The sequence below is a fragment of the Melopsittacus undulatus genome, chromosome 10, assembly GCF_012275295.1.
Source record: "Melopsittacus undulatus isolate bMelUnd1 chromosome 10, bMelUnd1.mat.Z, whole genome shotgun sequence".
Taxonomy (NCBI): Eukaryota; Metazoa; Chordata; class Aves; order Psittaciformes; family Psittaculidae; genus Melopsittacus; species Melopsittacus undulatus.
Genome location: NC_047536.1, coordinates 27,802,846 through 27,943,021, shown reverse-complemented (window position 1 = coordinate 27,943,021; position 140,176 = coordinate 27,802,846). Strand labels below are relative to the sequence as shown.

Genomic DNA, 140,176 nt, shown 5'->3' with positions numbered 1-140,176 from the left:
CTTTGGGAGTGAAGGAGTAAAGGGACTGCAAAAACCACTGTTGCAGCTGCATGAAGGCAGATGCAGAACTCTCAGACCAGAATGAGGCCTTTAGAGCATTAATTTGTTGCTGGTAAGTGCCAAGGGATAAGGAAGCCTGTCTTTCAGAAAGGGGATGTGACTCTGCAGATGGGATGTGCCAGGAAATAGCATGAGCCCTACTGTATAGAGTATATTTACTCTATACATTTCCAACCAAAGAGAAATGCAATTTAAATGGAGAGGAAAAAGCCTCTATTCCATATTCATAGCCACTGATTTAATAGCATAGCACTGCAATTGATGCCATGCTTTAACTTGGCAGAAACTTTTAGGCATTTTTTTTCTCATTAATGCATAATATACATAGTAACACAATAGCTTCCTTGGGCCAAAGTGTTTGAATTTTCTCTTGCAAACACTGCAAAAACAGCCATGAGTGGCGCTTTGCTGGGTTTCCACATGGGCAGCACACAACCCTGTGTGCATGTGCACACACACACATGTAAGCGGCATGAGAAGGTCATGGGCTTTTCAGAGATGCTCAGATGATGCTCTTCCTCGCAGAGAATCATCTCTCAGAGATGCTGCTTCCAGACCTGATGTGGCAACGGTGCAGGGACTGCTGAAGCCTGTTTTGAAAAGTTTCGAGTGCTCGCTCTGTGAGCTGGAGACCACAGTTAAAGCCTATCTCATCTGCTGCAGCAATTCTTAATACTACACAAGGCACTTGCTCTCTGTAGTTTCGTAGTGTCTGGTTCAGCCAGAGACAGGGCTCTGCTGCCAACAGGCACAGATGAGGAAGTCAGAGCACCCAGTGAGTAGCGGTCTTGGCTACCAGCATTCAGAAATAAGGCCACCCCAGAAAGCTGCAGATGGGGTTGAGCTCTTACCCTCAGGAGTGTGAGTGGGGAATGGAGGCTGCTTGCCCCTTGGAGAGCACATCCTGCTCCGTCTAAGAGCTTGACTCCTTCTGAATTGTTTAAATGTGAAGAAAATTTATATTAAATCAGCCTATTTTTATATCTGTTCTAAAATTATGCTTACCGTTTGCCGGAGCACTAGCCTTTTATCATTGGCCCGTCTATTTAAAATTCATTAGAAAAACCAAATACACTTGCTGATCTTGGCTTAGCACTAAAGAGAGCTGTCATCCTTGCAGCTAACAACACATGGAGCACGATTGGGTAGCATCATTTGTATTAGGCAGAAAAAGAAAAGACATGAACAATAACATTGGCCTTTTTAAGTAAGAAATGGGTGACTGGCAGGAAAGCATGGGGAAACGACCCCAACTTCTGCTAAATCTTTATCCAATCCTTTACTTCCTAGCTCGCCTGCAATCCATTAAGCATGTGAAGTTTCAAACTTATCCTCAGCTACTCCTAGAATTAGTAATACTCCACAAATGGAAAATGTACCTTTTGCTTTCCAAGATGACCATGTCATCTGAAATAGTTTCACTGCTAATACATATAATCATAAATTCTGACACTGGTGAGGAATTAGGTTGACAAGACAGCAATGAGAAAAGTGTTAGAGAAATGTAGGAATTAGCTCAGCTTATAGGATTCAACACTTTTGCCCAGCAACAACTTGACAGACGCAAGCAGCAATAGCCGCCAGGCATACCATCCACTGGGTTCCCCCTGCTCCCTTCTGCAGCTCTCAGGGCACATAAGGACATCGGTCCCTTATGACCACTATGGCATAATGTATAGGCATAACCATTTCCACATGCTTTGAGTGCACAGAGGTGTGAGTTATAATGCACCGTGGGCGGTGTTGGAATCTACCAGTGTGTTATGTCAAGCAGAAATGCTTCAAATTCACAAAATATGGACCTGGCCTAAATAGCAGAGATGCATGAACCCATTACTGGTTGCAAGCAGCTGCAGAATTCATCTGAAGTGACAGCTGTAGATTTTGGAGCTCTCCAAGGGCTGAGCATAGTTTAGACCCAAAACATGCTCTTGAGCCCACAATGAGAATGGAACATTATAAATGGTTCAAGTTTAAGCTGTTATAACTACATAACTGAGAAATACTGCCCACAGTTTGTCATTAATAATTAGCGATGAAGAAAAGGCAGGGAAGCTACTTAGACTTGAACAGACTGTGGACTCTTCAGCTCAATACATACACTCAGAAAAAGCATCAAGCCACTCCAAGTCAAAGGAGAACCCGAATAATGTGATAAACACTTTCAATGCTCATTTTCCATTAGGGCTCAAGTGAAAGGCTGGAATATAGTGTCCACAGACTAGAAATACTAGCTACTTTCTCTAAATCTCAATCTTTTTCATATCAGAAACACTTCCTTTCTACAAGGATCTCCCATTTGTTTCTTGTTATCACTATCAAAAGGCTAACAGGACCACAACCCCAGCAACTGGTCACAGCTTCACTTGGACTCACAGCACCCACCCAAGAAATCTGGGAGTCAGCATTAACTCCTTTTTTTTTTTCCTCTAAAGCTGTTTTTATGAGCCAAAAAGGTGTTTCAAAAACTTAAGCAAAGTCTGTCCTTGGCAGCATTAACAAAAATTGCAGCCACGTATACTTGCAGCAGGCTCTACACAGAGCAGAACTGGAAATACATTGTGCTGCCATTTCAGAGAACTGGAGAATGGAAGGACTCCTTTTCCACATGGTTGGATCAGTGCTTGCATTTGGCAGGGCTTTGCTTTAATAAACTTTAAAAGTATGTGAATACTGGGCTACCTAGGTACTAGGGGACAAGGAATCCAAAAACAAAGCAAAGAAAGAGTAGTTTCCAGTGTAATCCAAACTATGATTTTAAAAGCACTTAACATAGTTCTCAGTGTTTAAACTTACTGCAAATGTAATCTATCATTTACTATTTTCAGTTCCTGCTTAGACTATCCCATTGTATTCCCTGTACCAACAACTTCACTAAGGCAAGGGATCAGATGATGCTCTGAGCTGAAGGCAGTTTTGGATGATCTTCTCGGTGACTTTGCTAATTATTATGTGGCCTACATGACATGTAATTTACACTGCATCTGTAATACTATAATACCCCCATATTAAACTTTTTTAAATAAAGAGAGGTAGAGAAAAGTGGATTAAAAACTAAGAAGCTGAAACCCAAAGAAAATACAAGTCAATGAAAAAACTAAGTGTTCTAAGGGTGTATGTGGCAGGCATTAGAAATTTAACAGGCAACTAAAACTTGCACATGGACTCAATCCAAGCTCTTTAAAATGAGCTCAGACTGTGAGTGACTAGTTGCTTGGTCTGGCGTGTGGGGAGTGCTATTAGAGAGAAGAAAAAAAAAGGAGCAAGGGGGGAAAGAAATATCCTGGTACTTCCTTTGAGAGGCACACATACTACTATTCAATTTTGGGGTCAGGTTGAGTCAGAGATATTACCCCCCAATTTCAGGCTCAAAGCGGTTTGGCAAGAAAGGACAATGGAAAAATTGCTCATATCGCCATGTTCCCATTAAGTACTGAAGTCTGTTTTGCAAACCAAAGGAATGCACATATCATAGTTTAAAAAAATAGATTAAGCCAGTAGTGGAAAAGAAGTTCTAGGATATTATTATCCTTGGCTATTTTCAGAAAAATGAATGATGAAACATTTCAGTTAGAATAGCTACTGGGCTGTTACAGAAGAGTGCTCCAATTATGTCACCATCTCATCTGTGAATGCAATTCCTGCCCTGTATGAAAGGCTCCGAAATCATCTGCTGACTGTCAGCTGGTGTGACAGGGGAGGCTCACAGATAGAGAGGGGCTACCTCAAGTAACAGAGCAGTAACAGATGTGGGACAACAAGATGACACAGGGACTCATAAAAATCTCTGATGGGAAAGACCCGATGAATATCTCTGCCGTGGTTTGTCTTGCAGGAACCTGCAAAAGCACAGCTCAGGAAGCAAAGCTCCTGAAGCATCTTTTTGCTAGCAGGGTGTTAGGCTATACAAAGTCTTCCCTCCACATTCTGAGCCTGCTCTAATCATAAAAGGGGGGCTAGGACCTAAAATTATTAACACATCATTTTCACACCCTACATTAATGAGACTCTTGCACTTTGTTGTGCAAGGGTGCAGAAATCCTCCCAAAGCCAGGAGCTATTAACTCCTAGCAGCTTCATGCCGAATTGGTGCCAGGGTCTGCTCCCATTCCCCCTATGCCACTGACAGAAGCATGTATTTCATGTAAGGGAAAAAGACATCCGGGACACCAGGAACATATTCTTTGTGAAGCATCTCTGGGCTCTGCTGTGCAGCTGACTGCCCTGCTCATCTGGCTGTTGTGGTCTCCAACATTTGATCTGAAAAATAATAAATCAGTGCCTTTCACTTTGGTGTGTGATTGCACAGCTCTGGGGAAAGCAGAGCTGCAGAGCAAGCAAAGGAGTTGTGGCAGCTGGCACTGGAGCACTGCCTTGTGCTTTGATCCACCGCTATCCTACAGCAGGTGAGAGTGGTACCTTGCCGGCACTGAGAAAGAAATCTCCTATCTTTCCCTTTCCTGCTTTCTCTGCAGAAAAAATAGCTTATCCGGAGTGTTATGAGAGTGACTGAAAGCATCTGAAGCACTCAGGAAAGAGGGAGTTCTGTCTAGAGAAAGCCGCGATACAGAGAAGCACGGCAATGGCCTGATCCTGAGCCGCTCAGAGGCTTTCCATTGGCTTGTCCTAGAATCGGAGCTCTCGGGTATTTTCTCTGGGTGTGCGTGTTAACGAGTGTGTTTTGGCAGGTGCCTGGGGAGCCTGCCACGGTGGGAGAAAACACAGCCGCTAAGAAGGGCCGGTCAGACGGAGCCCTGAAGATACTCGCCCCCGAGTCCGCCGCCCCCCCCTCCGCTAGCACCGGGGTGGTTCTGACTCAACGGCGGGGCCAGCGCTGGCGGCGGGGACCTGGAGGGCGGGGGGGGGGGGGAACTCTGAGATGGAGCGAATCGATGGAAAAGCGCTTCCCGGCTCCTCCTCCTGCCCCCCCGCACCGGTAGCCCTGTCAAACTCGCGACTCACCTGCGGTTACCGCCCGGGCTGCGGGGTGCAGCACCGGGCACCCTGGGGGAGCAGGCAGGGCCCGGCGGGAGCAGCCGGGATCGTTGGTCCACGGGTGCTTTACAAGCGCCGGGCTGTGGGAGGCGAGGGGGGCTCCTCCCGCGGAGCATCCTCCGCTAGGACCCGCCGCTGGCGGCCACACCGACCCCGGGAGCTCCAGGCACGGCTGTGCCAGGAGCCCCCAGCCCCGTCTGCCAGCATCTCACGGGGGATACCCCTTCCCCCGTCTCCGCTCCGGTATCGCACAGTCGCTACCGTGCCTGCAGCCCCTCCGCGTCCCCACGCGGGGCCGCTCCCGGCGCCGCGCCCTCCCCCGGGGCCCGCAGCCTCGCTCGCAGCGGCTAGGGAGGACGGGGGATGCCGCGGCCCCTCCTAGACGGCTGCCACCCGCCTCGGTGGAGCCGTGCTGGCAACGGGGAGACCTCCGCTGCAGAGGCGGGGGGTGGTTTTGGTCGAAGCGGACCTGGGGAGCTGGGCGCCGGGGGTGCGCACCGACCGCTGACAGCGGGACAGACTCCTCCTCTCGCTGCGCTTAACTCTTGCCGGCACCAGCACACCGCGGCGGGAAGGGAACGAGTTCCCCCCAAGCCCTCCACGGTTTGCCTTGCCCGCACCCCCTGCGACTGTGCCAGCCTTAGCGGGAGCCTCCGGTATCCCCGCGGGTAGCTCAGCCGCGGAGCCGCCTGCCTCAGCCCAGCGGGGCCGCAGAGCGGCCGGGCCCGGCCGGGGAAGCCGCCTGCAAGGCTCCGAGCCCCCCGCCCAGGCGGGCGGCGGAAGGGTTAAGCTGTCGGTCAGCGAGACCCCGGGGTGTCGGCGTGGAAGAGGATAGTCTCTGCAGCTGGAGTTCAAAGGTTTCTCCAGACGGATTTGTACCCGCCGTCGCGGAGCACTTCAAAACCAAGCCTAAAGCCAGTCCCTTCCCGAGGGACCTTCTAGCCATGAACGTTTTCTGCCTCCCCGGGAAGCCGGCGGGGTAACCAGGGAAGCGACCCAGAGGGACCCCCGGAGCAGGGGAGTGCACGGGGGATACGCACACAGACACACAGCGCGGGGGGAAGATCCTACCTTGATCCATAGACCTCATGATGTGGTGGTAGTGTACCAGCCTGCAGGCAGCTTCTCTCTGCATCAGGAATTTAATATATATATATATGTATATATATATATAAAATCAGTAGCAGGGAAAAAAAAAAGAGCAAAAAAATCTCCTTTAAACCATGTTCAACCAGTGCCGCCTGGACAGAGGGAACCCCTCTTGCTCGCCTCCTCCGTAAGTGTTTGGAGGTGCAAAGAGGGATCCGAACTGGGCTGAGCTTGTTCCTGAAGTGAAGTCAGTTCTCTGCTCTGAGATGAGGGTTACTAGAGAGGGAAAGGCCACTTCCTTCCCTGCTCCGAGTGTTTATAGTCTTTGAATGCTGTAAAATAACGGGATTCCCTCACTGTTTCCTCCTGTTTATCCCAGTGCCATGGAAACCCCTGGATCGCCTCCATATCCCAAACTGAGGGCTTTCCTGCAAACTTCACACTCAGGAATCCATGACGTCTCCCAGCTCCGGGCCAAGGCAGCTCTGCGGCTTTCTCAGTCTGCAGCACAAGCACTTAATTGTTGAGCAGAAAGTTAGAGAGCGAGAAAGAAAGAAATATGGATGATGTTAAAAATCCCAGTGTGTGCTTTTTAAACAAAACTTGCAGGAACTGCAAAGCCTTTCAAAGCAACGGGGCTTCTGTGCAGAAGTTTTCCTTCTTCCCAGTAGAGACAAGCTCGGGCTGCTGCTGCCTTTACCTTTGAATAAATCATTCAGAAAACCGAAGTCCCCGGCTTATATTTATGTCTTTTAAAATCGCCAGCACCCTATTAATACCCATCTTGTTACTGGCAGAGGTTTTGGCTTCTAATTGCCACTGGCTCAATTCTTCATACAGAAGACGAAAAGAAAGAAAAAAAAACCAAAACCGGTTAATTTGTTTAGTAGTATTTCACAGACCTCTCTCTGTTTCTATTTTTAGATCCATTTAGAAGAGAGAGGAGTAACCCCATGGATTTCCATTGATACACGTGGAGCTTAGCAAGAATGAAATAGCCAAGGAAGCCTCCGAAACCAAGACAACCCGTGTGTGTTTATACGTCCTATGTATAAACAGGAAAATAAAGCAAAAGAAAACAGGAAAATAAAGTCGGAGATGTCATGAACCGTGTGCTGCTTTGCAATGTATAGCTTTACCAGCGTGCCAGTGATGCCCCGCTGGGCTCAGCACCTCTGTGCGAGAGAGCTTGCACGGAGTTATTGTGGAGAGGTGAGGAATTCACGTGTAGAAAACACGGGGGTGCCGCAGTCCCGCGGCCCCCGGGGGCCGATCTGAGCCCCCAAAGGCGGCGGCCCCGGGGTCAGCGGGAGCCCCGGGCAGGAGCGGGGTGAGTCACGGCGGCGGGACTTGGCCCGCCCAGCGCGGAGGGCCGGCTGGCACCAGCACCGGCGTTTCCATTTTTCACTCCCTGAGTCCCAAAATCGACTCGAAGGAGGTATCGCAATCAAACTTTCTGCTTCTCGAGTTTGTTGTCCTGCAGGCTAGCAACTGCAGGCAGGCCAGGGAAACTCAGCGCACCTCACTTTCCTAACCCTTGTCATTTTTGGACGTGCCGAGGCGGAAATACCTTCCGTGGGCCCATTATGCAACCGACCTCCACCGGCCCCCCAAAGCCCCTCCCGGCAACCCCGCAGCTCCCCCCAGCCCCCGGCAGCGAGCATCCCTCCACCGGAGCTCGGGGGGAGCCGGTTCCTCCCGGCCACCGTGCACACTGAGCACCGGGTCCCCGCAACCCCAGCCAAGATGCCGCTTGAGAACATCGCCCCGCCGGGGCGGGGGGAAGCTCCTTGCGAGCCGCAGGCGGGCAGCACATGACATCGACCCCCAACCCGGGGCTTCACCCTGTAACAGCTCTTATCATGGGGTGCTTTGAAGCTACAACCTTTATGAGAGAGATTATGCAAAAAAACCCTGTCCCAAGCGGGATGGAGCCCAGCAGCTCTCCTGGAACAATATCCCGTCCAGGCTAATTGGGGTGCTTGATTGCACCCACTATTGACATCAGGTGAAATGAAGTCAGAACAAACTGATTTCTATTTAGAATCATTAAAGAGAAACCAATGTTGCTGCTTTGCTTGCAGAGCAAAGGAATTATTATTTAATCATGAGAGAGCAATTAGTAATCTCACCCGACTTTCAGCTCCACCGCCCAACCTCCTCACTGGGGCACTGCCTGGTCACCCCAGCACCAATTGTATTGAGAGATGCAGAGAGGAGGAACTAGGGAAGAGGCTTAGAGGAGCGGGTGCACCAAAGCGGAGCTGGGAATTGCGGGCTTATGGTGAGGAGCTGGGTGCAGGGGAGGGACACGGACACACACACACACGACTTGGGGGGCCCCAAGGCACGGGGTCCTGCCAAAGGGCATCCCCGAGCGAGCGGAGAATGGGCGACCCCGACGGAAAGCTTCGCCTCCTCCCACGGCCGGGGGAGCAGCCCCAGCTCGGCGGTTATGGCACACAGGTTGGCTGCCCTAGTCTGGACCGTTTAAAAATACAATATCTTTCTTTTAATAGCTCGGTTTGATCGGCTCCCGCTAGTTCACATGACAGGGTTTTCCTAAAATATCTTCTTCCACCAAGTTTTTTCCAACTTAAAAATGCTGAATCCTGCTACCCAAATTAAACTCAGTGCAAAGCGAAGAGAAAAAAAATAAATAAAGAAGTGAAAGAGGGCTGGCTGCTGCCTCCGGACTGCTCGCATTCCCCAAACCAGCATATGACACAACTGTAAGATTTCCAAGGCTTTTGGAGAGTTCAGCGAGAGAATCGTGTCCTCCACTGGCTGCAGCTTCCCCGCTGAGTTAAATTTTCCTGACGGAACCTTCCTCCATCTGGCTCCGGCCCCCAGCGCGTTGTGAGCGGCCGCGGAGGAGCGGGGGATGCGGTTCAAGTCTTATATAACTGTGCAGGCTGGATGCGGGGGCAGAGACTTTCCCTAGAAACGAGAGATTTTTATATATATATAGTTATTTTTAGCGTCCTTTTTCAAAGGAAGGCCAAATACCTCCGACTTTCCTTTGCTTTCTTATTTTGGTATCACTAGGGGATTTTATTTTTGGAGGTACGGAGCTATTAATAGCTAATATTTTTAGCTATTTATTCCCTCTTTAGGAGAATACTTCCTCTTCCTTTCAGGGGCACATTCTGGACCGCATCCCTGCCCCCCAACACGGACCCACCTCTCCCCTCCATGCCCATGGCACCCTCAGGTATTTGCCAGCGAGGTGCCCAGATTTCGGGGACAGAGGAGGGGGCGCATGGCCCGGCCCTGGGCGGGGAAGTTTTGGGGACCGGCCTTGTCCTCCGGAGCAGCTCAGCCCGTCCCCAGCGCCGGGCTCCAGGGGCAGAAGAGCTCCGGGCGGCCAGGGACAGCGGGGCCTCCGGGACAGAGCCCGGGGATCCAGCTCAGGGGGGTGCCGGCTTCCTCCCGCAGCATCACCCCGCCGCCGGGCAGGACCGCTGCCCTTCCCGCTGGAGAACGAGAACAGCGCGGGAGGCTCCGCGCTGTCAATTGGCAATAAACCTGATTTTTAAATACTACTTTTAATTTTTCATGGTCTTCAGGAGATAAGGCATCGAGGCTTCCTGAGGATGTGCTCTCAGGCCATTGAGGCAGCTGGCGAGGTTTATCATAATAGACTTTATGGAGACATCTCTGTTTTCCACTTGCAAAAGGTATTTCAGACTCACAGTAACAATAAGTAGTTCTGACAAAAGCTCCTCACCCTTCCAAAGTAAATACTGTTCTCCCCCAGTTTGCCACCGCGTACAATGCACTCCCAGGCGCAACCTCGGAGCGTTAAAGCCGTTGAGCAGATCGATGCTCAGACACCAGGTTTACACACCCGGCTGCACTTATACATCCACAGAACTCCCGACCAGAACCCAGCAAGGACCCTCCCCAGCTGCAGCTCGGCCTCTTGGAGTCCCGCGAGCCGGCACCTCCCTCCATCCCATGAACAGTGCTGGAGCATCCCGACTCCATGTCACCAACCCAGGCTTAGTTCTGACGATGCACTTGTCTAAATAACATATTCACTCCCCTAATTAAGTTACAAACGGAGTTTCTGATCTTGTAATGAGCTCCACGTGGCCAGGGGAATCCACCCACATAGAGCTCGCCGAGATTGGAACTGGGACTGCTTGATTTTTTCCCATCAAAACATTTTTTCCAAATGAGAAATAGCTTTTCATCTACAATGAAAATTGGTCGAAATTCTCTCTTTTTTTTCCTTCCCTCCCTCCCCAACAAAACTCTATAAAGGCTATTTTTTTTTAGTTAAAGTAATTTTGCTGTTGAGGTTTGTTGGGTTGTGTGTGTTTGCTGGGTGGTTTTGGTTTTTTTTTTCCCCCTTTGTTTTTTCTTTTTCTTCCCCCTCCCCCCCAAGAATTGGCTTTTAAAAACGGATTCTATTTGTGAACATGAAAAGTGTTTTTTGTAATTGAAGAGCAATTAATTTTTTTTTATTTTACCTTTTTCTCAACAAGGCAACCTCAGAAAACAAAACTACAAATACAAGAAGATACTGGAGAAAGCGCAGAAAATATTCTTTCTCTTCCCTCTCCCCTCGAAAGTTTCCTGTAAAGGAAAAAATAAACTTATTTCAGCTCTCTCACAGAACAATAGGACCCCGCTCTCGCTGTTTTCAGTAAGGCAGCTCCTGAATTAGAGTCCTCATATGGGATGAGGGGATGTAATTAATTCAGCTGGGATGATATGATACTATCCTAGGCTGCAGTTTCCCGGTTTACCTATGGCAGGAACCTGGGGCACTGCCGGCAGTGAAGCACATTCCCAAGGGAGTCACCCAAATTCATCACCACTCGTGTATGAAATTCCAACACTCTCATGTCGTGTTACGTGTGAAAGGGTTACTGGGGCTACATCTGCGGCAGGAGGAAAACCTGTTCTGAGCCTCAGCCACCTGAAAAGCCCGACCTGGTTGGGGCTTATCCAGGGAAAAGCCAAGAGGCTCCACCTGCCCCGGACACGCTGCATCCTCTGGCTCCTCTGCATCCCGACCGGTCCTGGCCCCGCCGCATCCTCCGGCCTCTCTGCATCCCGACCCACCCCGGCCCGGCCTCCGCCGCGACATCCGCCTCCGGCACCTTCACGCAGCTCCACTCTGCCCTGGCCCCGTCATTGCACCAAGAGCCGCGCTGATTCTCGGATCGGGAATTTTAGAGGCACGAAATTCATTTGCACTAGAGGGAAAACGAGAATTCCGGGCAGAAGGCAAACCCGAGCTTCCGGCTGAAAACCTGTAAATTTACATGTATTCCCATAATCACAGGGAAAAGGGGAATGAAGAGGGACTTTTGACAAGGGCACAAAGGAAACAGCTTTAAAGTGACAGAGAACACAGAGGCACAGAGAAGCTATGGCTGCCCCATCCCTGCCAGTGTTCAAAGCCAGGTTGGATGGGGTTTGGAGCAACTTGGTCTAGTGGAAGGTGTCCCTGCCTGTGGCAGGGCGTTGGAACTGGATGAGCTTTAAGGCCCCTTCTAATCCTACCCATTCTAGGATAATTTACTATCTGTGGGACAGTGCTACGTACTCCAGTTAGTTTCTTGCCAAAGATATTTTCTCCTTAAGATTGTAAACCCATATGTGTTTGGGTTGTTTTATTTCATTATCCAAGATTTTAAGATATGGTTCAGAAAGAAGATAAAAGTCAAATAGAGCAATTACTTACTCAAATAATTAGGAACAATTAAGTCACATTGGGAGTTGGAGAGGTGCTTCCCCATGTGGGCAAGGCAAGTAAACAGCATGTTTCCATTTACCTCTGTGCTGTAGAGCTTAGGCGGTAGTAAGTGCAGTCACCAGGCCACACTTGGGGAAGAGATTGCCAGCAAATAGCCATACATGAGAAGTGCCAATTCTTCTCCTTCTTAACACTGGGGGTTTAGCCCCATAAAAAGTTGCTACCTGGAAAATTCCCATTAATGGTCATATCAGGATTAGAAATGGCTGATGAAGCTCACTCCCTTTGCTTAGCACAGGAAAAAAAGGGAGAAGAAGAAACTAGACTTGCTGGTCAAGACCTGGTGGTGCATGCAGTCAGCTCAGCCTACAGCAGCCCTCAAGCTGCTCCCTCCAGTGCCCTTCCCAGGGCAGATAAGCACCAGGAATCCTTTCTGGCCTGCTGTGTTCTGGGAAGCTGGGTATAACTGTTCCCTAAATTTTAGTTGTTACAACAGTACAAGGGGGGGGTGCAGCTGCGGGGGTGTTTGCAAAGCTTTTGGAAAGGGAAAGCATTGACGACTGGTTGAAAGCTTGTTCAGGAAGCACTTTGCAAACCTGGACCAAGAAGACAGCTATGAAACCCATCACTGGACTCAAATGCCCACACCTATTGACTCCTGGCTCAGATGGAGGATACAGCAAAGTGATTATTGCACGGAAGTTCAGAGTGAACTGCAGCTTAGAGTGATATTGTATCTAAAGGTAGACTATCACCCGCTATGAGGGCACTGGCAAAAATGCATGTATAAGTAAATGGCATTTGTTTCTGTTATATTATGACATAAGATGGTTTATTAATAATAAACCCACAAACTAATCCAGTTGGACACCTGTACATTAGGTTCAGGATGGAAACACTGATGCAGTCACCCACTACATCATACGATGGCAAATCTAAAGAAAGAGAATAAAGAAAGGTTATGACTGTTTTGAAAAGGTGGTTTTATCCCTTTAATATCACCGCCAGAGCAAGGGAAACTGATACTGTATCCTGAACACAATTTACAATTCATTACTGGGGCTCTGGCCACACCCGGCAGCTAATCTGGAATTTCACACATTTAATGAACTTCTGACTTGAAATACATGGTCTGTAAAATCTGATTTACACTGTTGTTAAAAGAGTTGGCATTTGAAAGAAAATATAGTTTAAAGTTATGTATTTGTGCACAAAGTTTGTTGTTCCTAAACCCCCAAACCTGGTCATTAATTTGCCCTAAAGCATATAAAGCGCTCCCTACAGTGTAATTCCTAGTGCAATAATTCTTTCAGCACCTCAGATTTACTTGCTACATTTCTTCAGGAGCAACTGCATTCAGTTACACAAAGGAGTAGAAAACCCCACAATGTAATTGTAGGTACTTCAGTCAGTAAGTTAACTTGACAAGTCAGTTCATGATGGAGTCCAGGGTCTATAATTAGTCCTTACCTGCCACCATCATAAAATCTCTTCATTAGGTCAGTCCTTGCTTGGGCCGTACAAGAGGTACATTGCAATCCCGGTTCATTCAAGCGTGTTAGTTTTTTATTAGATGTTAACACCTGATATTTCCTCCAGGCTCTGGTTTTACTGAAGGCTTTGTGGCATTATGTTCTTCAGAGATGGAATGGCAACAGGAGCTGAAAGAAAGAAGAGTGGGAACCTGTATAAATCACTGCCCTGCACAGCATCCTGATGGTGAAAGATCACAAAAGACACCTAGGCTGTGGAAGGAAATAGCTGTCATTCACATGTGAAATACAAGATGTTTCTTTCTGTTGAAGGCTATTTATGGTGAACACTGCACCTGCAAAAATTAGTTCCACACTTCAGTTAACAAGGACTCACAAGAATTCAACTTGGACTTGAAAAAAACCCAGGAGTTGGGTGAGGGTGTGGATGAATGTAACCTGTTTACACCAGCCATGGGTATTCCACAAAGACACTTAACATAATGCACTTCTTCCCACCTGATTTAGGAAAGACTTTCTCCTTACAGGTTAGTGTCACAAATAGTGATTTCACTTAGAAAGTTTGTTTTCTTCACCATTTCTCCTCGTATATAAGAAAGTTCAGATATCGAAATCTGATTAGCAGGAGGCTTGGGACTTCCTAGAAGCAAAACTGGGCAGCTTCAAATCAAGCTTTAGCCTATAGGCAGTTGCTTGAGAAATTCTGGCACTAGCTTCAGCCTAAAATGTAAACTGCCACTTTGGTTAGTTTACCTGGATCCAGCGAAAAGGCAGCAATGCATCTTGACAAATAAAGAAATGGATAATAAAGACTGTAAAGAGGAATACCTGCAGAAAGCAAGGTAGAAGAATTGATAACATTTATCCTTGGTCTTTTAGGAACTTCATTCACTTTGCACCACAGCTGACAGGGTCCAAGTCCCTGTGCCACACTGGAAAAAACAGTTCATAAAGGCTTCTCTGGAGTAGCTCACAGCAATGATCGTGTAGATCCTTTTTAAAACTTGCCTTCCCCTTCTCCAGGAATTTCACTTACCTTGGACTCAGAAAGAGTTAAGGAGAAGAACCAGTGTTATTTTCCAGTTAAAACTTTCGGTGAAAAGATCTCAATGCTCTTGTTTAATTTTATTCACTATCAATGTTAAAATCATTGTTTCTGTTTGTCATTGGGCTTGAAATAACTGTTCCAGGCTAGAAAACAGCCAAGATGACATACTACATAATTAAAGCTACATTAATAAACAGCAGGATGTAACTGCTCCAGTTTGTGTTAAAAATCCAATTAAGAAAAGGATCTTATGTGCAAATCAAGTGATTTGCAACTACATCTACATGAACAGAGAACATGCACACACACAGGGAAATCAGGCACGATGCTGCTCAGGGGGAATTCAGGAGGTGAACCTTGGCTGGGCAGGGTGGTACTTGGGTTTCCTGGGGCTTGGTAAGCACCAGCACAGCTCCAACAGCATAGAGCTCTCCTCACATTGCAGGCTCATGCCAAGGACGCCTTGGCAAGGGAGTGGTTAAAACACTGGCTGCTCTTCACTTAGGGCTCTGATATTTTACAGTGCATGGTGTGCTGGTTGTCAAACATAAGGAGAACAGGATGGAGCCTAATAGAGGTGCAGCTGGAGAGCAATAAACATTTCCAGTAACATCTTCAGGGCAAAGATCTTGCCTCGCAGGGCTGAGAGGATGGCTGGCAGAGCTCCTGCCCTTGCAGCAAGATGACATGCTGCTCCACCATCTGCTGCGGTCCAGAGGTCTCCCCTAAAAGGTCCTATCCATTAACTCCTGGAAGAGAATGAAAGCCAAAGGTAATAAAACCATGACACATTGGAGCTCCCAGCACCCTGTCTGGCCCAGGAGTGCCAACTTCCATGTGGGACCTTCCTGTCTAGTGACAGTGATGGCTCTGCTGGTCCAAGACAGTCACACCAACAACACGATGTAATGATTCACTGGAAACTGCTGCACTGGAGCAGAGATGCTGTCTGACCGAGGCAACACTGATCCTTATAAATGTGCCTTTTATTCAAAACCTTAATCTCAAATTTACAAACAACGCAGAGAAATTCTGTGCCTGTGGGCAGTATCCCCTGCCTTTCTTATAGGCTCATGCTGAGCAGCATTTCTTTCTATGGCAGAAGCAGGTAACATGCTTCATGTAGACCATTACATGGCATTTCATGTAATGGTATCACTGACAAATGGGTTGTTCTCATTTTAAGTAAGAATCCACATCATTCTCAATTTGCACCATTTTTTGACAAGTCATACATTGGTGAAATCTGGCACTGCACAAAATGAATCTGAAGTGACATATCTTAAAAAGAGAGGAGCCAGCACAGGACAGATCTGTTCTAACAGCACAGAAATACGCCTACAGCAGAGCTACAATATAAGCTTTGCTCAAGCAGATGTGAAACACATGAGTAAATATGCTGCCTGATGAAATCTCAAGCACAGGAGACACCCACTTCCCATGTGCCCAAGGTGAGCTTCAGGAGTACTTCTGAGCTGACTAAGCAGAATCACACAGTACAATTAATTTACCTCTACTCATGCTATTAATTTATACTGTGGGTAATTCTACTTTTACCCTGGTAAACAAGTTTCTGGTTATGGTTAAGCTACTCAGAGTGTACATTTAAAATAAAATCTGTTTCACATAAAAGGACAAATGAGAATGACTATTGCCCCCATCTTTAATGCGCTAAATTCTTTTGCACAGATTGTTCTTGTTACTACTTCTTTCTGTGAGAGAATCTGAACAGCACAAAATATTCCTCCTTACGTGCACAATTGCAGCAAGCCAAGAGAGGGAGGCTTTAAAGTGGGAATGCCATAATTTTACAGCCCTTTTTTGTAACCCTCTCACCCAGTAATAGTTAGGTCTTAGGCCACAAAGGGAGGAAGAGCAGCAGAGGGAAGGCCAGATCCTGCAAGATCTTCATCATCCATAAACTTAATTACAAGCAGCAAAAATTCAGATATTCACCATGTAGCCTAGAAAGCCCCACACTACGCAGAGAGTTTTAGGGTCTGGAAACACTAGCTTGTGGCCCAAAGAAACCACAGCATCAGTTTTGATACTGACCTTAAATAGGTGCTGGACCAAGACTTAGTGCTGTTAGTAACTGCTGTTACACTCGGCAAAGTTTTTCCTTGTGTTACCTTTTTGCAGTTGCAGCAATGCTGTTCCTGCAGTCAGCTCTGCCTGATCCAAGGACCATGCCTGTTTTATGAGGAAAGGCTGAGAACTGGGTTTGTTCAGCCTTGAGAAAAGGTGGCTCAGGGGAGACCTTATCACCATATTCCAGTATTTAAAGGGTGGCTACAAAGAAGATGGAGACTCCCTTTTTACAAGGAGTCACATAGGAAAGAAGAGGGATGATGAGTATAGGTTACTCCTGGTGACATTCCAATTGGACACAAGAAAATTTTTCAGAATGAGAACAATCAGCCATTAGAATAATGTCCCCAGAGAAGTGGTGGATCCCCCAATGCTGGATACAATTCAGCTGGACAGGGTGCTGGGATACCTGTGCTTTGCCAAGAAAGGTTGGACTAGATGCTTCTTGAGGTCCCTTCCAACCTGGCATTCTGTGATATGATTCAACAAACAGGCAGGTCATGCTCAGGGTCATGTGTAAGATACCCAATTAACAGACCTCACCTATTCTTTCTGGGGGCTTTATTTTAGACAAAAAAAAAAAAGGAAAAGAAAAGGCACACTAGTGTATAAAACAACCACAATTCGAAAAATAAGGCCACTGGCATTCTTTGGTAAAGCCTAGGCTGAAAACTTATCCCAGGATGATCTTCCAAAAATCTGCCAACCCCTGCAGTGTTCAAACTTCTTGTATGACCACAGCCACATGAAGAATGAAATTAAACCCCATGGAAATCTTTGACATTTCTACTATTAGGCAATGTTTGGGTGAAAAATATTGCAGAAATTCTCCTTCCCTTTCCAGAGTGAGTTCAGAAAAAACTATTTCTAGCTTTTTTTAATTACACATTTCACCATTAAAAAGAAACCATCCATAAATTAAAAGAACCACTAACTAAGGCTTATGTAACCTATTTAGAGTGGGAAATTGGTACCACTTGGGAGTGAAGTCTGTTACTGTAATTTCTGGAGTCTACACCATCCATTTGATGTGTGCAAACATCACAAAAGTTGTTTACTTAAATATTTGCATTAAGTATTTTATACAAAAGAAGTTAATAATGGGAGAAGTTAAGATGCAGCATCCTATAATAGATGTTTAATGATCCAACTGAGAGCTTATCACTGCTTTAGTAATAGATTTAGTTACAGATTTTATAGATTTATTTTATCAAATTTTGGTTTTGTTCTGTTTATGGTAGAGAAGTGTTGTACTGTGCTCTCAGCCAATGTTACTGCAGTGTCCCCTGTGGAGAATACTGAAGTGTTAAAACTCTTCCTGTTTCTGACCCAGAAGCAGGACAGCCAACCCCAGCCGTGGGACTGCTGTTGTGCTGAGCTAGTTGATTAAATCAAACATTCAAAGTGATGAGAACATTCCAAAAATAGTTGTTCCTAATACTACTGCATCATGGCTTTTCCAAGAGCAGCTTATATATGTTTCATACAAAAGACTGTCTCCCAGTTCCCAGCAGCAGGGACCAGCAGAATGACCATCTTCTCCCTACACTGGGTTGCACCAAAAATTGCAAGGATGATTTGACCTGAATCTTCCTGAATGAGATGAGTCTTTTCAAACAGAGTCTACAAATTACAGGGCTTACAATCCTGGGACAGTCAGGTACTCTGGGACTAACTTGCTGTAGAAAAGGCAGGAGCAAAGCAGCAGCCTGGGGCTCATTCCACCCATGGACCACAACAGCCATGTCCTCTCACTGGGTTGAGCTGGGGCAGCAGCAGAATGACAGGGGGGCCAGCAGCAGCCTCTGCTCCACACAGAGCTAATCCACACCATTAAATTGCAATGATGATGTGCAAAATAATATCTTGCAAGAAGCCACTAATAAAGTCAAGGGCAGCAAAAGATTACAACAATACTTAATAAAATAAAAATCAATCAATCCCTCCCAAAAGAAACCCTCAAACCCTTCCTGCAGAGACTCTTAGGAAACTATTTATAGCAAAGAATTTAATGAAGCAGGTCTACACTGATCAGCAGAAAGCACTGATCATTTCCCAGATACCCATTCCCCACATAGAGAAGTTAATGGGCCACAGTGCAACCTGACCTATGTACTTACAATTCTGTCTACAGACAGCTTGGACTGATCATGCCAGGACTAACTCAGGTGCGTCATACATGGTGCATATGGATGAAGTAAAGAAGTTGCATAAAATTTATTTTACCACCTTGTTTTACAACATTCCCTTTTAAGATCTTACACATCTGCAACATATAACTCCACAGAACAATAAATAATTGGCATTCATATTTCTCTTGAATCAAGAGTATATACACATTGTTTAACTAGATGACAGGTACAAAACATTGGCATCACAGTAAATATAATTTTGACACCATAATCCATTTCCCCAATTAAAAATGAAATTAACTTAATATTTTTTAACAGTTGTAACAATTAAAAATGTTCTCAAAGGCATATAAGTACACGGGTTGTAGTAGGCAGTAGTAATGGACCATATTGGCAAAGCTGTAGAACCCAGGATCTCATGCAAATCAGAGTTTATTAATTATGAAATAACTAATAATAAACGAAAGCTCATTCAGCTCACACTGAAGATTTTAATGGGCACTGGACTGGCACTAGCAACTGCGGAGATGAGTCGAATCCCATCCAAACAGTTGTGTCCAAAGAACTTGTGATGGTGAGCTGCAGGCAGTAGCAGCTCACATACCTGGTTTAGAGCACTGCTTCTGCAAACCAAGGATTTACGATGCATCATATGGTGCAGCAGCTTTCTTTAAAAGACAAACCCAGAAGACAAGCTTTAGGGTTTCACAAATCTAATGTTCTGGGCCTCCCTGACGAACAGCTCAACTATAGCAAATTCTTCCTCAGCAATTGCAGAGGATGAGGTTGTCATAGTGTTGGTTGTGACAGTTCAGTAGACCACATTAAAACAACATCTTTGGTGCTACTTTGGTTTGGTCCAGCCACAGCTGTAGTTCTACACATCATGTAGTTCTCAACACCAAGGGGACACCAGAGATGTCACTTATCACTCCTCAGCCCAGTTCTGGTAAGACCCTGCAGAGATTTAAGCTGCTGCTGTTGAACAAAGAATGTTGCGTTTCAGTTGCACTATAAGCTGAGCAAAATGAATGTTTGCAAGATAGACAGAACAAGCTCTATGGAGGAAATAAATAAAAGTTAAAGGAAAAAAAATCAAGAGGGTTACAACACATCTGAATTACTGCTGAGATGCAAGAAGAAAACAGTGCATGTCACAAAACCTCCACGATAGCTAACCACTGCAGCAGCACAGCACGGAGTGTGGGCTTCCCTAAGCATCCATGGGAAGCAAGAGAGCCATACACTGCTATCCTATAGCATCACTTGGAGCATAGTTCCAAAGCACATAGGTTACATGAACTTTTACAGTACATAAACCAGAACAAAAAAAGGAATAGGAAGAATACTAAGTAAGTCTACAAACAAGATACTACATAGAAGAAAGCAATGTTTCACTCCCAAAAAGCACAAATTAGGAGCTTACTATAAGAAAAAGATTACACTTCCAGCAGAGAATCCATTTATTCAAATGTACAGTAAGTATGAACATATGTATTAAACTTTACTTTTAAAAACATTTCTTAAATAACTTAAGAGAAATAGATTGCAGACATAAAGTGCTAAACTTGAAAAATACACCAACCATTCCTCTTTCCTGCTGTTTGTTAAATGGCAGTTTCAATTTTCCAATTGCTTTAAAAAGATGCAGTGTACACCCAGACAGAAATTACCTCCTGGATTTACAACCTTGTGCAAAAAACTACCTGCAAAGGAACATTCGCACCCCAGAACACAGCTATACATTACTACTAATTCACTAAATATGAGTTCCTTTTTAAAGTTATGATTCAATAAATATGTGAAATCACAATTCTCTCCCTTTCTTGGTGTAAGCTAATGTTTTGCAAATATGGTCCACTCAGTGTAAACTGTATTGACTTCAGGAAACAGTGAATTCTACCATATATACGTCTCAAATATTTACATACAGTAGCATGGCACTGTTATTCTTGCAGGACATTTAACTCCTAATACACACTGGATAGGGACAGGGCTTTACAAAGATGTGTACTGCAATGTGTCTGCCAACAGTCAAGGAATTGACTTCTTAGCCACAAGGAGTGGCCAAAAGAAATTCTTGATTCTTGTATTTAAATCTGCTTAAACCAAATGCTGACTGAGGAACTCCAGAACACCTGCATGGCTGACACTATCCTGGAGCTGGAGCAAGTCATACTAAAGACAACATTAAGTATCTTTTTGGCAAAGTGGCATAATTCACAAAAGGCTGCTAGCCCAGCTCCCCAAGCAAATGGGCTGTCCAGGCACGGCTTTTCCTCTGTGAGACAAAGCACTGGGAATATTGGACTTCTGGGGCCCACATGAACATGTGTATCAAGTAGAAATGCTTGTTGTCATTTTTAGGAGTGGGAAGAAGACAAAAGGCAAAATTTATACAAAAGTCAATACTAAGAATTAGCTTTCCTTAGCCTATAAGTTGTTTCTGAAGGTGGTTGCTATGTATCAGGACTTCAGACAAGCACCTATCAGAAGAGTGGCACAAAAGAAAAACCAGTGAGTTAAGATTACAGAGCATTTGCTGTTCTTACTCCTGAAGGATTTTGAAACAATTTTCTGAATTAGGAGGGCTTCCACTACATGAAACAACAACAAGGTCATACGGACTTGTACCTTCCTCTAACCCTGAGCCACGCACATTAAGAAGCACATCTAATTTGTCTCTAAACCTTCTGGAACTCGCTTCCCCTCCTCTTTGATATTTACTCACAGGATCCAAGATCAAGGAAGGCAGGTCAGGTTCTGCAAAACATCCCCTGGAGCAATTACCACACATTGACCACATAAACCACGGCTATCTTAGATCTGAAAATTCAAGCCATACACACTCTGGGTCAACATAGACTCCAGCTCTTTTAAAACAACAATCCCATTTTCCACAGATTTTCACATCAGGCTTTTTAATGCAGCATTGTGCTGCTTGCGACAGTGGAGTGCCTGTAGCAATAGCAATGGAAGCTGGCAGCCCATTAAAGGGTTCAGCATGGCACACAGACGACCATGGAGCTTCGGCTCCTCACCCCAGCGTGACTGTCCTGGCCTGGAAGAGCTGCCTTGAGAAAGGAGAGGAGAGATCAGGCCCTGGGCTCTGCCATCCCTGGTCCCTCCATGCAGTCAACCAACAACGGTGCCAAACAGTGCCAGCTCCAACAGTGTTTTTTATGATGTGGGAATGAGACGGCAAGCAACTAATTTAGCACAGACTAAACAGCCCTTAGATGAGGATGTCTGCCACTAAGAGCTCATACATGTTTGATGCATGGGACCAACTGCAAAAGGCTCCCATATCTCTGTCCTCCTGAGCAGCCTACATACGTGTTGCTCTCCTTATGGTATTATAGTGTGGACCAAAGCTTATTATAAACAGAACTCACCGAGTTTAATTTTGAAAATGAACAATAAATTCATAAAATTGCTCTGTACATGAGCTTAATACCTATGTATGAATCTCACTTCTGTGATTCAAGTTCAGTTTTTAGAGCAAAGCAAGTGCAAAACTGCAAAGCAAGTAAAAACCTGCCTCTCTGCAGGGAGTATGTCATGAACAACATCCACCTAGGAGTGCCTCAGCTTATTTGCAGCTCATCTTTGCAGCTTCACCCTAACAGGAAACAGATTTCATGTAGCTGTGAGGAGTAGCAGCTCTGTGACCTCTCCTTTCAGTCTCCAAGGATTCAAGACACGACTGCCACATTGTCTGCAGAACAGTACAAGTCTCTTCTCACGTTGTCAACACATTTCAAGTCTGATCAACTGCAAGTTTCTTTCCCAAAGAGGATTTGTCTTAGTTTAGATAATTTTCTCCTATACAAATAAACACCAAGTAAAGCTATTATGTCACCAGCTCCTTTTAACAGGAAGCACAAAAACTAAACAAAACTGAGTTTCTTCATTTTGGACTATCATTTCTCTGTATTTATTAATGCATGTATACCTCCAGAATCACTAGGGTGACCACATTTCAACTGAAGGAAGATCCCAAACACGCTCAGATTCTCAAGTGTGTGTAGATCCGACATGCTGGAGCCCCATTATGGAAACAGCATGCCATAAATTAGGAATCAGCTGTCAGCAGTATAGTGTGGCACCTACATTAAGGGATTTCCAAGATGTAAGAAGAATGTAACTACTTGAACCAAAAAGATAAATAATATAAAATAACACAATGCAAGGAACAGCACAGATACTTAAAAAAGGAACAAGTTTCTCAAATGTGAATTCCGAGGTCAGATAGCAGCTTTCAGATACTTTTAACCATGCATGAGAAGCTCATCATCATCACAGTTACATGCATTTGACCCCAGTTAGGTTGAACAAAAGCAGTAAGGACTGGATGAACTAACAAGTGCCTCCACCCTCAGAAAACTCCCTTTTATCATTAGGTTTCCGTTCACAGCAGTTGTGAAGTCTTTTTCAATAAAGCAGCATGTAATAGAGATTACCACATGATCCTTATGCAAATATCAGACGTATTCATTATAGTAACAACTACATGATTTTGTCTCTCAGCCATGTGCAATATTTGTCTCTGGTGTGCAAGGAGAGCAGCCCTAAGACGTGAGCTTCGAATAGCTGGGGGGAGAAAACCTTCGTCTCAGGTACTTGAGGACGTAGAGGGGAAGACAGCTCACCAGAGTGATGACTGTGACTTTCCACAAGAATGACAAAGTCGCAATGAAGTAAACATCTGCATAAAGAAAAGAGCACAAAGTCAAGGAAGATGGGAAGTACATCCTGGGAATAGGTTATAATACTTCAGAATCTTTGCAAAGATAGTTGAAGCATTGTTCAAAATGAAGCTGGTATACCCACATGCAAAAGATGCAGATCTAGCCCATTGCAAGATTATCCTCATTGTCCTCAGTGTTAGCAAAGAGCTTTATGGAGGAAGCAGTGACATCTTGTGGTTCCTGCATGAACACTGGAAGAAACCCTATGGATCTGGTATTTGCAACTAGACAGCTACTGGGGGAAGCTGGAATTTGTCACCCTTTGCTTTTAGCCAGGGAAAAGGATTAGCTCTATTTCAGGCAACTAAAAAAGCCCCACCAACCAACAACTGAACCCACAAGAGAGGGGCTCCAATGAAGGAAACAAAATAAGTTTTAGAAGGCAGTTCCTTCACCCAGTTAAAAGATGAGATCTTTCAAACCAGCAACAGAGGTTTCAATCTGTAGTCCCATAACTAAAGAACACTGTCATATATGACAGCTGATATGTGGTGGAGCTCTGAAAGTACAGATGATATTCACTGGGCAGCACATACTCTACTGACCACCTTTACCTCCTGCAGCATTTTGCTGTGAGAAAAAAACATAAAATGCCTTTAAAGAGCATTCAAATAATGCAGCTTACTCAGGTCCAAAATACTGTCATTGTAATTATTTTTGGCTTCATAATCAGCCTTAAAGGTCAATTCAGCTCCTTACAGTCCTGTTACTAGTCAAGTTATAAACTAACTGATTAAAGAAAATGCATTTAACCTTACCAATAAACTCATGTAGGAAGACCAGAGAAGCTATGTAGCAGGAGAGACTAAGCAGCTCAGCCACTATCATGAGCCAGTGCCATGTTTGGATCGTCAATGCCACCATCAATAACTCGGTGAGAATCAAGGAAGTGAAGGAAATAGCAACAATATGGACAAATTCAGATTCAAAGAGAAGGAGTGCTCCATACATGATGATGCTGCCTGCAAGGGAATGGAACATTTGGGTATTTTATTCAAACACCAGCTTAAGCTCTAAAGCCCTCTGTAAAACCCTTAGGTCTTGGAAAGGCTGAAACATAGACATGTTTTGGGACTGTTTTTCATGAAATCTGATTAATGTAATGACAACAAATCAGTTACTATTTAGGAGACAGAACTGATGAGAAGACAGGGAAAAGTTACAGCAGAGGTACCCAGACTTTTATAACAGTCTATCATATTCACAGACACATGGAGATAGGAAATTAATACACACTTATTTTGGCAGCTGCAGATTTCGAACATCCCAAAACTCTATCTTTCTCCCAGAAAAGGAGTTGGTCACTACCCAGAAGCTAAAAGATATTAAATACTTCTAAAACCTACTGCATTGCCTCAGCGTCCAGATGGAAGCAAGGTGTTGAAAAGCTCAGTGGATACAAGTTAGCCTCTCTTTGTACTACTTTGGCCAAGATCTCTCCTCTTTACACCTCCCCCTAAAAGGAGCACATATTAAAGCACTGTTAATGATGCATTGTTTCATGCTCCTATTCTGGCTGGCCAGGGAATGCTCACAACACTCCGCACGGCCACCTGCACAAATAACTCATGTTAGCAGCATGAGTAATCCGCACCAACATCCATCACACTAGGCTCGTTTCGGAAGGGAAAACCTGCAAGTGACCAGAGCTTGAGCCACAAGGTTCAAATCCAGCTGTGAACTTTCCAAAGTTTAGGACTGCTCAAGTTTTTGGTCAGGCTCATCTCTGCTAGCAACTAGCCCAATTGTTTGGCCTGCTGTTTTCTAGTTATTTAGCACATCAGATATGAAGTCACTTTAACCAAATATTGTAACCAGATAGTGGTCTCAGGTCTAGAAGAAATCTTTCCCTCAATGCATCACCCTCTGGCTTTAGCTTTCCACCGCTTGTGAGTTTTCTATAAATGCCTTGGCTTTGCCATCATATTTATACAGCACCAGAAGACCATTATCCCTGTTCTAGGGTTCTACCACATTAGGTTTCAGAAAATAATACTAACAGAGGTTTCATATTCTTGGATTCACTCCCTACTGAGCATGGTTGTATCCATTAAATCAGTAAGAATTATCTGCTTATTTTGGCACACTTATTCTGACTCTTTTTCATAAAGAAGTTTTGGAAAACATGAAATATTGTTACAGAATCATATTGCCATTTCAGTTTTATAGCTCCATGTTATTTACATGCTTTCCATAATTCCCTGATTAATACTTATAGGAAGTATTTGACTTCGACGTTACCTGATTAAAAAAAAAGACAAAAGACCTGCTAGAGCTATTGCTACTTCTATTACACAGGGTTTAGATAAAAATACACAAAGCTATACATTCTGTACTTTGCATGCTGACTTAACCTGTATCATCTACAGGTTTGCAAGCCTTTTCCAAAAGAAAACAAAAGTCACAGGCTGTACTCTACTGATGGAGCAATTAAAGCACCAAAGGGAATGTGCACAGAATTAAAAAAGATGGTCCTAATGAAGAGGCACAATGCTCTGAACTTCTACATCGTTGCCTATGATAGGGTAGATCAGTTGCTGCCAATATTTAGTTTTAGATAATTCCTTCCTTTGGTAAAGCTACCACAATTTTCTGAGACAAAAACATATATTCATTAACTCAAGGATGAATTGCTAAACACACTTCATGCCTTACATCACTTCCTGCAATATAAAGAAATCAGATATTCTGTACTCATTAAAACATCCGAAGGCACAAGCAGAAGTTAATTTCTTACCTTGATAGATGCTTATTAAGACCCATATTAAAAAAGTTTTGTACGATAATGGTCGCCCCTGGGGGAGAAAGAAGAAAAAAAAAGACAAAGCTCCATTGGGGTTTTCTTCTATGAACATTCACTGACAGATTAACTCAGCAATTGACAAAAGAGAACCAACCAGCCCTGAGGTACTGTGTCTTTACTCTCATTTTTCATGATGGATGAAGGAGACCTGGGACTGTGGAAGCTCACTGCTTGCACAGTACAGTACAATCTCGTCCTTACTGCACACATGATTAATTCAATGCCAAGAGTCTTGTGAGTTTAGTCATTGTACTATGAAATATAGGATGTGTGTATACACATATATATGAATATATTAATATTATATTTCTAGACACACACACACAAATCACCATCATCTTGAAGGCAGATAGGTTTTTTCCTTAAAAAAAAAGCATCTCCAGCCAACACAGCTATACCAGCACAAAACCCCCCTATGTTTAGACCAGGCCTAAGGATGGTTGGAGAATTAGTGGTTTATGACATAAGAGACAACATACAAGTGAAACCAGATGGAGACTTATTCAGGCTGTTGGAAAAACAGGCTTTGCTTTTGAGAGTATCTGTTTAACAAAAATCCTTGAGGGAAAGGATCTGTTGAAGACTCAGTCCACCCTTCTGTTAAGAAGGATGTTGCCAGTCTGCATACCCCAGTTATTCACAGTTTTCCAGGAGAGAAAAAAAACCCCAGAACTTAAAGAAAACAAAAGGAACCTAAGCCAAGATTTACCTTCCTGATATTTCCATGGTAAATATCAAATTAAGTTTTCTTTCCTTAATGAGAAGGACCCAACTTTCATGCTAAAGCTACAAAAATGGCACAGCAACCAAACTTTTAGGTCCCTTTAGATGATCCACAAGACAAATTTCTATTCAAAAAACTATGTGATAACCTCCTCCCCTCCATCAAGTGAGCATATCCCTCCTCCCCACCCCCTTCTCTGGCTTCAGGATAGTGCCAAATCCCCAACAATTTCTCTTTCCCCTTTATTTTGGAACAAATCAGTAATATTAAATCCTTAGAATTTCCCACAGAATGGAAATTCTGTTTCCCCAGCCGTTTTTAATAAATTGCATTTCATGTAGCATTCAATAACAAACTGCCAGGAAATCTGGTTATATCTCTTGATTCAAATTTGCCTTTAAAACAAGTTTGCTTGAAAACACATAAGGTTCCTTATCTATATTTAATACATTTGACTTTACACATCTAAAGAGTTTCAAATCAAGATTAAGATCTTGCCTTAAACTAAAACAGACAAACAGAAGTCTCCCACACCTTAAGAAGATCTTTGTAGAGCTCTGGGTACAACATTGCAACTTCAGATTTAACATCCTTGTCCAGGACTAGAGAAAACACTGGAAACATTGTGTAAATTGTGGAGTACCTGGCAAGAAGGTAGAAGACCAGTAAATTATCTAAGGCGCAGATGAGCAAACAGAAATGCAAATCTTCAGAAAGGAAATACGATATTCTTGAAGTGCTAAATGACATACACGTTATAACAACTTGCAAATGGAGTTTTGCATGTAGGAAAGACCTGCAGGATTTACTTTTTGAATGGCTTTTGATTAGAAACCCTCATACACAGATGACTGGTTCAAACATTGCAATTGGTGTTAATGGAGCCAAGAACAGGCCTGTCCAAACCCCAGAGTTTGCTCTATACTTCAGGCTGGATACTGTTTACATCAGGGGAAATGGAGATGAATTTGCTGTTTGTTTTTTTAATTATGTACTCAAAAATGTAAAGTCATAGGATTACAAGTGTAATCCTGGTATATCTTAGACAGGAACTCATTCCTCCTGTTGAAAAGTTTGGGCTGTTCCCTGCTTCTGACACTGTGAGGATTTGGGCACTGGCTCTCACTGCTGTGCAGGCACCAAAGCACAATGACTGTCCCTCTGCTTTTTAGTAGGATCAAGGCAACAGCTCAGGGAGTAGGGCTCGCTTCTCATGTTCTGAATGTGACAAACTGTCTTTGCCAAAAGCCTTCTGTAACTGGCTCAGTGACTTTGCTCAGTGCAGAGGAGCAGAAGGGGGGCAAGGATCATGTACATCCTCTAATGCAATGCTGTGAAACATGCAGAGTGGAGATGTGCATGCTCTGTGTATTAATTAGCCCAAATCTATTAATTGTGCACAAGTTTTACACACTAGTAGTAAAAAGTGAGCTCTTACCCAATGATGAGAAAGCCTTGATAGAGAGGAACTGAAGCAAAGTAAAATACTGATGAGAAAACAGCCTAGAAAATAAAAGAAATAAGGTTTTCGGATGTTAAGATATTGCAGTAACAGCTTAAAAATATACTCTGCTCAAACTTGAACATACAGAGGCTCTTCAAATTCCTGAAATGAAGACAGAAGAATGTAGTATCAACCCTTTTTATTCCTACACAAATCTTGCATGAAAGTGATGTTTAATAGGAAACACTGGAGAGCTGGACTCGAAAACATTTTTGTAATGTAACAAAGAGTTTCCTTCACATGGCCACTGGTTTGATCCAGATGTTGTAAAGAACAGGTGTGTACTTATTTATGCTTGGATAATGCCTTCACAACATAAAAAGAGTGAACGCTCACCAATAGAAACTCCAAAGAGTTCAAGGTGACTTCTTTTTTGTCAGAAGTTATGGGTTTGTTTTCTGTTCTTGCTTTCAGCTACAGAGTAAACTAAACTGCCCCTTGAACCTGAACCTTCTGTCTCTATGCATCCCTCTCCAACATGTTTATTCCAAAGAGGTGAGTGGGCAGAAGCAGCCTTCTCAAAAATATGAAGCATTTTACTCAAAAAGCATGTAGTATTTTTCAGAAATGTATCAGTACTTTCTGGCATGAAAATGCAACTCCTGAAGAGTAATCTCTGTCCTTCACCGTAACTCTCACTCAAGTCACACAGCTAAGAGTGAAATCTGGCTCATAAACTCTTAAAGTGTCTTTCAATTCTCCCTGCCAACTGACAATTGTCCATTTGTAAATTTTGTTAATAACAAATCTGTTTCTAACGTTCCCTTTGAAATGGAGAGCAAGAGAATGCCTCCACACTGCTGCAGTGAGCTGCTGAGTACTTGGGAACGTTAATATAGGTTTCAGCAGCCTTTGGAGCACAGCTCCGATGAACACTTCACAGTGCATGAGATTGAGCTGTTGGTAACCTCATCAGGGTCTGGGCCAGATCCTCCTCAGATGCTTAAATAAGGGCTTCAAATAGTGCAACTGAAGTTAAAACACACCTGAAAATAAGTGCACTTACTCAGTAGAGGCCTTGAGAGTATTGCCCTGCTTCAGATTTTCAGTATTTCCCAGCATTACTAAACAACAGCGATGACATGCTGCATGAAAGCAGTGTTTTCTAACGTAGAATACTGTTTTCCCAATACCATTAACTTTCTTGTGTGTTTTCAATAAAAGTAACAACCTTAAGTTCCAAACCATGAAAATTTGCAGGAAAATAAATAGTTGCATCCAGAATGAAACACAGAACCTTTACTTTCGATTTGGCTTTTTCACCTCTCCATTGGAAAAACCCTCATGACAGTCCATTTACCTGCATTGTACTGATGCACAGGCTCCTGTGGATGACAAACTGACTGAGAGCTGCAGACCGTTTGTAACTGTTCCTTCCATGCACCATTAACAAACGACCCAGATGTTTAAACTGAGTGATAGAGAAATCAGCTGCAAGTGATGCCTGTTTTCCTTCCTGTGTACAACAGCAAGTAAAAGCAGAGGGAGATAATTTCATTATTGGAAACAAAGAAATACCATATTATTTAGTTATTGCTGACACAATTTCCAAGAAAATTTGCAATACATTAGGTGGAGGAGAGTATTACCTCAGCACTTCTGCTTTCAACCATGGCTTATAAGCAGAGAGCAAAAATGAGGAGAATTCCCATTTGAACCTTGGGCTCCAATTCTAAGCAATCTTCTGGATTATGATTCACAATGTGCATGCTAACGTGACACTCATATAAATTCAGTATTGAATGCAAATTTTCAGTCTCAAAAGTTCAATCAATTTGAATGTTTTGGCTCACTCCAATCAGAGTCCTTCCACTGCCTCCAACTCCAGTCTCGTCACTCCAAGCAGCTCTACATGCAGGAGCCAAAGCTCTAACCTAGAGTTTGCTTTCTAAACAAATATAACAGCTTTTAATTGTGAATGTGGAGTAGATGGTGTCAGGGTAAATGTAACTCTAGCACCTGGAACACCTACGTGTGATTAAAAGCTCCAAAACTAATTATGATGGGCAGATTCCCTGAATTTGGACAAGAAGCAAATAACAAACTTGAACTCTGTCAAGCAGTAGCTTCCTTTGCAGCCAAGTTATTTTTCATAAGGCTATGGATCTGATGATTATTCTCATGGAAACTTCTCATATTCTTGCACAAATTTACAAGGATTCATTTGTTACTGGTGAACTAGCTCCTGAATTGCCATTGGAAGTCTTTTTAAACACGAGGTAATCTCACCTTTCCTTCAACTCCAACACCACAGTCAGCCTCTTGAATCATGCTAACATCATTTCCTCCATCTCCTGCAGGTCAGACAAACGACATCAGTAGTTAAGCAACAAGGGCAACTTGCAAATCCACTGAAGACATCTGCACCAGACTGTCATAATAGAAGAAACATTTAACCCTATCAACATAAGCAGGATTTTAAAGAACAAAAGCAAGATTGTAAATAGAAATAATGAATTTTGAATTTGACATTTCTTATCTTTGCTGGATGCCTTAGCAGTACAAGGGCAGCTGGATGACAGCCTCCACCCCTTATTGGGTGAAAATCAGACTTCTGGTTGCCTATCACCAAGCACTTGCATTCATTTTTAGGATGTTTAGTTTTTAATAGATACAGAGGTCTGATCACTTTATCTGTGGTGTAAGTGCACCTACAAGTAAGCACTTATTTTAAGTACCTACAGTGCTGAAATAAAGCTCACAACTTAACAACACTTTACCTGATCAAGTTTAAGCTCTGTTTTGCAAAGATATCACCCTAAATATTTATGAGTGTTTTCTCACTGAAATTCCCATATGCAAAACTTCATCTTCTTCACCATCTCACAAAAAACTGCTTCCTAACTCAGCACTTCAGGGTATCGTGAGATAACATGGGACTGTTCACTCAAATGTAGTAGTAGTAAAGCCACCACCCTGCAGGGTTTCTCCTCCCTTACCTACTGCACAGGTGAGCTTTCCAGTCCTTTCCTGGAGCAATCGCACAATCTGGGCCTTCTGTGTTGGAGCACATCTGCAGCACACAACGGCAGGGCACTGGCAAGCCAGCTCCATGAACTCATACTCATAGTATTTCAGACACACCTAATTTACAGAGATCAGAAGCGTCACCGATGTTTGTACTAGGAAAGTTTCTTTAAAATAACATAACCCAAATTCAGCCACAGTGATCTGGGGCCATTCCTGAGCAGCCTGAGGTGTTTGGAGCCTACCTCCAACGAGTCACCAGAAATAACAAGAGCACAGTCGTGCTTCCGGCGGAAGGCATTCAGCTCGAGATGGGCTTCTCCACGGTTAGTCACCTGGGGAAAAAGATGGCAACTGAGGAAGGGTTTGCTTCATTGGGGTGAAACCCAAACAAACAAGTCTCAGAGGGAGCCAAAGCAATATGGACAGGCAACACACGGAATTATTCAGAGCACACAGTCAGATAAACAAAAACTCAGGGAACAGAAAGCTGTGTCAAAAGGATAACGTTCTGAGTCTACTGCTAGAAAACAGTTGTGATCTCAGCACCCCTCCTGTCCCAGAATTTGGGGTCACAAATAAGTCCTGAGGGGTATGTGGGTGTTACTCACAAGCCTGAATATATGGATGTCCTGTGTCCGTGTCACCAAATGTGCATTCTTGGCCGTACACGTGGCTGTCTCCAACTTATCCCCTGTCAGCATCCACACCTAAAATGCAAATATTTAATGTCTTAAATACAAAACTTAAAAACCGCATCTGCAGAACACCTAGAAGTACCACCTGCCAGTTCAGGCATACAACAAGATTGTTAGAATACATGTACAAACTATTCCACTAAACAGAAAGCCCTATTTTAAACATACAAGAAAAATCTCACAGATGAAAGAAAGCAAAGCTTTTAAAGAGGCTGAAATGCAGAAGAAATCACAAACTATGTGCAACGTTTTTTCCCACCTGCAATATTTCAAGATTCTGCTGATAAACCCACAAAACTCAAGCTAAAGAATGTGTATGTGTGTGCTAATGTGTCCCACCCCAGCTATTTCTCATACGCTGAAACAAACGGGCCCTGCTGCAGAAAGATCCCTCGTGGCCCTGCCTGAAATATGGATGATGCAACTGGGGTTAGCTCACTGCTGATGTGTGCGTCTGGAACAGACTCAGTTGGTTGTTGCCTTTCTATTTTTTTTTTGTTAAATATACACTGCTCCTTTTATTTTGTGCTGGTGAGGGGGGGGTGTTAGAAAGCAATGTCAGCAGCTATACCCAGCAGCAATACCCGGTTATAATCTGACAGGAAATTCTCTCAACAGTGTAAATATACCAGAGTTTTGGGGTTGGATTTTTGTTTTTCCACTGATGTATTATTCTTTCAAGGCACCACCCAAGAGTATTTCATTAAACTTTAAAAATATATATATACTTATACCTAACACAAAGAGAAAAACAAACCAAACAAACCAAACCACACAAAGACTCGCTTATTTGTTTAATAATCTGAGGTTGGAAAGAGATTTGATCTTAACAAGATGGTCCCTGTAATGAATAACAAGACTGCCTTCCCTCTCGATTTAGTTCTTGCATGCAATACCCTAATGAACATACCATTGCAAGGAGTGCTCTGAAGTACCGGCTTGGCTGTGTGATGACACAGTCCACACCCTGACACTGACTCCAGCCAAGGTGGAGAGAAAGTGAAAACAGCTTTAGAATAACTGGCCAAGGCTATGCTGCAGGGGGAAAAAGCCACAGTGCTGCTAAGGAGCTGTCTGATTCCACTCATCTCACTTTTCTGCTCAAGTCCTTGCTGTTCACAGGGATGGTTCCAAACAGAAAACACTTCTGGAAGCTTGTCCCAAGCCTTGAATTCCACTTCCTATCTAAATCCCAAACATACAGCCCTGCTTTGGATTCACAGCATGGCTCAAGATTTTTGCTCCCATTGCTGCTTACAGCAGAGAAACCAGAACCAGAACCTTTTACCCACTTTTTTCCCCAAAATCTGAGTATTTACTCAATTTATATATTTTTTTTAATTCCTTTTTGCAAGTTCGGCCTCTGACTGGCAGGTTTTCCTAGATGGGAACTAAGCAGCACCACCGGTTCCCCGACCGCTGAGCACAGCTCAGTCCATAGCTGCCTGAATCTTACATACCCAAGCCCAGAAAACTAAAGCCAGTTCAGTCCCCGATTCTCTTGGCTCACACCCCCTCTAGTGGTTACTGAAAAGCTATATATTCACAGCTTCAACCCCCGCACAGGAGTTGGTGCACCAGGGACCCAACACACCCAAACCAGGCTCGTTTCATACAACATCTGAAACAAACAATTGCCCAAAAGTCTCTGCCTACACACTCAGCTTCTCTGCAGATGGAGCCAAAGCATATTATGGGAAGATATCCTGTTTTCAGCTGGAACAGAGTTAGTTTTCTTCCTAGTAGCTGGTGCAGTGCTGTGTTTTGGCTTTAGTCTGAGAATAATGCTGATAACACACCAATGTTTTAGTTGTTGCTAAGTAGCACTTGCCCTGATCAAGGACTTTACAATTTCCCATGCTCTGCCAGCGAGGAGCACAGCCAGGACCTGAACTAACCAAAGGCATATTCCATACCATAGAACATTATGAACAGTATATAAAGTGGGGGGAGTTAGGCAGGAGGGGCTGATCATTGCTCAGGGACTGGCTGGGCATCAGTCAATGGGTGGTGAGTACATCGCTTGTGTTTTCTCAGTTTTCATTTCTCTTTTTTTTTGTTGTTCCCTATTATTGTAAGCAATATTATTATTGTTATTATTTCTATTATCACTATATTTTACTTTATTTCAATTATTAAACTGTTCTCATCTCAACCTGTGGGTTTTACATACCTTTGATTCTCCTCCCCATCCTGTCCAGGAAGGGGAAAAGGGGAGAGTGAGCAAGTGGCTGTTGTGGTCCTTAGTTACCAGCAGGGTTTAAACATCAGAAGAAAAGCACAAAAGATTACATGCTTGCATGTGTTCAGTTAACATTTACTGTTTCCAGCATGTTCTGTTCCCAAAGTGATGTTTAAAACGCATTGGCCAGCCCTACTGTTCCCACTTAGAAATGACACCTGGTGAGCATGCAGCTCGACAGGGCCTCCACATTGCCATGACTCACTGGCTGCAGGACAGTGTCACATACTCCAGAGGGTCTAAGTGTTCCAGCTAGGAATAACACTATGTTGGACAGACCTTAATGCCAGCATTCCTCAGTGTCTCCAGAGTGGGTCTGACATCCGTCTGGAGCTGATCCTCCACTCCGGTGAGACACAGCAGCTCCATCTCCATTTCCAGGCTCTCAATGACTGTGGCTACCTTCAAGGAGCGGTCATGCACACTTAGCTTCGCCTGGACGTAGCGTGCCTGAGGACAGAGCAGACACAACCACTCACTCACACAGACTGCCTGCAGGTTAACCATTTAACCTCCTGCTGTTAGCTCTCATTCGGGGATGCCACCTGTAATGGCTGGTGAACACAAGGTGTGTGTTACAGAATAAGGTGGAAATTATTCAGGAAGTTTCTGTCATTTTGTCCCTGTCCTGTTACAGCTGGGCAGCACAGTGCACATCACACCTATGTGCACACCAATGCACAACAGCTGCAGAAACACTGGAAACCACTCCCTTGTACCACAGGTCTAACCATGGTTTTCACAACTAAAACATCCACAAACAATGGCAACGGAGAATCCTAAGCATTTCCACTATCTCCTCTCTGCATTTAACTTAATAGTTCTGCTTCACATTTTGCCTGTCTGGGATAAGCAACATAGTGCTGTGTATAGAGACCCATCTAATAAACCTCACATGTGAAGCCTGTGTTTCCATGAAGCTCGGCTGGGTTGTATTGTGGCTGTTTGTAGTTTCCATGGATGTCAGAATGCAGCAACGAAAACTGAAAGCTAACATGTTTCCCCACACAAACACTACTTGTCTAACAAATGATGAAGATTTGCAGAATTTATTACTGCAAAAGATTATAAAGCAGGATTCAGGAACTGTTTTAGAGGGTCCTGGCTGGGATCCAATTTCATACGTATCACTTAAAAAGCAACTTTGACATTGAAGGATGACAATGCTAGCAGGAGGAGGGAGATGAGAGGCAGCATTATCAGCAGAGGTCTGTCAGAATCACTTCAGTGATTGTTTGTTTAAAACCAAAGAAAAGTAAACAAACAAAAACTTACTTCAAAGTCCTGATACTGCTCTTCTGTCAGAGACTTCTTGGCTACGACAAGAACCCTCAGGCCTTCCCGAGCCATGTTACCACACTGGAAAAGAAATATCACATTGTAGATCGTAAAATCCATCACAAGTAAGATGATTTATGCACAGCACTGCAGAGATGGCAGTGTAAGATAGCAAGTTAAGAAAATAACCATCCTATTTGAGCAACCCTAGTGAGTCTGTAGCATCTGATAAAGTGCATGATAAACCTAAGAGGAAAAAAGGAGACCTGCAATAGTTTGCAATCTATACCAGTGATCAGAAACAAAAAATGTTCTCTCTGCTGTGCCAGTGTGACAAAACCAACCCCACTGATTTTATTTCCTCTATGTGTAAGTAAATGGACACAAGCCTTTGATTTGTAGACTTCACATCTTTGGCCATCAACTCTTTAAAATAAGACCAAGGTAATACTATTTCTTTGAACACCATGGTTTGGAGGTGAGGAGAATCAGTAATAGAAGGTACTGCTGTGAACATCAGCATTACTACTAACCTAACAGAGATATCCCAGTATAAAGCTGCCCAATGTAGTTTTGAAACTAGACCTTTCAGTCTACAATAAATACAAACACAGGATCAAGCCCAGGACAAATGTGGTGACCTTGAGTGGCAATCCATTCTGAGCAAAATCAATTTTACTTACAGGACTTTCTGCACTAAGTATGTTGAACTCATCACCTGACTTTTTTGTTCCTACTTATATATTTGGCTGAAGTCTAATTCAATGAACTGCGAAGACATCAGTGACCTTCTGACTCACAGATGTTTTAGCAGTTATGAACACCCTGCCACGCTGACAAACTTTGTCATGCATTGCCCTGGAAGGAGAAAAGCACTTGCATGAGAAACCCTGCATACATAGGGGAGACAGCCCCATACCTCCTCCTCCAGCCAGTCGTTGTATTGCACGATCCCAGCCATCACTACATCAGCCCCCTTCATATAGAAGGTGATCTCTCCTGTTGATTCATCCTGCAGATAAGAAACAGAGGAGTCTAAGTTGGGCCACTATTAGCATACTTGGAGTGGCCTCAGCAAGCTAAGTGATGAGTTTTCTGCACACCAGTCACAAAAATGCCTGCACTAATTCAGGCTGAAGGTCCATCTGTTTGGGGGCCAAAAGCAGATGCCTATTCAACTGCAATGTGGTTAATTCAGAGTAGAAATTAATGGTTTGGACAAGGATGATGAGCTTTTTAATCTGCAACATGGCATTTCCACGCAGTCACTTCTCAATCCTGATTGTGTGTGCCTTTGGAATAACCTCTGGTCCTCACCTTGGAAATCTATTTCATACTTACCTGAAGCAATAAAACAGATGCATGAAGCCTAACAGAGTAAAGCCCACTCTAATTTACCCCCTCTGTTACATTATACAGAATAAACATAATTAAAGTTTACACTTGCCACAGAAAGGTTAGACTGCTGCCTGCCTTACCCAATACAAGTAATTTGTAGGCTGCAAGCAAAGCATATTTACATTACCACAAATTAAAAAATCCCTTCTAACCAGGCAGCTATCTAAGGAGGTCACAGCTATTAGTATGACAAGCTAATGGAAACCCTGGCAATTTCCTCAAAGGAGACAAAACAATGAGTAAGGGACAAACTGCTCTGTAAACCAAGATAGCCACCAGGGATAAGAAGAAAATAAACTTAACACAGAAAAACAAAGAGCCCAGGAAGGTCTGGAAATACACAGCTGCAAATGAAGGGGGAAAATACTTGAGGAAAAAAAGTTAGTAAGGAAAAGCACAGTGGACACTTTCTTTCTTACACTATTAATATAAATGGCAATCTCTTCCACTATTACAGAAAATAGAGGTGAAGGTTCGCATACACTAAGAGTTTGAGTTGGTAGGTAAAAGTCTAACACCCTGTGGCAACAGCAAAACAGTTTATAACCATAGCTTAAAAGAAAAGCAGCAGCTAATGTGGATAAAAAAGCAAAGATGAGAAGCAAGTGTCTTTTCTAGGGAAATTAGGAGTAGCCAAAGATAAAGAAGCTACTTTACTGAATATGTTTGCCAAGCTCATAGAGATATTCACAAGGAAGATTCTTATAATTCAGCTTAAGTACAGTTTTCAGTGTCCTGAAACATCCAACATGAAACCTTCATATACTGATACCCCCACATCCCCAAAGCAAAGTGCGTGTCAGCCTCCCAAAACAACCAGAATCCGCTTAAATAAAACAACACTTTTGGCAGTAGCTAAAGGTAAAGGTTTATCTATTAAATTATTTGATTAAAAAGTGTCTAACAACATCTCTGTAGGAAACTGAATAAAGACTCCACTTCCCGTGCTGCAGAACTGGCTTAAGATAGTTTAGATTTTTTGTCCAATATAAATACTGTATCAGCTATCTCCTTGCATTAGTCATTTCCTCTCACCGAGTTCAATAGGAGGTTAGTGCGTTCTCATATTATGGTAAGATCACACTATAAATCTACACAGAGATTTGCCAGTTATATTGTTTTGGAGAGGCATCTTTTTCCACCGTGATCTGACTTGGGCCACGGTTCAAAGGCTTCTTTCAATTCCAGATATGACAATAGCACTATCTTTGCTTTACAACAAAGATCATTCCACATGGGTAAGGGGAAAAAAATGCAAAGAAAAAGAAGAATGGAAAATATTGTGGTCAAAAAAACAGGCCTTCTTTCAAGAAGATAAGTCAGTAAACAGGACGGTGAAGAGTGGCTGCTTTGGTAGAAACAAGACTTCTCAGAACTAAAATAATCAGCTACAGAAACGACAGTTGATAACTAGCAAACAAGGAGATATTACAAAAATATCCCAAACAAGGCAACATCTGCTGCTTGTTTCCAGCATTAACTACAACTTTATTTACTAAAAGTTATATGTTGAAGGAGATCTTTTTATAGGAGCCAGAGCGGACAGGACCAGCAGCGAGGTGGGTGTCTCTGCCAAAGGTTCAGTAACAGCACTGTAGGGGTGGGCACATGAATCACTCACTGAAACTCCATATCCAGACTGTACAGGAAGCCTGGCAGGATGATCCCACTGGCTCCTGCCAGCTGAAAAAGATGCAGTTTACAAGAACGAGCAATATCCGTGTGGTTGAGCAGAAAATACTGCCATTTGAATTCTACTCACTACAGTTCTGAGTGCAGTCTCAGTCAGCAGTTCTCCCTCCCTCTCCTTCCTGGTTGCTCACTCTGCTGTCTTCTGGATACTTCAAGCTACTTTCCTTCCTTTTATTTCTGTTTTTCAAATAAGTTTTAAAAGATACAAATTTTTAACCAAGTTTTAAACTGTTTTTTAAACAGGTTTAGAAGATACACTGAAAAGGTAAACACCTTGCAAGCTGTGGATCAAAACCAAATGGCGTGCCTACACATGCATACATGTATATTTAATCAAAGAAAAATTTAACTTGACAACTACCTGTTTGTAAACCTTTTATTCCCCCTTTTTCTTTTTAATAGAAATGAAAACCCTGCTTAAAATAGTATTTTGAGAGCACACCGGCACATAGCAAAGCAATACCTAAGCACCCAACATGTGCTACTCACACCCTACTTCCACATAGTGTACACAGGAACCTGATCTTAGTGGCTTAACAGCAACTCAATGGCTGCAAAATAGGTATTCAATTAACAAGCACAACAGGGAGGAGCCAGTGCTTCTATTAACAGTATTTACAGTCAAGATCTGTGCCTGATGTTGCTTCCTCTGACCACAAGTGGGAGTTTTGCTGGTTTTGGTAGCATTAATAGTCTAAATACAAAAATGCAAAATAGAAATCTTTATCTTCCTAATGGTGGAGAATGTAGATAATAGATAACTTATTCATTTTAAGCTTCAAATCAAAGTGGGGGAGGAGAAAAAATACTCTCATCCACTTAGATGGGAAATTTCAGAGCAGGCACTTCTCTGCTGAGCACATGAACATGATTTAATGAAGCGCACCCCAGTTTCGATGGTCAGCCCATTTCTTACAATTTCGATAAAACAGCATCTCATTTGAAGTTTTCACTTTCAATAAGCAGTGTGGAGGGAGATGGTTTAATCCTCCATCTTTTATTGCTAAGGTTCTTATTCCAGGTCTTGAAAAGGTTACCTGAAGTGTCCAGATAATTTTCGCTATAAAAATAAATACCCTGAAGGAACGGCACTTGCTCTATTTAGATGGATATGCACTATACTTGCTGCAGCTACCCCACGTAGCACGAGACATTTGTGAGAACACTAACATTGCTGGCTACGTACTTTCAATGGCATTTGGTTGAACTCTAGATTGATAGATTTAACACACTGATTACTTTGTACAAGCTCAGCCTATCAACTAACATTCCTGCCCTTGGGCATGTTTTAATATTCCAAAGCCTGGAACAACTCGAAATACAAATTTGTGCCCCATACACTGTAGCATGTTGTGTGATCCAGAACTCAAAATCAGTTCCTTGAACAACGGTAGATTCACATCCAAAAATATTCAGACAGGATAACACAAATACTGCCACTTACGTGAGCTTTAACAATGTTTAAGCCGCATTAAAAACATCTTGTCCTTCATGTGTTTGTGGAAATAACTGTATGCACTTATTACAGTTCCATCTTTATCACCAGATATCTTGGTAGCAGCAATACTGAAGTTCTCCAATATTTGTTGTTGTTGAACGTAGCCACTGCATTGCTCCATTTTACGTCATCCCTTCAAGATGCCCTTCATTTCTGACAGTGGCTGTACTCTCCAGGGAAGCTGAGATTTGTGAAGCTACCAAATATCAGCCAGTAAAGCAGACTACATTAATCTGCTGTCGATGAGAGCCATGCATGCAATGCTGATCCTGACTGCTTCTAAATAAAAGCAAAGGCAGCTTCTCCTATTGCAACTTAAAATACATGAGAGGCAGAAGATATTTTTACACCCTATTTCCAGACACCCCAAAACAAACATCCAGTTTTACCACAGAGTAAATGAAGGGGGGGAGGGGGGGAATGGTTACAAACCCACCAATCTTACCTATCCTTTCCACTCTAACAAACATATAACAAACTTGCACTTCCCAAGAAATGATACAACAAATTATATCTTGCCCTGGATTACAGATTTCATATTCATGTTTTAGATTCCTGGTACCACTTATGTATCTGCACTCTCAGTAGAAAATAACAAGGATGTTGTAATTACCTCCAAAAGTAATACTCAGACTGCTTCACCTTGTTTGCTTCGCAGGCAAATGGAAGTGTCTTACCATAGCTGGCCTTGTTTACCTTGCTAACACAGACTCTCTAGCACTACCTTGAAAACTAATGATGATAACAGAGAACTGATCTCCAATGGTTTCAACACCCAGACTTTCTTCTTTCTTTTAAAGTACTTTTTTTCTGAAAGTCTAATCTTTTATTGTATTTGTATATAGAACCATAAAGTTACACATACAATTTCAACTGGGCATGTATTTAGTGTGCGCAGTCCCTGCAGCTGCTGATAAAGGTACTTACACAAATGCACCCTTTTACCTTTAGTCAGCTATTTTCAAAGCCTGCTCATGACACTATGTTCTCAGCATGGCTGCAGGCTCTGGTATATAGCTCAGAAAATGTTCCCTGCAGCTGTAAGTGCTTCCTGCAGCCATGCTGTACTTCCATGGGATGTGAAAGGGCTTTCAGTGCCTGGCAGAGATCTGGGGAGCATTTCCAGAAAAAACACTAACTATAAGAGAGTTATTTGTTGTGGCATCAGTCAGGATCACCTTCCTCCTTCCCACTTGCTGTCATCTCCATAACCCCCTGATGTACCACCACAACTGCTCTGGAGATGCAGTGTAAGCTGGACCTGTGAACTTGAGTTCCTGCTCCTGGCTGACCCTCAAGATGGGAAAGCACTTGTGACCTGGGTCACCTCACAGCCCCAGACCATCATACAGTCCCCCCAGCTCTGTCAGCACAACTGTGGCATGGACAGGACAGGTAGAAGCTTTTGGACAGATGAAAAGACAACCCCAGGGTCACAGACTGAGGCTTCAAAGCCATTCCCCCTTGTCCTCTCCCTACCTGCCCTTGTAAAAAGTCCCTCTCCAGCTCTCTTGTAGGCCCCTTTAGGTATGGGAAGGCTGCTATAAGGACTGGAAGGCTGATGCAAGATCAATACACTAAAAATATTCTAGGGCATTACAGCACTTACTACCAAATACAGACAAGGAAAAGGATGTATCACCCAGCAGTGAGATGCCATTAGCTCAAAACAGAGAACTAACCTAGAGCCTGAGCTAGAAAAAAAACTGCAAAACCCAGCCAGTAAGAGCAGCACAGGTGAGAACAAGTAGTTTACGAGTTCCCCACTGCATCAGCAGGAGATTCAGAGACATAAGAGCTTACCCGAAGCCACTTACCCGAACGATTATCCCCATGCGCTTGCTCTCATAAGTGAAGGGGAAGATCTGCAGGATGGTGAAGTTCAGGATGTGGCCACCCGGTGTCCTCAGCTGCACAGAGGACTGGTCTCTACCCACCAATGTTAAGCCCACACTCTCGGTCCACTGTACCAGGGCCACCTGAAAGGAGAAGGCCACAGTGAGGGGGTAGCCTCTACTGAGAAGCACCAGAGGGGACTTGGTAGTGGGTGGGGGCTGCAGAGAAGCTCATTAGTCATTAATGGCACTACAGAACAGATCAGTTCATACGTGCTTCTATATGGCTCTTTCTAGCAGGCTCTTCCTGAGGTTAGAAGCTTACTACCAGTGTTTTTGGGGTTTGGGCAGCCCAGCTCCTGCCTGATTCAGCTGATGGACTGTGAGCAGGAGGTGGACAGATCCCTGCCTTTGACTACCACATCCCAAAGGACAACTCTTCAGCCATGGCAGGCACCGGCATCCTTTGCCCAGACCTGAGGTGCTTGGACACATCAGGCACATCTCTTTATAAACACTTCTTGAATATGCTATTTCCCAGTTTGCTGTTTATGAAATCAAGAATCCAAAACAGTGCATTCACCCTGGATTTACAGTATCAAAGCAGAAACACTAATGCAGAGCACATTAACAATTCATATTAAAGGCAAACAAAATGAGCTCTGTGTTATATACTCTAGTAGTAACAGTTCATCAACAGCTTTCAACCTCTGCACTGCAAGACAGCTGAAGGCTGGCTCAGACACCTATTAGTAGAGAATCACTTCTTCACAAACATTAAAAACACCCCACCAAATTAAAAAACCCAAAACAGACCCCAGAGTGCTCAAGGCACACAACAGAACTAATTGAAATGAACTTATGTGGGTAACATTTTGATTGCAGCTCCTAGAATTTAAGGACCTACAACAATAAATCCATCATAAGCTTTCACTTAGATTACAACTAGTCATGACAGATGACCCAAGCCTTTATTTTGCTTCCCTGACAATTCCACCAGAATCCTCACCTCAGCTGACACATCCATCTAAGATCCAGCCTGCTGAGATATGGGGGTTTAACTCTAGAAGCTGTCTTGGCAGTAACAGATGGGAGCAGCAGCTGACATGAGCCCATATATCACTGGCCTCTAGAAAGGATCAAGGGATACTTTCTCCAAACAGACATGAAATACTGGAAGTATTTTACAGTGACATTTTCAAAGGCATGGGAGTGCTGGGCACATGGTTGCTGCTGACTTGAAGGTTTACTATCCCTTGTGCCTTTCAGGTTCTGCCTTTAATACCTTAAGTGACCACAAATGCCTTAGATGAAAACAGACTTTATTTGGGAAATGATTTATAAGATCCAGATAAAAATGGAAATATTTATAATTAAGACCTTTAAATCAATTTGAATCAATATTTAACATTAGCAAGTTTTTGCAAGCTTATTCACAAAGATTACAACAAATCAAAGGCTCTTTCAAGCTTATCTTTTCCAAAAGTTTCTTCAAGTCATCCTTGGTGCATTAAGGTGTGCAGTCAGATAATCCTCTTAACAGTCTCCCAGAGCAGATGGGGCTTGGGTCTCTAATACTCTGGTTAATAAATAATTACCAGGAATTTTTCACAGCATGAAGTTATGTGATGCTCCGTGTAGGCAGCACTGTTGATTTGCCCATGGTGGTAAGCCGCAAATCATTGGAGACAGCAGTCTCTGCTCCCAGCTCAGCCCCTTAAAGCATCTCCTTTGCTACTTTCTTTCACAAGCACCTCCTCCCCTGACAGAGTCTCATTTAAATCCTATGTCAGGAAGTATTAAAGCCTTGTGCAGAGGAACAAATGGATGAGCAGCACATCAGAGGTGCTACGTCATGCTCATGACATGCTTCAAACTGTGCTGCACTGAAAAACACCAGCCACTCCCAATGGCCCTGAAACCGCAGAAAGATACATCAACAAAAAGGGATGAATAATGAAAGATAACCCCCTTTTCCATTCTGCTCCTGAGAAGGCATGGGTCCTGCCAACCCTTAATGGCCTTCCAGGTGAACTGCATTCAGCACCACAGGGAAAGTGGGGCTGACCCTTTTGAAGATGCCACTTCCCAGCCTCTATAATGCTTAATGAATAAATTACTGGGAGAGAAAGTGATATAATTTTGAAGTGTTCCCATCAGATGTACAAAAAGCATTGAAATTACCATCCCCATTCAACAGGCAGCACAATGGGCCCAGGCTCTGGGAAGTGCTGATGGCTCTTCTGCAGGGTCTGGGCACCCCAAGACAGGGAGCACACTTCAGCTTGGTTGTGAGACAGAAGAGTTTTGCTCTGTGCTGTGCAAACAGATAACCAGAGGTGCTCTCATTCATGGCAAAAAGAAACATTCAAAATGCAAAAATACATTTACAGCTTAAATCAAGGAGATTTAAAAGCAGGCTTGAAACCCCTCAAACACCTTCAAGAGAGCCCACGCTCACTGATGAGGGGAAATGAATAAAGTCCCTAACCACACTCCAGGATTCTGCAGCTCCATCCAGGCCAAGTCAGATACAGATCTGAGCATTACAAAGCAGAGCAGCTACACACTATCCCCCAAACTTTGCTCTTTCTGACAATTGAATTACCCAAGCCACCACTGAAGTGGATATCGACTAATAAATTTCATTCTAAAGAGACAAATTGATCCTTCTTTGCCATGAGTTGCTCTACAAATATCCCATTTAGGGTTGCCTAGGCAGACAGACAGCAAGCAGAAACCAATTGATCGGTGCACCCTTTCATGTCCTGGCAGCTGCAGTGGGTTGTCAGGGTTAAAGACTGTTTGCCCAGGAATCCCAGGCACTCTTATCTCTGATCAGATTATATCTATTTCATTTCCCCTGTTAGTTACTGTATGGCTACAACTGACAACTGGCTTGCAGAGCCCCAAGGCTGTAACTGATATCTGAATAAAGATACTTCAAGACTTCTAAATGGCAGCGTGCACAGGAAACAAATTTAGGAAATCCTGCTTTCTGTTACAGGAAATGAATCCTATGCCAACTGGTAGAAATTACCCTTGCTGTTAAAGTAAAGAGAATACAAGTTTTTGTACTCAATTTCATAAACTGACCTTCCCTGCCATGGCAATATTTTATTGATATAGGATTTCAAAGGCTGGCTTTAACAGGAGTCCAAAGCCATTCCTCTACAGGGAATGCTATTTAACAGCATTGCTCTCTTCTAAAGGACTCAATTGGTGCTGATCCTGCATTTTGTACCATCTAGTATGACATACAAATACTGTTTAGACATGCTCTGTGTATATCTAAGACCTACAGACAAGATTTCCTCAGTGCAGCAAAACATACTTGATTTCTGAACCCACTGTAATTCACCACTTAAGACACCACAAGAAAGGAAAAAAGAATTTAAACAATAAACATGGGTTAGTTATCATGCTATAGTAAAGCAAACAAACAATAATCTCTTGGGTATCTGAGACAAATTGCTGCATAAATATTTTAAAGACAGAACAGTATAAAGCAAAAAAGGAGAAGAAAAATAACCGACTTCACTATATGCCACTGCATACATGTAAATAAACAGAGAATCTGGGCAAAAAATAGCCAGTAAATGCCTTGGAAAAAAAAAAAAGCCAAAAAAACCCACTTAAATGGAGAGCACAAAAAAAATACCATCTGGAAATCATTCAAAACTCATTTCAATCCAAAGGCAGTTGCTTTCTGTAAGCTGTACAGGGGACAGCAACACATTAGAGGAGAAAAGCAGGTAAGCAAAATACTGTCCCAGTTTGTGATGGGAAAGGACATAGATGCACACTGCTCACCAGCTCCAAAGCCATGGAGGAGTAAGCGCTTGTCACTATAGGCACACTAATAGAAGTGGGAGATAATAAAGTAAGGATGCAGCTTTGTATAGTACAGACAAGAACACACTGTGTGAAATGAATGAACTGTCCGCTTTGGAAGAAACACCACACAAAGTATTTTGAATGCACATGAAATGTGGAAGCTAACTCTGTGTGCCAGTCCTTCAGTAATACATGCGACAATCTCTAAACTCTCACACAGCTGGGCTTCTAATGAATAAATTTATTTCTATGCAAACAATTTCTCACCTCTAAGAATGAGGAAAGCCAGCTTCCTTTCTGATGTCAAAGGTGAAAAGGTTATTACAGGGGGCAAACCTGTTTTATCTGGGGCAATAGACGGAAGAACCCTCCAAATGTAGTCAAATGGATGATAAGATCTCATGCTGCCACTAGGATTCCTATGGGAAGTTTCAAACTTCAGTCTTTCAAATGGCACAAAGCAAGTGTAATTGTACAAATTAACAAAAAAAAAGTTGTTTTACCTCGGTTGCACTAAAGAAGTATCCAAGAAGTACAACTGATACAGGAAACCCTATTTTATTCCTCCTGTTTTCACCACAGAAGGAAACAACACACTAATTAGATTTTCCAAACTTTGCAGAGGGTGGCAAAGAATACTTCAGCCCTAAATCCTGTAGTGAATTTGATCTCTCAAGTGTTCAGTAAGTCTCCAGTGAGTCTCCAGAGAGCTGTAAAGTTCATCCCTACTGTACATTCCTGCATAGCCCTGGCTGGACTGGGTGCCAGCAGAGAACTGTCAGGGCCCAGCTTTGCCCTGAGACAAACTGATGCGCTTAACTCACTGTACAGAGTTAACCAGGGCTCTAGGTCTGTCCATCTCCATGGGAAGGGATACATCCTGGATTAGTAGTGCTACCCTGTGTGATTTACAACTCTTCATTTGGTCCAGAAATCTGAACCTTGAAGGTCAGGGGACAAGCTGACTTGCGGGAGTGCTCTAACCCCCTTCCACAAGTCATTATCCCCCAAATAAGACAAGATTATCTATAATTTAACAAACATTGTCAAAGCATTGAACTGCATTCGCAGCACTGAACTGCAGAATATACCCTGTACAAAATGTGCAGAAACACAAGCAAAACTGTGATGCAGAAAAGCCAGATCATAGTCATTATGTAGCTCTGTAGCTTCAGGCAGAGAGTCAGATTTGGCTTAAGTGTATCAGCTGAGAGGGCACTCATGGTCTATCAGTTATCAGTGCAATAAATGCATTAAAATATTATCCCCTTCACTAGACAGGAATACTTTCACCAAATAGTTTTTTTCCCAGCGGCCAGCAAGGTCATATTTATATTTTTATACAGCCAAATGGATACTGACCTCATCAGGACTGGAGGCCTGGTACACCCTGCAGGAGTCCTCATAGTGTCTCTCAGCTTCAGCCTGGTCTGTCACCCCGTTGGACTCATACACTGGTGTCACGTTGTGGCACAGCGCAATTGCCTTCACTGCCTCGTGTACTCGGCTGCTCATGGTTTTACGCACCTTGGTGGCCAAGGTAAGGCCCTTCACGGCAGGTGGGTCCTGAGATTGCTTATAAAAAAGGAAAGTGGAATAAAGTCTTATTGCAGGAAGAAAAGTAAAGAAGATAATTTAAATTAAGTTTTCACTTCAGTGAAAATCATATATGTATCATCTGCACAGGTTCATGTCTCCAGCAATGAGATGCACTCTTCATACACCTTAACTCAGACCATTGCTGAGAACACATCCCAGTGTAATGCAGCCATTAGTACTGGTAAAGTGCCCCACAAGATGCACCTAAGGTTTTGGAACTGTACCCTGTGAAGATGACCCTTTGTTGCAGATCCAAACACCAACTAGCAAGAGACCAGTCAGAAGACTCAGTGAAACCACATTTAGCTCCATAAAAGACTGGTGACTCTGAAAATTCAGAGTCAATTGCATTTCATGTACAAGAGAATATAATTGCCAAAACCAGAAAACAGATGACTTGTGTGGACCTAGAATTAATTACATACATTTAATTTTTAATACTATTTTTAGTATCAGAATGGGAGTCTTCAGATAATTACACAATTACTAAATTATCCTGGTTGAAGAAGGGACACACAGTGATCTAGTTTCCTGCTCTGTTAACCTTTAGTGTCAAAAGGACAAAAGTTTCACTTCCAGGTCAAAGGCCACAACATGGTAAAAATAAGAGCAAAGAATAAGAACTACAGTTCAAAATTAATCACTGCCAGCAAATGCTTCTCATTATAGGAAATCTCACTTGGTAATTATAAACATTTTATGAGACATAACCTTTACCAGTGTAATTCCACATGCTATTTTCCAGCTCTAGTGATTACAACATGTAAGAGCTGAAAATTTAATATTGCTGCTTATCAGCACTTTTGCAACAGGCTTCGACCAAATCAAACAACAGCAAACCTTCAGCTGAGGTGCATTTAAATTGATATAAAGCACTGGTCACATACTGGACTTGTCAGTCACCCAAACATTCTTGACAAATATTGAATACTTTGGCAAATAATTAACAAGTAATCAAATTTTCTCTGGAGATTGAGTAAAAAATGAGAGTAAATAGATCTGAAATCTGTTTTTTGTTGTTGTTTAAATACAGTTCAGTCATTTAAGGATCTCAACACCAAGGGAAGAACCAGATGCTAAGGCGGCTGTGAAAACAGAGGAGGAGGGAGAGATGAATAGCAAGGAGTTACAAGTTACCTGAGACACATGACAGTGAAGAAGATAATTACTCAAAATACCAGGTACTTTATCAACTATCATATGCTTAGTTAAAAGCACATTGCAGCTCAAGAGCATGCCCAGTAAAGAGCTATGCCACCAAACAGATCACTGAGGTCAAGAAAACCTGTTGTGTCTTTACCACCATGAACAAAAGCCAAAAATAAGAAACCCATTTACACTACATGGTCCCTTTTTTCCAGGCAAGAATGCTGGCTTCATGTTTCAGTTCTTGGGAGGTATAGAAAGTGTACTTGAGTCTAAAAATCTCTAAAGCAAATAAAAAAAAATCAATGTGATGTGAAAAACCCAGTTCACTGCATTGGGTGCGCATCATCAAGGCACAGACACTCCAAAAACTACTTCTGCAGTTTCCATAGGAAGGAAGCTATTCCACAACTCTTAAGAAATGAAAATGCTTGACATATGACATGGGAATAGTAACTCATCACTAATGTCTAAAGACTGCATCTCTGGAATCACGTTTTACAACAGAAAAAAAACCCTCTAATGGCAAGTCACAAGATAAATGTTTCTTTGTTCTTGAAGTTGAGAGAATGGTTATTAACAGAACATGGGAAATAATGCTTCCATGATTACATTATTAGTGACCATTCTTATGCGTTTTGTAAGTACCACACAGAGAGGCAGCTGGAACTTCAGTCACTGACAGCTGAATATTTTTTCCTTAAGGTAGTAATATTCTTAAGTAAAACCTCATCCCTTGTTTTACAAAGGAAGTACATGCACCTATGTGAAGTTCTGATTGTCCATTGTAACATGCTAAGGAATACGGTTTGTAGACACAGACAAGTCACATGGCATCACCTGGTTATCATAAAAACCAAATTGAGAATAGAGACAAAGGCTTTGTAGATGCTGGCTCATCTGTGATACTGGAAGAGGAATGCTAAAGAGAGACTTCCCAAAACAGAATTTTCCTGTTCTGTGCCTTACCTGTTGACTTTGCTGCCTTCTTTAAGCACAGACACTTCTCAAATCAGATGTCAGCTATGTACCACAGAAGATCATTAGTGTATTAGTGAAAGAATTCCACTTCTACCATTTTCTTTTTTAACCATTGGGCCTAAAGAAGTGATACTGATACACTGGTCTACTGTTCTCTGTTACTGCTCACTGAGTCCTTCAGACTTTTCCAAGAAGTATTAGCTAATAAGCAGATCCATGCTATATTAACTCACCATTAGACCACTGACCTGGAAAACTTGTGAACAATTAAATAATTAACGCAATTTCATTCTACCTGTGTGTATATACTGAATATGTGGCTCTGCACTTCATCCATGGAGTCCAGGCCATAAGCTACTGTTCCCAGGTGAAGTCGCTTGAAGACCATCTCGTTCTGTGTAAGAGTTCCTGCAACAGAAACAGCACCAGGCATGGAGTGAGAACCAACACACCTGTTCCACAGCATACGTTCTCATCTTTGCTGCACCCTAAATTCAAGAGAAAATAAGCCAGAAGCTGAATCAGTCACTGCACCAGATTGTCAGCAAAGGCTGAGGCCACGAAGAAAGACAATATTAACAAGCCTGAGGGCTGATTCTCCCTACAAGTAGCGGTGAGCATCACTGTGCCAGTAAATAAGAATGAGATTCACCCCAAAGTCAATGCCAGCAAAGGCTGCAGGCATAATTATGGTTCTGTTGGAACCAAAGACAACTAGAAACAGCTTCAATGGACCATGATTTTATGTCAGACTGAGCTTTTCATTACAACTTAGGTCTTGAAGCAGATAGATGGATGGTATGTTTCTGCCTACACATGTAAACTATCTTCATCTGGCTTTGAAAACTAACTCTAAAAAGTTACTTTTATTCATACCCTGAGCTTCTGGTTTAATAGCAAACTTCAAGTGATCTTTGAAGTAGCATAATATTTCTGCCCTATCCTACTTACAATGCATTCAGAACAGCAAAAAAATGAATTTTTTTTCAAAGACTGATTAAATCACACTGTTGAAGTGACAGGAAATGCATATTTCTTCTAGTCCAAGGAAATCTTACATTATACTCTCTGGCTGGCCAAACCCATAACAAAATCCAAACAACATACCATAAACCTCAGATGAAATACCTGTTTTGTCTGTAAGCAAATAGGATATCCTCCCCAGCTGCTCAGGAATAGTGCTGGACCGAACCACAGTCCCAGGGATTTTGGAATCTCTGCGGATCACCCAGCTGTAGACAATCTTCCCCATGTCCAGATTCACACGTAAACTATGCAGAAAGAAGAGGGGAAAAAGGAAATGTATTGCCAGTTAAATTTTGGAAAAAGTCATTGGGAACTGCCACAGGAAAATTGAAGGACACTTCTTCCATGATGAATTTGAGCTAGCAAAGAGGGTGTCTCTGGAGAATTATATTCAAAGTCAGTGATTGGGTGGCAAATGGGGAGGAGGACTGTGCACTGCTGCAATGGTACTGTAATTCAAAAATAGCTGATAGAATTGAGAAGAACAGATATCATTTGAGTGGAAGATGGACACATACAAGTATGGACACCATGACTGATACACAGACAGCAGGTTAAAAATGGAACTGGAAATGAATTCCCAGACCTACAGTGAAAGTAACTGTCTACTTGTTAATATAGTACAATTAAACTCTAAAGTTTTAATCTTCTCTAAAAGGCAATTGTATCTTATTATGCTATGTGCTGTGTAAATAGCACTTTTCCACTTTTTTTGCTCTGCTCTTATCAAAGTACCAGGTAGCCCAAACACTGAAAGACGGGGCCTGAAATGACTGATCCACAGACTGAATTAGTCAGTGAACAGGTGAATATGCTGAACACATTCAGCAGAAACAACAAAGCAATTCTTATGTTTGAACAGGAACTTGATTTCTATTTTTAGGTTTGCTTAGTTCTCAAACATCCCCCCCTTGATGGGTTCCTGATCATCGATGGGTACCCACCCCCTGACATTTACATGCTTGTTCACAACAGAAGTATGGAGGAGGACACAGAGCAGTAAGTATTTTGCTGGGTAGAATTAGAGAACACCTTACCTAATGGGAATGATGTTTGAGAATAGAAGGAGAAATCTTATGATCTGAAGATACCAGCGGCCAGCAAAGTGCTGAAGGGCCACCATGACGAGTGAGACAACCACAAGGGCCCCAAATAGGATCTTGGTAAGACAGTTCACTTCCAAATCAAAAAGACCAATCTAAAGAAATGAGAGAGACATTTCAAGGACACAAATGAGGATGGCAGCTCAATGCAGTATTCACAAAGGGAATCAACTGCCAAAGAGCCATTCCCCACTGGCCAAGATCTCTTTTAAGACACTACAAACATTTAAATTTACAAACAATACTGTTGCCAGCTTCTTAAACAAGATTCCCAGTCTTAGAAGGCAAAGCAATGCATAAAGAGGTGCGAGAGGACTCTTGCTGCCAAAACCTGCTGTCTATGTAAACATCCCTGCACCTTGTCTTAGCTTTGCTATAATAGAAGAACGCAGCAAAATAAGCTTTCCTATTCTAACTGGGACTATTCCATTATAACCGTGCAAAACAATGGTTTTACCAATCTTGAAGTGGTAAGACACATGTATAACAGACCAAAAAAATAAGCAGAAATAGGTTCTGCTATGGTGACTATCTTAAATCACAAGCTGGACGATACGAATCATTATTCCTGTGTAGTTGTCCCTATAGCATGTACATACAGCATTTGGAAAGATTTCCTTTAAAATATTACAAGTTTCTCTCTCTTTTTATGTATTGTGACTCTTTCCTCACCATACCTTACTTCTTGGGTTTGAAGTATTCATCACACTGCGCAGTTCCCTTCCAGTGTAGAGGACAACTCCCACAACAGTACCTAAACAAAGCAGAGCATGCATCAGCAGAAGAAAAACAACCTCCACTAGTTTTCATTATAAAATACCTGATGGATCCAAAGGCTTGACAGTTAGAAAGGATTTTTAGCAGGTTAATTTCAGAAGCAATAGCAACCAGAAATTAAAAATGGTACCTAAACTACAAAACCTATGAAAACACAGACTTTGAACAGAAGATACCCTACAAACAGTCAGTTAAGTCTTCAACCACACTGCCCATGTGGCTGGACCTGATGCAGCATCACAGACTGCATCAACTAATGTGCATGGAAAGAGAAGTCAACTGCTTTGCTCTTTCCACTTTCCCTGATCCCCTTTGATGTCACTTGTCTTGCTATAAATAGCAATTGCTAAGGGTGGAGAATTTCTTGGTTTTCCTCCCACAAGCAAGAATCACACTTGGGTGTGGGTAAGTTTGCCTTACACTAGATAGCGGACCTTCAAAATTAAATCAGTGCTTTGGGCTACAGTTCTTTACTGGTGAAAGTTGCCACAGTCACAGTAAAATCAATTCATTCCAACAGCTTTCAAAGACAGAACTATCTTATTTAAAAATCTACAACTTACTTAGTATTTGTTTAATTGCTGCTCATACTGAAAGGCGAATCATGTCAACTCCTACCTTACTGTAACAGATGGAGCTGCTAGGAGTTTACCAGTGTATTTTAATGCTATGTCCTACAGTTGCTAAACAACTGAGAGCAAAGTTCTTCCTTTTCTCAAAGAAACAATACAGTTTAGTACCATAAATTACTGGGTTTCTACTGACTTCTCTTACAGACTTTGCAAAAAGCCATAAAGAAAAAGATATCTAGCACCAAGAGTTTAAAAGCTCCTATTGCCAAAGCCTGATTCTAGTGTTCCACTAGAAATTTTTAGGAGTCATTAAAAATGGAGAAAAACACCACTGAACAAAGCATTCCTGCAAATACAGGGCTATTTTATGCTCTGCTATTCCCCTGCTCCCAAAGTTTCAACAAGCTTCAAGTGAATTATTTTAAAATAAGACTGATTCAAAAGAGGTGGTTTCTAATAATACACTGGGAAGCATTCCTTTAGAAAAATAAATCACCGGAGCCAGATGGCAGGTGGTGGTAAGATCATCAGAATTCAAATCAGCAGATGGCACAGCTACTCCAAAGCAACTGCAAACAGTCAGAGTCAGACCCATTCCTACTACAGCAGATGGAGAAAGCCACATACCTCTGCTTCGTCTTACTAGCAAAGGCTGACCCAGCGAGATGGCATCACCACAAGTTGACAGCTTTCACTTAAAGAAAAATAATATCCATGTTTTTTTTCCTAACTAGAATAACCTATAACATGCTATTTATTATTACCATAGGAGAAACAAAACTGAGTATTGTATTGATCAAGTCAGTCAAAATGAGAGGAAAAACCTGCCAGGGCTAGAAAACAGCTTGAAGACAGGCTGGTATGTATATAAAGAATGTTTCTAGTTGTTTTATGGCCACTCAGAACAGACTCAATTGCAGAAAGCATTTGAAATTATGAAAATATTTGCAAGCATTATTCCTATTAACTGAAATCAAAGATGTCTATCTACAAAGAACATTATTCATATTCAGAAGGAAGGACTGGATTCCAACAGGAAGTTCATCTGGGCAAAGAGAAGGTTGTTGCATGCCCTGATACAGACACAAAGACCACCCAGGACTTCTACACAACACTGAAGTAGTGACCAGGTGAGGCAGAGTGTGCACTGTACCCTCCTTTGGGGAAAAGCACCTGCACCCACTTGTATAATACACTCAGCTGAGTGTAGAGGAAGAGCTTGAACAGCATTTCCCTCTGAATTCAGTAGGGCTCTTCACTGTAATACATTTCTATGTTAAACTTGGTCATTGCAGTTTAATATCTGCAACAGTTCAAGGGCTGGTACAAATTAAAGCTTTGATACAAGAGGCAAGAAAGCATCCCTGGGAAAGGGTGCTGTGGGGAGGGGAGCCATACAGCACACAGTCACAACACAAATGGCTTTCCACTTCTCCATCTATTTTGTTCAAAAGCAGGATGAGCTGAGACTCATGTATTAAGCAGTCTGATGGGTATCAAAAACTGCCAGGCTTACTGGATGTGTCTGCACTCAGGCAAAAGGAAGTTAAGGTACCTAGTGCACGGCAATTACTAATCTATAAACGGAATTTACTTGGTTAAATCTTATTTGGACCTTGATTAAATTGTATTTGGACAATTAGCTTTTTTAGCAATCCCTTGCTCACAGCACTGTGACAACACTGTAACAGACTTCAAAGAAGAGTCAGAGCAGGATTAGATAGAAACATACAGGAACAAAATTTATTCACTGTTTTCTGCTTTTAAGAAAGCAAATCAAAACCTTTTCGGTGCATCAAAAACATCTTCTGAAGTTCAAATTCCTTCCTATTATTATCAATTCTATATATACCGTGGTACTGCCTGTCAAGTCTCTCCATCCAACAACTTGAATTCCAGAACCATACTACAGAATTTCACTCTCCTCCAGCTATTTCCCTGCAAACTCTGCAACATGCTGGACAGGGGAGGAACAAGGCTTTTACTTTGACAAGCCTCTACAAAAGGGCATTGATTAATCTCAAGCTTCGGGAGCTTATCGTACATATAAGCCAAAATCTGTCAAAGAATTTATTTTTTTTTCCTTTTTAAAAGTATGTAAGACAAACTCAATGGAAGCACTTACCTGGAAATCTTTCATGTTAGCTTCTGTTACCAGAATCTATTTGACACCATTTCTGTTACAGATTAGGATGTCAATGTGGAGAGCAATTAAGTGCTATTCTGGTCCTAGATGCTAAAGTGCCCAAAGGCCACTCCAATTCTTTCTCATCTCGGAATGTCCAAGAGGCAATTAGATGTCAGCTCAGCTCCCCAGAGGTGTTAGGACAAGTGGGAAACCTCATTCCAACTGCTAATTTCTCCAACTGACAGAGATTATTATTCCATTACAAAAAGACCTTTAAAAATTGTTAACATATTCCCTTAAAACAGATTTACACATGCCTCCATCTTACCTGATGCAATCACTGTGCTGGCCCACAGGGTGTTTTCTATACTTAAACTTTCATTTACTGGAGGGTCACTGTCTTCCTACACCAGGATAAAAGGAAAAATAACAGATTTGTCAGTAGTGCAAAAGATCAGTGTATGACAGCGTGTTTGAGAGGGCTACTGGGAGGATTGGGAGAGGGCTTCTTGATAGGATGGAGGACTCTGATAAACCCAGGTAAATCTCTGGTTGGGTTAAACACACGACCACTTTCTTGCAGTGGAACAGGACTGGGAAACTAAAACCAATCAACAAAAAAAAACCCTTCATCTATTAAGATACCTCTGCCTGCTGAATGTCCCCATAAATGAGAAAAGCATTTGTCAGCAGCTCTCCAGGGACTACAGGAAGCCATTCCCACAAGAAAGCACAACTGCTCTTAGGCACCAAAAGACTGTGCCACATAAAGAGAAAAGGCCAAAATCTACAATTTTGAACTAAAATACCAGCAAACAACTTCTCTAAAGCTTCAATTTGTTACAAAATTATTTGTCCTCTGAAAGCTCCCGAGGGGAAATCCTTGAATTGAGATGCATTTTAAAATTTTCATAATCCCACCGAGAGGAATAAAACCCAACCTTTTGCCCCAGGAAGCCAATGCAACTTCCCAGCAAGACAAGAGATATGTATTTTAATAGTGATACTTCAGAGTGGCTGAGCTGCTGCCCTCTGAAACAGGGGACAGATACATAACTGAGTTCACATAGCTTGCATGCAATTGAGGGCAAAGACCCGACTGATTCAGAATTAAGACTGCTATCGCCTGACCTAGTTAAGATTCTCTGTCTTTTCACAGTGAAAGGATTTTAATCCTACAGAGTCCATGGTGGTCCAGGTTTCCTTCTGAACAGGCACCACTAATACATAACTACTAATCTCTGTCAGAGTGTTCAGGTCTAATACCTTCAGAGTAAGGTCCTCAATTCCAAACAGCCTATGACATTGTTTCCAAGTCAAAGCTTCAATAATTGTATTTTTCTTTCAGATTTGATGGATTTTATGAAGGAAAAGTTAAAAGAAATAAGATAAAAAGACAAAAAAAAACCCAACAAAAACAATGAGGAATGGGAATACAGATGATTTCAAGCATGTCAACAAGACTCACCCTTGTGAAGGTCCCCACGAAGTTATGTATATCAATATTGGGTTCTTCCGCATATATGTAGGATCGGATTTGGAGTAGTTCCTATAAAAGCCATGTTTTGGCAGACAGGCAGCCATATCTTAATAATGTTCAAATGCTTCTACCAAAACACTTTGAGCAAGAGTTATTTATCAAGTTAAGATAATCACTAAATCATGTTACTTACTGGAACCCAGCTGTTTAAGAGAACATACAATTGGTGTACCAGCTTCACTGAAGAACATTTCTTGAACTGATACCTGAGAGACTCCCGAGAGTTATTTAAATGTCAGTGCTCTCATAACAGAAATTTCAGCCTGAATACTCAAGACAGCCTAGGACACTTATTACTTCATAGCAAAGAAGGTTTGGACTAGTCTTCTAAAGCAACCGAGGAACAGTTATCACTAGGAACAGTTCTGTGATGACAAGAAGATGCACCAGTTCTTCAGTGTTTTTCACTGCTGACTCCTACACATGCACAAATTCCATGGAGAGGATGCCTTGCTTCAAAGCCTTTGCATGAAATAACCCTGCACAGATAGAATGCCAGTAATGCAGGTACTCTGAGTCCCCCTTTTTCTTGTTTTCTTTTTTAAAAACCCAAATGAAACAGTAACACACAACTACTTTAGCAAGAGATTTTGGGGAACAGCATGATTGATAGAGATGCTTATTTCAGATCATACACTAGGGCTTCCATGGTGACACTACTCCTTTCATAAAGGCAAGCAACGAAAACTTAACAGCCTCTGAAGCCATTCCATGAACTGTGCCTCTGAACATCCTCCTGTGCGAGGAATGAAATAGAGCATCTGAGAAGTACCACCACTAAGGATGCCTAATCTACAAGACCAGCAGTAAGTTACCACAATGGTCTCTAAAGAGGAGAAGAAAACAGGAGCATTCTACCATTAGCCACCTTCTGCTGCTAGGTCATTCTCTAGCTGCCAGCCCTGGTGCCTATCTGCAGAGCTCTGTGGCCACAGCCATGCAGCACAGAGACACCCAGCTTCACCTTACCTGAAATCTTGCCTGGAGCTTGGGAATGGCTTGCTCACCCTTATGTTTGTTGCCAAAGCTAATATTAGTGTAGCATGCACTGAGTCCTGTGCAGAACAATGCTGCATTAACCCATTTTGCAAAACAGCCCATTAAGTGAAACACCCAAATATTTTTCAGGTCAAACAGATACACTTGTTTACCAAGTATAGTGTTTTGTATGAAGGCAGCTTACAGAAGCAGTTGGCAGCCTCTGAGTACAGGTAACAGGCAGCCGTAGTTTCCAGTCTGTCTCACCATCCAGCTGGTCAGTGCGAAGGAAGCAAGACCCTGCGGATTTTCAACACCAGTCAGTGCTCTTTCCAGTTCTGTCTCAGGTACATCTATATTAAATGGCTTTATATCTATGACATCCTTCTTTCTTTGCCAACAGTACCTGATTTCAAGTAATATCTATTTATAATGTAAGATACTCTCACATCACACATTCACTTCCTTCCACTGGTCCAGAATTCAGTGAGACTCTGCACTGTATCTTTAAGACATTTCAAATGTTCTCATTGGTCTTTGTGTTTTCCAATCCTTTTGATCAAACATTTCCTTACCCCACAATTAACAAAACAAACCTGAAGGGCAAGTAAAATTATTTACATCTAAAATGCAAACTGTTATGCAACCAGATTAATTTACCCTGGATTCAACCACCTACAATCTTTGACAAGCAAACAAAACCAGAGTTTTTGTTTGTCGAGAAGCGGTGGCCCATAAAACCATTTGAATTCTCTGCCTCTCTAAAATTTTACTATTATCTATTTCTTTCACGTTTCCAGAAGATAATTTTCTCTAAACAACCAGTGAAAGGTTAATAGCTATTTTGACAATTGGTTCCAGATGTTTACCATTCTTCTCCGATGTCCTCAGGAAGATCATGTCAGCAGGGACTCGCTGGTTCTGTTAGGAGAAGAAAAGCCATTATTGTGTATACAGCCCTCCACGCATGTGCAGCCGCCTTCCACAGCCCCACTGTGACAAGCAAAAAGGATATGGAAGAAAAAGAGAATTTCTTTGTCAAACTGAAGCTTGGTATTCATTTCATTTTGAATCCTAAAATCACTTCCCTGAAGAATTCCAAGTACAAAATAATAACTGGTGCCAGCTCCTACTGACCAGACCAATCAGCTATTAGGTTTACAAAAGGGCCAGTGAGTAATTCTAGAAGTATGAAGACATTTTAAACTAATGCTGGTTTCCTTTCAAGAAGTCCCATGCTAGAAGAAAGCATGTATCTCCAATCTATAGCTATTGTTCTCCTCTTCTTTGTACTGAATATTTTCATATTGATGGTTTTCGAGGTCATAGCTGCTTCCACAGAGTGTGAAAACAAAAATCAGTGGCTAAAAAAGCCCACACAAACTTATAGAAAGGAGGAAATATACCTGTACAAGCCACTGTATCTCCCAATACTTCTGTTGTTTTCACCCAAAGCAAAATCTGGACCTTGCATTGGTATCAAGTGTTTAACCTGTGTCCCACAATCAGAGATAGAATCAGGAAGGCTTTTTGTCTTGATATAGTGTAAGTGGAAAAATTAGGTTATTGGTGCATATCTACAGGTTTGCACTCATTTGTAAAGATGACAAGGCTGTATTGGTGGGGGAGCAGAAACCCTGCAAGGTTATTAAATATTTTAACTAGTGCTCATTACTTGATGGTCTAAGCCTATATAAAACAAATACGACTTCAAAACATCTCATTTTCCATGGTCTTGCAAAAAAGTACACAGAAACAATACACATAAAGGCTAACCTTTTCAACAATGATGAGGTCGCCTACTTGTATATTAGAGCTCTTCACCTTCACAGTACCTGCAAAGGAAAGGTATCAGTGCATTAGAGCAGCAGTAGCACAGGGTTTGTGGGTGCTGTGCAGTGCTCCTTACCTCCCCTTCTTCCACCTCACTATTCTGGAGAAAACAGGTAATGTTTCTACTACAAGAATTAAGCAACACTGCCCTGTGAAGACCCACCAAGCCCATAGCTCCCACTGAGTAGAGCACTGGGTCTCAGTCTGTGAAAAGGGGTGAAAGCTCTCATCTATCAGCTCCAGATCTCACCTCTGGCTATAGGAATCCCCAGTCACTCTCTGGCAACAACTCTGAAGCAAGCGCTTGATGTTGTACTGCTTAACCCAAGAATTCAAACACCTTCAGCATCAGGTGGAAAACAGAGCAACCATAGGAAAATTACAGTAGGGAACCACCAACTCCCAACTTCTTTTCTTTAAGTAGCTGAAAATTTAAAGCTCAACACTCAAGCCAAGACCTAGAAGGCATAAGGTATAATGGGCCCATCTTAAAGAATAGGCTCATTTCCTTCCGCATCACAGCTCTTGTATCTGGCTCAGCTCTATCACCTCTCCATTGTCTCTCAATAGACACAGCCTTAACAAGCCCTGTAGAGTACAGGTCCTACAGAAAACACATAAATATTTATTTCTTTGCAGCTGTCAAACATTTCCCAGTTGCTTTAAACAGGGGATTAATTTAACAATTGGCTAGTAATTTCAAATCATTAGCCAGCTCGAGATTTGGCTTCTCAGAGTAACTAGTGATTTATAATCAGTTAATTTGAACCCTGCCTCTATGTGTCTGCCTGTTACATTTCAACAAAAGCCTCTTTAATCTGCTGTGATTTGAGTGGAAGTGGGGGAGGCACGTGGAGCTCACCCCAGCATGGACAACACCCCTACTGTACCTCGAAATTCACGGGCTAACTGGCCAGATAGCAGCTCAGGGGGAAAGGAGAAGGGGGAAGGGAGGGGGAATAGAAATTAGCACAAAGCACAAAGGTCACTAGGATTTTACTACTGGCAGTCCCTTCATTAGCATCCTTCTCAGGATATGCTTCAGTGTTTCTGCTCCAAATTAACAATGAAAGCCATTCTGGGCTCCTAGCAGCCTGCTGCTTTGGTGACACACTGTGTGCTTAACAACATGCTTCATCACTGCTGCTAATAAATGCAGACTTCCTTACATGCTGTAATTATTCCTACAAATTATAAGCAGTCATGGCCCATTTCACAAATATCTCATAGGTCTTCCATGGATTCTAGGTTTTGCTTTGTGAGATTTTTAGTTCAGAAAAAAGGTAAACAAAATGAATGCTGGGCTAAAGACATCTCTGCCGGGGCAGGAAGCATACCGGGGATTAAGAGTCCATTACGCAGAGGCTTGAAAAGAAAAGCCGCACTCCAAGAGGATCAAAAAAAGCATCCCTGGCAGTCTTCTGTATGGGCTACACAAAGTTAGGTACTATGACACTAAAAGGGTCTGACAGATAACATCTCTTCCTCCCCTTTTAATACGGTTATTCACAAAACAACAAAAAGTGCTTTTGAATATTCTCCTGTGCAAAGAAGGCAAAAAGCCCCCATGTATTCTCCCCACACAGGAATAGCAATTCCTAAACCACTGGGCATAAAAGCTCTTGGAAGGAAAGGTGGATTTGTTTAACCATGTTTTATGTATTTCACTTAAAGAGAAAGGATTTATTTGGTGACTGTCAATATAGGAAGCAGTATCTGCAGGGTTCAGGAACAGAAACTTATTTTTGTAGTGCTTTCCTTAATGATGTAAATTAATGCTGGAAAAAAAAAATAACACCTGGGCAAAGCTACAACATGATGATTTCCTATCATTACACACATAAAAGGCTTTTTGGATCATTATTCCTAAAGCAATTATCATCTGCTTTTAAATATTTCTAATTTGAGAAAAATCAAAGCAGCTGGAGCAGATTTGTCTTGCTCAATAACCCTCCCAACCTCAGCTGTTTTAAGGTAAAAGAGAGGACCTTTCTAACCAATGCACATTTTTATAACTCCTGTATAAATGAGATGCCCTATTTGGGTAGCAAAGCTAATTTTGCTTTTCCAGCCATACTCCTGGCCTCTCATGGATGACATCTCTGCAGTATGTACCACATGTCCTGCTAAGAAGGCACAGGACCAGATGTTTCCTTTGACTCAGGACTCCCATAAAGCAACTTACTCAAATTAGTTTTATTTTGATCTTGGGAATTCTGTAATTCCTTTTTCTTTCTAGGGGGAAACTCCCTCCTAAACATTAGATGTTCTCATGCATGTTTAAGAAATTAGGTAATAACACAACTGCTTCATTTCACAGTATTGCTCTAATTAAGTACTTTTGGAGTAATAAATTACTGCTTTTATAAATGCACCTAAAGAGCTTCCTCTAAATACACACAGGTTTATTTAGCACTTACAATGCTTTCAGTTTATATTTTCTGAAGTTAATCAGAATACAAGTTGGTAATTGAAACAGTTTTAAAAAGCAACTAGTCTTGATCTCTTATTTGAAAAGAAAAAACCCCTCTGTTCTTCAAATGGGATTGGTATTTGCTTCATTCTTTGCTGTATCCTGACAGTGAAAACAAAAAAGTAAACATAACAGAATGCAAACAGTTTGTTCCAACTTAAGCTCTGGCCTTTGAAATGATTACAAAATCTGCTGTGTGATGGATGTACCATAAAGCAGATTACTTAAATACAGCCAGAAGGGATGCCTTTTTCTACTACGTGAACACAAGATTTCACAACAGCTCTGCAGAGCTTCACTAAGGTACAGATCAAAACACTTAATTTGGAATTAAAGATGAAGCCAGAGGTTTGTTAGAACAAATTAAATGCATCTTTAAAAACCAAAAAAGGTTGTTTGGATGTGCTGCACCAAACTTCTGGCTTTTGCAGCCTTATGCTGTATAAACTGTAGAGCAGGACTCAGAGGGTTTGGGAAAATATTGTTTTTATATGGCTGGTAAATGCCAATGATCTGTATCTTAAGTAGCACCCCTCAGTAGGAGGTCTCTTCCCATTTCTTTCTGTAGAGTTGCTCTCTATTATGCAGTGTTACCCGGGGAGGGGGGGCTGCAAGAAAAGAAAAACAAACCAGGAATTCGCAAGCACGGTTCTAGCTTTCTATCAAGCAGAAAGTCAGCACAGACTTCTGCACACAAGGAGGCTTGTGGGTTTATGAATAGGGGATTGAAATCTGATTATTTTTTATTACAATCCAAACAACTGTCCTGTAAATGGAGAACTTTCCATTTTAGAAATGCTTTCCAGAAGTCTGCTGGTTTCATCATTTTGAACATAAAAGGCTCATATCACTAGAAAAAGAGGCTCATGGTGGAGGTTCTTTGATGTTACATGAAATAAAGGAACACAAAAAATACAATCCTGTCTACTCAGCCTCATGCTACCCTCCAAAAAAGATTAGTCCCCAGAATTTAGCAACTATATGAGATGTGACCCAAAGAGGATTCTTCCTTTTTCTCTACAAAGCAAGCACTTAGTGAATCTTAAAAAGCTTAACAAGAAGAGTGTGTGAAAAAGGTTTATACACAGAAGCAAAACTGCAAATCCAAACTACCCGCCAGAGGAGGGGACCAGGCTGGTGGGAGTGCTGGAGCTGTTGTGCTCCTGACTGGAGGCAGGAGCTATGCCCAGCCAATCCAGCCCTGCCTCTGTTCAGGGCACAAGGAACTGCACACAAAGGGGACAAGAGGATCTGTTTGGGAAAGCACTTAAACCTCTGCTTGCTTCTATCCCTATTCAAAACCACGTATAAGCAAGTGCTTAAGTCTGCCTGACTTCATTCAGAGCTAAGTATGTATTTACATCTGTGGGGTTGCACTGGGAGGCCAGGGTTAGAGATGGAGGAAGCTATTCTCCATTCACCTTAACTGCAGCTTAGTGCAAATACTCAGGAGAAATAAAAAATAGCTTGGAAGAAGGTGCTCCATTAGATCCATTATAGCCAATCTTCAAGACACCAGTGCTCAGTGTCAAGCCTCACCTAACCTCCCTCTCCTGAAGAACTGGCTTTAGAGGTGAAACCATTGTGAAGTTTTAAAAAAATACATATAGCAACACTTCAGATGGCTTTTGTGCATCTGTAGCCTTCTGCCCCTACTCAGTACAGGGCTATGCCAATATCCTGAAGCATGAGCTGTGCTATTTAACAAAAAAAGAAAAAAGTCTGTAAAAGTCCAAGGCAAAACCTGGAATTTTATCACTCGCATTGAAAACTACTGGTTAAGGTGAACTGTTCTCAACTTATTCTGATATTTGCTGCTTCTGACCTGATGAAGGGCTTCTTTCAAAGCTTACCTACTTCCCCTAGCTGTATTAATAGGTACAATAAACCAAAGCCAATACTCTTCCATCCCCCTTGTGGTGGCTGCACAAGGTACTTTCCTGCTTCTAGGTTTTTAATCAGTGGCAAAGCAGATGCTCAGGTCTCCTGAAAAGCTTGAATACTGAGATTCAGAGAAAGACAGAAAATTACTTTTCTCCCCAAACCACAAGACAATCACAAATAACTTTCTGTGGTTTTCCTAATCAAAATTATACTGCTGGAGAGTCTCGCTCCTGTTTCTGCACCAAATTCATATTAAATAAAGTGGCTTAAGATTTTTGGCTAGTGCCCAGCTGCCCATCCTCCTTGGTTTCTTTCAGAAAATTAGAAAAGTTAAAGGACTGGGGGGAGGGAAATCATTCATGGGAAACGTAATAGCAATATGAAAAGAACTAAAGGAGAGGTCAGGCCCCTTATAGATCATTGAATAGAATCCAGAAGGCAACTCTTTTATATCTTTAAATAGATCTAGTACACCCCTCTCGGATGAAGCTTTTGTTGGTTGCCAAGCATTTTAAGTGTTGTAGTAAGAACACATTATTAAAAGGGGATTTAATATTCAGAAACTCAAACTCCCTAGTTCGGAGTTGCCTCATAATTCCCGGCATGTGAAATACATACAGCCTTAAGCAATTATGTTTTAAAAGCAGCCTTATTCCTAAAAGTGCAAGTGTTGAAAGCAGCATATTTTTACTACACCCAGTTCACTGCATCTTAATTCAGGGCTATAAACTTTCATAACAAAGGAACTGGAAATGAAAAAAAGAAGTTGCTTAACTTCAGTTCATTCCCTTGTTAAAAACAAAGCCCTGACCTCACCATCATTGTCACGGTATTAGGAGTAACTCCATAGTAAGGCAGCATTTTATTTTTCAAATGAGAATTTAAATGTCTTTGTTAGGTATTGCACAGCTATAAACAATGGCCAGAGCCAGGGATCAGATACAGCTGAGGCGCAGCCTGGGCTCACTCACAAGTGAGGTCTCAAACTCCTCACAGTTTGAAGAAGGGGCTAAAGATAATATACAAAAAATATAAGAGAAGATATCACCAATATTGAGGAACTACGCCAACTACTGCTAACAGAAGCACAAACGATGTGGTAACATATCACATAGTCTCTTTTAGCAAAGGGCTTGCATGATGTAAGTCCCTGTCTGGTACAACAGAGAAAAAAATATGAAACTCAACAGGTACTGCGTGTTCAGTAAGTGATGGAACATGTCATTACATCTAGCAATTCACTTTAACACATGCACTCACAAGCTCCTTCAGTACACAGAGTACTTAACCATGACTCGTGATACCTGTGCTCAGAGGGTCCCCAGTCTTAAGACACTAGAACACAGGCTACCTTCACCCTCATTAGTTGAACCTCCTTCTGTATAACCATCGCCTGACAGTTTCACAGACCTAGAAGTTTAATTCTTCTAGTAAACTGCTTTGGCAAATTATCTGCCCATGTGGATCCTCCTCCCTTTTTTAAGCACACATCTGTTGTTTCCATTAAAGAATATGAATTGGTACCTTTTACCAACAGGGCAAGCAAGAAAAAACACAGGAGAAGACAGATACACTGTTACCAAAACCAGAAGAACACAACCAAACAAGCAGAACCCAAACATCATATCACATCTACTATAGCTCCATTCTTGTTTTCTTCCTACTATGCTGATTGCTTTATTTGCCTATCCCTCCATCTATACAGCTTTACGGAGTGCCTCTCTCACGTCACAGCTTTGCAGGAAGGAAAACACACTTCCCTTCTGGAAACATCCTAGAGCAATTCAGATCCAGTTTCATTTTCTTTGGTGACTCCAATCACGAAGAAGGGACAATAACTGGGATGATATTTTGGCCTACACTAAAGTTAGAAGCAAGCAGGGTTTAGAACTATCTCACCAGCAGCTTGGAAGTTCACCCCTGCCTGGTGCTGGCTGCAGTGACCTCCCAGCCCACTGAGCAGTCTCCAGCGCATGTAAACGCAAGGGGCTGCCCTCTCCCCGTGCCTTGAAGCTGCCAAGATGATGCTCTGCAGTTATTTGAAGCAATTAACACACACCCGCCTCACATTAGCTGCTCATCTCCCTAGGAAACCCTCAGCAAAGCCCAGCATCCACCACACCCTGGCAAGGAGCCATCCATGAGAAGCCACCCGGCCCCCCGACGGTGCAGGAGCAGCAGCGTGGCCACAAAGCCACGTGCCTGCAAGCCCATAACCCCCTCCCCATTCCTTGAACTCTGCTTCTCCAACTGTCAGCAGCATTTGATTGAGTTGCAACCCCCGGTGCTGCCGCGGCCGCGCCGGGATGCAGCGGGCACGCTGGAGCCGCCGAGCCGACCTCTCGCTGTGAGCTTGCTGTAGATCTGCGAGTTCACTTCCTTGTCGCGCATGTAACATCTGATCTCCTCCGCGGCCTCTCGGATGACGGTAACAGCAAGCACAAATCCCTAAAAGGAGCATGGAGGGGGGAACAGAATGGATGAAAAGGTCAGGAAAAGAAATCACATCTGCCTCTAATAAGAGCAGTATTTATCAGTACCAATGCCAACAATCTGCATTTCCTTTTTCTATCTTCTCTCACTAAATCATTATAGTGATATTATGTGCTGCTGAGTGGAACTCCCAATAGCAAACTAACAACAGACCTGTTGCTTAAAAAACCTTGTGGTTGTTTCTCAGCATTACCACAATGCTCTGCCAGCACCTCGCCAAGAAAATCTTTGTGAAGTTTATCTGAAGAGTGTAAATAACATCTACCAAACTTCACAGGTGAGTAACTAAGACTGAGAGGGGTTACACAAAAGTGCAGTGTAACACAGGATCCCTCAAATCTCAATCCACCACAGAACCATCAAAGTTAGCTCACCTAACCTGGGAGATTTCTTTATATAGGAATCTATAGAAACACTTTTTTATATATATAGATATAATGCATGTGTATTCATGCGTATGTATACATACACTCAACCTACACAAATAAGCACCCTAAATATATTAATGTGAACTACTCATAGCATAATTACACATTTGCCTAATTAGGGTTTCAGTCCTACTTTTCTGTGGATGTGAGAAGTCATTTCATTCCTCTTGTCATGAGGAAAATGCCCACATCACATCCTTCACTATATATAAAAAATAATGCAAAATTCTTCATGGGGCTAGTACTACAAAGCCAATTTTTCATTAGGCACTATTCAGCTCAGGCTCACTGAACAGTTAAACACTCCTCATTCATTATGGAAGAAAAATGAACTTTTTACAACCTGTATGCTTGAAAATTGCAACCATGTACTGACTGTTAATAAGAAACTTCTTTATTTTAGGAAGGGGGCAGGGTGATGTTAGAAACTGGGGGTTACATGAAAACCACATGAAAATATCTGTAAATAACCACCTATCCAAACAGGAGACTTTGCCAGTGGGTTGTAATTTCCAACTTTAAGTAACTTCATTTTTAGAAAGAACAGCTATGCACACGCCTCCAAAAACTGTGTGCATGAGCTCTTAAGCTGGGCCTTGCTGTGGAGCATTGCTAACACTAAATAACAATTCAAATGCTCACATATTTTTAAACAAAACTGCTGATGAATGACCTAAGAACTACTAAGACAGAGGAAGAGCAGTTCTCTTAATTACTAAAACACTGAGGTGCTTCACCTGCCGGTTTTCACAACCCTATAATAAACCCAAAGAGACCCTAATTCTAGTAGTATGATATAATTAATATCAGTATTTAAATACAATGTAGCAGGTTTCTGCAGTATGTAAAAATGAAGACACATGAAGAAACCCAAGGATGGGCAACTATTTTCTTTAAAAATGCCCATATTCAATCCTCTATTTACAAACATTGACAGTAATAAGCCATTAATGCAGTATTTTCAGAGAAGCATTTCACCCCTCAGCATTCAGTACCACAACTATGTGTTTTGCACAACTGTGGAAGATATCTTACCCATAATCAACAGATCAAGAAAAGAATGGACATTTCTATTTACAAGTGGCATTTGTGCCTTTAGCTAGAAATTCCTATCTGCTTTCCAAAATAAAACACAAAAGCATTGGTTATTTTCAACTCATGTTTCAGCTGTTTGAAGAGTCTTCAAATAATCGCCCCAAAATATTCCCACATGTGCTGACTCACTGTGTCATCTCATATATCATTCCATCCCCAACACTCACATTAGCAGCCAGTAATGAACAAAGACCTTTCTTATCCTGCTTTCTGGCAGCTCATATGCCAAACTCTAATTGCTCACCTGGCAAAGACAAGTCTCAACTGCCTATAGAAAACCCAGAGATCCTCTGTGTGCATGTATATTTTATTTACAGGACAGGATCTCATGAAAATACCAATACAGTCATACAGCAGATGCAGCATGACATACACTTGAGGAAGAATTCAGTGCGATCCAGCCATTAACACAAACAGAATTTTAGCAGCAATATCCCAAAGCTTTCCCCTTTGCTTCTTTCTGAATTTTAGCAGGGGCTTCACTGTTCTGGAAATATAAAAGGCAGGAAAATAAGTTTGCTCTGCCACTCCTGAGTTCCCTCAATAGAGCCACAAATTTTTACCACCACCATTTCTCAAATCACTGCATAAGTAGTGCCTTGGAAGAGCCCTGTGCTTTTTCTTTAAATCAGATTTCAGTTGGGTTTATGTCATTTCTTTAAAATAAGAAGGATGTCTGTCCTGGGAGATTTTCAAAACTCAAATGAGTTAAACCAACCTAAGTTTAAAGACAGCCCCTCTTTGAGCAGACAGTTGGAACAGAGGTCCCTCTGAACCAAAATTATTCTACAATACTATGAGCTGAAGTGCAGCAGAGAAGCTTTTCACATAGAAAAAGAAAGAAGTTTTACTGTGATAAAATAAAAAAATATAGGTACATATATTTAAGCATTTAAGCAGTTTAACTGGCTCATACAGTGCATTTTGTAGATTTAAGAAGCCCATTCTATGCAACTATTCCTCTTTCTGCACTGGAGTTTCTGTTTCAAAAGTGATTATCATTGATTTCCTTTCATTACGGGTGAAACACATGGCTATCAAAAGAAAAAGGCAAGTAGTTTTCAGGAAGGAAAGAGTATCTGCATGTTGAGCCAGTGTAAAGACATCTCCATATATTGGGTTTTATATGTGGGAGGTTTGTGGTGGTGGGCTTCTCAGTTTTTTCATTTGTTTTTTACAATGTAGTTACACTATGAAGCAGCCTGTTGACCTATCCCAAGGCCACAGGTCAAAGTGTTTGACAGGGGAGCATAATTTGCCATCCTTGCACATATGGCCACTCATTAATGTCACTTTTGAAAGGTGCCCTTCGGTCCTTTGCTGCTGTTGCCAGGCTGGTCCAGGCTCCCATAAGCATGGATTTCCCAAGGAGGGCACAATGCCCAATGCAGACCTACCATGAGCACACCCTTGGTTCAGATGCAGCTGTGAACAGCACACACATTGCCAGGGAAAGATATTTGCTCCAGCCTTCATTTGTTTTCTTATGTTATTCACAAAGCCCTGCTGGCCTTGCAGTCAGTGATGAGAGCTCTGTGCCCATTAACATCTCACAAATAAACAAGTTGGTGGCAGAGTCCTCTCACATCCCTGTGAAATCTCTACAAAATAAAGCTTAAGTCCAAAACAAGCATCTACAATACAACATATACAGTGTAAGCCTGAAGAAATAAGCTAACAAAATTAGTTATGGTGCAAACGTATACCCTACAGAAAGGGCAGCACGAGAAATTGTGTCAAACACAAACTTTCTTGAGTAAATAAGCCATAAATGACCTACCAGAGGAACCCAGTATGTGTAAAGTGCACCAAGCCTCATTTCAACGACAAACTGAGAGCAAGCCAAAAGCAAGAAATAAAGGTTGAAGAAGTATTTGAACTGGTTGAACAACACCTAAAAAGAAAAAAGAAAAGGGAAGAGAGTAATGAAGCTCAAAAGTTATGAATATTAAACTAACAATCAGAAACATTTTTGCATGCTACTCTAGTTTCTAAATAACTTAGGGCAGTCTTAAAGTAGTCCAGGAGAGATCCATGTCTGGTTTGCTGCTGCCCTAAGGCAGCCTTTGCAGGAGGCCCACCAAGCACAACCCAAAACACCTCCAGGTTCTTCACCTGTCTACTGTAAAACACTGAAATTAGGGAAAGCTTTGGGGTGGGATAAGGAAAAGTAACTTTCCTCACACTTACCCCAGGGAGAAATGTAAAAAAGTTGTACTTCTGATTGTTGATAACATTGCGAGGGTATCTCTGGTCTCTTTTCTCTGGATGGCCAAGCCAAACTGTACGGGGCCTCGGGTCTCTCCTTCCACAGCATCTTAAGCACTGACAACACCTATAAAAGGAACATTAATTAATGAGTTAATTTTTAATATAATTCTCTGATACACACACACCCCAGACCCTTGCCACCAGCCAGCAGAACAGACTAGAGCTTGACCTTCTACCAAATACAGCCACTGGAGACCTGCCTTGCCATCTACTGAGCTGCAAGCAAACATCTCATATGGTGCTGGAGCTGTTACATCTTTGCTTTCAGGAAACCAGTGTATGGAGAAGCATGGACCAAGTCACTGCTGACTGCTGGGAGAGCTTCTACCTCCTGCGAATAAAAGAGCTCCAGGAAGCAAGGAGTAAGGGGTACAGGCAGAAAGGTCCCCCTTGCACTGATCCTGGATTGCAGATTTATGCCAGAAAGATCTCATTAAAAAAGTAGTTGCAGTGCTTTCTAGTCTTCTGTTTCCTTATTGAAACTCCCTCAAACAAAAGGGGGCTTTCCCATTTACAAACTGAACTTAAACAGGAATGCATATATGTATAACAATCTCATATGTCTTAAAAAAGAGATGAGATGGAGACAGAGATGCTTCTCCTTTCCTGCAACCCCTGCTTCATTGGAATTTACACCTTTTTAGCAGAAGAGTTCAATATTTGCATATTTGAATATTTGCACTTTAAAACAGTTTTGCCAAGGAATAATAATGTATAATCCTCTAAAAATTAAACCTTACAAGGAATCTGAAAATGGGTGCAAAATGATTACAGATTTTATTTTTAAACAGTATTACAGTCATTAGCGGCATTTATGTTAATAGCAGATTTTGTGTTATCTACTAATGAATAACACATTCTCATTGACCAAGGACATGCAGATCCAGCCACATGGTCTTGGTTTGTTAGTTTAGCTGTAGTCATTTATATTTTCAGCTCTTGAGATGACCGTCCTGCTGCAGCACCACCAGAGTTCAGGCAGCCCCAACTAATGCCTGGACCCAGTGCCATAAACCCAAACTGCCAGAGAAACGGACACAGGAATATAAGTTCATCCTATTTTCAATCAGACTAGCCCAGTATAACCTCTGCTCTCTTTCTTTCCCTGTGTTTTTACCTACTTTGTCAGCAGTATCTTTGTTCCTGCTCTTAAATATTGTCATGACACAACTGTCCAGTTCAACAATCATCTTTTGTATCTTGTAATGCCAGTTTCCCAAAAACCCCTTCAAAATAGAATAGGAACACATTGGTATACTGATTATTTACTTTTTTAGCTCAGTTTTACATTAAAGCCATTTATTTAACATCATTTCTGGCCTTTGCTAAAAGTTACATGCGCATTCAGGAAAGCCAAACGAAGTTCACTAAAACTGATATGGTCACTAAAGGATTTTCTCTTCTCTCTGGGGAGATATGTAGTATGTAGGATCTGAGACGTGAGCTAAGCTAGCTATGAGCGCCTATTCAAACCACCAGAACACAACACCTCACCAAAGGTCCTCTCTGCAGCCCTAGCACAGACAGTGCCTCCACTTCTCCCTGGTGAAGGAGACAACCAGAGTCAATAAATAAATCCCAACAATTGCATATAGTGCCTGTATTTGAAAATATCCAAGTTAAAAATCTCCTCTGGCACACAGTTGGGTGTCATACTTAACTAAACTGTATCCCCTGCTTTGGGAACCACTGCATGGCCTACAAACTTCAGGCTAGAGGTTGCTTTTCTCAACCAAAAGATGTTAGGATGAGGTAACAGGAAACATTCTGTAGAAGAACATGCAGGATTAGCGTGCAATTTGTGAAGTAATGGTAACACCTGAGGACCTGACTTTCCACAGGTTGCCTGTCATCAGCTCAGGGCATCTCATGGGGCCTTCAACCTGGCTGATACAGCCAGCAAAATCTCAGCTCTCACACAAGATTTAGTGAATAAAACTGTGTACTGCTCAATGTAACAAATACTGACACGAGGCAATGAATCAAACAGAGCATGGTTACTTTAGAGGGGATGCAAGGACTTACCAGCAATCGCTCTTGTACCTTGAAAAAAACCTCCCTACTCAAGATTGCAGCATTGTACCCTTCTGAAGCCCAAAAGGGTTATTTTTCTGTTGTCACTACTTCTTACCAAAAGCCAATCTCTTCCCAATCCCCCTGTTGCTTTAAAAAACACACCTACTGAATTTCATTGACATTTGGGAAAGCCATTGTCAGCTAGATTGATAACCAAAAGCTTCAGAGCTCTTACAAGCATCTTTCCAGAAACCACTGTTAAGATCTGTTCTTCAATCACAGCCTTCTGCCACAAAAGTTCTATTAAATACACAGCTAACCAAAAGCAGTAACTATTTAAGGAACTACACAAAGCATTTGGCCCTTGAAGTAACTATCTTGACTGAATATACATGCAGCATGTTAAATGGTTTACAACTCACTACACAGAAGGTGGTTTCCTACAAAGATACCAGGTTTTATGTTTCATGCCCCACTGGATGCAAATAAACAGAAAGAAGAGCTTTCCATTAAGTCAGTTCCTTCTATATAGGAGAGGAATAGAATCAACTTTGCTTCCAGAAGTAAAGGTGTCACCATATGATTCAGTGCTCCATGAGCTAACACAGACGTTAACTTCACAAGGCTGACTTGTAAGATAATTTCTCATAAGCTTTTAAAACTAGACATAAAGGGATTTTTGCATAATCAAATTACTTCAACATTATTATATTTCATGAAGAGTGGCAGATAAACGCAGAAAAAGTGGATTTTCTCTAGCCTGTTCTCAAAACCAACCTAAACCACAAGCATAGAGATGCCACCCAAACACAGGAGAGAAGGCTTCTTCGCTCAAGGAAGCTCTGAGACTGAAATGCTGACAAGACAGCAGAGCGCTACATTGCACCCACACATTGGTACTGAAGGAATATGAAATCACAAGTTTTGGATAGTGCTGAACAGTCTCTTACCCACTCTAGTTATATCAAACCCTCCATTCTACATCCAGAATAAGTAAAATCCCCCAATTTTAATAACTATCCTACTGCTTTCACCTACATGCATTTATCACTGGCCACACAGAGGTCAGCTTTACCAAAGCTCCTGCACTTGTCAGCTTTGACTTGCAAACTGTTCATTTGCTGAAGAGGAGAAAATGATGAGAACACAGGAAAACCTGACAGAAATAAACAGTGGGTAATGTGAACAGTTCAAAACACTGATACCTGTGAACAACTAGAGCAAATTACTGGAATAAAATTGGAGATGTTTTACTGTTCAAGTATATACAAGAGGCATCTGACATCCTACAGACTTGCAGCACCACTACTGCCGTCTCTGCTTACCTCTATATAGACATTGACTGTTATTCTGCAGTTGTTACATTTCTAAGGCAAGGGATTTCCATCTTTGACTATTCCCATACTTAGCATAAGTACCCTAAATGAAACCCACTCCAAAAACTTACACTTGCCACTGAAACTATAAATTTCTGTCAAAAATAAAAACTTTTTTATTAAGAAAAACTAACTCATGGATCTGTCTTCCCCACATGGCTGTGTGTAATACCCAGATCTGAAAGGCAGTTACCAACATGAGACAAACAGTAAAGTTAGTGTAAAACACTCATATTTATGTACTCTACTACAATAATCATATTTTAGTGTCTTGATACATTTTAATCCAGTTTTCTTTTGTGTTTGCTGAGGAATACCTAAGACAGTCACTTTCATCCCAAATATTTTTCATGGAAAATAGCGTTATTTGGATCACAACAGAAACTAGATATGCTCTATAAGAAAATATTTTTTTCTTTTTTTCATGATAGAGAAAACCACACAATATTAGCCTTGAGTCCATGTTTTGAATGATTGTGAATTCAGAATGATTTCTATGATAAGGCTCTAAACAAGAGGCTTTGCCCAAGGGAGCAAACCTTGTGTCCACACACCCCATTTCATCATCACAACATGCTTCCCAGTTACAGAAAAGAGTCAGGCAGCCCTTGTAATGAGACATCTGAAACCAGTTACCTTTGTTTATTTTTTAGGTTGGGCCTCTTCTAGGGATTGTACTCAACAGCAGAAATACCTACCCACCTATATCATAATATTTACAATAGGATAAGGCTCGAAGAGGGCATTACTACAATTTAATATATTTTTACTTGTGCTGGAGGTAATTTTTTTTATACAAAGTAAAATACACTAACACACTCCAAAGAACTTTCCAAATATCTGGTCAGATCTTCAACCCAGTGCCTAAATCTCTAAAGCAGATTTCTGGACCTTTTAGTAAGTTCAATGACTTATCAGTGGTTTTTCTTCATGAATGCGTAAGAAAACAGCAAATGAACCCCACAAAATCAGAATGTTTTACCTTAAGAAGAATGTGCTCTGCCCATCTGTTTATATACAATTATACTGCTTTTAGTATTTTCTTTTCCTAATTACTATGAATTCACTAGTTTGTGAATGCTAACGCCTAGCTCTGCAAAATTGCTTACACTTGTGTGGTTCTAAATGAGAGGGCAGATCCCAATACTGACAGCACAGACAAAGGCAGGGAAGTAGAAGGCAATTACACAGACGTAAAATTACCCCAAATTTAGCACATGTTCCAAGCCCTGACCCCTCATAGTGTTCCCAAAGATACTTGTTGCTGTGGGAATTTTAATTTACAAATGCTGTGTTACTATAAGGTTTGAGAATCCATCTAAAAATAATGCAGATCCAAGTATAAGCAAGAAGGGACAGAGGAGAATCTGCTGTGAGAAAACAGTTCTGTGAAATTCCTGCCTGGCTGAAGTCACAGTTTTTGCAATCTCCTGAAATACAGGGAAAACAAACTGAAAAATTAATAAGGCAAACAAAAGAAAAACTTCCTGCCCAGCAAGTTTTTGAAGGCAACTGTAATTTCAATGCTCTAGTAAAGAATATGCAGCACTTTTACTAAGAATTCTCCTACATAGCATGAGGTTTCTATGCAATGTAAAGGAATCCATTGAAAATACCAAAGTCAACCAATGAACACAAGACTACAACCAGCAACAACAGAGTCAGAGTGGGGAAGTTTATCAGCGCTCAGGAATCCCATTACGTCATTGCTGGAGCCTTCTCCAGAGCCTGCAGTGCTTAGCAAGGAACCTGTGTGCCAGTGGCTGGAACTCAGCAAATGATGATGTTTATCCCATGTACATTCAAAGAACCCCAGAGAGTTTTATCTTATGATGGCACTTAGTCAACCCCAGTGCTGGCATTTAACTCCTACCTATCCTGTGACCTGGTTTTTCCCTCTTGTCCCACAAACCAGACAGCACACTGCCTGTGCTTTGCTGGGTGGGCAGAGAACAGAAACCCACAATCCACACCCTGGGCTAGTGACAGGGTTATCTCTGCATACTAATTGCTCAGCTGCCAGCCCATGCTTATTGAAGTAAGCTAGAAAGTGAGGTTTTGGTAAGAACACAGACATTTCCCAAGCACAGAACCACATGCCCATTCCTATGTTTATCACCAGCCCCAAAGATGCTCAATTGCCATAATTTTTAAGATTTTTTTTTTTCAAACTTTTCAATGATGGTTTTAAACTTCATTAAGGAAGAATACATTACTAAGCTCCTTAGTTCTGCTTTAAAATCCTATCTATGACATCTGTGACCCTTACAAAGCGCTTTACACAAACAGGAGTGGCTGCAACGGCAGATCCTGTTTTCAGACTAATGGCAGGTTTCATTGATCTACCCAGGGCACATTCAGACAGCACAGCTTCACTACCTGAACCCTTTCTGCCTTGTGTGTGCTGATGTTGCAACATGAGTAAACACTGGTCTCTACAGCCACTTTATTATGCACCAGGTTGTGTTGGCACAACACGTGGTATGACACAGTGAAAGCCCAGTGCTCACCTGCACTGCATGGCTGCTGCGTGCTCACAGGAGCCAAAGAAAAGCTCCCAAAGGTGCCAAGGACTTGTACTGCAGGGAGAGTCAGCCACGCTTAGGGTATGAAGTCCTGGGCTGTGCTGCTAAGTATATGACTTGGGGTGCCCACTGCTGGGAGGACAAAACACAACTTATACCAAGAGCAAAATGTAAAGAAGAGGCAGAAAGATGGGTAGTGAACCTGACAAGGAACATTTCAGACAGCCTCCTTTTCCCTTTCTCCTCCAGAATCCCAACCTCGAGAAAAAAAAGCATTCTGACAAATCCATTCAATTGGGTATCAGAAACAAAGAACCCTGAGCACATATAGAAAGTACACAAATGTGTTTTCAGATTAGTCTGGTGCTCATTAAATAAAAAGTCCTTTTGTGACTGGGGCTATCAGCTTTTGCCAGTTAAATCACTTGTTCCTTCCCAAAAGAATTTTACAGGCATTGCACAGTTCTGTGATTCTATCGTTTCTTTGGATATCATCCCTATTTTGGGTATCAAGCTTAAAAACCTGGATGAGGAGGGAAGGGGCTGCTCGTGCCATCACATTACTCCAAAGTTTTCTGCTCAGGGCAAAGTCAGTGTCACTGGTGGAAATTGGCTATTTCTGGCAGAAGAGAACTATTGCTGTTATAGAAATAATAAAACACTTTCCATCAGGAATCAGAAGACTACATCCTTGAAAGGGAAAGAAAACTCACCTAAAAAAAAAAACCAGCTGAGAGTTTACATTGCTGCGTAGAGATGCTGACAAAATTAGCATGCACTTGCAGGAATGGGAATCACAAAGTTACCAAAATGCAAGCAGTTCTCTATAGAAGTTTAGGAGGAATACACATTCCTAAACACTTCTCCTCTGTTTTGCAACTGAAGCACTGAAGAACAATATTGCAACAGCCCCTCAAGTACAGTAAAGCTAGTAAGTCACTGTACACCATGAACTTCTTAAAATTACTGTCTTACAGAAAAAATATGGAAACTATAAGAAAGCAGCTTATATGGGGAAGCTTTTACAACAGTTATTCACATTTTAAATCATAACATGGCAAAAATAATAAAAAAGCCCAACTTGCAAATCCCAAAATAAAGTTGCAACCATCCTAAAGCAACTCTTTCAATGTGAACTGCATCCGAAGCTTTGAGTCCTCTAAGTGACATGGCCCTTAAACCTGAAAACGGATATAAATGAAAAGGAAGTGCTGAAGAACAGGTTTACTGTCTATTCACTTGGGATTGTATTTGCTTACATAAACACCTTCTTAGTGATGATGTAAGAAAAGTAATGGGGCAGACTGTCAGATGCTAGATTAACAGGAATTGCAAAGAAGCAAGTTTTATTTACAAATGCAGCATGTTTGATGGAGAGATATTTAAGAGAGCAAATTAAAAATGCTTTCATAAGCAAAACTAATGGGAAAAAGTGTCATATTTGTCTAATGGGGAGTAGTATTTGTCAAATTAGTGCTAAAGTTCATCTACATATTTCAGGGGGGTCAGAACTTAAGGTCCTTTCCAACTGTAAACATTCTATGATTCTATCACTCCTACAACAAGCACTCTTCTCCAGCGCTGTTTCCACATTTGTCAAAGGCTGTGCTGTTAAGTTCTTGGCACCTTTAATACACAAACCAACCTTCTACATTTAATTATTTTAAATGCATACAAAGAATTTTCCACCAATTAAAAACCAGAGCCACACACAACCACATAGCCTTATTCTGCACCTTCACTTGATCCCAACATCCCCACTTCAGACCTGAGGGCAAGAACTGCTATGCCTGCAGCCCACCCCTGCCCATCCACCAAGACCTGTGGTACAAACCAGCTGGTTTGTGGGCAATCAGCTCAGCTCCACGCGTGCCTAGGCACACCCACACGCAGGAGCAACAATCTCTCCCTGTTGACTTTGAAATGGCATTTGCCATTTAAATAGACCCAGAATACTCTTGCACATACAAGGGACAGGCCACACTAAGTGTTATTGTAAAGCTCCTCCTTCCCTGTCTCATTCCCCATTCTTCCCACCACATTTCTGGATCAAGGCCTTTTTCCATCGCAGAGGCAGCATAAGCACTGCAGTTTGCTGGTTTCAAAAAGAATGTCTTGCAGGACTGTGGACTGAGACATAAGTTATTTAGGGAAAAACTTGTGTCATGCACTAAACAGAGCACTTAGGGTGCCTCAGGAACTTGCAGCTCTCTCTCTGGCAGAGCTCAGCCCCTGGGAACCTCAGACTCACATGCCATCCCACAGGCAGTCCTGTTGCAGCTAATGCTATCCTTTCCTCCTCACTAGCACGTACCTCACAGTGGTTTTCAGAGTGCTGAAAAGTACTTGGAAGGATATGGCTGAATTCAAGGCATCCAGTTGCAGAATTCTGAGCTTAGCCTTTGATTGCAACAAGGAAAATCCACATTAAAGTTATGCTCAGGAACAGATAACCATGTCCCCTGGTGGTTTATTAAGCACATGGTTTCTCCTCGACACAGACTGCAGCTATCTGTACCATCATTCATCTGCAAGGATATTGTGTGAGTTCCTCTCTGGCTTCTCTTCAAAGCACAGTACAGGCTTAGGCTGTAATGAAAGCCTTGCTTGGGTGACACCTGCCCTATGTAAGAATTAGATATTTCTTACTTTTTTGTTAACAAATAAGATTTCTATTAAGTCATTCTGTACATGAAACAGAAATCTATTTGCCACTCCAGAAGACAACACTGACAAAAATGTCTGTCCTGAAAACTTGCCCCCACTGCAGAAACTGCAGTCAGGGCTACGCTAAGTTGAAGCCCTTTAAGGCTTGCTTATCCCAGGGTTTTCACATGTATCAAGGGACATAACTTAGAAGGCCTCTGTTTGCATTTTTCTCAGCATAAACAGAAGAAATAAGGTCTGGATTATGGCTTAGGATTCCCAGGAGTCCACCCTCAATAGGACACCAGGGATGCTGCCTGACTTGCTGGTCAATTTCTTCTTTGGCTTATCACACTGGTTTGGGTTTACTTGACTTCATTGCTTTACTATCCACACTATGCTTCAATCAAACTACTAACATACCACAGGTTGGCTACTTATCAATGACACTGAAGTTCCAAATGTATGATAAGTGTGATCCCCAGAGCTACTGCACCAAATGGAAAACCCAAATCCACATTATTCAGACTGCCATTGAGAAAAACCCTAAGAAATCTTCCTTCACAAATTCATGCTGCCAGAATTTGTTAACACTGGAAACATCATCTCTGTGTCTGCTAATTAGTTAGAGTCCCCAGTCAATGAAGCATAGCTGAGGTTAGAGAAGGGGAATTTCTGTTAGATGTTACTAACCACTTGTAGTACCCAAGAGTACCCAAGTACTTGGTGGAGATTAGAGAACTTTAGGAAAAGCAATCATTCAAGAAACTTTGAGAAATTTCTCAAGCCTCCATCTCTCCCTGATCCCTTTCAATCACATCACTAAATTTAATGCCATGGTGGCTGCACCTTGTGGGACTTGCCCAATGATGCATGTGACAGACGCTGGGGAACTACTTGCTGCACTACACACACCTCCCAACTCTATACCAGCTGGCGTGGATATTGCTACATCAAGTACAAGAAACAATGCTGTTAACCAGAAAAAAAAATCTAATAATGAATAAACTATATAGAACAACTGCAATTAGAGGAATCAGAAACTATCAACCAAACACATAATAAAAAAGTATCAATCTCATCTTGCTCTAACAGTCAGGCTCCCCTTTGGTATTTTGATTTATTTGACTAATATCACTCACCACATTTTAAAAACCAAACCGAATTACCCAGGGACAAATAACTGACAGCCAGGTAACCCTGTACACCCCATCGTGTACAAACCAACCTGCCTGGATAGAGGTGCAATTTCCTAAAAAACAGTAAGAAATTATTTAATTTTTTTTTATTTAACTCCCTGCACCAGAATACCAGTATAAATACACATAACCACCTCCTTCAGGACCACATCCCATGCTCGGGATATTGCAACACCACACACCAAGGATACTGTATTGTTTTAACTGCTACAGTTAGACAGAGACCTTTGTTACAGATCTACCATTTCTGGTCCAACCCAGCGAAGGCCGAGCGCTGGCTCCAGCAGCAACGTGGATGAAGGACCAGACTGCGGGCAGGGGCGAGCCGGGCCGCCGGTGACTCCCTGCCCGGCGCTTACTGCCCGGGCCCGCCGGCCCGGCCCAGCCGCGTTGGCTGCTGCCAAAGGCACCGCTTTGTCTGGAGAGCTCCGATGGAGCAGGCGATGAGGACAGCGGACAATCCTTCCCCACGTAAGAGGCTGCCAGCCTCCCCCTATGGCAGGCGCCGCTCTGCCCAGCCCCAGCGGCAGCAACGCCCGGTAGGATCCTGCCCTCCGCCCGGGCGTGCCACGGCAATGGCGTCAGGAACAACCTGTCAGCGCCTGCCTGCCCCCCCGCACTCCTCTCCCCAGCCTCGGACCGCGGCCGCGCAGCGCAGGGAGATGCGGCTCCCGCCCGCCCTCCGCTGAGCCCTGCGCATCCCGCAAAGACCCCCGAGAGTGCGGGCCTCGCCGCCGCCCCGAGGCAGGAGGGAGCGGGGTTCGCACCGCCCGTCCCCGGCAACACAGGCTGCGGCCATAAGAGGGGCGAGGCCCCAGACCCGCGGGCAGCGCCCCTCGGAGCGGCTCACCCGCTCCGGTGCTTGCTGTCCATCCGCTTCTTCTGCCGGACCGGCTGCAACGGGATGTTGTCGGTCATGGCCGCGGCTGCCGGGGCGGAGCGGGGAAGGATGCGCTTTCCAGCAGCGCCTCGGCCCGGCCCGCCGCCGTCTGGCGGCTCCGCCGAGGGGGCCGGGCTCGGCGCCGCCGGGTCCCAGCACGCAGGTGCCGCCCCACCTCGCTCCGCCCCCGGTCCGGTTCGCTTCTGGTCCCCGGCTCCAGTCCACATCTCCCGGCTCCGGTTGCCTCACCCAGAACACCCAACAGAACCGCGCAAGGTCCGGCACCTGCTCTGCCTTTAAGCCCGCACCCGCCGCCCGCCCCTGGCTCCATCCTGCCCCTTTCCCTCGGTGCCCTCTCTCAATTTCCCACCCGGGTCGCGCCTGGGTTTCACCTCAGGCGAACGGCCACACCACAGCCCGCGTGTCCTCACCCTTTTGCAGCCAGCAGATAGGTGCAAATTCATCCCTCTTCTTTACAGCATATAACCTACATTACAGGTCTGTGCTTTATGGTGTTAATGCCTGTACCCTTCTTTCATAGTGACCTTCATCAGCTCCTGGCAACAAGCGTTTTTGGATCCTAATTCAGATTTCCTCTGCAAATTTGGGTGCACATTGCTACAGCATTTCTGCTCTGTTTATGTCTTCAAGCTCCTCTTTACAATCACAGTAGCTAAGTCTTCATTAAAATTATTATGCAGATTAGATTCAAAAAGACACTGGGTTACAGAAGCTGAAACACATGCTTGGCTGATGATCTTTGTATTTTATCAGGCAGGGTTCCTGAAAGCTACCACAATCTGTCCCACCAGTTGCTTTGTATTTCTGTCCCAGATAAACTCTACTCAATGTGTTTCTGACATTTGTTGTCTCCTCCATCCATTCATCTTGCTGCTCTCCAGCTCCTCTACTTCCACTGCATTTTCCTCCTGCCATCTCCGTATCTTCATATTCTTCTTTTCCATAAATGAGAAAGCAAAGGAATCCTTTAAGAAAAGGAACCTAGCTCACCTCCAGCCCATTCATGCTGTTGACTATTCTTCATTCAAACAGGAAAAACAGAATTCCCAGCAGTAAAGATGTATTTCACAGAGAGAAATAGAACCAGGTACTGCAATCATCCTATTCAAATGAATTACACTTTCCTAGTGATGCTACCATGAAAAGAAGACAAATACTGATAAAACACAGCCTTCTTAAAATGTGGAATGTTAAATTGCATCTAGAAAACCACAAGTAGGAAAGTCTAACAGGATTGATAGTATCTAGTCATCCACCAGAAACTGTGCTGATAGCCTGGTGAAAGCATGGTTAAAGTCAATGGAGAAAACCACCAAGTAATAGCAAAAATGTCAGTAACAAGGAAAAAAAATGCTTCAGATTGTATAAGTTAGTGAGGCAATGTCCCTGTGTCAGAGTCACAGCTGGCTGATGGGGATCCAGCCCCCACACCTTTCAAATCACTTCCTCCCATTCACCGCTCCTCTCTAACGCTTTCCGCTCTGTGTGCCTGTGCTCTAAATCAGCCCTGCAGAAGGACTGCTTTTACAAAAACCATCTGGCTTGGAGGGGTCCTTTATTTATTTATTTCAGTCAAACCCCATTAGGCGCTGGATGCCGAGCGTAGGCTGTGAATGGCAAACAGCACCAGCCAGAGTGCTGCAGCCTCAGAAGGACATGGGCTTGGGCCAGGGGTTCTTCAGCTGGAGTTACCTCAAGAAGAATCGTAACAGTGATGTTGGACATTTTCTCTAAACACAGCCAATGCTTGCACTGTGCCTGGGGCTGTTGTGAGCAGGTGCCCATGAGTGCTGACAAGGCTACTGTTTTAGTAAAAGTGCCTCTACCTGCCTCTCTAGAGCCTTAGCCATGGGCATCGCCCACCTCAGTTTGCTCTCACTGCCTGTGTAGCCACACCAATGAGGGCAAACCTGTTGTAGGCTGTCATTCGTGCCAGCATAGCTTCTTCCTGTTTGAAACCACCACAATTTACACTGGTGCACCTATACAGATGGAGGAAATGCCCACTGCAGATAAAGATCATATGAAATAGTCAAATCTACACATCCCCCCAGCATCTCACACTGTAGTCCTGGTCACCACAAAGCCTGAACGTGTCTTGTGCACAGCCAGTTTATCTCTCATCTGTTTGCAGACAGTCTGCAAAATCCTTCATTTAACAAATAACTTGCTTGGAAATGTTCACTAAGCAAAGACTCACCATGCCTCCTTACACATGCAGCCATATTTAAACCATGTACAACGAGTGGTTATAGTTGTTGTAGTTGTTAGTTGTTATAGGCTGCCTGCAGTCCTGGGCTGCCAGATACTGTCCACCTGCACAGTCAATCTAAATGGCTCATGGTTCTGCAGAGCTAAATACCACAATCACAATGGCCAAGAGCAGGAAATGAGTGGGTAAGCCCAAGTGAAAGTTCAAAATCGCCATTTGTTTTAACATACTAGAAAGTAGCATTTACGAAATTGACTGGCTTGGGTAGGGGGTATTGTTTGTTTTGGTTTTCAGCTGTTCTGGGCTTTTTTTTTTTAGGATAAGTGATGTTTGTGTGTATCTTAAAATGAGCTCAAGGTAATCCTAAATAATAGTACTTTTCCCGTGAAAAATGAAGGCTATTAAAAAATGAAAACAGGTAAGCAAAGCAGAGTGAGTCACAGCAGAGTTTCTGGGTAGCTCTCTTCTTTTCTGCCCTCGCTGTGTTCTAGCTCAGGTTACACTATAGGTTACAACCAGCACCAAACCTGCAGTTGTCACTTTTTTTTTCTTTACAGTTGAAGCAGAGTCATCCTGACATTTTGTAATGAGAACATTTCAGCAACCGCATTAATAGTTACACCGGTTTCAGGCACCAGCACTGACAATGTTTAGGCTGGTATTTTCAATGCCATTCTAACTAAGGCAGTCTTAGTACAAAAACTGTTTGTAGAACTGACATTTAGGCTGTATTTCAATTTAGTAATATGATGTTTTAATATCTTACTTCTCACTTGACTGTTCTTATCTACTCATGGGGACAACTGAAGTAGAACTAAAACCCCCTTCTCCTTCCACAAACATTTCAGCTCATGAAACGTATTTCCTCCGTTTTTTTCTCATACTCAACTGCAGGTATAATTTATTAATGAGAGAAAAAATATGACAGAATTCACTTCAAATGATAATTTAATAAAAGGAGCAACTGAAGATCCTAAACAGGATGTTGCACTTGACCTAAACTGTAACACCATTGCCACAAAACCACTGGCCTAATGCTGTAACTGGCTGAAATGATAAACTCAGACTCCAGCCTTGAGGCTCAGCCTGTAATTAAAATAAAACTTGTCAAATGTCATTGTTACTTGCTTTGAGGAGGAAGTGGCACTGGATTTCAAACAACATTCTTCGAAGCACCACATTTTGGATCTTGATATCTTTATGTTTCAGACAGAAATAGATTACATCCCTCCTTTATATGGAGCAGCTAAACTTTCTTCACATCATTTCTACACATTGCTCAACTCTGCCATCCAAGAACATGGGAGGAAAAGCAGCTGACTCTCATATGGTGATTCTCAATTCCAGTAATCCTAGAAGAAGAGCAAAGGGATGCACAGCTAGGTTTACATTTATCTGCGTAATCAGGGATAATGAACTTGGCAAACAGTGGCAGAAATCAAGCGACAGTGACACTGCAGCCTGCAGCTTCTGAGGACTCAAATAACCTTTCAAAGCCTCCCTTAGAGGCACCCTGATTCTCTGCCTTGTATTGTAATGCTTTTGATTTTTAGTTAAAAGATCACTGTGAAAGATCTAGACTAGGCTGTAGCCCAATGGGATAAACCCCTCCTTGACGTACTTCTTGCATAGCAGTAGCTTTGCTGCAAACATTATACACATGATCTCACCCTTCACAGTAGGTATGCACTCTCCTGAGTTCCAAGCCTTTTTCTTTTGCCTGTTGAGAAGGAATGCCCAAAGGAAAACTTCCAGCCTCAGTCTGAGAAGTGAGATTTGTTAAATCAAGTGTGATAAAACCTATCTTGTTTTTTTTTTCTGATGCTACTGGCTTGTTTTTCTGATGCTCAAGTTTTGCAAGAACAAAACTTCAGGCTCACAGCGGAGCCCTGCAAGCTCCAGAATTTACACTGAACAACTGCTAATTAAAAAAAAAGCTGATTTATTTTCCATAATTTTCAATCATTATCTATGGTGGTGCTTTTTTTCTCCCAGGACTTCTTTTGCCCAGAGGATTAAATTAACACCACAACAAGCGGAGTTTTATTCTCCTAGCTGCACCCCCCTCCTTTTTCCCCAATGATTTGTCATAGAACCAGTTCTGGACCACTTGGCCTCCTCTGAGGCTGTCCTGTAGGGAGAGTTGATCAATGCTGTCAGTGTTTTCATCACTGAACATTATAGATCTCATTTCAAACCCAGAAATCATTTATTGGCAAATCCAAGGTTGAGCCCCCATTTTTAATGCAAGGGATTGTAAAAAACTACAATGTTGTTGACTGGAATGATTTAGTATCTTTTCCCAGGCAGCACAAGCACACTTGTTCTGCAAGCAGGATTATGTTTTATGCATTGAATAGTCATGAGTATCTCATGGTCTGCCATTCAAGTTTGTAAAGATAAGTCAAAGTTCAATCTGGCAAAGCACATCCTATGGACACAACTGGCTGTCAGAGTGTGCCTAAATCAAACCAGACATTTCTATATCCATGAGCCTGTACTGTAGTGGTTCCCAATGTTTTGGAAATGAGCCTTTCCGCCTTATCTTTTTTGCCCTTCTCCCCCACTTCTCATTTCACCAGAGCCCTGCCACTGCCTTGTCCCCTCGGCTTTGCATCCTCCTCTCTGCTCCTGATACCAGCTTCTCACCTACAGGCAACTCTTTCCAATGTGTTTCACTGATCCTCAAGTACATCCAGGTCTCTAAGCTCCACTGATTAAAGAACGTGTAAATAAACTGGATTTGGGGGGGTGTGCCTATACTCCTCCAAGGCACAAGTGCTAGTGCCAGTTTCCCACTGAAACAATGGACAGTGGTTTTGACAATGCACTTGCAAATTGTACCTATCACCTACTCAGCACAATACGCTATAAATTTTCTTCCATTTTAGTTGTGCTACTAAATATATTATGTTTGTTTATGCATAGGACTCCAGTGTTTCTGCCTGGTGAGCACTGTAGAAGGTCATAATAACATCTTGTTTGACTTTTTATATGCTGGAAGATTAATTACATTTTGGAACTACATTTGATTTTGCTCACTTTGTAAACAAGGAAATATGAGTATCAAATTATAGATAGTTCTGACATCTAGGCAGATGGCTCAGACTATAGGTGTGTAACTGGTTGCACAAAATGTTTATGATTTCACAGGCAATTGATGTTGTGACATTATTCTTTGTCCCTGTCATCTGATTTCATAAGTGCGTGTTTTTACCAGGGTGCACCTTCTTTGTCTGAAAACATAGCCCATTACACATGGTGTTTTGCGTTTTGTTTTAGAGCTGTGTGTGTAGCTGCACCGTTCATAAGGAAAAGAGCAGGCAGGAGTAGGGATTTGGTTGCTAAGGGCTTGAAAACTTGCAGTCCTGCAGTAGCTGTGCAGCAGGCAGCCTTGTACGTGGTGTTATTTCCTCATGCTACTGACTCATTCCCACAAATGACAAGGAAAGAGGCGAGTTTGGTGTGGAGAAACATCCCTGTTATCCCTCTTTCTCAAGGCAGTACTGAGAACAAGCTCAGACTGTGACATTCAGTCCCTCAAAATAAGAGCAAATGGGCCAAAGCTGCTCATTCCCAGGGCTTAGCAGCTGCACACACGCTGTCATTGCATTTTAGTAAGAGAAGCACAAACATGAGCTGGGATGCTGAAGCAGGAATTGTTAACAATATGGTATCATTGTACATGTGCCCTGAGCCTACACAATGTGCATTCATCTTTTAAATTTATCCTTTAAATGTCTGAACTCAGACAAGACTACTGCAATTAACTGGCAAGTTAAACACTACCAGATTAGAATGCACTGTTAACACCTGCATCTCTGATCTGCACGGATGGCTTTGATATTATTTTCTCTTTTGACAAGTGGGCGATAGCGGATATCCTTTAAGCCTATATTTAATGAAGCCCTCCATAAATCCATCAACACTTGCTAAGGGAAACTACAATAAAGCTCATACTGCCATAGGCTCTGTTATTGAGAGAACATTTGGCATTCTCATAATGAAGTTTCAGAGCAGATACTTCTCACGCTGATCTGAGGAAGTGTAGTATTTGTACAGGATCTTTTTCTTCCTCACACAATTACGTGCTGCGGATCAAGAAGAAAACAACCCTTCAGTACCTAATTTTCCAAGCAATAATAGCCAAACTCATTCATCTAGGACAGCTGTCAAATATAAGAAATTCAGAAAGAAAAAAGGTGCTGTTTTCAAGACAAATAAACTCACAATTTTATTTTGTTAGCTCTGTTTTTGTTAGTGATTCTGTTATTAGCTGTAGCTGTTTTGTGAATTCTCACTATGCTGCTTTTGTGTTACATCCTGTAGGTGTGATAAAAAAATTAAAGCTATAAAATAAGTTGGTATTTGTTACATATTTTATATTTGCAAATTTTATCAACACCCCCTGCATAAATAAAGTGATTATTTTGTCAGTTCAGACTGAAAGAATTTATAGGGGAACAGAGGAATAGGTAATGAGCAAATCTGATTTTTTCCAGATCTGCACATCATGAGTTGAGAGCGGTGGAGTACTTTTAATACATACAGAGATATAGGTACTACAAAGCAGTAAAGCACTTGAATGTGTACTGCACTTCAAGGACTTAAGTAATCAAACTGGTTTCATGGTAACAACTAGTGTATTAACATACAAACCAACAGCATATAAAAAGACAATAAATTAAAAATGTTTGGCATTCTGAATATCTAGACTGCATGGAGACAAATTTTTCTATAGGACTGTAGAGGGCTGTTAAACCAATTCAGTTAGCTTGATTTAAAAGTATCCTGTCATTGCATAGTATTGAGTATCCAGGTAGACAATATGCATAAAAAGTTGCAGGACAGATTCTGCATACCTACATTAAGAATACAGGTTATTTGTCAAGTGATTATTTATTCCATACATTCCTCCTGCATCCCCTTCCTGTCCACAACACCCCACCTGGCCCTCACATTCTCATGGTTTCACAGACTGGGTACTCTGACTTTTGGTCAGCTCACAGTTTGGTCTGGGTTAATGTTTTTCTGGGTTTTGTTGTTGTTTGTTTGGGTTTCTGTTGTGGGTTTTTTTATCTGAATGTTTAAATGAGCTGATTGAAGTATACAGAAGATCATTATTAATAAAATGGTATCTTATTTATGCTTTGAATCCTATTTGCTCCTAAACACGTAAGCAAAAGCATAGGAACATCTCTACACAACAATTTGTTTTTAAAAAGGCTTTGTTCGTGCAATGTGTCCTGTTTAACCAGACTGAGAAGGAACACAAGAGGCATCCTGACCTACTGTGAGTGCTCAGGTGTGGTATCTGCCCACCAAAGCCAGTCTGACATCAGAGAGGAGCTGAGGAATACTTCCCTTCAGTCATATAGGCTTCAGGTTCTTCAGCCTTCCCTCCTGGCTCCAGCATTCTCCTAGTGACCAACAGTTTGACAGTGTATTTCAGCAGGGATTTTTCATGCTTCCAAGCCTAGAGAAGCTGTGACCACACTCCAGTCTAAAGAGATTTAAACACTGCAAGAGTGGATCTGTATCCCTGTCACTGCACCAATTCCCATTGCTGCTTGAGGCTGTGATCTTCATATTTCACCCCGTTCTTCCCTTTTGCTCTTGTAGTTCTAGGCATTGTGTTGACATTATGGGCGTGCTTTTCCTCCATACATATAGAGTCTATGTTTGACTAAATATATATATACATAAATATATATCAAACAGCACTGGGTATTGTAAATTTCACTTGATTTGTTTTTTTTTTTTTAGTTTTCTTTAGAGACACTTTTACACAAATCTTCAGTAATGTCTGAATTTTGCCTAAACCAAATATTGGAAAATAAGGCAAATGATGAGATCCACCCATTCTAGTTCCTAATCAAGACATTTTCTTGAACTTGCATCTTCAATTGCATGAAGCAATTGAGTCAGAGGAGTTATTATCTGGGCTGAGGGATGTGACAACCAGAAAGGCTAATAAAGAAGTTTGAAAGGAGAGGGATGCTGCTTTGAGGCTGGCTGAGATGTCCAGCACATGATTCAGTTATAACAGACATTAAAAAGTGTGCTTTCCAATAAATCAATCAGAACTTTGAGTATCAGCAATCAAAATGTTGCCAAAAACACTGCTCTTTACAAGTAATTAACCCAAAGTGCAGAAAATAGAAGATACAATAATGAAATAGGTAACATGATAATAGGCAGGAGTGTGCAATAGCCGGTTCTTCTCTCTGCTTCTGAGATATGTTTCCTGTCCTGCTGTGGCTGTGCAATGACAGATGTGTTTCTAGGTCAGTGATGAATGTGAGCTGAAGTCACACGAAAGTCCATTGCTTACCCACAGGTCACTAATGAAGAGCATTCACCAGTGAGTTCGAGCAGGGAGGCCATAGGAAGTGCATGCAGAGAAGAGCCCTCTCATCTGAACACACAACGCAAAAGACTGAGAAAGCCTCAGCACAGTAGCAGCAACCGCATGGGATCACATAGATGCTAAGAAGGCTTTGTGCCTAAGCTGTTATTTTGCAAACAGAAGCCATCATCTTTCCTCATTCCTCATTGCTCCATGTTGTATTTATCAGCAGCCCCAGGAAGACTCCCACCTCCTCACTGCCAGCTGTGGGAAAGGCAATCAGCCTCACCCAGCTCAGCCCAGAGCTGACTATCTACATGATTCTCAGACAAACTTGCTCCTCAGAGTTCTCATTGACTTTTTGGTAAGTTTTGAACAGACGGGGTAGGTCAATAGAAATGTTTCTTTAGAGGAATAGAGCTAACACATGAAGCTAATGCACTTTATTTTCCTTTTTTAAACAATGCAACTTTAAAGTTTAAATTTAACATTTTAAATAAGCCAGCCTTTACCTTAGCTCACACAAATAAACATGCTACTCACACAAAAGCAGCAGCCTGGGCAAGTCTGCTGTGTGGTGAGCAAAGTAAGCAGTAACAAATAAGAACAGGAGAGTCCTTTAGGCAAGAAAAGAAGCTAATGAGCAGAGACAGCTCACATACCGTGCTAACTTCTGCACTCACACCAGTGTAGCTATATTAGCTTTGGTAAACTTGTTCCTAATTTACACCAGCACAGGGAAAATCAGCTATCTTTTTAAATGGTTGAGATGCAACGTTCCTGTAAACTGTACATACTTCCCAGCAGTTTTCACTACGCTGTTTCAGAAAGTGTTGGTTCAACTCTCGTACATGGGAGAGCAGCCAATTCCCAGTCCTGCTTGCTTCAGAAACACAGGCTCCAGCCAGCTACCTCCAGCAGAAATAGTCCTAGGACATAGCCCACTTTCTGCTGGACACCAGTCAGATAGGTCCTACCCGTTCTTCAGGTTTTGTGATAAGATCCATGACTTCCTCGCATCAGCTTAGCTGGGGATCCTGCTATGCTCCAGCCTGGAGCTGCCTTGTCACTGAGCTGTGAGATACAGCTTTAGGCACAGCAAGAGCTTGACACAGCGTCCTGGAGCTGGAGAGCAAAGGCTTGTACTGACTCTGTGCCAAGTCCCATTGTTTCATTTTCACTGCTGTCTGCCTGGCCAAGGCAGGCCCTAGCTCAATCTACCTGATTCCCCTGTGCCACCCTATGCTGGACATCATACACCTATTTGCCAAAACTTCTTGTGGTTTCCTAGCCATTTCCTGACCTTCTATTTCTAGACCAGAGCTCATGTTTTAATAAATTCCTCCTCCCTTCTCATCTCTCCTTAATTTCTAACCTGTTGACCAACAGTTAAAGAAAGTTACATACAGTTACATTCTTATAGATGGTCACCAAAAGGCAGTCAACCCCACAGTTGGGCACTTTTTGAGATAAAAGTTGTAATGTGAACTCGGGCCTCATGGGACAGGCTCAGAGCCTACATTTAAGAGAGGAAGGGATCCCAAACCTCAGGAGTATTTGGCTGATGAGACAATCAAGAGGCACTACTAGGGTGCAGAGGTCCAGGACAACAGGTTTGGTAGGTTTCTTGCTAGCAAAACTGCTCATTTCCTCCTTCTGCTAGGACATTTTCATGGCATCGTTATACCACTTGGTATCAAGCTATTACTAGAGAGCAGGCTTGTTATCACATGTTCTTTTGAAGTCAGGTCACTTCTTTACAATACCCATAACTGGCCCAGGCTTGAGATTTCTCACCTAGGTCTTTAGATATGATCCAGCTCTTCTGTAAACCCAACACCTCCCCTTTGACACCACACTGGTCTCAGTGCTGCTCTAGTTAAACCTGCACAGGCAGCACATCCTGCACATGGTGCCTAGCAACATCAGCACAAGGAACATGCCAGAAAGCCAGCCCAAAGTTTGAAGGGACAGAGCAGCAGCTCTGGCAATGAGCCCATGTGGACATGCTATACTCCTCACCTATCATGGTTCAGATTATAATCCCTTGGTTTCCCTTAACAGAGCAGGGTCATGTCTTATCTTGCACCAACTATTTTGTGTCCTGAAACTATAGTGCTGCTCTTAAACAAGTGCATGTTCTGTGCGGACTAGTTAAGTGTTGTATGCTTTCTACCTTCCTACACCCTACCTTTTCTTCTGCTCCTATGTTTATTTTGCCCACTTTCCTGGACCACCTCACAGCCTCCCCCCACCTTCTTCATTCCTCAAGAGCTTGGTGGTATTGCCTTAGAGAGTATGTGTTTACTTTCTGCTTCCCCCCCACCTCCCAAATATCTAGAGTTATCACAGTATAGGAAATACTGCACATATAACTGTCGTTCCATTTTAGTGTGGCAATCAACATCCCTGTCAAGTACCAAGTCCTGTATCAAACCCCAGCTGTTCCCAAGAAACACATCTGGAGACCCTTCCACTGCTGTCTAATTCCTAAATTAAAGCATAACCCTAGATCCTGGATTTTAAGAGTCATTGGAGTGAGACAGCATGCTGCCTCTTGAACTTGCTCTTCAGGAGACAAATGCTTTTCCAGAAAAATTTAAGTACTAAGTGTGAAAAAGCCATCCCAAAATTTATTCTCAAAATGTCCAACAGAAATGCATCAGTAGATACTCAAAACTACAGAATTCTTAAAAGTCATACATTCACAATGCAGAAACTTGACAATTGGGATGCCTTTCGCATGGCCTATGTAACAATATCCATTTTACAGTGTAAACAGGTACTGGTATGTTCTTACTTACAAGTCCAGCAGGAAAGGCACAACTCGGCATACAGAGATCATAAGCAAGAATCAGGTGCAACAACATTACACAAACTTTTGGTAATCTGCATTTTTGGGCCTTCCACAATGGAGACTGGACTTGAAGATTTCCTGCAGTCAACAAACTAGACTTCTTTCCATCGTTCAGTCCTTCCATACCAAATACTCACTTTCCAGTCTGGTTTAGATCCCATTACACATACAGTTCCAGCAGACATTAGAGGAATAGTGAAAGGTCAGTCCAGTAAATCTTCAGGTGCTTCCACTAATACATCAGGTTTTGGTTTCAGATAGTGCATGGAAGCATCTGCTTGAATCTCAGTTCATTACAGTGGTCATTAATAGAAAAATAGACGCTACAAACTACATAAGGAAAAAATGAGGTAGATAACTTAGAATCCAGATGACTATCCCAGCAACCTTCATACAATACACATGGACCATTAATTACCATTTTTGGCAGAATGTAAATTCACAGACCACCAAGAAGCTTAATGACCAGAGTAGGAATGCCATCCAAAAACCCACAAAACATTTAACCTAAACATGAATACTTCATATTTAAATACAGGTTTACACCGACTGATCTTCTAAATTACCCAAATGAAAATAAAAACAAAATCAAAAAGTCTCTTGCTAAGGAAACCAGTTCCCATGCCCAATTGCAACAGTCACCTGAGATTCCTTGCAGAGCTTTTAGACCTGACTTCCCAAGGCAAGCCTTCCCTTTCAAGAGAGATAAAAAAAAAAGTATATACATACTCACCCATGCTTGTTTGGGGCTCTCAGTATTGAAATAAAACATCTAGGAAAAACTGCACATCTTTGGAAGTGGGAGTTTTGGCACTACATTTGAAGGACTGTCCTAGTAGTAGTATTAAATAAGCAGCAGTTAACAATACAGAGAATTAAGTTTTTAGGAGCAGTGATTAACAAAGAACAGCAACTTTCTCTTCTTAGAACTTCTGAGGCAAAAAAAGGAATTAAAAAAAAATGTAGTTTTTATAGCCATTAGAGTAAAAAGTACATTCAGCAACCACACAGAGCCAAAAATCCAAACAGAAAAACTAGTCCTAAGAGGGTCCAGACATTCTAGGATATTTACCCGCATTAATAGTTTTCATTTCTCACCAGTAAATAAAAGCTTTTCCATCAACAGTAGGTTGTTTCCACTCAATTCAAATCCCCCAAGTATTTCACTCTAAACTAAGAGGAAAATATTCTAACCTTTGGAATTTCAAGTTGTAGAAACTTCTGTAAGGCTGTACACATTACTCACACGTAAGAACTACTTTGCAAGACCCGCATCTTTCCAAATAGAAGGAAATCCTATACTTTATTATTTACTATTTGCAAAGCAATATCATGATTGTACTCTGGGCAACTCTTACAAAGACAACCATAAAATCATTTGCACGTCAATAGGAAAATAGGAGGCTGAAGTGGAATCTCTTAAAAATATATGTTTGTGTATATATATTTGTTCTTTCTGTACGTCAGCTTCACTAGAGTTTTTAACTAACAGCAATTTTGTTCTCCTCCATGAAGTGAGGGAACTGGTGTTTTGGCACATTGTCTGCAGCAGCACCACTGGCCTTCTCAGTATCAGAACCAGTCCCAGACTGGGTCCCATCTATTTTGGAGACTGTAGCAGTATTTATTGCTGAACCACCCCCAATGGTGACTGGAAGGGCAGGTAAGCCACCGCTCTGGATCACCGAGATCTCGTTAGTCTTCACTGCTATGCCATTGCTGAGTACCGCTGCATACTGATTCCATACTGTGGGGTCAATGCTCACGGAAGGAGGCATCATATCCTTTGGAAACATTTCGGATACCTTCTTGGGATCATTCCCCAGCAGAGCCATGGGGTTATCGATCGAGAGCCTTCTTCCCCGCCTCGCAGAGTTATTCCACATGTGAGTGCCTACATGAACCTTCAAGAAGCAGGGGGGAAAGAGAATAATTAATACTGAAGTTCTTTTATTGTATACTCTAGTTCTGCTTTGCTTACAGTTAGGTTGCTCAAAGGAAGTCATGTATGCTCCATTTGCATTTAGGTAAGTATTTACGCTGGCTAGTTCTTGTCTTTATTCTCTTCCTGGCATGTGTAAAATACAGTCATTCTCCTGCCCAGCATCACCATGGTTCTCTAGAGTTTACTGCTGAAGTGCTTGTAGGACAGTATTTTTACACTTACACTAAGTGGCATTGGCAAAGATGCCCCTCTCCTCCCACATAAATAACAGCCACATTATTTGCTGTGAACAGACTACATTGCAAAAACCCCCAAAAACCTAGTTAATACAAAAACCCTCACCAAGGAATTTGGAAGAGAGGTTATATCTAAGCTAATGTCTTCCACACTACAAACATACTGCTAGTACTTCCAGCAGGTGACTGCTCACAAACCACAGTATTTTTCCCTCCCCATGAGTATTTATGCAAGAGGACTGAAAAGCATGAAGAGGTTCTCATAAGAAGTGAGAAGCCTCCATGTGAGTGAGGGACCTGTGGGTTCCTTACAGGCAAATGGATTAATCTGACAATAAGGACAGACCTGCTACACTTCAGCAATTGCTTAAAAACAATTCACAATTATTTTGTGCCATCTCAGGATTATACTCTTGGTTTCATCCCTCCTTGTCCTGCATGGTGCTTAAAGGAGTGCGGTGTAATGTATGTATACTGTAAAAGCATTGTTCTGTAGCATTCAGCTGTTTATGTTTATGTCCTGATGCATCCAAATACATATGAAAATAAAGCAATCTGCTTAGTAAGGGCTAAGCCTTCCCTACCACCCAAAAGAGAGTCAAGGGCGGTAGCAAATACTTTTGTGGGTGATCTCAATACACCGTTTAGTAAGTAGTGTGAAAAAAATCAGGAAGGAGATACAAAAGTCAAAGATAACCACTTGAGGAAGTAAATCAAAATCAATGTTGTCCCCAAAGGCAAGATAAGTATTTGCAGCAGTTTTCCCATCTCTGGTATGACTTTGCCTGACAAAGGAGATCACAACATAAGAGATAATTTACCTTCAGGTTTCCTTTTGTTGTGAAGGCTCTCCCACAGATGGTGCAGGCAAACGGCTTTTCACCAGTATGGGTCCGCTCATGAATCTGAAGGGCGCTGGCAGAGGAGAAGTTCTTCCCACACGTAGTGCAGATGTGCTGTTTGGCAGGACGGCAGAATTTCGGTCGTGGCACAAGAAGAGGGGCAACACCAGGGGACAGAGCTGGTGGGCCAATGAAATGGCTAGTGCTAATGGGGCGCTCACTGGGCATCTCCATCTTTATGAGGGCTGGGGGAGCTCTAACAAAAGCAGCTGGAATACCACTTCGACCTGGAAAGAGAGTGCAGATAACGTTTATCCCAACCTCCTCTTGCTTCCAAGCTTGAGTCTGGCTAAGATACCAGAGGCCCTGACTTTGGAGCTGCACATGCCTAAACAGCACACCTGGAAAGCCCTCTGAAGTCACATGTTAAGGTTGCTGTTACACTTGCTAGGATGCTTTGACAGAAAACAGCTCGCCCTATCTTCTTGGTGATCTTAGGAATTCAAAAGGCTCACTTTCGGTCAAATTTAGATCAGCATTAGCCTCAGTACTAAATTGCTTGAAAATCCCACAAAATATTCCAAAGTTTTAATATCACAATCTTAGATTAAGCAGTTTTCCATGAAAATATAAACATATCTTTAGAGCGCGATAGGTGATCCCATGAAAGACAGCAAGTACACAAATTCTATTTGTTTTAAGGGCCTCTATCTATGCTACCCCTTGCAGGAGATGACAGCATGTAAGTCTGAATTTTGATGAATTCCGAATCTGACTGAGTCAGGAAAACTTTATAGGGCACATGCCCCTATTCTGATTCAAAGCAAGGAAGAGGGGAAAGCTGAGGAGATTTTGACTCCTGTTGGTCCTTTTACAGATGGATTTCCTCCAATCCTACTACCCCACCCCAAGTTATTGCAAGCATGTCATATTACTCACCATATTCTCCATTTGCAAAATGTAACCCAGGCTCTTCTTTAATGACCTTTCGACCAATATTGCCATAAGTTAAATCCAAAGCACCAACAATCCCTTCCATTTCTGCTGAAGTGTTCTCAGGACCCTCAGATTTACTTCCCATGCCTGTATCTTCTTGATTGTTGGAGCTAGGTGACTTTGACCTTACACTCTCAGCTTGGCTGTTGGCTGGGGACACAGCCTGGAGCGATGCAGACTCGGAGGCAGCAGGACTCCTGCCATTCTGGTAATCTGGATCTCCTGCCACAGAAGAAGAATCATTTGTCATGCCATCACTTTCTGCTGAGCCATTGTCACTAGACTTCAAGCTGCTTTGTCGCTGCAAGTTCAAAGCAGAGTTGATGATCTTCATTTGATTCTCCAGTGCTGTAATACCAGAGAAGGTGGCCGTGGTGGCTGGTGACTCTGATTGTGCATCGTATGGAGTAGGAGGTTTTGAAGAACTCCCTGGGCCATCCTGAGAGTCCAGGTCCTCTTCTATCTCTATGCTTTCCACAGTCTCATCTGGGCGACTGATGTCTCCGTTCTTCTCAGCCACAGTAGCATCCACATCAGTACTGTCACTGGTGTTTTCTGGCATTGGTGTATTGGGTATTTGTCCCCCCATATGCATGCGGATATGCTGCTGCAACACAACTGCATTTGTAAACTTCTTCTGGCAAATAGGACACGAATGTTGCATCTTCAAAGGAGTATTGGCCCTGTGGACACCATAATGAGTTTTAAGGTTCCCTTTAGTGGAGAAGGCACGGCCACAGATTTTACACTTGAATGGCCTCTCTCCCGTGTGAGTACGATAATGCATTTTGAGTGAACTCTGGCAGCTCAGCACTCTGTGACAGATCAGGCACTCGTTGGGGTCAGCAGTGGATTTGTCAATATTTTCAACCAGTTGCTGAAGTTTTGATGTTTCTGAGCCTTGTTCGTTTGACCCGCTTACATGGAAGATGCTCACGCTGCAGGTAGCTTGTGGTGAACTCAAGCTCTGCTCTGCTCCCGATTCATGACCAACTACCCCTGATGAGGAAGAGCCACCCTCACTTTCTGGAGAAGGCCTTGACTGCAGGTCACTTGAGAACGTACCAGGCAGAGACTCCTTAATGCCTGCTAGGCTGGAGACGGTCTGAGGTGCACTGGTGGCTGCAGAGGTAGGCAGTGTTGTTAGGAGAGGTTTGCTATCCACTATTAGGTTAGACTCATCCAGTGGCACAGACATCCCATACGGGATTCCGGTGCTGGTGGGAACATTGTCCAGGTGCTCAGGAACCGGGTAAGGATTCATCTTTATGTGGGGGTATTTGTCTTTGTGACGCTGAAAATGCACTTTAAGGTTTCCTTTGGTTGTAAAGCGGTTACCACAAATGTTACACTTGTACGGTCTTTCACCGGTGTGGGATCGGAGATGAATCTGCAGGGCACTGTCATTGCCAAAGACCTTACCACAGAATTTACACTTGTGTTTGAAGAATGGCTCTTCTGCATTCGGTTTGCTTTCAGACACGCTAATGTTGGGAGGTTTTCCCTTCCCCTTCTTTGAGGAATCTATAACAGAAGAAACAGCTGACAACGGATTTTGGAAGATGACCGAGTTGGAGGACTGAGGTAGCAAAGGGTTTGGGAACTGAGAGATGGAGCCAGGGAGGCTTCTGCTTGCCTCTGGCTTCAAGGGGAAGGAAGAGGAGAGCCCAGCAGCCAGCGAGCTGGCAGCCGCAACACCAGTGTTAGAATGAGGTAGTTTTGCTTGCTTCAAGGATTCCAGTGATAGGCTCTGGCTTCCAGATTTCTGTCCGATTAAAGCAACAGCAGCCGAGAGCTGCTGAGACATGTGAGCGCCCAGAGCTTTTAGTGGGTCAGTAGCAGCTGCTATAGAAGGATGCAGGGCATGGGGAGCCATCATAGCAATCTGAATGCGAATTTGCTCCGTCAACTGAATTTGCTGGAGTTGCTGCTGCTGCAAACACACAAGCTGCTCCAGGATCATGGGGATAGCATTAAAACTGGCTGCTGAAGAAGAGATGGCATCAGAGGTCCGCTGGTTCACAGCCACTTTAGTGCCACGTATTGTCTGCAAAGTCACGTTAGTGTTTGGTACTTTGGGTTTTGGTAGATAGCTTAGGCCAGGAGCCGCAGGCGTGATGGGGGGTTCTATTTTAAGATACATTCCTCCTACTGATTCAGCATCCATTTTTCCTTCTCTCTTCTCCATAGAAGCAGTGCAACCCTTTGCCTGAGCGTCCTTGCGTGCCCTGCTATCCATTCGATCACTTGGAAAGCTCCCTAGGGAACCTTCAGAGAAGCTTTCGGGAGGTACTGCTCCCTCACTGTCATTCATGATTAGAACAGGTGGATTTTTAGTGCAATTTTTCTTATGCTCAAGAAATTCAGAGAGATCAAAGAATTCTGCACAGCATTTCTCACAGATTTTAGTTTCCTCCGTGCGGCACCTTTTGGAACTCATTTCACCATCTCTGTCACCTGGGACGTCTTGTGGACTCCCTTAAAATAAAAGAAAGTCACATTATTAACACCTAGATTTAGACTGAGTATTTCCTATTCTTAAGATCACCATCTTCATCTTAAGTGCAAGTTAAAAATACAAGACAGCAGAATCAGTTTTGCTCTTCAGTGCAGCAAGGCATCTAGCACCCGCAAAACAGCTTAAAAGGAACACAGCTTAAGGAAGGCAGAGAAAGCATCATAACACAGAGCAAAACACCATGTAAGTTTCTTTGGTGTTTGTACTTATGTTTATAATTCTTTGTTAACCATCTCTCAGAAATTCACATCAGATTGTTAACACAGGAACATCAGAGCAGTTCTTAATTGTACACTGCTCTATTAAGCAACTTCTACTCCACCATTATGGAAGTGATTACTACCGAAGAAGTCTGACAAAAGCAAAAGTCAGTCCAGTATCAGCTTCTAACCACTTCAAAAGCACACTTGCAAAAAAAATATACGTAAAAACCACAGCAGTAAAGCAGAGATTATTAACTTACAGAGCCCCACATTGGTATTGATGATTATTAGGCAGTGAAGTACCAAATCCTGCTTGCAAAACACATGAAGCTGTTTCAGACCCACTCAGGACACCCTGTTCAGCTGCATCTGCAACTCTCCCTCTTTAGGGAGCTGCAGCGAAAGCAGAGCTGGTCTGCAAGTCCACTCCTGCCCTTCCTCCACCAGCACCACACACATCAGACTGAGCAGAATTTGCACGTGGACACAAAAAAAAAACCCAGCATTCAGGGAACCCTCATAACTGGAAGAGAGGTGAAGAGCAATTCTAAACCAAAACAGGATGTTTTTGCTCAGCCTAGCCATCCTATGAACAACAAACTTGCACCCGGGGCTCAAGTCATGCCAGCATTCGGGGCATGGCAGGCCACAGAGCTCAGGAGGGAAAGCTCTGGGCTCATACAGCTAAGGGAGAAGTATGAAGGTTTGCAGATGTTCTACAGCCTCCATCAGGTGAAATGTCCTGTGATGCGCATTAACTGGTCCCATTTTGATAGGTGCCAAGAGTGTGGTAACCAAGTATTTAATCTCCCATGCACCCATCGGGGAACACTGCAATATCAACCACAACTGAGAATTTGTATTACAACATCTTTTCTGTTCAGGTCTTGCACCCCCAGTAGTTCACCCTGGGGCTCAGCTCTGGTTCCACGTTACTAGCCCACACCATTTTACAAGGGGAACAGAAGATTCTGCAAGCACAAATGCTATTTGCGGCTTTCATTTTAAAGGTGTAACTGAACCACACATCTGATACATGTGTATATCCTGTGCATGGCAGGGTGGAGAGGAAGCATGTCCAAGCAACGACCCATGTTGACTTATTGTTCTGGGGTAATGTAAAAGCTCTGCAAGGCAGGATATTGCAAACCTTGACATTTATTAGGTTAACAATGGTATTATATCTGTATATTATACGATTTGATGACAAATCAATCTCAACTGCTTAATGCTGAGTGACAGAAAGTGCACATAAAAATTTATTAACAAAACCCAAACAACTTAACAACAAATATCACAGGCTCTTTATGCAATGGTCCACAGAGCAATAGACCCAAATCTATATGCATGCAATTCTGTTAATCACATAGACATCAGAGTTGTCAAGTCTTTCAGCAGGGAGATGTGTTCTCAGCACTGCTATGATGAAAACTGTTTGGATTCCTCAAATCTAAACAGGCTGAATTAAATACTTCTATTCCCCTCCTCTCTTTCAGCCCAAACAACTTCCACGAGTGAAGGAAACAAGCAAAAGCATAGTGTCAGCACACGTTTCCCACCTTAAATATTATTAAATTGATGCCTCTACAGTTGAGTTAACTCTGTGGAAAAATATGCAGACAAATCTAGCCTGCAGACAAGTACAAATAATACATGATTCAGAACTTGGTCAATAAAAATAGGGTAAATTGAGGTAAAAAAATAATGGTTTTAAACGTACCTTTGCAAGAGTGCAAGCAGATATAATGGGAAAGCTAGCACTGGTGCTGAAAGAGATACAAGAAGCTTCTACAACTAGTTTGTATACCGGCTCAAGATGTCTTTACTACTTTCCTAACCATTTCTATCTATCCAATAGATATTTCACAGAATAGGCTAAGATATCAAGACCTCTTTTCCAGATCCTTTAGCACTTGGGGCTTAAACAGTCAATCTAGCAGGCTCAACTACACAGTTTCCCCACGTTACAAAATAAGGGTAGATTTTACTTCAGAAAGCACAAAGCTCTTCCTTGCAGTCTCTTCTCTGTGAGCACGGGCATTTCAATCTGCAGCTTCCACCTCTGCAAGAGCCATGTAAAATGTTTCAAGTGGAGTACAAATGTCTGCATGAAAGACTGTTGCTCACCCCTAAGGAGATATTCCAGGATAACTACGTCTAGACAAGTCCTCAACTTTAACAGCTTCAAAGCATCTGATCATTTATCTCCCCTTCCCTTGATAGTACTTTATTTTTCCTCTTTTCCACCGATAGGACCGTATGAAATTTAAAGCCCCCTTTTCCACTCTCCAGCACAGTCCCTGCTCCTGGACTGTTACAATTCTAAGGAATTTCAAGGGTAACTTTTCTGGTCCTAAGCACTAGTTGCCACCTCAAGACAGAGAAACCCAAGTAAACTGAAAGTACCTGTGTCCAGCAGCAGCAGGCAGATTATCAGCCCTGCCCCTGCCTGCTCTTGCTGCCACTGCCACACATTTTAATTTCCAGCTGCCCTGTCTGACAGTAAAGGCTCAGGACGCCAAATAAATTCAATTCCCAGCTTGTACCGACTTGCATGACAAGGAGGGAAGAGTTATACCTCATTTTTCCTTTTACCTTAGAAAAAAATTAGTGTAATAGCTTCCCCTATCTCAAAAAAGGGCTTGAGATGCAGGACGCTTGGTTATTGTGCAGTAGCCAATATAACAAAGGAGCAATTTACTGTTTCTTTAAAAAACACACAACAGTTTCTCTGAAGCTCTTCATCTTGATTTCTACACCCTCTCCCCCCAGCCTGGAGGGAGCAGCCGCCCCCTGCAATCAGAGAACCTCATTTACCTAAACCTGCCCTCCCCCCAGCACTCAGCACCAACATGAACTTAACGGTCTGAAATACTGGGTTCTCTGCAAAGAAACCTCCTTGTCCACATACAGTACACCCGGATTTACCGAGAGCCCTGCCACAACAATTGCGTGTGCACTTTACTTAACCCTCTCCAAAGGCTTCCCAGGGACAGGACTTCTACTGGGTTTTTTTATCTTCCCACCCCCGAATTTCAGGAATGTTATCTCTCAGCATCTAGTTATCCAATAAGTTAGAAGAATGCAGTAAACCCAGCAGGGGGGTTAGATTGAATCACTAGCAAATGGATGGAAAAAAATCCACTATTGTGTAGGACAAGGCGGTCATCGACAAGGAAGGCTGATAAAATCCACAGAGCTCAAATTAATTTTTTTTCTAATTTAAAGAGAACCAGTAAAAGAGGAGTGAACTAAAGCCTGTCTGGTTTGATGTGCTTTCAGAAAGGGTGCTGCTGGTCTATGGGCTACCACTCATCTGAGCAACTGGTGACTTTTTTAACTCCCCCAACTGTGATAAAATTATATTTTACTTGAATTGGGAGGAAACAGTCAGAGCTTAAGCTTCCTCTTCCCTCCCCCCGAAAGAGTTCGATACCTTTGCTGAACTTATTTTTTCCAGACTCCATCTGACAAACTATTTTTACTTTAACATAACCATACGCTTCCCCAGTTAAAATTAACTCCTGATGGATTAGCAACTATCCATTCCCATCCTAGGTGTGAAAACCTCTGCATCAGTTCCCTGCTGCCCCGATTTGATTTTATTTTTCCTGTTCCTACCTGAAAAGCTAGGACTCCCAAGAACTCTAAACGGTCCCAAAGTTCTCCTCCCACTATAAAGCACTATTTAAATAATAATCAATGACAAAAAAATCACTGCCTTGAGTAAGCAACACACAACTGGTAACTCACTGAAATATTACAAAGGCCTTGATGTTTTCTACACTGAATTTATCAGCATTTTTCTACCCAAAATGAGTCAGAAAACACATTACTTTACAACTAGGATTCCACGTTCTTTCAGATTCTCAAGGCTTTACATTTTCCTCATTATCTACCTCCTGCTTCACCCTTTTGATTATCCACGTATTCAAGAGAAACATTCGGCCAAGGGCTGAAGAAACTTATGAATAAACGCTTGAGGAACAACAGCAGCGTTAGCACACGCAGGAGAGGCGAAGATCAGAGGAGCTGGCTTCAAGCGGAGGGGCACGGCAGCCCCGCTCCCGCACACCCCCCTCAAAGGGTTCGAACCCCCGCCCCGAGCTGCCGGTGCCTGTCCCCAGTTACCTGCCGCGGCGCCGAGCGGGTCCCGGTCGGTGGAGGGCACTCGCGCCTCGCGCTGCCCGCTCGGGCCCGCGCGCTGCCCGGGACCGGCCCCCCGGGCGGGGCCACGGCGGGGAGCCCCCGCGCCCCCCGCGCCTTGCGGCCACCCGGGCATCGCCCGCGCCAGGGGCTGCTCCAGAGCAAAGGGCGCTTCCCGGCGTGCTTCGGGATAACGGGCGATAACAACCCAAAAAGCGGACGCTCCCCCCCACAGGAGCAGCCGCCGCGCCACCCGCCGTACCTGCCCGCCGCCCGGTCCTCCCACCGGCGCTTCCCGCAGCTGTAACGGCGGCGGCCCCGGACCACACTTAACACTAGTACAGTGTTTAAGACCGAGCTAAACGGCACAAACCCCGCTGCCAAGGTCAATTGCATGAGAGTCCTAATTGTGAGCCTGACATCAACTTACCACCCACAGCAAGCGGGAGGAGGCAAAGGTTAGAGCAGCAGCTCTGTCAAAACGTCACATGCCGCCGAGCCCAGCAAAAGGGCTTCATCACTACAACCAATATAATGTTTCACTTACGTAAAAGGAAAAACAAGCTTGGCATGCCCCCCGAACCAACCCACCCACCCCCCGCCTTCCAAGCACCCTCTCACTGCTGCATCACCCCGGCTGCACGGCACGGGGTGCTCCCTCCATCCCTCCTGTCCCACTGACAGGAGCTCCGAGCACCCTAAAATTATAGGAAAATTAAGAACCACCCCAAAAGTCGCATTTTTACCTTCCACTTCTGCGCATCTCAAAGCGCCAAGAGAGGATTTAAATAATTGCAACCTCCGATTCTACCCTGAGAAAACCCCAAAAGTTGCAGTTTGATACTGTATTTTTAAGACCGAATCAGATTTTTAATGGCAGCAATCTAGCACAATGAGCATTTTCAACCCCTTTGTGAAAATGGTAATTTTCAGTATGCAGCATTATTCCCCCGTGACCACCTGCTGATTTTTTGACCTGTTAATTGATCACCAGGTTAGCGGAGCAGCCTCTTAACACGCTGCATTGTTCACAGAGGTGGGTCCCCAAAAAAAGGGGAACACTTGCAAAAGAGAAGATAAGGGCTTGATTTTGTTATAACGATGATGTGTGTAGTTGATAATGACCCAGACAAATCCCTCCGGTATTTCGACTTTCTTATGCAGCTTCATCACTTCTTATTTACGGGCACACCTGGAGCGGGGAAAATCGAACCCATGCGGGCGGCGAGAGCCACCGCCACGGCGTTCATTTGGGAAGGCAGCATAGGAAAGGATCGCGCAGGACCGACCCCGGACACCCGCACGGAGGGTCCGGAGGGGCGCGGCCGCGGGGCGGCGCACGACAACCCCGGGACCCCTGCTCCCCTCGGGTCTTCGACCCCGCCACCCACAAAAACCAGCCCCATCCATGCAACCCCCCAGGCGGGGTGAGCGCTTCGGCAGGTCCCCCCTCGGGCCGTGCAACCGCTGCCCCGGCTCCCGGAGGGATTTCCAGCCGGGGTTCTGCTGTTAAAGGAAGAGGGGGGACACAAAAAGCCCCACAGCCAACAACAAAAAAGCAGCTGGCCATTGCCCCGGAGAGCGCGGTGCGGAGCGATCCTGCCCGCCCCGCACACCTCCCCCGCCCCGAGCAGGCCCATCAGGAGTTATTAACCCTTTTGTTTCAGCGCAGAGCCGGAGGTGGCCTTCCAGCAGCGGGCAGAGATTTACATGTGGAAACATCACCTCCATCCCCCAACCTAACCATATGCACAAAGGAAAACAGTCATGCATTAAACATGGGATTTATTGCCTTCTGGCCAGCTTGCTGTTTCTTAAGTCACCATTAACCGGACTCAACAATTGCACATTTCGACTCAAAGAAGGGGGGGGGGGACACGACACCGGAGAAAAAAATTAAGAGCCCGAACCTCCTGCGGTCTGGGAATAAGCAGCTCCTGTAACGTGCATTGGTATTGATCAGTTCTGGGAATGGAAAAAACCCACGGAAAACCAGCCCCCTAAGGAATGCAGAGAACCCAGAGAAAGTTCTTGGATCACATACAAAAGTGTCTGAGCACAACAACTCTTCCCAAACGCACCCCTGGTCACCTCAACACCCGCTTCCCCTTCCCCACCCAGGACGGGATTTGCTCTCCTCCCGCTCTGGAGCGGGACCCGCACACAGAGAGCTTCTCCCCTGCTCTGCGGGACCAAGGGCGGCAGTACCAGGGGGAGAACCCGCATAGCAGCGCCGGGAGTCGAGAGCCCCCTCCGCAGCCCAGCTGCGGGAAGATGCTGCTCGATGAGGAGAACCGGACACGCTCCGGCAGCCCCGGCCCTTCCACGCTCCTGGAGCTGGAGGGGGCACGGCAGGCGAGTGCCTGCACCGTTTCCCCGGCACAGCAGCCACATCGGGAGCTCAAGGCTAATTTGAGCGCAAATTCATAACTTTTCCCTTCGGAAGACGCAGGGCTAGGAGCTCCCCTAAAAGGGCGGACAGTGATTTGCGTTAGCAAAATCCCCCACACCGCCCAAATACAAAGCGCTCACGCACACCCCACATTAGCTCACCGGAGTTATTTTAGGAAGTCGGAAATCAAAGATGGCTGGAGGTCAAGCTACAAAAGGTCCAGGGCGATTGTGATCTCCAACAAAAATAGTCCGAGCGAGTCTTATTTTTTAAGCCCCACTAAAAAAATCCTCATGTAACTACCGAGAAAGTGCTAAGCAGACCGGGGAAACCAAACTCAAGCCATTCACTACCACTGCGAAGATTCCGAACAATCTCTCTCCCTCCCCTTCCCCCCCAAACTCCCTTTGGGGTTCACCTCCCATGAGGCTGCACCCCGAGAGCAGTAGCGGGGCCGGCGCAAGTTCCGCGGGACTGGGGGTGAGGGACATGGCGCGGGGGGGGGGGGTGGCGGCCGGGCATGGCGAGAGAGTCTTCGGGCAGCTCCGCAGTCCGCACAGAGCTGCGCACAGAGCCGCGCAAAGCCGAGCCCCCCCACCCCCTCCGCGAGATATAACGAGGGTCTGGAGCCCCGCGGAACAACCGCGCGCTGGGGCTCCGCGGGGATTTCGGTGCTCCCAAAGGCTGCGGGTAGCCGGGGGCCGGGTTCCAGGCAGAGCCCAGAGGGGGAAAAAGGAGCGAGGGGTGAAGCACGAGGGTGGAAAAGCCCCCGGGAAGCGCCCGCGCCGCCGTCTCCGCGCATCAGGTCAGCCGGACCGCGGCGGCTCCGCACCCCCCTTTGCGCCTTACCACTTGCAGCATCTGGGGGTTGCTCCTCGGAGTTGATGTGCTGGGGCTTCGCCTGCTTCCGTCGCGACATGGTGCACCAGCATCGGGAGCAAAATAGTAGCAATTATTTTCCTCTTCACAACAAATTCCTAGAGTTGGGAAATTACCCCCATTGGGCGGAATGCGCATGTCAGAGTAATTATGATTATCAATAATGCATTGCGATTTATCATGGGCCCCTGACAGCTGATTGGCCTGAGTCCAAGGGCTCACAGATTATTCAAATAAGGGCCATTGATCCGGGCGCAGCGGGGCACGCTGGGCTATGTAGTCCTGGCCCGCCCCGCCCGGGCGGCCACAAAGGCAGCGCCGGGACCCCCGACACCCCCTTCTCGGCGGCGGGGGCAGGATCCAACCCGCGAGTAAACAAACAACTCGGCAGCACGACTTTCCATGCTGGCGGGGAACAATACCTTTGTTGTCTCACCTGCGCGGTTTATATTGTGCTTTAAGCGCTTCTTTTTTTCCCTTTTTACTTTTTTTTTTTTTACTTTTTTTTTTCCCCCTCCGTAAGCAAGCAGGGGCCCGGACAATGCCGATTTTTCCTCTCTCCTTGGATAAGGTGGAAAAGGGAAAAGCACTGATTGTCAGAGGGAACGAGCCCAGGGTCTCCTGGTGTCGTGGGCAAGTTAAGGGGCTTTAAAACCAGATTCAGACGGCGTGTAATTATGTTTGGTGTTGGTTCACTTGTTTAAAAACTTCTTTTTAAGCCTCATTTTCTGGGAAGCCAACGAAATCGAGCCAGTAGTATTTTTAAGAAAAAAAAAAAAAAGAGAGAAAAACCTTAAGACATGCGAAAGGTTCATATGAAAAACTTTGAGTTAAAAAACCCACCACTTTGAAAGTGTTTTCCTGCACTGAGTTAACTGTGTAAGTACATAGTGGAATAATTTTTACTGCCCTCTCCTGCTGTCAGGTTCCATGGGAAGAGGCACCAGATTTAAATCGTGCCCCAGCTGGGTGGCCCTGGCGCTGGGTGGCACTTTAGGGTACAGTCCATGCGGCTGGAGCTGCCTGCTGGACCCAGCTCAGTTAAGTCTCAGATTTACTCTGCATTAGAGCCCCTGAGTGCTGTAGGGCAGAGTCACCTCCACCCCTCTGACCCCCACTGAAGTTAGCCAAACCTTGCCTAAGCAAAAATGTGAGGATCCTTGGAATATATGGATATGTGGATTGCAAAGTCTTTGTGGGAAACATGGTTGCTCTTTGTTTTCATGTAGAACACTCCCACCCTACCCCCAGGTCTATCTATGAAAAACTAAATGGGTTCTGGGAAGGCACTGGAAGGATTGATTGGTTTGGTGAAGAGATGATTTTGTTGATTAGGAGGAGCAGGGCACCTGGAAAGGGTTCAGAAGATCTAGATCTAGGTTCAGCAGAAGTTGGACTCACTATGCACATGTCATTGCATTCATCAATACACAATTTACATGGGGCTGTGCCTCAGTTTCCCACTTGCAAATAGAGGGTGATGTTTGTTCAGTGCAGAGCTGCTGTGAAGATAAACATCCACCTGAGAGATTATGGGTGGGGGTCAGAAGAGTGATGTGGAGTGGAAAACCCAAGTCTTGATAGCGAGCAGGAAGGCAGTGGGAGGAAGCAATGATACCTATTGAGGCCACGCAACTGCCACAGGACATTGTGCAACACCACAGTCTCATTTTACCAGTTAATTTACCGGCATTTTCACCATATAAACCCGTTGTGGTTTGTACAACATATGTTTTATTCTAAAGCTTCAGCTTGTGCATACAGTCATGCTAAGCAGTCATGGCACCAGCCAGGATTATCTCTTTTTTTTGGGGGGGGTGGTGCTTGAGGAGGTGTGAGCTGTAGTTTGCATGGGACAGGCATGAAAGATCTCAACATTGTAGACCAAGATAAACAGTGCATCATGATCTAATTAGTTATGTATCCTCTTGGGGTTTGTTTCTGTTTTTACAGTGTCTCATAAGAGCTTTTATTTAGCTAAGGATAATACAAACCTTAGGAAAAAAAAAAGTCTTGCAGAGCAGAAGGCATCACCCTCCTCCTTGGACAATTATTGAACACAGAGGTCAAGGGACAAATTTTGTTTTCCAGGCCACTTTCCTTGCCCTTTCCTCTGCAAAATAATGGTTTTACAAACCCCCACTCCTGATTCACTTTAATGGACACTTTACATCAAGAGAAACTCTGTATTTAGGAATATAGAATAGAAGAGATTAACAGGTATTTAAAATCGCTGACCATTTTTATCTGGTGATTACTCCACCCCCACATTGCCCAAAGAGCTTCTATATATTTGTTTGTTTAACTAGCAGTTTGAAATGCTCTTTGTTTCCAAAGTGTGTCCTGAGGAAATAGACTGTTAAGCAAGATTGATACCAATTGATCCACAGATAGATATTTACATTGATGAATTTTCCCCTTTTACACTTGATATCCTCAGTACAACGAACAGATTTTCATCTATTACACATAATGCTACCAAACCACACCAGAGAATTTATTAAACACGCTGTTTTATATATCAAGCTGAGACAGACAGCTCTGTACAGTAGATCCATACTTAAAATAGATGAGTCATGTGGAGCATTTGTACTGAATTTAAAAGAATGTATTATATGAAATCAATGGAAGTTTTGGTATTGATTTCAGAGGACTGGGATTTCACTCAGTATGGCTCTAACACACTGAAAGAAGTAGAAAGCATTAGTTTAAAACAAAAAATAAAAAAGCAAGGGACATTGCTGTATTTAAGGCTAGGAAGACAGCAAAAGTAGGAAAAAGAGCACAACTAACTGAAAAGTACAGGGAGGAAGAAGAGGAATGTGATCAAGGAAAAGCTCTCCTGATTATATTTTCCTGGGAAGGTGCTCCCAGCCATCGGTAGTTATAAATAGGCTATGCTGAATGATTACATCATATGCAAAAGGCATGTTGCTTGGCTTTAGCACGATCATATGGATTAGTGTGATTACAGCTTCTGGATTTGAAAAATAGCAGGCTTCCTTTTCTGGCTTGACATTTATTTATTGTTGTAAGGAAAGTCCAGAGGAACAATCTTCTACCACCAACAGAGCTGAGGCATCACTCTTGATAGGCACACTTCCAGCAGCGGCCCGGCCTCGCCCTCGAACCTGATAAAAGGAAGCTTTTTTAACACCCTGTGTTATGAGCACGTGGAACTCATTGCCACAAGAAACTGTTGCCAGCGGCAGGAACCACAGCTCTGCCCAACCCGGGAAATTCCTGTCTTTAGGAATGTCACTGCAAAGTGATTACGACTACGGAAAATCAGATGAGTATGTTTGTGGGGAGATGTATATATTATATACACACATGTATATATTTAAGTATATATCTCTGTAGGCACACTCACTAACTTCCACCAAGGTAAAGAATATTGTCTTTAGTCCTGTGCTGTCCTACTGTAGTCAGCTCAGTTTATTGCTGGGAAGAACACACAAGCTTAACACAATTCTTTCTTTTTTTTCTCTATATTTGGAATCTAAATGTAAATAAAAATGTCTTTTTCTAGTTGCACTGTGTCTTACCTATGTCTATTTCTTGAAGAGTGGTGGGAAACACTCTGAGTGTACTTTGAGGCACAAGTTCCACTTTCCTCTTATATTCTTATTCTGTTTATTACTGCAGCTCATTGCAAAATTTATCTCCCAGTGTAGGCTCTCCACTACACGGAAGACAACTTGAATGTTACCCTGTTGGAACATGTTTAGGAAGCTTCAAATTTGCTGATACAAAATTGACCATAGCTCTGTAGGCAATGTAAATAAGGGTAATTTAATGTTCATTGTTGGTCCAGTTAATCAAGACTGAATGCAGAGACCCAGACATTCAAATTCAGAAGTGGTTCATAAGTATGTTAAATTGCATGTTGGTAAATACTTATGACTCCTCCAGACTAAACTCTAACTGGATCCAAAGTCAGGAGATGCTCTATTTAAACAGTTTTTATACCATTATAACTATGGTAATTTAGGGATTTTTTTTTTCTACTTCACAAGAAAATAAGGATTACATTTTTCCTTGGTCCATCCATCCATCTCTTTTTTTTTTGAACCTGTGACTATTTCAGTCAAACCTGATAGTAGGAGAGCAGTTTCAAAGATATAAGTTTGTGTAAACTGTGTGACAATTAACATCTGGATAGGGAAGAACGATCCAAATTAACATCCTCATTAAAAGAAGGAATTATGGTTCAAACCTTACCCACATGGTGGCCAGCAAGCCGAACAAACAGCACATAGGCACTGCTGGCCTGTCAGCCAAACTGCTGCTCCAGGATCCATGCATACAGGTGCTGGTACCAGCCACCCAAACAGGTCGTAGATACTGGACTGAGCAGGAAAAACACTGAGGAGTGGGAATATGATGGAACACAATCCTTTATAAACAGACTTCCTTAGACCACTACTCAGGGAACAACTTGCTTTTTGACCTAGAGATGCTTTTAGTACAGCTGCAGTTAGTATAGCCACAATATACCTTAAGTACCTTCCATGTGTGAATTGTTAATACAAATACAACTACCCTCAATAGAGCCATGGGTCTAAGGATACCTTATATGTATTTGCAGGCCAGTATAATTAGGTGGTACACCTGCTCATAAATAAGCTTCAGGTTACATTTAGAACTGTGAATCTGCTTCAGTCTTCTTAATCACTGTGCTAAAATCTTTTATGTTGCTTCTTTTGAACATTCTAAAGCAATCTAGGCACTGAATTCCCTTGGACACCCAGCCCTAAATATTTAAGAGCCAAAATATTAAGAAAAGCAGTACTAAAGAGCTGCAACAAAAGTATTAATAGAGCTTCATAGTTACATCAATAAAAAAACTCCCCAAACATCACTAAACCACTGTGATGCTTTCCATGTAGCAGCATCACAGAGCTGTTATTAATAGCCAGTTGTTAGGTGTAAGCAGGCATTTATATTGTTTTGAGGCTTTTTTTCAGCAGGAAGCCATCTTGCTTTAGTAGCTGTGACCCTGCATAGTCATCTGATTGCCCCACACATTGCTTAGGAGACTGAGGAGAAGAGGAGGAGTTCAGGGTGGAAGGACTTTCACACATCCATTACAGTAGAGAAAGGTGAAGGAGAAAGAGACAACATGAGGGTGTAACAAGTGAAAAAAATCATAGCCACCATCCCTCTTGTAAAGAGTCTCATGTACTCAGGCTGACAATGCTGCCAATTCTAAGATCTTATAAATACTGTAGAAATTCCACTTTCATAATCTTATTCCTGACACAGCTAATGGACTGCTGATCCCATGGGTTCTGGGTTGTTATAGATAAAATGCATTTTACCAAAGATGCATCTGACTGAAGATGCAGAAAGCAACTTGATTTCAAACCTCAGCTCTCCCCAGCAAGGGAAGGAATAACATAGGAGTTGTAACTTTCTGAATGAACCACCAACTGGCTCCCCGGCCAGGAGGAATGAGAGGCATGTGGGCTAGGCAGGTAAACAAACAAATCTCTGGAAGTTTGTTAAAATGCCCGAGCGTTTCATCTACACAAGAGTAAACATTATCAGCTCTATTTCTCACAGCATGAAAAGCGTCCTCCTATAATATCTTGTATTAGAGTTCGAGATCCAGCTTTGCCCCAGAATACAAACCAAGTATTATAAGGAATGGATTAACTGCATGTTAAGTGAATAGCATTCCCCCTGCTCTGCAATGTTTGTTCATTTTCAAATGCTTACTTGCTTCTGAATGAAATTTAAGATCAGAGCTAAGTGTAACTTGCCTTTGTGGTGCTCTCTTCAGTGAATTTGATGACCTAATGATACATCACAGATAGTAACGGGAATCCTGTGAGATCGTTTCCTTGCAGACAAGGTACACAAACCTTTTGTTTTAGCACTAAGCTGTAACAGAGCCTTTGGAGTTGTCTAATTATTATCCCTTTTTACAGGGGGTGTAGGTCCAGCAGTGCTGTAAGGGTCTTGAAATAAGCACTGTGAGCTGGCAGCCCCTGCCTGCTGTACATAAGGGCTGCCATTTGCCATTGGTAAACCCCCTTCATAATTAGGAATCAGGCTATTAAATTTTGACTAGGAGGTATAATATCTTGAGTGAATACCATACCATATCTGAATGTGATAGCAAAATACTTAGTCCGATGGCAATGCTAAATACAATTTAGTACATAATAAATTAGTACAATGTTCCCCTGTATCCTTACCATGTCAGATAACCACAACCGAATTGCATGTAATACTACTTCATAATCTGTTTGGTGATACATTGTGCCATCATGTTACCCTAAAACGCAGCTCCTGAAAAGCACATGGAAGACATTCCCTGTCCTAGCAAAGAACTGAGCTTGGTTCCAGAAAGTCTCTTCCCAGGTCAGTGTTCCTGGTGATTGTAAAGAAAATCTGCTTACTGGGCTCAAGCAATCTGCAATCATCTGTGTGGAGACAGCTTGAAACAACAGCTCTGAGAGAGAATTATGAATTTCCTTGTTCATGTCAGTGAAACACCAAGATCGAAACTGAATTATTTTCAGATGTCAAACCACCACTTAGCAGGGGGCTTTTACTTAGGAAAATTATCTCTCATTTTCTGCTTTTATGACTATGATTAATAAGGTTTTATATATATATATATAGTAGACCTAATTCTAATTCTTTGACTACAGCAGTTTTTCCAATTAGTTTTATCAGTTATATCCCAGTCCTAAGTTTGGTTAGTTTCCATGTGGGTGAATTTGGTTTATGCTATAAAAACAAAGGACCAGCAATCAATTGTTAGTGGAGAGTAGAGCATTAGCAGGCTTTCAAGGGGTCCTCTGGTTTTTGATAGCTCAACTTTTGGCTAAGACAAAAAAAAACTAAAATTAACAACAATGAAAAATCCCCAATTCCCTGTCTTCAACTGTTGTCACTGGAAGGCAATAGGAAAAAACAAAACAAAACATTAATACTTAAAACCATAAATACAACGAAGTAAACAAAAAATTAGCCAAATGACAGCCTGAAAGAGGACAAAGCTCCTATGAATTGAACTTTTTTTTTGTGTGAAGTGATAGCTTAATTGCAGAAAAATGACTTAAATACCTAAAATGATCAAGCTTAGTACTCCATTCTTCATGCCAGGAATGAGGGACAAATAGAGAGGATATAATAGTGTGATTGTCCTTGGACATCTGCAAAATTTACTGTGAATAGTATTCTATTTCCACAGTTTATAGAACTTGTACCAAGAGTAAAGTTTGGAAGAAAGTCATCCCTTCCTTCTTCTCGTTCCAACTTTCCTACAGATCAGTTCTTGACTGACTCAAAGATAATAGTATGTTCTGTCTGCCATAAGTAATGTTATTTGAGGAAACACTGATTTAAATGCATATCTCCAGTTCTGATAAAATTTTAAATGCCATTATTGTAAATGCATGATTAAAGCGATTTTGTCTGGGCACCAGAATGAGCCCACTGTAGTTAAGATTACACTGTTGATATTATTCTGTATCTTGACTTAGATTGGACAACTAAAAAAATTACATTCTAATTTCTTCACACAAGAAGATTCATCACCAAAAGTTCAAGCTACAGGTATGATTCTATAAATCCCAGAGTGTTTATTCAGTCTGGATGCTGTGTAGCCATGTAGCTAGAATATTGTACTCAAAAGAATGCATGTGCCTTTCTAAACAAGTCTTAAGTCAGATCAGAAAGTTCAGGCCAAACTGGGGTAAATGGGCATTTTCTGCAAGGTGTTCCTGCTGTCAGACACTGTTTTGAGCAAGAGACAGTGCTGCTATTCAATTTTCTCTTCAAACAAAGGAAGTGATTGTTGAGAGTTCATACATTGTCTCTCAAAATGGTTGAAACACTTTTGTCTTCATCAAGGCAGCTTAAGTACAGCCCTTAAAATTGAAATGGTATGTCTGAAAATGGTGGGTAAATAAATTGAAACTGAGCAACTAGCAGTTGGGACACAACTAATTAAATTTAATAGCTGCCCCCCAGCATGATTAAACACAATAGGACATCTTTGCCATTTTGTTGGCCAAGGTCACTTCAGCCAGCCAGTTCTGGTATAAATTAAAAAAGAAAACCCCAAATAACAAAACCAAAACACACAACCCTAAAGTATTCCCACCTCTGAAGCTCAGTTGTTTCACTGTAACCCTGTCCACACTGGCTGATCAAACTGGTTTAGGACCTGCTGGTTTTAACATTGGTTAGTTAACTAGAGTGTTTAGAGTTTTCTAAATTCACATTGATACAGCATGACTGGCTAGGAGGGATACCACTGTCTGTAAAGTTCCCCTGACAGCACTTTCACAATCTGTCTGCTTTTATACCTACAAGACTTTTAATGCTGTCTTAGTACTCCCTCTAGTAGGGTAAATGATGCACCTTAACCATAGTCCATCACCAATGAGCACTGGGTCATCTGTCTCCTGTTCCTCAGAGTGCACTACATGAAAGCTCTTTGGGTAAGGTTGTTTTGTGGAGCTGGGGTTGATTGAAGCAGGAGAGGGTGTCTTGCCTGGTTGCTCCAGATGTGCCATGGCCATACAGTGAGCAGGTAAGATGACAAGCAGCTGCCAGGCTACTTGCTCTGAAGAGTTGAAAGGTGATGCACTTGTGAAGTGGCACTGCTTTAGTGCTCCTGAGCCCACTGCCCAGGGAGCTGGGGTGAAGTGTTCATTCAAGAGGAAGGAAACAACTAGATAAAGCTAAAATAGTTGCATTTGGCTGAGCCCAAAAGTACATTTTAAGGACTTTTGTAATTAGAAGCTTGTCAGAGTGTTAGCTGCAAGTGGAACTGATGGAAGGTTTGAACATTAAAAGATCAACTCATTCCCCTTGCAAGCCTCCTCCTTTTCAGCTAGTTCTGGCTGTAACTTGGTTATCCCTGGTTACAAGTGTTTAACAGCTTGATTTTAATTTAGTTATGTTAGCTAAGGTGCAGTCTACTCTACAGGTTTTAACTAGATTAAGAGACAGATCAGCTATAATTGGAGGCCCTGATTAAATTAGATTGGGATTACAAATATAATTGGATACTACCCTATTTGAGACACTTCAAAGGAAATATATCTTCAGACCATGAAAGCTGAAAAATCAACAGACCTTTGGAAATCATTGATCCTGTTTCCTGTGTGGATGTAGCTAGTCCTGCGTTGCTCCAGCACCTTCTGCAGAAAGATAGTTTTTAAAAGGCAATTGCACTGGTGGAAACTATAAACCAGACTTTTGACATTTGCAAGTCAAAAATCAGCATAACCAGGCTGAAACTGTGCCTAAAAGGAGCTTTAAAACCTAGTAAGAAGGCCTAAGTATTGACTAACAAGCCACAGGTTTTATTGTAGGATACAAGCTAAGAGCCACAGTTTAAGCAAGGAATTCCTTTTGCTGACATGGCTTTTGCAGACATTTCCATTTGAAAAGAGCAGTCGGTTCAACAATGGTCTCTGCGCTGGTTCAGTGCTTGACACCTTGCAGCATGTAAAGGACAAAAGCTTGAAAACTTTTTTTCATATGATATCTTTTCCTGTTTGTGGCCTTTAGTCTTTGCACTACTGTCGGCCTCCAGCCACCAGAGCTCTGAATAAGTAGGTCACACCATAAACTGGCTTATCAGAATAATAGCAGGCTCATAACTCAGTAGGAAAAAACCTAGAGAATACATTTTGTGGAACAGAAACAAAAATGTAGCAGCCTCATAACTGAGCAGCCGTGTGACAAAATGAAATTCAAATTCAACCCCAAAAATATCTAGTCCTATTTCAATATAAGCCTTCATAGAGATAGCAACATTATTGAGAGGGTGCTTCATTCTGGTCCAGACATGATAGAACTTTAGATCTCTGAGCCCTCTACACCTTAGCCTCATTCATCTCCTCTAAAGCCCCCAGACATCCAAGTTTATATGGAAATAAATTGTTCTCTGAGGTGTGTTTTCAGGGGAAACACCCAACTTGGGTTGATTTTTGTTCCTTTTCAGATGTTCCCTTTTTTACCTCCTCCATTGGGCTTCATCAAAAACTTGGCACTCATGTAGAAAACGCTGGTCCAGCTGTACACTGCTTATCCCTGGAGTCTCAAAGGACCTTCCACACACAAAATATTGTTTAGAAGATAAAAATGGCCTCAGCAAATCTATAATCTCTTGACCTATTCCTTCTAACACTCTGTACTAATTCCCTCCACAAAAACTCAAGAGCAGCAAAGCACCTTCACAGGACACTCAAACAAGCTGGAATTACAGTCAGTAAATTGTATCCCACATGCTTGTGTTTCTCCACACTCTTTTTGCTGATTGTTAATTTATAGGATCTCTGTTTAAAGATACTGCAGGACAAACTGGATCCTGATTTATTTTTTTTGACATCCCAGTTAGGTATTTCCAGGGAAGAGGACAAATGCATTAGAGTAATTCCGTGAACCAAAGTGAGACCTATAACCATGAAGAAAAGGAGATATTGGACTCTTGGCTCCTTTGTGTAACAGATCATAGACATCTAGGAGAGGTTTTATTTATATGTCGTTTGTATGCACAAGATTTATGCTTGCAATTAAGTTTCAGTGTAAATTAGCCTAGCCTGTGCATCTGTTTAATTGCAGGTGCAAATCAAGTCAGTAAAACATCTTTTTCCGCCCCCCTTAGATTTGTAAGCAGCTCACATCTGAGCTTCAAAACTCTGTGTGTATATTTTGCAGATGACAGTTGTGCCTTGAGAAAAGCAACAGAGATCCTAGCTCTCTCAAAGCTTCAGCTAGTAAATGGTCTCTTACACATTTTAATTAAAGTGGTTATTTGACAGAAAGCCCTTCTTGTTAGGTTTAGGTACATAAATTCACTCAGTTTTGCACATCAAGAGAGTAAATCGTATCCAAATATTGATCTATGTTGAAACTATTGGTACAGCCAAACAGGTATCTTTCTTTTATTTGAGATTTTCCAATTTCTAAGCCTGGTGTTATGTGACAACTTTAGCATGAACAATCTTTATCTCTGTGCTAGTTAATTGAGAGGGGTCAGATTACTTTAAGGAGCCAGTCACTTCGGGGTGGGGGTTGCTGTAATTTAGGACATCAGGAATTTTGTCTCCAAAACCAATTATTTTCAAACTTTTCTTTTCATCTCTGGGATTAAGTTTTAAATTTTTGGGGAGAAGAGGAGAATAGATGGGAAGTACCAAAGAGATTGGCAATCACCTTGCATGCACTAAAGGGTGACCAAAGAGAGGAAAAAGAATTGCAATTTCCTTTATTTACTAAGCTTGCTCCATTCCCGGTTGTGTATGACTTGGCAACAATATATTGATTTTCCAGGAGTTTCTTTTTACAATTACAAAAGAAAACAAAATTACTGATTGGGCAGGAAAACTTCTTTGTTCTGTTTTGTAAAAGAAACAAGGGGTTTTTTTTTGTGTTTGGAAGAAATAGAAATGCATTAAAAGAAGAAAAAGAGAAGGAAGAAGATGATGCTATAGAAATCAATACAGAGAATTAGGTGAAATAGAACATCTTGTATGTTTTTTAGAAAATCATTTTTCATACACCAAATACATTTGCAGACTTGTTTCCTACAAACTTTTTTGAGTTGCAATTTGAGTCTGAAGCTACAGGACTCCCAATAGGTTGTAAGATGGTTGAGAAAGCTTTTTTTGTTATTTTTGGAAAAGCAAAAAAATTATGAAGAACTTGGGCCTTCAGAGACCACCTGAACTAGTCTTCAGAAAGACACATATATTTGCCATCCCTGCAGCTATGTCAAAGAAAGTATGATATCGCCTGAGGGTTGAAAGACCTGATCATGCATCATCAAGGTGTGGAGTTTTACCTCTGTATGACACAATGAAAATAGAAATGGTATCACCACCTACCTTACAATCAGGGAGGAGCCATCACCCTCATTCCATTCCCCCATTATTTGTTTTGGGCAGGCAGCATTCTCAGGGCTGTTTAAACACAGAAAATGACAAAGGCCAAACAGCTTACAATCGAGAGACCTGGTGTTTCCTCCTAGGGTGAAGGGAAGAGCCAAAATACCTGCTTGCAGCCATCCCTGTTTCCAGCCAGAGATGGGAGGAGGAAGGACCATGGCAGCAAGTCTCTGTCACAAAGCCAAAGCCTCCCCAAACTAAATAGTTTGATATTTGAGTATCAGCACTAAACAGCATCAAGGCTAAACCAGCCTGTGCTCCCACCTCTCTTTTGTTCTTTTTACGCTGCAGTGGCTGGAAAATAGCCCTGTTAAATTAAGAAAAAGGAAAAGAAAAAAGTTGCTCTCTCAGCTGAATCATTTCCTCAGACCACAGCCATGGAAAAAGCTTGTGGATTGATCCAGCAAAGAGGTGAAGGCATGTGGAACTGGACCACACCAGCCATCACCTGCAGTCCCCTGCCATCCACAGTACCTGCACCATCCGCATCTCTCCCTTTTATTAGTTCTTGCCAATATAGCCCTGGACAGGGCAGGATCAGGTCTCATGTCTGCAGGAGCATTTCTGCTTTTCAGAAGTTATGCAGGGTTTTTTTTGCTACCGATGTAACTTCACCTCTAGGAAAGGGGAAATTAGTCTGCAATTATGTAATTATCAACCACCCTGAAGCTCAATTGATGCATTCTGTAATGCCTCCACAAAAGGGGGAGGCCTGTTGGATGTATGATAGAAACATAAACAGTGAGAATTTCTCCCTCCAGCTTTGTTTCTCTATATTTTTAATTGCATTAATAGGGCGATATGTAAAGAGAACTGAATTCAGATCAGTTAGGGTTTACATCTGGAGCTGCTGGCTAATACTGATGAGCTGCACGTTGCCTCACTGTGCATTATTTCAGGACCTGCCTGTATGAATGGAGTTGCTTCAGCACAAGGAATTTTGCTGCAATAGCCTCAGGCAGCCATACACAAACAAGCAGCCTCTTAGAAGAGATACTCTGAATGAGTAACCCAGGATACAGTTTTCTGGGCTAGGCAGGATTTACCTCAAGTCATGGAGTTGTATAGTATGGGTATAACTTTAAAAATGCTCCCCCTCCTCACAGTGAAGCACTGGGGGTTTTCCTCAGGGTTAGGCAGCTTTTCAAAGATTTAGGTATCTATAGAAAGTGAATCAAGAGCAACAACTCCAAAATAAGTTTCCTGTAGATAAAAACTTAAGGAGAACTTGAAGTTTCATGAAACAAGGAAAGGCTTGATCAAGTCACAGCACAAACACCAGGTTTGCTGGTGCCAGCGGGTTGTTGGAGCCCCCCTTCTGATTTCTGCCATGGCTCTGCAATGGATTTGCACCAGTCCTGAAGATGCCAATGTACTAGCTCACTAGCACCCAGTCTAGCTAAAAAACACTACTGTAATACAAGAGGGGAAGCACAAAGTAACCCATAAATTCACCCGCTTAATCTCCATAAATCCTAAGGAGTGGGATGGCCAGCTCTTCCTTTCTGCCATTATTCTACAGTCAGAGAACAGCATCCCACATGCATCCTCCCAACCTTTGGCTTGTTCCTCAGATACTGGCAGGAGCTCTAGGAAGATAGGGTGGGTTTAAATTGGCTCCAACAGCAGCAGTATGATGGGCAACAGCTGAGGCTCTGACCCCATAATGCAGGTGGTCTGCCAGCTTCTCTTCTACCTCACCTCCTACTTTCAGCATTTATTCAAGAAAAACTGATTTTCTTTTTTTTTTATCAAAATTTATATGTAATCCTTACACCACGACAATTTGTTATCTGTGAAATATGAAGGAAATTCCATCCACACATACACAAATAAATAGGGAAAAGGTTTTGATTCATAGAATCATAGAATATGATTAGGGTTGGAAAGGACCTTAAGATCATCTAGTTCCAACCCCCCTGCCATGGGCAGGGACACCTCACACTAAACCATATTACCCAAGGCTTCATCCAACCTGGCCTTGAACACTGCCAGGGATGGAGTATTCACAACCTCCCTGGGCAACCCCTTCCAGTGCCTCACCACCCTCACAGTAATGAATTTCTTCCTTATATCCAGTCTAAACTTCCCCTGTTTAAGTTTTAACCTGTTACTCCTTGTCCTATCACTACAGTCCCTAATGAAGAGTCCCTCACTGGCATCCCTATAGCCCCCCTTTAGATACTGGAAGGCTGCTATGAGGTCTCCACACAGCCTTCTCTTCTCCAGGCTGAACAGCCCCAACTTTCTCAGCCTGTCTTCATATCGAGGTGCTCCAGCCCCTGATCATTCTCGTGGCCTCCTCTGGACTTGTTCCAACAGTTCCATGTCCTTTTTATGTTGAGGACACCAGCACTGCACACACTCCGAGTGAGGTCTCATGAGAGCAGAGTCAGGATCACCTCCTTTGACCTGCTGGTCACGCTCCTTTTGATGCAGCCCAGAATACGGTTGCTCTCTGGGCTGTAAGTGCACACTGAAGCCAGCTCATGTTCATTTTCTCATCAACCAACACCCCCAAATCCTGCTCCCCAGGGCTGCTCTTAATCTCTTCTCTGCCCAACCTGTAGCTGTGCCTGGGATTGCTCTGACCCAGGTGTAGGACCTTGCACTCGATAGTGCCTGAGGAGATATTTATGCAAACTTCCATAATTCTGGGAACTTACTATTACATGGCCAGCTGACGGCACTTCTGAAAATGAATGACTACTATTCAGAGCACTCAGTGCTCATATCAAGCAGTTTCTTGATACAAACTGTTCGGTTTTGGGTTACTAACTCCCATGATATTTGCTGTTTCATATAGAAATGAAGTTCCTAGAGAAACAAATGGTTGTAAGAGAAGCCTTTCTTCTGCAGATCTGTGAAGTAATCTTAAAAAATATGTGATAATAATGAAAAGCTTGAAAATGTGGGGTCTCTGTGGGGTTCATCCTAAGGTCACAAACCCCCAAAAAGTAAACAGAACATTTCCAGTATATATATATATATTTCCAGTGTGTGTGTGTGTATGTGTATATATTTATTTGCAGCATATATATATCTAGTATTTATATATCCCCTCTGTGTGTGTATATATATATGTATTTATATATATATATACTAAAATCTCAGATAAATTTAAGGTAATTTTGACCTTTTGGAGTAATTTTAGCTAATGTCTGGGGGTTTTTTTGTGTGTATTTCTTTTTCCCCTCCTAATACCTGCAAGGCACAATGCTGTGTTTATCTCATTCCCCTGTGAAATTTATTCATCCAAAGCCAGTGTATATTCAGTTTTCCAGATACTATCAATGATACGTGAATAAAACAGGCAGAGGAAATCAGATTGCAGCCTGCTGGGAATATGAGCTTCAGTCTCTTTCTGGTTTTAGTCTGATGATCACAGTGGGTAAATAGATTGTGGAGATACAACTTGGAAAAGGTATTAAAAACAAGGAAAAGAAATCTTGAGGGAGATAGATGGCAGGAAGCGAAGGAATGGGCAAATAAAAAGAAACATGCATTCGAGTGCTGGGGAAGGATGGAACATCACCATGATCGATTGGTTCCAAGTGACAGATTCTTCAGAGGTAGAAAGATGCCTCAGCAAGATTGAGTTTAACTAAGTGGGCAGAGCCCTGGTGGGCCTCTAGCCATAAAGCAAGTTTGCCAAATTGCTTTTGATATGTTATATTTATGAGTTTAAAATGCATGTAAAATATTTTTACTTTTTTTTTCTTCTTTCCAGGAAAGAATAAACATAAATAATACAGGAAAAGGCTGAGTTCAGGGTATGGCAAGTGGCACCCACCTGAATCCCGATGAATCTGGGATTAGGGCATGCGGTATTGGGTCCATGTGAAGTAAGACTCTGGGGACTAATCATAGCATCCAGGGAAGAAAACTTTTGTCCAGGTAGCTGGTTATTGCTGTGCTTGTAGAGCTCATCATCTTTATCTCCTAGAGGCAGAATCGTTCTTGCACAGTACCTTTCCTGCAGTGTGTGAACACCAAAACTTGATTTTATGACAACAAAAAATACTATGTAGAAGTAAACCAGGGCAAGGTGTCTATATCATTCATTAACCACTTCTGGTACTAAACATATTTTGATGCTCAGGGAAGATGATGTAAAAGACTGTGAAAGATAATCAGCCACCACATTAAGTCTCATCTTGACCTGAAAAACAGAGTATGGATTAGACCCTGAAGCATGAGGTTAAAAAACCCTTGCATAAATGTCATTAGCTATAACAGTTAAACAAAGATAGTTCTGTCATCTAGTCTGTGCACAAAACCTTTAAAATCCTTGTCTTGGTGGCCACAAGTCCCACAGTGCAATAAATCACTTCTCTGAAAAAGCATTTCCTATGAATTTGCTGTCTAATATAATAAAATATCTCTTTGATGTCATGTCCCCTTTTTATGTGTCTCTCTTCAAATTTTAAATGATTTTACTTCCTGATGGAGTCAGGGTATTGTTTAATCTTTAAAAGCTTCTTGCCTGATTTTCAAAAGTGCTGAGCACCCACAAATGAAGTCAGTGGGCTCTGTAAATGCTCAAGATCTTTTTCAGATCAAGGCATGGTTTTTGCTGCTTAGCCAGTTCACTGATGCCATTGATTCAAGCCCATTTGATGTAACAGATTTCCTGATTAGCAGAGAGTGGAGGATCGCACCTTGAGAATACATGCTTCATAAGGGGATATGCTATCTGCTCTGAAGAAGCATTTAAAGAATTAAACACCAAAAGGAGTCCAAAGCCCAGTTGCTCATTCTCCAGCTAACAACTTACCTTCTGCAGCTCTAAGTGGTATTTAATCTTTAGAAGAATAATTACTGCTTGCCAAACATGTTAGCAAAACCAGCACAAGGTTGGCTGAGAATCCATATGTTACAATTATTGGGTCTTGCTGTGGTAATGTGGGTGGGCTGAAGGCTGAATTTTTAAATGAAAAACGCACAGGGAGAGAGCAAGAGTGCAGTTGAACCAGTGCTGAGGCTGTTCTGTATCTGAACTTACTCAATGGAAGTAAAATATTTTGCTTATAAAGAATTTTCATAAACATGTCTTAGGATGTGTATTAGAGGTACGTCTTAGGATGTGCATTAGGAGTAAGCTAAACAAGTTGGTATAAACACAGGAATGGCTCTGTAATAAGAGAATAAATGGCCTGCCTCTGCTTCCTACAGCAGCCCTGCGGAGGCTGCGTGCCCTGCGGAGCCCTCGGCTCCAGCGAGGAACCGCAGATCAATGCCGTGACCAGGAGCTCTGTGTTTAAATCTGGGAGATGCCTAAATATAGAAGTGCACGGCTAATTCCAGGATCCCATTTTTAAAAGGTCTTTGAATTGCAACCACATCTAACTTATCTTCAGCTGAAATTAAAAAGGGCAGATCTACCTCAAGGGATGTCTTGGTGCCAAGAATATCTAAATGTTTCTCAGGCAGTGGAATGAACAAATCAAAGGGGACAAGCAGATTTTATTGAGTTTACTGTTAAACATTTATCCAAAGCGTCCTGCCAGGTTCTGAAAGGTGTTTAAGCGTTGAAAGGCACAGACAGGCATGTAAGAGGGCTTTCAAAAGAGTCTGAGCCTTATTCCCATTGAAATTCAGAAATACCTCAAAATTAGTTTCCCTCTATTTTTATCATCCAGCCTTGACTCCCATTAAACCCTAACTTAGGCAAACCTCAGCTAGAAAAATTAGATGTTCAGCATTTAAAATCTGGTAGATGCCTAAATATAGATGCAAAATGCCTAATTTGAGACTTCCACTAAACTTCTGTTTAAAACTGCTACCACATCTAATCTATATAAAGGCACAAATCCACATTGAATAATAATAATAACAGAATTCAAATGCTTTCATCCAGATAAAGTGCAGCAATTGAATTAAAATCTGCAAGGATTTTTGGAGCCAGGGTGGACAGTGTAAGTTTTAATCTAGTTTATGATAGAAAGTACTAATTATATATCCATGGTATTCATCAGACTAAAATATTTCCTGTGTGATGTAAAAGAAGTATGGTAAAGATTAATTTAATTATGGATTTTATAGATAAAACTATGTTTCTAATATTTTGTAACTAACAAGAACTTTAAAGGGCAGTGGTAAATATATAGTATTTGGGAACCTTCAGAGACTAAAATAACTAACATATGGACCAAAATAATGTGTGAGGCCTGGATTAGTTTTGCTAACAGCAGTTTTGGAAGTATGATACTTTACTCAGTACTTAATCAGGCCATCAAAAGAGCCAGTTCAATATAAATTCTGGAATACTGGCCAGAAAAGGACTTTTTACTAGTTAAAGTGGGAAGTCATTTAAGCTAAATTGACAAAAAGCCAAAACTTTTTGTGCTGTTGAGGTTTGACAGTACCAAAGCAGTCCCATTCCTGGCATTGCTGTATTAGCAAACCCATGAGGAATAAACAACTGTGCTTTTCTCAGTTGTCAGCACTATCCAGTGAAAGGCTGAAAAATAAATTAGAATGTCCACCTATTTTATCTAATTCTCATCTTCCTGCTTGCAACCCTGTCACGATATTTTGGAACAAGGTGCCTTGACGGTGTCTGTTGGGTGTAGCATCCTCTCCCCATGGCAGGATCCATTCTATGCCCCTGGAGCTGGTGCTGCACAGAAAGGTGAACTTCAGTGAGGTTATATGAAAGAGAAACATCACTATTGCTCTTTCTCTGCCTCATCTTCAGATGGGAATGAATGTCATTGCTTCATCACAAGCAATTCCTGGGCAACACATGATAAACACATTAGAGGAGGGGCCGTGCTAACAAAACAACAAAAAGTTTGCTTTCTTGATGGAGTAATTAATTTTGGTGATTATTATTGGAAACGGTGCTGTGCTCAGTTCTCTGCCTGTGGATAGGTGTTAAATTATTCCTGTGAGAAAGGCAGCTAAGGGCAACAACAGCAGCAGCAGCTGTGGAAGCCATTCATGCTGTAATAGCACTGCTGCAGCGTCCCTGGTGAAAGCCCCGCCATGTAATGAGCAGAGGCAATTTCCACGTGAGAGTAAACAAAGAGTATCTATGTGAAGATAGTCCATGTGAAGTCACTCTTGTCCAACCTTTTTCTTTTTCTTCTTTTTTTACCCATTCCCCTCTTTATTTTGTGGCCTCATCCTGATTAAGGTCCCCTTTTTGTGTTTCTGCTTGGTCTCGTAGGCTGCATCACTAACAACTTGGTGCTATTTAGTTTTATTTGCTCTTAAAATGAACAAGGCATTCTTAGGATGTGTTATGTGATACTACTGTTTTGTTACTTCCCCTGGATAATAAACAGTCTGGAAATTAATGATTTATAAAGGGTTAGTGTTTGTGTGACAGAAACTAGGACAAGTTGCTTGACTCGGATCCCACTTGTGCCTGTAACTCCAAATAGTTTAGATGATTCACCTCTTATTTGAATTTATTCAGAATCCTACCCAACATACTTTTAGCATGTGTAAGTCAAAGGGACGTTAAGCACTAATGTAACGGCCATTGAAGAAGGAACAACCTAGTAGAAGTCATAGGTATATTTTCTTTGCAATGAAATACACACACAGCTGAATTATATTAGAGGGACAATTCTGCACGGTAAACTCCAACTGAGCCTTGTTTGGTGTGCAAATAAGCTTCAGCCCTCCAGGATTTGGGAAGACAGAGTATCAGCCCCTTGCACAATGCTGCTGGGAAGCGATTCTCCCATGGGATCAGTCATCAGCTGCACATCGCAGGCTATGACTAACCTGATCTGTGGATTCATGTTACGGCGAGTTTTGAGGCAATTGTGGTTTCCAACAATCCAGGATCCCCTCCACATTGCTTCTTTCCATGCACCACAGTCCTTCCTGTGCTGACCCATCTAGTTGTGAAATCAGTCTGACATCCAGTGCAGGGAACTGATCCAGCTTGAAAACACACACACACAAAAAAACAAGGGATGGAGAGCCAGCTCAGGATGAGAACTGGGAACAGTGCTATGGGGCAAGAACACTCAAAGCCTTTTTTGTCTCCAAGCTCTTCCATCACAGATGTCACAGTTCAGTCCACAGGTTTTGGGCATTTTAGTAGTTACCACATTATGTCATAAACAGTGAGGAAAATTTTACCTGACACATAAGGCCTGATCCTCTCTTAATTGTATATTGACTTAAGACAGCATTTATACGTAGAACATTTACACTTAGAACATGAACCTTTTAATAATAACTTCTTAATCTGGATACATCCTCAACTGCAATTGCCTTGGACTTGATTTAGCTTTCACTGAACTGCTTAAGCTGGTCCCCATTCATATATCCAATTTAGTGGAGAGATACTCAAACACACTGTTAATAAACAAAACTGAATTCAGCACAACATTTTGAAATCACTCTTAAAAAACAAGCACTGCTATGACTGTTGCTCCAGCTGAATGTTGGAAGACCTCTGTAGGCTAAGAAAGGAGCCCTTTTTTAAGCTGTGCACCTGCACAAATGTCATCAAACATCCACACAGAAATACTAGAAAACAGTTCTCATGTGAACTCGCCAACACTTTCATGATACAAGCATAACTCCTGGGCAGAGCACGTGGGATCTATAACACCCTCAAACAATGGGCTTTTGTTAATGAGCTCAGGAAAGGCTCCAATATAATTTACCATACAATGGTGCAGTGTGAGGGACGTGCAAATCCGTAAATACACCCCCAGTGGTTTGTGGTTTTAAAACAGCACGGTAAGATCACATAACCTGAACTGCAGATGTAGGAACAGAACAGACTATCAGCCACCCCCAGCTCAATCACTGAGACTTGAGATAAAGTCATTAAAATGCTTCCAGAATCACAGATGAGTGGCTATGGGAAAGGGATAAAATGATGGTATTATATGTGGGGTTTTGCTCACATGCACCTGTATGTGCTAGTTAAGGCTCAATGTCTTCTATGGAATTTCTGAGAACTGAATATGGACATGAGCCCCTTGCTTCATTGCTGGTTTCTGCAGAGGACCTGCCTTGGAAAGGGACACCACACCAAGATTAGAGGTTTTAGTAGCAAAGTGTATCTACAGCACATGAAAGGAAAGATTGAAAGGTGCTATGAAGACTGTATTGTTACTATATTTCTCTAAAAGATTAACATCAGTTCCTCAAGAAAAAGACATATCTACAGGCTGCTAATTTATTACCAGTAAAGCTTGGTTTAATAAACTTGTGGTAAATATTTTCTGCTTTTAAGACCCTGTAAGGCTTCAAAGGCTCCCATTTGCTTTGGGGTCCAAAGGGATGCTGGTGCCAATGAGGCATGTTTCATTAATTATGTTGCACAAAGAAGCCAAATATTGCACAAATGTGTGTAGCAACATTGTGAGGAATGCAGCAAGGACTCTTGCTAACTTCACAGAGAGCAGAGTCACCCAGCTGGGTGCTCCTTTGAAGGACAGTTAAGGTCTGAAGCACACACTTGGGTCCTGTCTACACCCTAAAATTTTATCATTGCTATTCAGGCCAGCACGAAATGACCAGTAGTTTTCCCTCTGGAATTCACAAATATCAGGCTGTCTTTGCCAGCGCACAACCCTGTTAAAATAGGAATAGAAGGAAACAAGCAGGCTGCAGAGATATCACAGTTCCCTCACACTTCATTGGGTTGGGAGTTATGCAGATATTGTGACATACCAGAGGATAACAAAGTCTGAGACTGCGTTCCATAAGTTTGCACCACCTGGATGAGGTTGGAAGTGTGGCATCTTGCTGCAAAGAGCCTGGAAGTGAGATGCTTCTGGGTCAGGTTCAGAGCCAGGGTCCTTTGGTGCTGGCAAAGGAAAATACCTGTGCTGTGAACAGATATGCTGCAGTAAACTCAAATATACTGGGGAAAATGAATAGCCAGAGATACTTCACAGCCATTAGTAAAAGGTCACTGAAGCCACGTGATGATTGTACCTATCAGAAGGACTGCTGGAAGAGCTACAGGCGAAGATGATTTTCCTAGAGGGACACACTGGGATAGAAACCCTCATTTGACTCTTACCTTACCTTTTTGCTTGTATAACTCACACAGACCAGCAAAAAGCCGCATCTTGTCTGGGCAGGTGAAAGCCCCCAGTTAAACAAGCAGTTGATAAACTGAAAGCATGGAGATAAACTCTTGACCAGTCTGTCTCTAAACCAGATCTTCTTACAATGTGTTTTATTGGTAGCTGGGAAGGAAAATTAACAAAAGCTCTGTGACAACTGGAAAATGGAAAGATGCTGTTTGACTAGCTGGGCACAAGAGCAATTACAGAAGCACACTGAAGTACTTACAGCTGAGCGAAACCTTAAGAGCATACGCTGACAGTGTGCCATATGTCAGGGCACGTGCTGCTTTATATTACTTGGTGCAGTGTTGTGAAGGAACTGTACTCGGCTAGTATATGAATTTTAAATGAATTGTTAACACATTTTATGAATCTGGTAAATGGGTGCTGATGTGGGAGAGTGCACAGGTCTGTTCTGCAAGATGAAGTAAATAAATCATGACTTTCACAAGATAAAACTTTATTGAGTAGCAATAAATGACAGAAATACTTCTAACAGCATTTAAAGCCATGTAAAAGAAAGCATACTGATTGCCCGTGAGTACATGTGCCTGTAACAGCTTGTGTTGCACTGATGGGAGAGAAGGTGCTTTGCCAGAGGAGCACTGGCTGTCACACACTAGCTGTCATGCTGTAACTCCCTGGGTCTTTGGTCTATAATGCCTTTCAGCACCTACAGTTGTTGCTCACCATATCTACAACATTTTGATGTCTTTCCCTAGACATCAACCTTCTCTCAGTCTGCCTTTCCCCACCATAAATTCCTCTGCTCTTTTGTCTCATGGACAGTTTTGGAGCAGAGGACACATCATTTGTGCTGCCCTCCTGCCTGGGTTCACTCTCCAAGCAGGTGGGGGAAGTCATTCTCTACAATAACACACTCAAGGCCATTGGGGATAAGTAAATCAAAATCAGGCTGAAAAGTGGGCAAAACAAATTTCCATAGTTTTCTCTTGAAGTTCTTCATAAGAAAACCTTAACTTGTCCATGTATTTTGGCTGCTTGTAGTGGGGTGGGTAAGAGCTGCCTGGTAGGTCCTCTGCAGTAGAGGATGGTACTCCAGAGCATCTTGGGCAACACATGCAGGAGTCATACCACAAATTTTGCTTAATGTGCCGGTGGCTGACCTCATTGTGTTACACACAAAGCATTGGAGATCCCTAAGAGAAAACTTCCTGAACTGGTATAAAAAAACACTCCTCTTGTAGCTTTAGTGATTTGGACCAGTGTCCTAACACAGAAAACTAAGGCACCCTTTCTCAAAATATTTATTCAGCTTTAAGAAATACCTGCATAGAAGCTGGGCTCTGAAAAAGAGCTTTTACTGCTATTTCCAGCAGCTAATTTGGTGCCAAATCCTCCCAGGCAGCAGCAGACACTCTGTTTTGTTAGAAAGTAACCAAATAATTTATCTGGACTTTCAAAACTGGAGAACTATAGCTCTGCAATATTGACATCAGTGTTATAGATTTACTTTACAATTTTACTCATTAAAATCTCTAGGTCTAAATGGTCAGTTCCTGAATTGCCTGCAAGATTACAGAGTTCTGTTTACATCTCAGGTATTCTTTTCAGTATCCTTCTGTTCACAAGGCATTGATTTATGCTGCTAAAAGCCTTTTTGCCTGTCTTGCCCTGCCCTATCATGGTGGCTTTTAGTACTTGCTTTTGTCTAAGACTACCATTACTTTAAAAAATAAATAAACAAGCTGTTTAAAAAGGCACTTTCTTGTTCTCTGCTTGTATTTGTTTCTCTGTCATTTAGAGAAGAAAGAAGTCTGTGGAGGTGGTATTCTTGGGAACATTGTGTCAGCCCGAATGCCTTTCCCTTCTTCACCAGGTTGTGTGCCTGAGTTTGTCTGTTCTCCAAGAACCTGTGGGTCCCTTTTGAAAGTGCATCACCCTTCAGCAGGATCATCACCTGAGTGTGCTCAGAGACTCTTGCTTTCCAGAAACACAAAGCCTGTAGTATCAGTCACAAGACACTCTCCAGGCTGGTACCCAGAGACCCACCTTTACTCGCATTGGCTTCTTCCTTCAGTGCTCTTCCTCTGAAAGATACTCCTGCCTCTACATTTCTCAGGGACCATCTCTCCCCTGCAGATTTGGCTCTTCACACACTGAGGACATGCAGTAAGGTTAGTTCTGCCTTAGCTAGAATTCTGCTAGAGGTCCAAATGCAGCTTGAAATGGAGCCACTCTATTCTTCCTGCAGAGCTGCAAGAGGAATTACAAGGCAAACAGGCAATGTAATACTGGGAGATTTTTAGAGAGCCGGGACTGATTTCCACACACCAGGAAGGTAAGCAGCAGGAGTATTTTCTGTCATTTCCCTGGAGTGCAGTTTGAACCAGGAAATAATGAAGATTCCCTTCAGCTACTTTGGGAATGGGACAGTCTTGATACAGACCTGGTGCTTAAACAGCTTAAACAATTTCCATTTGACCAAAAGGAGTATCAGTTCTTATTGGTGAAGCCTAGTGTGGATATATGCAAAGATACTCCACTTCAGACATATTTTACCAGTCAGGCCTGCCATTTTAAATAGCTTAACTTGAAATACATCTATGGAGATGGTATTCAAGTTATTACAATGAGACAGCACAGATCTTCTTAATCAGGGGATTACTCTGCAGAAGAATTTCTTCCCCTTCCCCCAATACTTATACCAAAGATCCAAACAGCTTGTACTTCAAAATCTTATGTAAACAGGTATTTATAAAGTGAGAAATAGCATCTGCTTTACCCCTGCACTGTCAGATCTATCAAGAAACAATTCACATTTGTAGGTGTAATGGTGACTCACTGAAGTCAATGACAACATTTCCCCTGTAACCTATGGGACCAGGGTTACAGCCTGTAATTTGCAAAATTAGGATCCTCCAGACTTAGGTCTCCGATTTGATTTTGTACTAGAACTACGATCTGGTCTATTATTTCTCTGCTCTTCATGGATATTGGGATGATAATGATTTATTAAAACAAGGACATGAAAAAAAGAACAACCCAATCCCCAACAAAATTGTCTCATACAAAGACTCAGACAACATCCCTTTATGCTCTCAGGGAAAGTTGGCACTTTGCACAGACTGAGATTTCATGCAACTATTCCCTTATCCCAGCTCAGTGCTAAATTAAAACAAGAGGAATTTCCATCATCCCAAGAGTTTCTTAATTCCCAGAAAAATGCCCCTTCAACCTCAGAGATACACGCAGAAATGGACAAATGAATCTTTTCTTCTCAGTGACTAACATTTTGTAGAGTAATAAAGTGTTTTTAAAGAAGTCACTTGCCTGTGTGACCTCTTTTGGCTGGATGTGAAGCAGAATGAAACCTCTTGCAATGGGACAGCCTGATTTCCCCTCTAGTGCACTCACTCCAAGCTGCAGCCCCATAAATCTGTTCTTCAATGTATCCAGAATACCATCAGCTGATCAAGGCTCAGCTGAACTGTTTGCTCAGTGATGATATAACAGACCCAAGATAAGGAACTTTATATATACATGACAGTAATCCCCTCTCCATCCAGACATTTTTAAAACATCTTGATATAGAATTGAAACAGAGAGATGTGAAAAGAGGTGAAATTATTCAAGATATACAATGGAGGAATTTTATTACCAAGCTGACTGCATTATAAATCAAGTGCTCTGTAAATGCAATAAAACAATTGTTTAGTCTGCATGATTCATACCACAAACCTCAGTATTCTGTGTTTTGATCTTATTGCAGCAATAAACTGTCTAGACAGCAATTAACAAACTGTTTTTTCTTCAGATGTTTGGAGTGCCTTTGCTGCCTGATCAGCACTCAGAAATACTGGGCTTTTCCCCTATTCCTATTAATTACCAGGTTGATCAAGAAGCATGGTTAGACATTCTCTGTAATTGTACAACATTTCTCTTTAAGTGAATTGCTATAGGAAAAGTACTGATAATATTGTTTTTCATTAGTACTAAGTAGCGAAGATAAAGATTTATTTTACCATGGTGCTCTAGAATGAGCTTTAAAGTATAATTTATACTGAGCAATAACATGCCATTTTAGGCCCTGATTCAACCAACTGCATACACATGTGCCCAACTTTAAGCATGTAAGTAATCCCAAGAGAACATGTGCATTTGAATTTTGGTGCATGGCTCTGTATTTTGCTGAGTTATAGCCAAATAATTGATCCCTCATATATAGTTATCCCTTATCTTTTTACAAAAGAAGCGGAGCAGATGTATTGTCTTTTGGTCTCAAGCTTAATGCCTTAGCATTGGGAAGTGAGATGGAAGGAATCCTAAAGCATGGGACAGCTTTTTTTTGGGGGAAAGAAGATGCTGGACAAAAGCATTCAGAGGGAGGTTAAGACAATTTCTTCAGATACTCATTTTCACATAGGTGAAACAATGAAGCCTTTAAAGCCCTATAATATCACTACAGAGCTTTACAGGAAACTGAACAGAACATATTTCCCATGGTAGTAGGTGAACCCTTCCTTTGCAGGAATTACTTAAGGTGCAGGAGGCACTCGCTCCGCAGCTAGAGTGAGGGTGTTGTGGGCTGCAGGACATCTGTTCAGTGCAAACACCGAGGCTGTAAATGTAGGGTGCCTGCCTGTGCATTTGTGCTCATAAAGCAACTTGTCACACATCACTTCCCCCTGCAGCTTCTTGCTTTGGGAGGGTGATGCAGCTCTGTGAGACCTACAGGAGGTGAAAACAAGCAGTTTTCAATTCTTGTCTAGCATAAAGGAGCAAAGCAGCTTTCTATCGGCTTTCAGGATGTCTCTCTGGCTGTTCCTGCTGGTGGAGAAGCCGCTCCACTCCCAGCCCTTGCTGGACAGCTCCCGGGGCTGCGGGGCCAGGGGGCTGTGGGATCATCCGCACTCGGCTCATCCGCATATGTACATGAGGAGTAAGTTCTGCTGGAGCAAGGTCGAGTCTTCCTGCAGTGGCAGTCCAGAGGAACATCCACATGCGGCTGTAGAAACACATGGAAAATTCAGCTAGGGCTCTCGGCTTGCTTTCGTTTGCAGAAAGGGGATTTGGCTGTCATGAGTAAATATGCAATGTCTCAAAAGCAAAATTAAAAATTCAATTTCAAGCTCCTTTTCAGAAGTTATTTCAATAATAATCTTTAAAGAAAAAAAAGCTGGGGTTTTTTTGTTTTTGTTTTCTCTCAGTCCCTTTTGTGGCAGTGGAAGGGGAAAAAAACCATGAAAAACTTACAGAAAAGAGAAGGAAAAGCTAAAAATCAAACCCAGTTTGATTATCCTTGAAAGCAGAAAAATAACAAATTAGTTCCAGTGGAACTTTTCAACTAAATTCACAGTGTTTCACAGTTTTCAATCACGGTATTCCTAACAGTTCTGGGGGACTGTATCTGCAGAAGTAAAATATTTTATCTCTGCACAAGAGAGAACACTATGGGTCTGATCCTGATAAACAGAGTATAAAATGTGCTCGCCATCCTGACCAGCAGGAGCGAAGCAAGTAGTATTTTTAAGAGCCATGAAAAGACATGACAAATGAAACTTGGAAAGTTACTTTTTCAGCATAATGCAGTTTGTATAAAGTTCTGTAAGGCGGTGATTTTGTTAGCGTTATCCATACTCCACAGCATCCTAAAATAACTCATTGATCTAAGCCAATGGTGGTGATAGGTATGGTGCACAGTTGTAGTGCACTTGCAGAAAGACTATACAAGTTTGATATTCAGACGCTAAGGACTCCAAATGCCTCAGTTATTAATTCATCTGTTGATGGTAGCCCTAGTGTTACAAAGGTTCCTTAGAGTACCTGTATCACAGTACCCTTTGCTTTCCTGGGAATACTTGCCAAAAAGTAAGTTCAGTCCTGTTGGAACCAGAAGCAATTTTCAGGGCTCATATTTACTTAATATCTCTCTACAACTTAAGAGCATAAAAAGTAAAAGGCTTAGCTGCCCTTGAAACAAAGACAAGTGCCCTCATTTCATTCCTGAAAAAACCCAAACCCTAGAAACAGAGAACCCAAAAGCTTCACCATGTTCTGTTTCATAAAGGTCACAGTAACAGGGGGAGAAAAGGAAGATTCTGCAAACAGATATGAGGATACACATCTTATAGGTTATTGATTGAATAATTGATAAGTCCAGCACACAGTAATTACAGTGTTTGGATGTCAGGATTTGGCAGTTATATCTGGAGGGGCTGCAGCAGATGTGAGGGGATACTATTTAAGAGTGACCCTGGGAAGTGTGGGAACCACTGTGGGAGTCAATAAGTGCCCATAATCCACTGACAAATACTTGCTATGTTTGTTTGGTTTTTAAATTTCAAAGAGTTTTGCTTAAGGAGTTGTACAGCATTTATAAAATCCTCCTCTTGGGTCAGCTTCTTTTTCTTTTAAATAAACTAATTCCTTTGGAAAACTTAAAAAGGAAGCTAGCTTTCATTCTAATTTGCCTTTCCTCTATTATGTATGAACACTGGGCAGATTTAGCAGGATTGCCTATGAAGTCTGACCTGCAGCTTTGATATAGTTCCCTGGAGAAATATCTTTTTGAGGAAAGTGAAAAAAAAGAGGAAAAAGAAGTAGAACTATGCAGACTTTTTCAAACAATTATTAGGAAACATGCATGGCCAGTCAAATCAAATTCTGAGCGTGCTAACCTTGACAGTGTCCCTTTAAATTAACTTTGCAGCCTGGAAACATACAAACAAAATAATTTAAAGAATTTATCCCAAGAAGGAGCAGTGGAAAAGCTGAGATTCACTGCACTGCTTGTCTGGTGCAAGGCCTGGAGGGCTCAGTGTACCCATGGAGTGGCAGGGTGTCCTGCCTGGGTGCTCTCTTTGCATTCACCTGGGTCCCCTGTCCAAGGGGCAGGAGAGCAAGAAGAGGTTCGGCTGGGAAGCTGGGGTGAAAGCTGATTTACTTTAAGACATTTGCCGGTAGGAGCAGGATATGAAGCACAAACAGGGGGACCCTTTGGCATGCTGGCTGGGCAGCCTGGTGGGGTGCTGCAGCTCAGTGCTTCCTCTTGCAGCTGTAAGGCATCCATCCATCCACCAGAAAATTGCACTGGAAAGGATGAATGGTGTGTACAGGAGGGACTGTATACACAGGAGAGAGATGGAGAACACCTCCATGCCCCCACAGCAAACACCATCCTATGTCCTGGAAAAGCCAGGGTAGACTGAGAAGTGCACCCAGATCCTATCTCCCCTCCCCTCCCCCCCCCCCCCCCCTTTTTAGCATATGATTTCACTTGTGGATTTAATCCGCATCAACAAGCTCCTAAAGCATAAATTACACTTTGTTCTCTCGCTGTCCTCAGGACTGTAGCTCATCTAACCCCCCCACCTAACCAGGCACCCTGTAAAGCTCATGATGACATGTTAGCACTTTCAGAATATTTTTAAAAGGCAATAGACCTTACATTTTTCATGCAGGAAAAAAAAATCCATTTTTTTTTCCCTTAAATTGAAATCTTGGGCACAAACCCACATTTTCCCTGTTCACTTGTAGATTTTCCTTTGGTTTAAAGAAAAATATACTGGGAGCAAGGGCTGCACTGAGGAGTCTTAGGAAGGTGGGTGGAAGAAGAGGAAAAAAAAATCTGATGTGTCTTTTGTGCTGCTGCACAGAAACTGCTGCTGTAATACTGCAGCCAGGCATGCTCATTGTACAGCCAAACAGCAAAATAGTAGCATTGTTAAGCTACATTGCTGAATTTAATTAGCCTTTTTCCCCCCTCTTCTTTTCCACAGAGGTAACCCATGTTTTCACAGGAGATGGAAAAGCAGGCTTGGTTAACTGTTTTCCAAGGTTTTTGTGCAGAAGTGCAGAACAGCTTCTACAAAAGGGTAGAACTGCTTCTGTAACTCTGCCAAACTAGAAGCAGCTGCTACAAGTTTATTCTTTTTTCATATTACTTTTTTTGTTAACTAACTTTGGATCTTTTGAATAACAAATAGCACTCTTGCAACCCAGGAAATCTTAAGGAAAAAGATAATTAGGACCACAGATGTTGTTCAAAAGAGAAATACAACATCCCACAGGACTCACCTGCTTCATAGCTTTATTCCAAATTCTAAATACAGATAAATGTCTTCATAATGCTCCTGCCCTTTTCCAAGCCATAAGTCACTGTAAAACACAAATCTTTCAAGAAATCTTCTCTAGCTCAGGGTTTTATAACCGTATCAAGAAAAAGTAGTTTCACCTGGTTTTGCCCCCAGATCAGGTGATGTTCATCTATTTCAGATAACTATAACTTCGAGAATTAGCTTTCCTTTAAACATTGGGAATTTGAGTGAATAAACCCCTACATTCATCAGAACCTGGTGGAATAGTCTACTGAATGCCATTTATCTCTCAAAATCAAGTTTCATACAGGTCTCAGTGTAACATTAAAGCCAAACCACGTTTAAAATGTCAATATTCCAAATACATTCTGTTGCATTTTTCTTCCAGTTAATGCTGCCAAACGGTGAATCTAATTAACTGGACACAGGAGGGCCTTTATGAATGGAATGTAACATAACCATACAAAGTAATCTTGTTACATTGTAACAAGAGGTTAAATACCACTTCCTGCTATGTAGTAGCTGTTAAGTATAGTATTGATGAAAAATATGCTAATAACACCTTCTGAAAAGAATAGCTTAGTTCTTGTTAGCTAATCTCTGCAAGCTGTTTGGTAAGCTGCTTTTGTGGTATGGTTATATCACATGCACATCAAGCAAAACTATTCTGTTATGTCTATCACCCTGTTTTAAAACCGAAGGGTTGTTTTTTTTTTTTTTTTCCACGGGGAAGATTTACATACATATACATATAAATATATACACAGACAAATAACCACTGTTTTGATCTGTTCCTCAGCACTCTTCCCACCCCTTCCTCTGAAGGCTCTTGCTATGAAAGGGGCTGCCAGCCGTGAGGCTGCTGACTGTATCAGTGCTAACAGAACAGAATGAAGGCAGAGTCGGGAACAAGGGCCTGGGACTGGAACTTTAAAATCCCCAAAGTTTCAAATAGGGTTCTTAAATGCAGATTTATACTGAGAAATGAGAATTGGGGTTATTCTTTCACTTGTAAATCAACAGAAATCTGCTCATAAATCTTTGCTATTTGCATCTGGGGGATAATTATTAGTCAACACTCACAGTTAAACCTGAAATTTTAACTCAAGAACAACATCAGAAATGTTAACTGTTTTAAATCGCAGCAGCTGGAATGGATTTTCACAGTCACTGAACTGATTTGCAGTTGTATTAGTCGATCAGCATCTTTCATTAAGTGTCTATAATGCAGGCAGGGACATCATGCTAAGCCCCTGTGTTTCTTCTGTGCATGGGCCCATCTTTATCTGGGGAGTAACGTTCTGTTTTCTTTTCTCCCTCTTCATTTCCATAAACAATATGCACAATTCTCTGAGCCTTTCAGACTGCAAATAAAGGCAGAGGGCTAAGTAAATTTGCTTCACACCAATTATTTTTGTGAGGTCACTGAGTTAAGCATTAAAGAATACTGCTGTGGATGAGCACCGGGGAACAGTATGATTTGTGCTATGAACTGGACAAAAGCACTCACTGCATAGCAGAGTACAACATTTATTGGGAAGCTTTGTTCCGTGAGTTAACAGAAGAATAATCCTTTCTTTTAACAAGTATGAATTACACATTTTACTGCATAACCCAGCTGCACTGTAAGTCACTTTTGTAAGTCACAGCATAGAAAAAAAAGTGAAAGATGTGTGATTTCAGAGAGAAAAAGAAATATATAATTGATTGCTCAGTTCTGTATTAAGCTGTTTTGCTCCTATGCACAGTGTGAGGATGAGCAGTCGTCAAATTATTGTGTTGTGTTTTTATGCAAATAAAATTACAGAAGGAAAGAACATTTTCAAATAATCAGAAGCCAAGTGAGGAGCCAAGAATCCAGCTGTTGTGGATTTGCATCTCTTTATTGTCACACTTCTCACAGCCGCTTCCACCAGCGAGAGGCTGGCCTCACATCTGACTGTTTGCTATGTTGGGCTGGCTTGTGAGCAGTAAGTAACTGTGACAAAACGCTCTGCACATGGGTAATTGCTGATGATTACATTTCAGACAAAGGACATGAGCTTGAACAAAACAGCAAGGCAATATTTCCCCGATGGAAGACAAAATTATACAGCAGTTATATTCCTATTAATGGAAGAAGGAGTAAGTCTTAAATTCACTCTGAGCATTTTGGGATGCAAAGTCAGAGTCAGACCCTGAAGTTTCAGGGGATTTAAAAAATCAAATTCAAACAGAAGAGTGTTATTGTGCCTGAAAAAAAAATAGAGATTAAGAACAGGCTAGAACTGATGGAAATTTGATCTGTAAAAGTCACTGCAGGATCTGATACTTTATCATGCTTACTAGTAAGAAGGCTTAACAGTGGTACCTGTGCTGGCAGTTTTATTAAACCAAGTTACTTTATTTTTGGACACTATTCTGTTACAGTAGAATAAAAGTGACTATTATATGTATCAATAAAAGGAAGGCAATCAAATTGTTCGATTATTTGGTAAAAAATAGTTTTTAAATTATACTTCTAAATCAAAAGGAAGCACACAGTGTGCTCTTTGTAACCAGATGAAATTCCAAATGTAACCATGGCCTGAATTCTCACTGTCTGGTTCTATCTGTGCCAGTGGTACCCAGAATTAGAGATTGCTCTCTCCATCCCCATTAGAGATTTCTACCACCCTTAAAGGACTAAAGGAAGGCACCAGTCCTTTCATGCGGGGCTGGGTTATGGTGATGCACCCTCTGGGGCTCCTGCTTATCAGGACTGTTCCATCATGCTCCCTGTATAAATGTCCCAGTGAGTGCAGATCCACACACCAAAATCAGGCAATGACCCACCTCCTGTTCAGGGCTTGGAGTTGGCTACAGTCCACTTTTGTAGCAGTTTTGGGTTTCTTCTGCTCTCTCTTAAACTGTCAGCCACTCAGCACCTTTGGGGTGGCATGTAGGTATCTTGCAATGACAGATTGTAGCAGAGAGTTTCTTATCAGAGGCACAATAGCATTTAGAGCCATTTGTTGGTTGGGTTGTGGTGTTTTTTGGCTAGTCACTATGTCAAGCTTCCCCAGGTGCTTCAATTAACCATTTGAATGACTTTTTCCTCCTCTTATAATATATCAATTCTGAGTGCTGGGTGACCGTACAGGGTGCTCATTGTACACCTGAGTTTTGCTGAGATTATATGACCAGGCATGTGCTGGAAATATCACAATGGAGAATACTGTCTGTTTTTATTAAAAGATACTATTTCCTATGTAAAAACTGACTTCTTAAAGAGAGCTTTTAATCTTCAACTATTTTAATATCTTCCTTGCTTTCATTAATAGTAAAGTGATTACAGCTCTCAAACTAGGAACAATTGCACTGGTTGTAAGGCCTCATTGGGTCATCTCTTTGTTCAGACAGTGAGAGTATCACTTAATTACTGTTAAACAGAAAAACCTATCCCTCATCCATTTACAGTATTTAAGTTAGCAAGGGCTGAAGCGGATCAATACACATGAGCGTGGTAAAAGATACCATTTTGTCATTTACAGTAAGAGACAATACAAAGAATGCAATATTTGCTCCTTTCTGGAGACGTCTGGGTGTCAATGATAATGTCCAAGGTCTTTGCCTTTGTCACAAATATTGGATTGTCTCGTCAGCACCCTCAGTCACTAACAAACACCTCCGACATTTACTGTTTGCTGCCCATTTTCAAAGCGAAAACAATGCCAAGAACCACACATCCCTCTGCTGCAGA

The 140,176-nt window shown here is 42.4% G+C and overlaps 2 protein-coding genes across 2 annotated transcripts; both read right to left on the bottom strand.

Moving 5' to 3' along the window:
- Nucleotides 1-18,682: 18,682 nt before the first annotated feature.
- Nucleotides 18,683-80,908, bottom strand: ATP9A (ATPase phospholipid transporting 9A (putative)). The gene is made up of 28 exons (XM_034066761.1): nucleotides 80,788-80,908; nucleotides 70,095-70,239; nucleotides 69,685-69,798; nucleotides 66,228-66,336; nucleotides 59,475-59,533; nucleotides 58,568-58,619; nucleotides 57,904-57,998; nucleotides 56,649-56,729; nucleotides 55,509-55,584; nucleotides 52,381-52,457; nucleotides 51,638-51,798; nucleotides 50,703-50,845; nucleotides 49,870-49,982; nucleotides 47,211-47,423; nucleotides 41,994-42,155; nucleotides 36,508-36,600; nucleotides 35,586-35,669; nucleotides 34,590-34,760; nucleotides 31,982-32,080; nucleotides 31,616-31,705; nucleotides 31,343-31,487; nucleotides 30,633-30,697; nucleotides 29,704-29,859; nucleotides 28,338-28,402; nucleotides 27,434-27,542; nucleotides 26,110-26,167; nucleotides 24,131-24,334; nucleotides 18,683-23,329 (listed from the first exon to the last, which is right to left on the bottom strand). Exons 1-28 carry the CDS (start codon nucleotides 80,853-80,855, stop codon nucleotides 23,193-23,195), a joined length of 3,144 nt encoding a protein of 1,047 aa, XP_033922652.1. The 5' UTR covers nucleotides 80,856-80,908; the 3' UTR covers nucleotides 18,683-23,192.
- An 11,102-nt stretch (nucleotides 80,909-92,010) lies between these two features.
- SALL4 (spalt like transcription factor 4) lies at nucleotides 92,011-106,564 on the bottom strand. Its single transcript, XM_034066765.1, has 4 exons — nucleotides 106,384-106,564; nucleotides 96,219-98,753; nucleotides 95,259-95,566; nucleotides 92,011-94,160 (listed from the first exon to the last, which is right to left on the bottom strand). Exons 1-4 carry the CDS (start codon nucleotides 106,451-106,453, stop codon nucleotides 93,738-93,740), a joined length of 3,336 nt encoding a protein of 1,111 aa, XP_033922656.1. The 5' UTR covers nucleotides 106,454-106,564; the 3' UTR covers nucleotides 92,011-93,737.
- Nucleotides 106,565-140,176: the final 33,612 nt, after the last annotated feature.

What these genes read in the sequence shown, in the direction of transcription:
- ATP9A (XM_034066761.1), bottom strand. Translation starts at nt 80,855, where the DNA reads ATGACCGACAACATCCCGTTGCAGCCGGTCCGGCAGAAGAAGCGGATG. An exon ending in CAAGGCTTTCTCATCATTGG is followed by an intron (nt 27,543 to 28,337) that starts GTAAGAGCTCAC and finishes CCTTCTTGCCAG; the next exon opens with GTACTCCACAATTTACACAA. An exon ending in TCTACAAAGATCTTCTTAAG is followed by an intron (nt 26,168 to 27,433) that starts GTGTGGGAGACT and finishes TTTCTCCCCCAG; the next exon opens with GGGCGACCATTATCGTACAA.
- SALL4 (XM_034066765.1), bottom strand. Translation starts at nt 106,453, where the DNA reads ATGTCGCGACGGAAGCAGGCGAAGCCCCAGCACATCAACTCCGAGGAG. An exon ending in TTTTGCAAATGGAGAATATG is followed by an intron (nt 95,567 to 96,218) that starts GTGAGTAATATG and finishes CTCTCTTTCCAG; the next exon opens with GTCGAAGTGGTATTCCAGCT. An exon ending in CAACAAAAGGAAACCTGAAG is followed by an intron (nt 94,161 to 95,258) that starts GTAAATTATCTC and finishes TGCTTCTTGAAG; the next exon opens with GTTCATGTAGGCACTCACAT.